This window comes from Staurois parvus, unplaced genomic scaffold, assembly GCF_062004578.1.
Source record: "Staurois parvus isolate SC_StPar_1 unplaced genomic scaffold, SC_StPar_1.0 ptg000512l, whole genome shotgun sequence".
Taxonomy (NCBI): domain Eukaryota; kingdom Metazoa; phylum Chordata; class Amphibia; order Anura; family Ranidae; genus Staurois; species Staurois parvus.
Genome location: NW_028318308.1, coordinates 1,343,872 through 1,488,050, shown reverse-complemented (window position 1 = coordinate 1,488,050; position 144,179 = coordinate 1,343,872). Strand labels below are relative to the sequence as shown.

The 144,179-nt window shown below is 45.5% G+C and overlaps 1 protein-coding gene across 1 annotated transcript; it reads left to right on the top strand.

Moving 5' to 3' along the window:
- Window positions 1–34,793: 34,793 nt before the first annotated feature.
- On the top strand, window positions 34,794–138,161 carry LOC149451888 (NACHT, LRR and PYD domains-containing protein 3-like). The gene is made up of 10 exons (XM_089690040.1): window positions 34,794–35,173; window positions 54,369–54,436; window positions 55,462–55,761; window positions 72,274–72,309; window positions 72,835–74,566; window positions 83,699–83,878; window positions 126,131–126,301; window positions 132,075–132,260; window positions 137,042–137,129; window positions 138,018–138,161. The coding sequence occupies exons 2-10, from the start codon at window positions 54,400–54,402 to the stop codon at window positions 138,159–138,161; spliced, it is 2,874 nt and encodes a 957-aa protein (XP_089546166.1). The 5' UTR covers window positions 34,794–35,173; window positions 54,369–54,399.
- Window positions 138,162–144,179: the final 6,018 nt, after the last annotated feature.

Sequence of the window (144,179 nt, the reverse complement as noted above, 5' to 3'; positions counted from 1 at the left end):
TCCTCCAGTTGTGTCAATAGTGTTGCGTTTTCGTCACGCAGGAGATAAAGGTCATCCGTATGTGTCTGAATTGAGGCGTCAAGACCATCTACCCTCTGTTCTAGGTCCGCAGTGCGTTGTCCTAGTTCACGGATTTCCCTAGATAGCGTGGCAGTGATGTGGTCTGAGGTTTGCTTCAAAGCTTTGTGTAGCATTTTTTCAAAGCGTGACAGTAGGTCAGGGGGTGTAAGGTCAGGCGTCAGGGCTTGTGCAGGGACATCAATTTCAGTGTCAGACTCACCCTCAGACATGTAGGGATGGCTGGGATGCGGATCCTGCAGGGCTGCATATGCCCCTGTCGCCTGCTTGCTTCCAGGAGCTGGGGTGGTGGCCATCTTTGTGGAGGCCTTTGCCAGGGCCTCTTTAATAGTTTTGGTTGAAGGGGGGACCTGGTGCTGGGGTGCCACCTTAACCATTTTGCTGCTTGCCAGGGGGGGGGCTGTTATTGTTATGCAGATCTCAGCCCCCCTGCTATCTCTCCTCAGCCTCGGTGCAGTGTAGGCAGCGGTGGGCGGGCCTGAGCACGGCGCACAACGGGGACAGAGTCCCCTGTCGGATTTCTCCGACCTGCTGCAGATGATCCGCTGCAGACCAGGGCAGATCAGACCCTGGGAGGGTTGCCTCAGGGATCGGGTAGATAGAGCAGGACAAGCCATAGAGTTCCAGCAGTTCCAGTCCACATGAGATCTTATGCCACATGAATGGTGACACACGTTAGATTGCAATGAACAATTGGCAGTGTCATGGCGGAACAATTGTGAGAGCGAGCAGAGCAAGCCGCAAGATGTGACAGTCAACGTTCATGTATGAGCCGCAGCGGTCTGGGTGTCGGGTCGAATACTGGCCCATAGTTGCCAACATTTCCAAAATGGTTTTAGGGAAACCTTTTTTTCTGAGTGCCCAGAAAGCCAATGTAGGTGGGGCTTGTACTTTAGGGGTGGAGCATTCATTGATTATGGGCGTGGTTCTACATGAACATGACTTCTTTGTGGCAGGCATATATATTCAGCGCCTCCAATGTACGCAGTGCTGTACATCCTGTACATGACATTTCATTGTTAGGAATGTTTCTACAGGAAGATTTCTCATCAGGACAGAAACAGCTAAGAAGATATTGGGAATTGGGAACATTATTCCCCCATTTGTTTGGCTACAACAGCACTGACTGTAAAGTGCAGCAACCCGACAGCTCTTGCAGAGAATCCAGTGATAGACACCAATGACACATTTTATTTCATTATTACAGGTGCTTATATAGCGCCATCAATGTACACAGCACTTTCCATACAGTATATATTGTACATTCACATCAGTCCTCAACCAGCGGACAATCTAAGGTCCCTAATCACATCCATACACATACTAGGGCCAATCTACCTACCAGCATGTCTTTGGAATGTGGGAGGAAACCCGCACAGGCACAGGGAGAACATGCAAACTCCAGGCAGGGGGTGCTGTGGTTGGGGTTTGAACCAACGACCCTAGTGCTGCCGGGTGGAAGTGCTAAACAATTAGCCACTGTGCTGCCTGATAATATGGTATAAAATATTCTGTAAACATAGTAAGCAGGCATCCCACTGTGGAAAGCTGGAATCCTAAAACCAAGCTGGAAATCTTTAGTAAACTAAAAGACACAAGCAGATGCTAGTAGATCCTGAGAAACGTGCAAAGAAGCAATTATCCATCACCATTTATTGGGGGGGGGGGCACTGAAATCAAGGCAAGAACAGTGGCCTGTACTGCTGCATACCTCCAGCCAATGGGGGGGATTTACTAACACTGGAGCACTCCCAATCTGCTGCAGCTGCTCTCTGTCACTGCTGCCCTGCTGTGCTGATCTGCTGAATATCTCCAGTATATCTGTGTGACTCCGTCTATAGAAATCTTCCTGCTCAGCAGCTCCCTCCTCTCACAGAGACCGCTGTTAGGCAGTTGGGCAACGCAGGGCAGCGACTACAGAGAGTAGCTTCAGCCGCTGTTCTTCTCTCTCTCCATTCTGGCTACATGTACAACAAATGCCGGACATCAATGACAATATCAAACATATGTAAAAAGCCGAGTACAGTGCAGGAAATGGACTGAAAATACAGACTTGTAGACGGCCTTAAGCAACCAATTCCTTCTTGTGTTTTCAGTCCAGGTATTCAGAGATCAGTACATGTGGGGGGTTATTGCCTTCATCCCATATCTTGGCAGATGATCACTATTTTACTTGGAGTATTAGAAGTTGTAAGTGTTCTGGACATTAATACTGAAACTTTATAGACAGGCAACTCCTATCCTCATATTGATGTGAAATGAAAGTGCTCTGTTCTCAAAAGTTCTGCAGTAAAAGTGTTCCGGTGCAAACAGTGCTTCTCAAGCCAAAGGGCCTCTTACCAACCAGGAATGATTTGGGATTACAGAGATCAGATGCGTCTTCTCTATCCAAGGATGGCCGACACTCTCACCATCAGACCCCCAGGTGGCTCCGTGATCCCAGCAATGGGATATGGTGATATGGTCCCCACACAAGGAAATCACGCCTTGGCCACGCCAAACAGCGCCGACCACCAATCAGATGTATAAAGTGCAAACAGGGAGGAGCCTCATAGTGTAGTGACATCAAATCTTTTTGTATTAAATATTACACTTATATTTGGGTGAATAGGAAGAGCTCGGTGAGTACATGTGACCCCAGGAAGGATATCAATGATCACACAAAGCAGTATATCTAGTGACTCTCTCCTTAAAATATATCAAATTAAATGTACATATAAAAAAAATGAAAAAAAAGTATACAAAAAAAAATAAATATACATACAAAAAAGATTGTATCCTCCATTATTTGTAAGATGAATTGGCCAGTTACTGAAGGAACAAACCTCAAGGAGAGACAGCGTCCTCTAGTAGTTATATGTATGAGCAACTGGTTATCCACATAAAAAAATCATAGGAGCTCATAGACCCAAAAATGTATTTACATAAATATAAAAAAAATATTAACAGGTTAAAAAAAAAATTATGAAGTACAAGAAAAAAATTCTGTTTGTGTATCTAAAAAAATGAAGAGAGATGAGAGAGGAAGGCGCCCTCCCCATTAAAGGGTGTAGTAACGAGCAAACATGTACAGGATATATGTGGCTAAATTCTATCTTTGACCACCGGTTATGAGGACTCTGAATAAACCATGACAACGTTTGTCTGAAATGAGTGGCCAAATAGTATTTAATAATATACAGGACTCCCAAACCCCCTCTATTTTTCAGGGAAACGCACTCTGTAAGGTCCATAGTTGAGACTGTGGTACCGCTACTGGGAGCATCTCAAAGAGAAAGAGCAGCTTTGGTAGAACCAACATCATCAATACGTTTATCCTACCCAGACAAGAAATATTCTAAGTGTCTCACTGATTCAAGAGGGCGAACATTTCTTTGAACAAGGAGGAAAGTTGGCTTCATACAGATGGGAATGGGTGGAGGTTGTATCAGTACCTAGATATTTAATAGAAGTGGTACACCAGTGATATGGGTCATTTTGTTGTAGAAGTTGGAGGTCCTGGGATGGAATATTGAGAGTAGAGATGAGCGAATCGAACATGACGAAGTGGAATTCGTTCCGAAGATTTGGAAAAATTCTATTCGCGACAAATCCGAAGATTAGCAAACTTCGGATGCACGAATCAAATTTTCCCAAAAATGGCGGCGACATGTGTGGCGACGGAGACAATGGACAGAGAAGATGGGGCGGGGATCTCTGGGAAGGCGCGCAGACAAGGCGCGCTGACCCATAATGCATTCATGACATGTGATCGCATTAGCCAATCAGCAGCCAGCCAGCACTGTGTAATGGTGGAGCTATAAATCGCGGCCATCTTAGAATTCTCCATTAGCCTCCGGTCATTCAAGAGAGACAGACCTGTGTGTATTAAGGGACAGAGTTAGGGCCACAGAATCGTTACTCGGGGCCACAGAATCGTTACTCAGGGACACAGAATCGTTACTCAGGGACACAGAATCGTTACTCAGGGACACAGAATAGTTACTCAGGGACACAGAATCGTTACTCAGGGACACAGAATCGTTACTTAGGGCCACAGCTATCAAAGAATTGAAAATTTAAAGTGACATACACCCTTTTTTTTTTTGGTGGCTGTCGTGCACAGTTGGTGCTGCAGTTTGCCGATTGTGCTAAATAAACTGACTTTCTGCTTCACAACCACTATTGTACGTTCAAAGAGTTAAATCCATTTACACGCCGGCTGGCGGTATTATTTTTTGGGTGATTAGTGCATTCCAGTGACATAAACGTACAGTTTACAGCCAACGGCAAGCTGCAATTGACCGATTGTGCTAAATAAACTGACTTTCTGCTTCACAACCACTATTGTACGTTCAAAGAGTTAAATCCGGTTTTATTTTTGGGGTGCTTATTGAATTAAAGTGTATGTCAGACAACACGCAGAGGAGTGGCAGAGGAGGCAATGTTTCAGGAGCGAGCAGACGTGGCAGCAGAGGAAGGGGTCGAGGCAGCACTAGTCGCAGCCAGAGGCCAGTGCTCCCGGTGTCATCCAGCGGTCGTGTCTCCACCGACAACCCTGCCGTCATCGATTGGTTGACTCGGTCGTCTTCCTCTTCCCAGGTCACCTCTGACACCTACAGCCAACGGTCGGTGGGTACGTCAGACACAACCGTTAGTTGGCATGGCCCGGGAGCAAGCCCACTGAAATCACGTGTCCTCGACCTGCCCCTGTCCTTTGGTGTTCCCTCACCAAGCGAAGTATCGCATGCTGTGGGCTCAGCCCCACTGTACAGTGAGGAAGAGCTAACAGAGGGCGGTCAGGAATGGGGGGAGACATCCGCCTCTTCAGCAGCCAGGCGAAGAAGTACTGGCGAGGAGAGTGGCCCGGTAGCCGGTCTAGAGACAGGTCTGTCTCCTGACCCAGACGCAGCCGAGGGGGCTAGTAGTGAGGCAGAGACCCTAATTGATGATGATGAGGCTGATCGCACTTGGCAGCCTCGTCGTCATCAGGCTATTGCTTCCGCATCATCAGGAGAAGAGGGTGCCAGCTTGCCAGCGAGCAAAACAGTCGGTGGGTTGCCCAGGAGGCAGCAGGGTCGCAGCAGTGTCAGTGGAGCCAAACGGCCACGGAGTAGAGCACCAGTTCCACTGCAGCCTACCACCACGGCCAGTAGTGGTGCCGGTGTGCACGGAGGAAGTAGCAGTCAGCCAGTGAGGAGTAGCGGGGCCAAAGTTTCCTACTCGGCGGTGTGGCAATTTTTCGTCAAGCCGCCCGAGGAAGTAAACGTAGCCGTATGTCGACTATGTGGCCAGAAAGTCAAGCGTGGCCAGGGGGCCAATGTTGGGACTACAGCGTTGCGTCAGCATATGCAGCATCGCCATTCGGTGGCCTGGGAAAACCGTGATAAAGATACGGCGTTTCTGCCTGCCCCAGCCCCCGCTCCATCACCCGCTCCGTTACTTGCTCCGTCACCCGACGTCAATCGCCCTCTATCAGCCAGTCAAGGCTCCAACACCTCTGCTGAGGGGAGTTGTCGCTCGTTGGCATCTTCCGCTCGCTCAGATGCTCCTTCTCCTGCTACTCCTCTTCACGGATTCCGTCAGCAGTCTTTCTTGGAATCCGTTTCCAAGAGACAACAGTTTGCGAGCACGCACCCGACGGTGCAAAAGCTGAACGTCCTCCTGTCCAAGTTGCTGGTGCTGCAGTCCCTCCCTTTCCAAGTGGTGGACTCAGCACCTTTCCGAGAAATGATGGCTTGTGCCGAGCCGCGGTGGAGAGTGCCAAGCCGGCATTTCTTCGCCAAAAAGGCAGTGCCAGCCCTGCATTCACATGTAGAAGAGATGGTGGGCCAGTCTTTGAGCATGTCGGTCTCTGCCAAAGTGCACGGCAGCGCCGACGTGTGGAGCTGTAACTACGGTCAGGGACAGTACATGTCATTTACGGCCCACTGGGTGAACGTGGTGCCGGCACAGCCGCACCAGCAACTTGGACAGGTCACGCCGCTTTTGCCTTCACGTTTGCACGTCCTTGGTCCAGCAAACATGTCCGCCTCTACCACCTCTTCTTCTGCCGTGTCCTCAGCCGCCACCCCCGTGCCAAGTCCCATTACCCGACTGGCATATCACATGTGCAGGGCGCAACGGTGTCACGCTGTGCTGCACCTGGTATGCCTTGGCGAATGTAGTCACACAGGGGAGGAACTTCTGAGTGTAATGAACAGAGAAATCGACAGATGGCTGTCTCCGCGCAAACTGAAAATCGGAACCATGTTGACCGACAACGGAAAGAACATGGTGTCTGCTCTGCGTCAAGGAAGGTTGTGCCATGCGCCATGCATGGCTCACGTGTTCAATCTGGTTGTCAAGCGGTTCCTAAAATCCACCATCCCACTGCAAGACATCCTTAAAATGACACGTAAACTTTGCATGCATTTCAGCCATTCCTACACCGCAAAGCACACCCTCCTTGAGCTGCAGCGGCAGAACGGAATTCCACAGCATCGCCTGATCTGCGACGTTGCAACAAGGTGGAATTCAACCCTACACATGTTAGACCGCCTTTACGAGCAGCGAAAGGCCATCACCGATTTCCTGATGTTACAAGCGGATAAAGGTACTCCCCTGTGTAACTTCGATGTCAGCCATTGGCAGCTCATGCGTGACACCTGCCGCTTGCTCAGGCCCTTTGAGGTGGCCACGCTATTCGTGAGTCGGCAGGACTATGGGATGAACGACGTCATTCCTCTGTTGCACGTCCTGGAACAAATGCTGTTAACAATGGCTGGTCAGGGTGCGGTAGACGTGGCGCACAGATCTCAACGCCACATGACCCCTGTGGGGGCAGGACAGGAAGAAGAGGAGGAGGTAGAGGAGGACATTGGTGCTCAGGAATTATTGAGTGAAATGGGTGGTTTTTCCACTCAGCGGACAGGAGTGGAGGAGCAGGAGCATCTGGTAGAGGAGGAGGAGGAGACAGAGGACCCAGACGCACCGTGGCAGTATGCTGTGGAGATGGAGGCAGGGAGTCCCTCGCATTCCTTGGCACAAATGGCCCATAGCATGCTCGGTTGCTTGCGTAGCGACAGCCGAATAATAACCATCAGACAGAGGGATGACTTTTGGCTGTCCACCTTGTTGGACCCTCGCTACCGTTCAAAAATGGTGGCCTTTTTCATACCTGCTGAGAGGGAGGCCAAAATAAAGTACTATAAAAACCACCTATGTAGTCAGTTGGTCTCTGCCTTTCTGCGCCAACGTCCATCCTCAGACACTGTGGGCCCTGTGCGCCCTAGTCGTCTCCCCACACTGCTGCTGGGGGGACTTTTTAACCTAGGCCTGTGTATGGCCTTCAATTGAAGCTGCTTCCGCTCCGCCACTCTGCCATTGGACTCTTGATAGTCGTCTCCCCACGCTGCTGCTGGGGGGACTTTTTAACATAGGCCTTTGTATGGCCTTTAATTGAAGCTGCTTACGCTCCGCCACTCTGCCATGGGCCTCTTGGGTATCCCAGAAGCTGCTCAGCGGGTCAGGGCAATAAAGCTCCCGGTTCGCAGGTTGTTCCGTCTTATGGATGTAAGTACGACGGTATATGATCTTCTTCGCACCCACGGCATCACCTCATAGAATCTCTGCATTGCATCTGCAATCACAACGCTGACTTCCCGGATCGCCACTCTGCCATTGGACTCTTGATAGTCGTCTCCCCACGCTGCTGCTGGGGGGACTTTTTAACATAGGCCTCTGTATGGCCTTCAATTGAAGCTGCTTCTGCTCCGCCACTCTGCCATGGGCCCCTGTACCGCCTCCTCTTGCTGCTGCCAGGTCCAGAGTGTGTCATGGGTCCCTGTACGGCCTCCCATTGCTGCTGACTTCATCGCCAGACTCTGCCATGTGCCACTTTCAGGTCTCCTCACACTGTTGGTGGGTTCCATTTTGTGATAGGGTGCTGTATGGCCTTCCATTGCTGCTGCCTCCACCGCCACCCTGCGCCATGTGCCTCTGTCGTCTGCTCACGCTGCTGCCAGGTCCATACTGATTCATGGCCCCCTGTACCGGCTCCTCATGAACGTGGTTCAGCGGGTTTGCATCACTTAACGGCAAATCGTTGACAAACGCTGGGACGTTCAGTGTTGTGCGCATTAAGCCAGACACCAAAGGGCAGCACAGACCAGTTATTACTCGCTCAAGCATGGCTGAACAAGACCAGTCTCTACCACAAATTGGACCCAGACCTGCCCAGGGTCTCGTAAGTAGATTGCACAGAGGAGTAGAGTTCGTTATTGGAATTAACTGTGAGAGACTTTTAAACCTAGGCCTGTGTATGGCCTTCAATTGAAGCTGCTTCTGCTCCGCCACTCTGCCATTGGACTCTTGATAGTCGTCTCCCCACGCTGCTGCTGGGGGGACTTTTTAACATAGGCCTCTGTATGGCCTTCAATTTTAGCTGCTTATGCTCCGCCACTCTGCCATGGGCCCCTGTACCGCCTCCTCATGCTGCTGCCAGGCCCGTAATCTGCCATGGGCCCCCGTACCGACTCCTCATGCTGCTGCCAGGCCCGTAATCTGTCATGGGCCCCTGTACCGCCTCCTCATGCTGCTGCCAGGTCCAGAGTGTGTCATGGGTCCCTGTACGGCCTCCCATTGCTGCTGTCTCCATCGCCACACTCTGCCATGTGCCACTTTCAGGTCTCTTCACACTGCTGGTGGGTTCCATTTTGTCATAGGGTGCTGTATGGCCTCCCATTGCTGCTGCCTCCACCGCCACACTGTGGCTCCACACTCTGGTTTTGGCCCCGTGACTGCCCAAATGAGTGAAGTGTGCGGTGATTCTAAGATCGACGGCACTCATCTGCATGTCATACTGACTGACAGTATTATTTCTCTTCCCCAGCAGACTCCAAGGGCATTTAAATTAAAGGTACAGTGTTCTGCACTAATATAAAGGCTCTCTGAAGCCTAGAAACACCCTTTTTATAAGTTAAATTTGCAGCGAATATATTCGGATCGAATCAAATTTTTTCCGCGAATTCGGCGAATCAGCCGAACCGAATTTTTGAATAATTCGCTCATCTCTAGTCAGGACAGTACAGATATCCCCCAAATGTCAGGACAGTACAGATATCCCCCAAATGTCAGAACAGTACAGATATCCCCCAAATGTCAGATCAGTACAGATATCCCCCAAATGTCAGATCAGTACAGATATCCCCCCAAATGTCAGAACAGGACAGATATCCCCCAAATGTCAGGACAGTACAGATATCCCCCAAATGTCAGAACAGTACAGATATCCCCCAAATGTCAGGACAGTACAGATATCCCCCAAATGTCAGGACAGTACAGATATCCCCCAAATGTCAGGACAGTACAGATATCCCACAAATGACCCCTTTTTGCAAAATTATTTCATAAGAGGCATGGCAAGTTTTGTGAAGTTGTATTTTTGTCATAATTGTTTTGAAAATGAAAAAAATTTAAAAAATATATTTTTACTATTTTTTTTACATACTGTCACCAGTACAGTGTCATCATATAACTGGCATGGCCGTTATCAGGGACACTGACTGGTGACAGTACAAAAAAATATATAATTTTTTAAAATTTGTAATTTTTTTTAATTAGTTTTAATTTTTTATTACATTTTTCTCTCTTTTTTAATATTTTTTTTCATATTTCACTATGACCAAAGTAGTATAATGTTACCATAGTAACATTGTACTACTTTGGGGAAGTGATCAGTATTTTTTTTTTTACACAATTTGCTTATTATTTTGCTATAAGCAAGCATTTACCTGAATGACATCAATTCATTCAGGGTTTTTTTTGTGCTTATCTGTGATTTGGCGACAGCTAATCACATGATCGCTGTGACCATTCACAGCTAGACACACTTGTATACAATGGATGGCATGAAAGGAAGCCATCCATTGTATACAACTGTCATGTGACCTGCTGTGATTGGTCACAGCAGGTCACATGATACTAGAATTGAGGACATTTCTAGTACCATGTGACTGGGAACGGGTACATGGTCGGTGACAGATCGCACTGCTGCGTGGCTCTGCGGGCAGGCAAACTGCGCATGACTGAAAGGATGCCCTGCTGCCTTTGTGCTATTGGCGGGGCAGGAAGCAGTTAAAATATATCTAAATTAAATATACATATAAAAAAATGTTAAAATGTATACGAAAACAATGTAAGTATGAAAAACATAAATAAATATACAAAAAAGATTGTATCCTCTATTATTTGTAAGATGAATTGGCCAGTTACTGAAGGAACAAACCTCAAGGAGAGACAGCGTCCTCTAGTGGTTCTATGTATGAGCAACAGGTTATTCCACATAAAATATCATAGGAGTGCGTAGACCCAAAAATGTATTTACAGAAATATAAAAAAAATATTAACCCCTTGCCCTCCAGAGGATTTACCCCCCCCGTAATGACCACGCCTCTTTTTGCTACTCGGCGCTGCACTAATTCAACTGATAATTGCGCGGTCATGCAATGCTGCACCCAAACAAAATTTACATCCTGTTTTTCACACAAATATAGCTTTCTTTTGGTGGTATTTGATCACCTGTGCGCTTTTTATTTTTTGTGCTATAAACAAAAAAAGACTGAAAATTTTGAAGAAAAACAATATTTTTTACTTTTGGCTATAAAAAATATATAGTAAACCTTAAAGTTAATCATAAATTTAGGCCAAAATGTATTCTGCTCCATGTTTTTGTTAAAAAACCCAATAAGTGTATATTGATTGCTTTGTGTGAAAGTTATTGCGTCTACAAACTATGGGAGAGATACTGCAATTTACACCATTTTTTTGCTATACAGCGCTGCACTAGTTTAACTGACAATTGCGCGGTCATGCTATACGGTATATAAATTAAATTTATTTCCTTTTTTCAGTCAAATAGAGCTTTCTTTTGTTGGTATTCGATCACCTGTGCACTTTTTATTTTTGGCGCTATAAACAAAAAAAGTTTTGGAAAAAAAATGTTATTGAAAAAAACTAATTTCTCATTTCTGTCATAAAAAATATCCAAAAAACTAAAATGTCATCATAAATTTAGGCCAAAAGGTATTCTGCTCCATGTTTTTGGTTAAACAAATCCCAGTAAGTGTATAGTGATTGCTTTGTGTGAAAGTTATAACGCCTACAAACTATGGGATAGATAATGGAATTTACACAGCTTTTACTTTCTGACTGCCCCTCACATTTCTTGAGGTGCTAAAATATCAGAATAGTACAAACACCCCCAAATGACCCCTTTTCAGAAAGTAGACACCCTAAGCTATCTGCTGAGAGGCGTATTGAGTCCATGGAAGATTATTTTTTTTCCACAAGTTTCTAGAAAATGACAAAAACATTTTTTTTTTTTTTGCACAAAGTTGTCATTTAAATGATATATTTCCCGCACAAGCCATGGGTATATGTGGAATTACACCCCAAAATACATTCTGCTACTTCTCCTGAGTATGGGGGTACCACATGTGTGAGACTTTTTGGGAGCCTAGCTACATACAGGAGCCTGAAATCCAATGACCACTTTGAAAGCCTGAAGGTACGTAACTTCCTCATTTCCCTTCCTCGCTTCCTATCACAGTTTCGGAGGCCCTGAAATGCCAGGATAGCACCAAAGCCCCCAAATGACCCCTTTTTTGGAAAGTAGACACCCCAAAAAGAGGCATGATAAGTATTTTGCAGATCTCATTTTTTCTCACAAGGTTTTGAAATAAAAGAAAAGAAAAAATATTTTATTTTCTTTCTTCATTTTCCAAAAACTTGTGGCAACAAACGAGATCTGCAAAATACTCAGCATGCTTCTTATCAAATTCCTTGGGGTGTCTACTTTCCAAAAAGGGGTCATTTGGGGGGGGGGTGGCGCTATCCTGGCATTTCAGGACCTCCACAACTTTAGTAGGTAGTCAGGAAGTGTAATGAGGAAATTAAGCCCTTTAAAAGCCTGAAGGTGCTTATTGGATTTTGGGGTCCTGTACTTGGCTAGACTGCCATAAAGTCTCTCACATGTGGTACCCCCATACTTGGTAGAAGTAGCAGAATGTATTTTGGGGAGTAATTCCACATATACCCATGGCATGTGTGAGCAAAACATTATTTAAGTGAAAATTTTGTGTAAAAAAAAAAAGGGGGGTAATTTTGGGGGGTGGGGGAATTTTATGCCCAGCATTAGAAGTTTATGCCATACATCACTCACTCTTCTAAGCACATGAAGACCAAGCTTTTTCTGACACTTTTTGTTCACATGAAAAAAATCAATATTTTTTTGCTAGGAAATTAATTTAAACCCTCAAACATTATACATTTTTTTTTTAAAACAAACACCCTAGTAAATAAAATGGTGGGTGCTGAAATTTTTTATGTCACATAGTACTCACACAGCAATTTTTCAAATGCAATTAAAAAAAAAACACTTTTTTTACTTTTAATGCACAAAAACACAATATATTGGCCAATTATTTGGTAAAATATAAAAGATGATGGTATGCCGAGTAAATAGATACCAAACATGACATGTTGTAAACCTGCACATGCTCCGTGCAATGGCGACAAACTGCGTACGTTTTTACTATCCATAGGCAACATTTTAAAAGCCTTTACAAGCCACCATTTTAGATTTACAGAGGAGGTCTGGTGTTAGAATTACTGCCCTTCATCTGACGTTCATGGCGATACCTCACATGCATGGTGCAACCGCTGTTTCCATACTGACACAGGGTTAATGCTCACGAACGCAGCTGCACGTGTGCACAGAGGTGCGAGGGTAAATTTTTTTTTTTTCAGTTATTTTGATTTTTTTTATTATTTTTACACTGTCCCCTTCATTTTTCTTTTGATCACTTTTAATGCTATCACAAGGAATGTGAATATCTCCTATAACTTCAATGGACATTGTCATATATTCTTTTTCTGGGGTCTATCAGACTCTGGATCTCTCCTCTGCCCTTACATTAGCTAATCAAACCAAGATCGGTGATCAGATGCTTTCCCAATTTACAAATGGTGCTGTTTATATCCTGAAAAACTGAAGAGATGAAATGCTCATAGCTTCTGATTTCTTAGACTATAGAGATGATCGGCACCATTCTGGTCTTCAATCAGCTCTATGGTCAGCTGGCAGAAACACCGGCTGCATTCTCAGGTTGCCCCGATGGCACGGGACTGCCTGAGAAGGCTGTGGAAGGCAGTGGGGGAGGGGGGTATTGTCTTTTGCTACTTGTAAAAGCAATCTGGCAGCTAATTATCCACTAGGATTGCTTTTACATGAAAGCTGATCTCTGGCTGAAAGAAATGATACCAGGATGATGCCTGCAGCTGTAGGCATCATCCTGGTATAACCATTCAAAGTCCAGGGATGTACCAGTACCTCGGTTTATGAGTTTAATTTGTTCTGCAGGACATTTCTTATAGCGAAAAATTTGTAAACCAAAATACTGTTTCCCATTGAAAACCAATTAATCTGTTCAGTAGGTCAGAAAAACCGTAAATGCTACTGAAATACCGCATGAGTTATTAACTCATGCAGTATTTTAGTAGTGGCAACCATGTGTTAATATTTCAGCTGTCAGAGGGGTTCCCCACTGACAGATAAATGTAAAAGAATTGCTGGTAATTTAAAAAAAAATAATTTTAATTGCAGGCAATTCACCCAGCTGTCAAGTGTCAGTTTTTAAATGTAATTACTGTTTTGTTTCCTTCACTATATAGTAGTTCAGAAATTCAGCAGTCACTTTCCCCTCCAGCTGAAAGAGAGAAAGTTTATTTTAGTTTATTTCCCCAAGTTAAAAGATACAATGTTTACTCTCAGTTTCTTAAAAGATGCAATGTTTACTCTCAGTTTCTTAAAAGATGCAATGTTTACTTTTAGTCTCTTAAAAGATGCAATGTTTACTTTTAGTTTCTTAAAAGATGCAATGTTTACTTTTAGTTTCTTAAAAGATGCAATGTTTACTTTTAGTCTCTTAAAAGATGCAATGTTTACTTTTAGTTTCTTAAAAGATGCAATGTTTACTCTCAGTTTCTTAAACAATACAATGTTTACTCTCAGTTTCTTAAAAGATACAATGTTTACTCTCAGTTTCTTAAAAGATGCAATGTTTACTCTCAGTTTCTTAAAAGATGCAATGTTTACTCTCAGTTTCTTAAAAGATACAATGTTTACTTTTAGTCTCTTAAAAGATGCAATGTTTACTTTTAGTTTCTTAAAAGATGCAATGTTTACTTTTAGTTTCTTAAAAGATGCAATGTTTACTTTTAGTCTCTTAAAAGATGCAATGTTTACTTTTAGTTTCTTAAAAGATGCAATGTTTACTTTTAGTTTCTTAAACAATACAATGTTTACTCTCAGTTTCTTAAAAGATACAATGTTTACTCTCAGTTTCTTAAAAGATGCAATGTTTACTCTCAGTTTCTTAAAAGATGCAATGTTTACTCTCAGTTTCTTAAAAGATACAATGTTTACTTTTAGTCTCTTAAAAGATGCAATGTTTACTTTTAGTTTCTTAAAAGATGCAATGTTTACTTTTAGTTTCTTAAACAATACAATGTTTACTCTCAGTTTCTTAAAAGATACAATGTTTACTTTTAGTTTCTTAAAATATACAATGTTTACTTTTAGTTTCTTAAAAGATACAATGTTTACTTTTAGTCTCTTAAAATATACAATGCTTACTCTCAGTTTCTTAAAAGATACAATGTTTACTTTTAGTTTCTTAAAAGATACAATGTTTACTCTCAGTTTCTTAAAAGATACAATGTTTCCTTTAGCTCTGGGAAACTGACAGTTAATGTTGTGAGCTATACTGAAGAAAAAACAAGATGGCAATTGCATGTAAATATCAGCGCTGACATACACTTAGTATTGTGAAAAAAAAAATACTACAAAATGTATAACCCGAGGCATTATTTTCAATGGATTTTCATTTGTAAACTGAAAATTACGTTAACAGAGGCATTCATAAACCGAGGTATTACTGTATATACTATGTTCTTTTTTTTGTATGCTGCCTGTGGACTGAATGAAAAAAAGAGAAGAAATCTCTGCCAGAAAAAGTATGTGGTATGCCCACCATTAGAATATACCACCCTGCATCCACCCACTTCTAATGGTGGGCACACATTAGGTCACATAATGCCACATGCACCAGTTCCAAGATTGTACAAATGTCTAAATAGTGGTACGCTTGAATAAAAATTGTCCACGTATAAGTGGTACCCCATATGGAGAAGGATGACACCAAGTCCCAAACTATCTTGCCACTACTCCCCATGTAGTCAGGGCATCTGGGGGGCTCCACGTGACTATCTTTTCCCTAGTAAATCCAAACAATACTTGTGTTCACCACCGCATCAGCTTGTACTACACTTATGGGACTCACCACGTCACCAAGTCATACTGCAGTGCTGGTAATATTATTATTATTATTATTATTATAATACAGGATTTATGGCGCAAACTGTTTGCTCAGCACTTTACAATATAATGGGAGACAATACAGCAACAATACAGTTCAATACAAGAGGGTTAGGAGGGCCTGATCCTGGGAGCTTACAATCTAAGAGATATGTGAAAGACCAGGATGGACTAGACTGCTGGTGTCGCCAGTTCAACAAAAGGTAGCGTGGCACTAGTACTGGCACTCTGCTGCATATGAGAGTCATCAACATTTACTGGAAAGTGCTAACAGAGATCAGGCCTGATTCTGCCAACACTACATTTTTATGTGCAATGTATCAAGTGACAGTGACCTACTGACACTGCACTTGCTGGGGGAGGGGGGGGGGTAAGCGTAGGGGCTAAATGCAGGTGCTGGCAGGTGCTGGGGCTAATCCCGCTAACGCTGCATCTTTGGGGACACTATACTAATGTGAACGCTGGTATAGTGCTGATCTGATCAAAGATATTGAACCATTCAGACACTATACTAGCAATGGAGGTTTATTGTGTATGAGCGTGTTCCTGGCAATCAAGGGGTTAAATGTGATGACTGGGGTACTGAAGGGCAATCTGACGCTATCTGGGAGGGGTGTGAAAACCACGGGAGCGCCAATCACGTATATATATATGTGATTTTGTGCACCCATGCTGACCTGTAGCAGTATTTCTGCCATAGGGTGGTCAGGAAGCGGTTACAGAAGCGGTTTGTGTTACAGCACTGCATTACTTTAACTGACAGTTGCGCGGTCATGCAACGCTGCGCCAAAATAAAATTTACATCTTTTTTCCCCACAAATTGAGCTTTCTTTCGGTGGTATTTGATCGCCTGTGCGCTTTTTATTTTTTGCACTATAAAAAACGACAATTTTGAGAAAAAAAAATATTTTGGACTTGTTATAAAACATGTCCAGTGAAAAAATGTAAAAATCTAATTTTGTCATAAATTTCAGCCAAAATGTATTCTGCAACATGTCTTTGCTAACAAAAAATACCAATACATGTAAATTAATTGGTTTACGTGAAAGTTATAGCGTTTACAAATGGCGGTATACATACAGGATTTTTTTTTTAATACTAATAATGGCAGTGATCAACGACTTATGGCGCCAATCAGTGACTTATGGCGGAGATCAGCGACTTATGGCAGGACATTCTAACACTGGGGGGAGGAACTGACTTGCGGTTACTGACATCCCCAGTGACACCAATACAGTGATCAGTGCAAAAAAAACACTGACACTGTACTAATGACACTGGTGAGGAAGGGGTTAACTTTTTTAGGCAATCAAAGGGTTAACTGTGTGAGGGGAGTGTTTTACTAGTGGGCGGGGTGTGTGTACTTCACTGTTGCACGATGTCCCGGAAATATAATCTCCGCTCTCTGGGACAGTGCATTAAAAACAAAGCAGCTGTGCACTGTGTCACCGTTTGCCAGCAATCACTGGGACCCGGCAGGTAATGACCAGCCAGGACCCGGTGATTGACACTCACGGCCGCAATTGGCGGCGCAGGTAGGGTGGTTGAACGCATTGTGTGCGCCCCTACCTGATATGCAAAATTATGTTTATATATGTGATTTTGTGCAGCGGTGCCACCCTGCCGTACTGTGGCTGGTCGGCAACCGGTTAAGTTGACTTTGGACCTTTCCCGCCAAACATCTTTGTCAGTGCCAGATACTCAATCGATCTGCATGGAAAAATCGCTATGGCGAATAAAGAAATGCCAAAATGGCTGTCAGAGGAGGCGTTAGAGCGGCTGTCATACCGGATATATGTCATCACGTTTGCAGAAGGACTTTTGCACGCACCCGGAAGGGGTAGTGGGGAGTGTTAGTGGATGGGAATGTGGTGAGGAGAGTTTGAGATATTGCTAGGAGTCTAAATATTTTTGGAGGAATTTCGGACCACATCTGGACATGGGGAGATCGCTATTCTCCACTGAGGAGCTGATCCTCATTTGCAAAGTAAGTGTGGCCATTGCACCTATGTTCATAGCATGTGAGGGGAGGGGATGTGATAGTTTGATGCTTTCTTAGGTTTAACAGCTAATGTGCAGCTTTTGGGGGGCTAGCAGCGTGTCACTTAGCGCACATGTGCATACACACTCTACTTCCTGTTTATCTGCACATTAGCTCGCGGGTATTGATGGGTCACAGATATTATCCATCCCAGCAGCTAGGCCTTCATATATAAATCTTGCATATATGTACATGTATACTGAGTACAGTGCGTTAGTGTACAGTGCGTTAGTGTACAGTGCGTTAGTGTGCAGTGCGTTAGTGTGCAGTGCGTTAGTGTGCAGTGCGTTAGTGTGCAGTGCGTTAGTGTGCAGTGCGTTAGTGTAATGAGTTAGAGTACAATCTGTTTAAACCATAAGAAATGCAGTCACATTCCGGAGGAGCATACCGCACCATGTATGATGAACATCCAGTAATGACCTTCTTTAGGCACTAGATGGCAGTAATGATACGGGCCCTTGCCTTGCATTACACAGTGTGGGGACGTTTTGGAGCCTGGACTGGTCTATGCTGCTGGGGATGATACTGCCATCTAGTGCCTGAAGAAGGACATTACTGGATGTTCATCATACATGGTGCGGTATGCACCTCCGGAATGTGACTTCATTTCTTATGGTTTATTGTACAATAAAAGTAATTACAGGATAAAGCACTATGCTGAGCTTTTGTTTATGAGGAATTACGGCTGACCCTGAGGTGGTTATCTGGAGGGGCATCCTGGGAGATATTATTCAGCAAGTTGGTGTTCAGATCAGTCCATACGTTTGGGACCAAAAGTGCAGTTAGACCAAAACTCTAGGGTGTGCGTGAGTACAGTGCGTTAGTGTACAGTGCGTTAGTGTACAGTGCGTTAGTGTACAGTGCGTTAGTGTACAGTACGTTAGTGTACAGTGTGTTAGTGTACAGTGTGTTAGAGTACAATGTGTTTAAACCAGGGGTGGGCAAACTTTTTGACTTGAGGGCCGCAATGGGTTCATATATTGGACCCGGGGGCCGGACCAAGAGTAGATGAATGATGTGTATGTGTCATCCATAGTAAGTATAGTAATATTCCCCCATAGTAAGCATAGTAATTCATCCCCCATATAGTAATTCATCCCCCATAGTAATTCATCCCCCATATAGTAATTCATCCCCCATATAGTAATTCATCCCCCATAGTAATTCATCCCCCATAGTAATTCATCCCCCATAGTAATTCATCCCCCATATAGTAATTCATCCCCCATAGTAATTCATCCCCCATAGTAATTCACCCCCCATATAGTAATTCACCCCCCATATAGTAATTCATCCCCCATATAGTAATTCACCCCCCATATAGTAATTCACCCCCCATATAGTAATTCATCCCCCATATAGTAATTCATCCCCCATATAGTAATTCATCCCCCATAGTAATTCATCCCCCATATAGTAATTCATCCCCCATATAGTAATTCATCCCCCATAGTAATTCATCCCCCATAGTAATTCACCCCCCATATAGTAATTCATCCCCCCTATAGTAATTCATCCCCCATATAGTAATTCATCCCCCATATAGTAATTCATCCCCCATATAGTAATTCATCCCCCATATAGTAATTCATCCCCCATAGTAATTCATCCCCCATATAGTAATTCATCCCCCATAGTAATTCATCCCCCATAGTAATTCATCCCCCATAGTAATTCATCCCCCATATTAAGTCCCCAAGTCCCCCCTGTGTCAATTCACTTACCTTTGCTCCGCGCGTTCCTCTCGCCGTTCCGGTGTAGCATGAAAATCTGTCTCCTATGAGGATCTGTCCCCCTCGACGTATCTGCGCATGTGCCAGTTTCAGGCATTAGCAGCCGATCGGCGATCTCCGGCACATGCGCAGATACGTCGAGGGGGACAGATCATCCTGACAGTATCACGCTCCGCGGGCCGGATTAAAAGGTCCGCCGGGCCGTAGTTTGCCCATTGCTGGTTTAAACCATAAGAAATGCAGTCACATTCCGGAGGAGCATACCGCACCATGTATGATGAACATCTAGTAATGTACTTCTTTAGGCACTAGATGGCAGTATCATCCCCAGCAGCATAGACCAGTCCAGGCTCCAAAACGTCCCCACACTGTGTAATGCAAGGCAAGGGCCCGTATCATTACTGCCATCTAGTGCCTAAAGAAGGTCATTACTGGATGTTCATCATACATGGTGCGGTATGCTCCTCCGGAATGTGACTGCATTTCTTATGGTTTATTGTGCAATAAAAGTAATTACAGGATAAAGCACTATGCTGAGCTTTTGTTTATGAGGAATTACGGCTGACCCTGAGGTGGTTATTTGGAGGGGGCATCCTGGGTGATATTATTCAGCAAGTTGGTGTTCAGAGTCCATACGTTTGGGACCAAAAGTGCAGTTAGACCCAAACTGAAGGGCGGGCACAAAGCAGTGCTTGCCATGTTATCCAGTGTGTAGTCACATGACATGTTGTCCTGGCCAATCAAACATTCCATGAATACATGCTGTGACTTGGGGAAGAGAGTGGAGAGGAGGAGAACAGCCGGCCAGTGTTGGCCATTGTCTGTGCCACCTGTAGATTTATGAAGAATAAAGATCCTCTGCTATGGATCTAAATGTTTGTATTGTTCTTTCAGCAGACTAACATCTGGAGTACAAGGCAGAGGGGGGCCCTGGGAAGCCTGCTGGGATTGGTTGTCTGGTGTCACAGGGGGGTGGGGAAAAGTCATCTTAACAATTGTTCCAAAATCCAATAATAAACAAGTAAGACTTACCTGCCCTGCACAGTAGTTTGCCACAGAGCAGCCCAGATCCTTCATGTCATTGCTCCCCCGCCAGCATTCCTTGGCCCCTCTCTCCTGTCCAGTGGCCCCCAGTACAAGCATTCAGGGCCACTTCCCTACGCCTGCTCACCTGTCACATGACAACCTGTGTTTATACAGCTGCTGTGTCCCCATAGTGTAACAGGTGGCTCCACCCACATGAACACCCCCCTCATTCATGCTGTACAGGACAGAGGACCTGTGTGAATGGGGCATTTCTGACTTTTGTTTCCTCAGCTCATTAATGTCAATGGGCTGCCTGACGTGTGGGAACATGCAGAGATACTGCAGGCATGTTATCGTAAACGTGTGTTGCACCTAATTGTACAGTAGTAGTGTGATGCCATGCGTTTTGGTGGTTGTGAATGCGTCTGTTTACTAGACGTGTGGAGGTGCAATGAAGTTTTCATCATGGTTCCTGCGCACATCTGCCGAGGGCATTGCGTGTCTTTGCTGTGCAGGACAATGTGTGCTCTTGCATGCGTTTCTGCACCACAAATGGTGTGAACAAGTCCTAAGGGCCGGTTCACACTATGTAAACAGTCTAGAGGTGTTCCAGATGCATTTTTGCATGCCGTTTTTGACACTTTTTTAGCACATTCTGGTGCGTTTTTGATGCGTTCCAGTACAGTTCTGTGCAGAAAGAACGCAGCCTCTTATATCACCTTCTTTCTGTGCATTTTGGATGCAGAAAATAGTAAAAAGTGGGATGAATGATGGCAACCCCCCTACTGTAAATGTATGGTTATACGAAACGCGTCTAGGAGGAGCCTTTGCATGCCGTGACGTCACGCCGTCGGATCACGGAGGTCCTGCAGCCACCATTATCATCCAGCTGGTCAGTGTATTCAGCAGCTTCCATGCTGCCTATTATACAAGCTCACAGCTACAATGTGCCTGCGTGTTTTATGTATGTTCATCACTTCCTGTACTTTAATGCTCATTTAATAAATACTTTAACATACTACACTATGGGCATCTATTTTTCTTGCTCTGCACCGAGCATTTATACCCCATCCCAGGACCCCAGGAGATCTACTCGGACCAGAGGAGGGAAGCCTATGACCAGACCCTAATACAGATAACCCCTTAAAGGGACCCTCTGATTGACATCTCTATTACTCGTACCAGGCTGTACCCTTTAGGAGACGTCCGGCCGATACGCTTGATTTCTGCACATTAGGATTGCGCTTCTGGTGAGTGTGCAATCTTACCATTCTTCACCGGATATTACTATTCTCTTCTGCCACACTGGGATAGCAGAGCGGTCACATCTACTGTTACATTGTTGGACTTTTACTGTCACCCTGCATATATATATTCTTAGGGGGACTTTGATGTCCCCGATTATCAGATATGTTTTATATGTTTATATATAGATTTATTGGTTCATTACCAGACGTTTTATGAGCTTATAGGAGTGCTGAACCCTATTGATATACTGATATTCTCACTGTCTTTAGCGCTGCACTGTCCTTTTTATTGCTTGTTGGAATGGTTTGTGGTTCCTTTTCGGTGCATATAGCTGCATTTGTATGAGCTCGCTAGGTTCTTACGTTTCTTCATAGACTTGCATGATATTTATGGCCCCGGACCGACTCTAACCTAGAAGAGGCATCAATAAATGATCATTCTCAGGCGCTGTGCCCCATAGGAAGAGAGCATTGGTATTCACTCACCGGCCATTTTATTAGGTCCATCTGTTCAATTGGTTGGTAAAGCCAGCTATACTTGGGTAGATTTTTTAATGATTTTTCGTTCGAAAATCGGACCTAAGAAAATTGAAAATTTGCTCAATTTTCACTCTGTTAATGAGGCAATGGCACCAGCCGCTTTTCGTGGTTCCTCCCCTTTTCTTTTATCAGGGATTTTGGAAAATTCATATAAAACAACTTATTTTCTAAATCATTGACGGCACCATCAGACTACAGAGCTAACAATGTTTTTGATTTTAGAATGAAAAATCGTTTGGAATTTGAACCATGTATGGCCTGCATACGTAGATATATATATTAAGCACAGTAGCTAAGTGGTTAGCACTTCTGCCTGGTAGTACTCAGGTCATTGGTTTGAATCCCAACCGCAGAACCACCTGCCTGGAGTTTGCATGTTCTCCCTGTGCCTGCGTGGGTTTCCTCCATTTACTCTGGTTTCCTCCCACACTCCAAAGACATGCTGGTATGTTAATTGTCTCCTGTCTACATTGTCCCTAGTATGTGTATGTATGAATGTGAGTTAGGGACCTTAGATTGTACGCCCCTCGGGGGCGGGGACTGATGTGAATGTACAATATATATGTAAAGTGCTGTGTAAATTGACGGCGATATATAAGTACCTGAAATAAATAAAATATTTATATATATAAATTGCAGTATATTTTGAAATATATTGAATATGGGCAAAATTGTAGTATTTCAAATATATGTTAATATATTTGGGAAGAATATTTTAAAAATATATTTCAAATATATTTTTCTTCCATGTGGGGGGTCACATTGAACCCCTATTTACCACAGGTCTGAGAATAGAGGCAGCTTCAGGGCTTCAAAGGGCCCTACAAATGTTATAAAATAACCAAATGAAGTTAACGAGGGGGGAAAAAGAAGAGAAAAAGGAAAGGAGGAAGAACAGAATGTGAGGAACCAGAAGAGGGGTCACACTGGGATCTATTGGGGAACTGAAATATACCGGATCCCACGATTTTGTGGAATTTCTGGGTAGTATGGAGAAGAATGCAGGTAAGTCCATCGTACACCACAATCCAGTTAAGTTTGGTTTGAACATACTGAAGAGGAACCATCGGCTGCTCCCAATATGTGGCTGTAGTCATTCGTGCCGCTAGGAGCAGATATGTAAGTTGGCACACAGACCCTCTGGGAACATTGTCAGGGAATGTATGGAATAAAGTGGTTTTGGGGCGTCTGCGAATATTCACTCCCGTCACTGAGTAGCAGGGGTGCTGTTAGAAACCACGGGGCCCCACACAGCAAACCTGACAGTACCCCTCCACCAAAAACTATGCTTTAATTATGAATGAACACTGTGAGTGATTGTTACCTATCACTCATTGTGTTCATCCAGGAAAGGAAGGGGCTGGTAAATATGTCATATTTGCTGGACCCTTCCCCCACTCTCCATCCTGAAGGATCCTATTGTGTGCATGCACCTGCTGATGAAAAGGAGAGGAAGGGATCTGGCAGCACTGTGGGGGCACACAGGGGGGGCCTGGGCAGCAGAGGGAAACATATGGTGCACAGAGTGGGTGGTGGGTGCACCCGGGGGGGCAATTGCTGGAGTCAATCCCCTGTATGGCTCTCTCGACAGTAGCTGACAGCCAATGGGAGGGAGAGGAGAAGAAGCCACCCTTTCTGCCCACATCTGATTCAACCAGCTACCTGGGCCCCATACAGGAGGACTGGTGGGGCCCCCTTATCAATGGCCCTGCTGAGTATATCAAGGTAAATGTCCGAATTCAGAACCTGGCCACAATAGGGCACTGCCACCATATATGGCACATCGTTTCCACGTGGCCATGAGCCGTAAACAGGTGAGGGAAGGGACCCAATACCACCATAACATTTTATTACAGTGGTATCTGAAGTAACAGCAGGAGGTTCACCAGTCCTGAACACAAGTCTTGTGGGGATAACAGAACGTTGGAGAGATATCTCCGGACAGAACAATATTCCCTCCCTCTCTCCACACACATGATGAGGCTTCCATCAAGGGGTCCATACAGAAATTAAAGTCCCCTGCCACTATCAGGCACTGGAGAGGACCGAGGTCTGCGGCCATTTCTGGAGCATGCCTGTGAGTGTTTGTCAGCCCCATTGGAGAGGACCTTTCACTCAAGTTCTTGGAATCATCACTTGAGGTTCTCTATGCTCTGTGACTCCTTGTGGGTCGCATTTTGAAGGTGAGCGCACACGCTAGCCAGTGGAGGATTTTTTCGTATATGTTTGCTGCACTGGATGTTTCACAGCGTGCTCTGAAAATTAATGCCAGCCATAGACGGGTCGTTTATCAGCCAAATTGTCTGCCGATAAATGAAAAATTGGCCGTTGGCACCATGGATGCTGCCACCAATGTGACAGCAATACGTACAGGGATCATATATATAATTTCTATTTTCTCCCTGAACCCTTCCTACGAACTGGAAGTCCAGTCCTAGCTATTATATTCTTGCAGTTGCAACAGATGTATCCATTTGTATCCAAATAAAAACATTATTTTTTTATTTGGATACAAATGGATACATTTGTTGCAACCGCAAGACTTTTTCATTTAAAATATAATAGCTAGGACTGGACTTCCAGTTCGTAGGAAATATTCAGGGGGAAAATAAAAATTTCATATAGATATATATATATATATATACACACACACACACATGTTCCAAATCGGCCGCAAATTTTTCAACATGACCGATAAAAAACTGCAAAAAGGTGCACATGCGCAGCCGGTGGTGACGGACATGTCTCCCTGAGGCTCTCCCCACACCACAGGGAAGACAGCTGTCCCAGCCCACGATCCTGGCTCGTACCACGGCGCAATCAGCCGCGGCCGCTCTGTGAACCCCCCTGCCACACATTACCATGGTCAGGGGGACAATAAAACATCAAGCCCCGCCGTTGGGGAAGCCAATTAAAGAGGCGCTGGCTCATGCCTCCACCAAAATGGCCGCCGCTTCACAACGCAGCAGCAAACCTGCACCAGCTGCAGTGTCCCAATATGCAGCCCTAAGTGAGGAGCAGCCGAGCCATCCCTGCAGGTCTGAGGGTGAGTCAGACCTGGACACGAGACCTCCATGCACGCCTCCACTCCTGACCTCGCGACCCCTGACCTGCTGGCCCATTTTGAAAAGATGCTACATAGGGCCCTGAAGCAGACGTCAGACCGCATTACTGAAAGGCTATCCAGCAAGATCCGTGAGATAGGACAACGCACTGCTGACTTGGAGCAAAGGGTAGATGACCTTGACACCTCACATCAAACGCTCGGAGAAGAACTTGACCTACTGCGTGACGAAAATTTGATGCTGCACTCGCGTCTTGAGGATTTTGAGAACCGGGCCAGGCGCTCCAATATACAAATTTGTGGCCTCCCCGAGTCGGTCATAGATGTCCAATCCACGGTTACCGCATTGTTCCAGGAACTCGCTCCCGCTATACCCATCGAGCGATTGGAAATGGATAGGGTCCACAGAGCCCTAACCCCAAAGCGCACTGACGGGCCACCACGTGACATCATTGCTAAGATGCACTATTTTCGCACAAAATAGCAACTCATGCAAGCAGCCCGCAACGCTGACTCCCTCACGTTCCAGGGCCACTCCTACCAGCTCTTTCAAGATCTCTGCCCCAACACCATCGCCAAACGGAGAGCCATGAAACCACATCTTCAGGCACTTCAACAGCTGAATATACCCTACAAATGGTGCTTTCCCTTCGCAGTGCGTTTTCGGTACCAGGCTCGTGACCACACCTGCAAGTCCACTGAGGAACTACAGGAAACATTACAGAGACTTCAACTACATCCCCCCACGATGCCATTGGATACCTCAAGACGACGATCTGCTTCATGTTCTCCCCAAAAGGTCCAGCCGTCGCGTATCCCTACTGGTCAACTCAAAGCCCACAAGCGTGGACGCTTCTCCTCGCCCGCCCCATCTCCGCAAGACTCCATGGATTGAATCTAGATCTCCATTGCTCGCTTTCAAATCTACATCCACCGTAGTGAACTCTTGCTACCTCCGGATCTGATACTTGATGTTGCTACTCATCTCCCTCAACACCTGATGATAGATGCTACGAACTTGTATCCTTCCTTAAGCCCCCAGGGCTCAAATTTCTAACCTATTGCCTCTTTTGATTCCTCTTTTCTCCTACCGATTTAAAAGTTCACAGTGCCTTATACCCTACTTATTGGTACTATTTTGTCTGACACAATCTTGTTCTGATTATGTTGCTACCATGTTTGTTTGGGGTTGCTGGGTCCGACGGCACAGAAGTCTTTGGTCCAGTATTTCTGTTGACCTCCTTTTTTTTTTTTCTTTTTTTCTCTCGTAGGACAACCGTGGCCGCTTGACCCTGGAAACCCCCGAACCCCTCCTTTATGTTTTAATTTTTATGCCTAACTCTTGACGTCCCTTTTCCTACAGGTTCGCACCATTGCAATATGTATATGTGCTGTCTTCCCTGCGGCCCGCGTACCTACGCACTCGCCCTTAGCCCCCCTGGTGTCGCGTTTTTGACGCCATTCGGGCTATACCTGATCCCCGGTCCACCTGCCTTAGAGTGCACCTGGGGACCACATCTAGGCCCAATTCAGGCCCCCTACCTTCATCCTATGTTTTCTTTCCCTAATCTATTCCCCCTCCCCCCTCCCCTCAGCGACTCCGTGTTTTCACCTCCTTTCTACTCACGTTCAGTATCCTCCTATCTTGCGCTCCTAATATTCTCTTCTTTGGTACCATTCTATAACCCCCCTCGAGGCTTGTTTCTACCATGGGTTCCCTAAACATTCTCACCCTGAATGCTCAGGGTCTTAATATCCCGCAGAAGCGTACTAAAGCTTTTCGCTCGTTTGCCTCGAATAAATCCCATGTAGTTTGTCTCCAAGAGACGCACTTTACTCCCGCTTCCACTCCCAAATTCTTTGGTCCTCGCTACCCACAGGTCTACACAACCTCTGCAGATGTCAAGCGTAGGGGGGTCCTCATAGCTTTTCACCGAACAACGCCCTTTAAATTGTCCACTGAAATTAAAGACCCTGAAGGTCATTATCTCATCCTTATTGGACTACTATTAGACTTTGAGGTCACAATCGCCACATATTATGCCCCGAACCAGGGTCCCTTGCCATTTCTCTCCCATCTACTATCGGTCATTGACTTCCATAAGCGAGGCACCTTAATAGTTTGTGGGGATTCAAATTGTACGTTATATCCCTTCCTTGACAAATATCCTCAACCCCCCCCTCCGCTCTCATCTAAACATTCATTTCAATCCGCCCTACAACAATATTCCTTGATAGACACGTGGAGGGAACTTAACCCAGCAAAACGTCAATACACCTTTTATTCCCACCCCCATAAGACCTTCTCTAGAATTGATCATATCTTCATGACTGCTAGTTCCTCCCCTCGAGTGCTGAACTCTGACATCCTCCCAATCCCTTGGTCGGACCACTGCGCGGTAACTACATCCATTGCTTCTCTAGCTCCTTCCTCTCCGGACCCCTCCTGGACCATTAACAAGAGCCTTCTATCGAACCCGTCACTCTGTTCTGAAATAGAAACAGCGCTTAAAGAATACCTGTCCTTTAACCAAAACTCAGTGACCTCCCCTCTCCTTCTTTGGGAAGCCCACAAACATGTACTTCGCGGACTATGCATCAGTAAAACGTCCTTCCTAAACAGGGAGAGGAGACAAAAACGCCTGCTTCTTGAACAAACTTACGACCAATCACACCGAGCCTTTCAAGCCAACCCCTCCGAGTTTAGAGCAAGCCAGACTGGCCCTCGATCTCCTCCTCACCAACCAAGCTGATCTCTCCCTCCGTAGGTCCCGACACAAATTTTACACAAAAGCCAACAAACCTGGCACCTTCCTAGCTCTTTCCCTCCGTAGGCTGGACCGGATTATTAAACCTATCCGTTTGCGTACCTCGTCTGATCATCTTACGTGTAACCCAGAACGGATCCTGCATATCTTCCATAAGCATCTTTCACGGCTGTACTCTACTTCAACACCCTTTGACTCCTCTCAGGCTGACGCCCTTTTTACCTCCCTCCGGTTCCCAAAACTCTCCGATAATCACTTAAATGCGCTGGAGCGACCTATTACCACAGCTGTAACTTTAAATGCTATCAAACTACTAAAGCCTCGTAAGCGTCCAGGCCCTGACGGTTTCTCCGCCACCTACTACCAAAAGTTCGCCCACCTTCTCACACCTCTCCTCACTGACGCGTTTAATGCAATCCTGACCGGTCATACCTTTAACTCTGATACGTTGCAGGCTACCATCTCGATGATCCCCAAACCAAATACAGATGACACGCAGTGGTCCAACTTCAGGCCAATATCTCTTCTTAACATAGACATCAAACTGTTAGCAAAAATCTTATCGACTCGACTTAACACATGTATTGGGTCCCTAATCCACAATGACCAGGTAGGCTTTATACCGACTCGACAGGCTGGTGACAATGTCCGTCGAGCAATCCTTCTCGCTCACATAGCTAAGACTCGCAAGATTCCTGCTTGTTTTCTGTCTCTAGACATTCGCAAGGCCTTCGACACAGTCTCCTGGCCATATTTACGGTATATTCTGCACCACTGGGGATTTGGTCCCCATTTCCTAACATGGATATTCTCTCTTTATCAAGAACCTTCAGCCAGAATCAAATACTTAGGGCATCGGTCAGCCAGGTTTCCCATATCACGAGGCACTAGACAGGGTTGCCCACTGTCCCCCTGCTATTCGCGTTAGCTATAGAGCCACTGGCGCTTCTGATAAGGACCAGTCCGGATGTCAGCGGTATTGAGATCGGGGGTACCTGCCACAAACTATGTTTATTCGCGGATGACGTGCTACTTTTTCTAACCTCCCCCTTGACCTCTACTCCTACTCTTCTCCGCCTGCTCGAAAGGTTTGGTTCTCTTTCGGGCCTCCTTATAAATCCCCAGAAGTCACTGGCCCTTAATATTTCATTATCCCCTGATGATCTGACCCAACTAAAACAGATCCTCCCGCTCTCATGGTCACAAGGATCCATCCCCTTCTTAGGAATAAAACTTACCCCGAACGTTTCCGATCTTTATGCCGCCAACTACATCCCAATCTTAGCTCAACTTACTACACTCATGTCCAAATGGTCCTCCCTCCCACTGGCATGGTTAGGCAGAATAGCAGTCGTGAAAATGTCCATCCTCCCCAAAATCTTATACCTGTTTAGAGTTCTTCCAATTCCAATGCCTGCCCATTATCTGCGCACCTTACAGTGCCGCATTTTCTCCTTTGTCTGGGGTGGGACCCATCCACGTGTCCCTCGCTCTACCCTCTTTCTTCCCAAGTCTAATGGCGGTCTTGGTCTCCCAGTCGTCAGCAAATATAACCAGGCGGCCCATATAGCACAACTGCCGAAATATCATGCAACTTACAAAACTCCACAATGGGTTTTCCTGGAATCGATTGATTGTGATCCCTTATCCATAGCTAATCTTCTCTGGCTAAGACCTATAGATCGCCGTCTGATTACTAACCCTATCACCTTACATTTTTTGCATCTTTGGGATAAGCTGAAATCCCGGTATCATCTACAGTCACCACACAATCCTCTCCTATATCCGAAATCCTGCCTTTCCTCCGGCTTGGCCCTCCCCGCACTCCTTTAACCGCTGGCTTATGGCGGATCTCACCCAAGCTCATCACTTCATGCTCAGGAATAAACTCCGGTCCTTTGACTCATTACGTGAAACTCATGCACTTCCGCCTTCAGAAATATTCCGCTACTTGCAATTGAAACACTTCTACGCCCCTTACGCAATGGTTGCTAACCCGACACAAGCCATGTCCTCCTTTGAACAAACTTGTAGTAAAGACCCACACAGACGTGGCCTCATTTCATACCTGTACTCTCTCCTTACAACCCCATCCGAAGCTTCCCTACCTTCTTACGCGCGGAAATGGGATTTGGACCTGGGCCACGAAATTGATCCCTTGGATTGGGACCGTATTTGGTCTACCACCAAGGGGTCGTCGCAGAATATTGTGGCTTTGGAGACCAACTACAAAGTCTTAACCCTTTGGTACTTAGTACCAGCGAGAATAGCTAAATATACCCCTAACTATTCTTCCGCATGCTTCAGAGGTTGCGTAGACCCGGGCACTTTCTTCCATACACGGTGGGAGTGCCCATTCGCCAGGCTCTTCTGGACGGAAATTTTCAAAATTGCTCTCCTTATTAAGTACGAAAAACCTCCATCCTAACCCGCTAACAGCGTTGCTTAACCTAGGACCACCCGAAGTCACAAAACTACAATTTAAGCTTCTATTACAGGTTATTACAGCTGCCAAACAGGTCATTGCCAAATCGTGGAAGTCTACTTCGCTTAACATTACCGCGGTCCGAAACAAAGTAACCCAGGCGATGATCCATGCTAAAGTGGAAGCCACAATCTTGAATACTATGCCCAAATTTAGGATGATTTGGGACCCATGGGTAGAACACTTTCTACCTTCTAACTTTGATGAAACTCTTCTCGCCCCATAACCAGCACTCCTAACTATTCTGGTACCCTCCCCTTTACTCTTACAGCTCCCCTCTCTTTCCTTTTTCTCTTCATTTGCGGAGTCGCATACCTTCCCCCCGTCTTCTCCCACCTTCACATTCCCTGCCTAATATTATTAACCAGTTCTTACCTGTTACCGTTCTGAAGTTTACGGTTAATACTGCATTCCCAAGAAAATTCACTGTATAAGTATTGTATATTGTATACTTTATTTGTTTTATCTATGTTACCCCTCCCTACGAACAAAATAAAAATTTTGAACAAGAAAAAACTGCAAAAAACCTGAAAAACAGCCGACCAATTAACCCACTAACAGTGCGAAAATCAGCCGATAAACGACCCTTCTATGGCCGGCATTACTGTGGTTTTTCCTGAGTTTTTGGGACTGCTATATATTTTTTTTTTTGGGACTGTGTCACTTATTGATGTTATTGATTTTTGGGAAGAGCTGTGTCACTTATTGATTTTATTGATTTTTTTGGGATACTGAGTCACTTACTGATTTTTGTGGGGGGGACTGAGTCTCTTTTATTACACCATACACATTATTATTGTTCTATTCACTTTTGTCACCAGCACTTTATAGTTTTTTGTGCTGCGGTTATTGTCATTTGTCATTCTTTTGCACCCATTGGCATGTTTTTTGGATATGTTATGTGTACACTTGGATGAGGGCCATATCTGTATTCAGTATAATGTGTTTATATTTCTACTGTTCATTCACTAAGTAGCTCAGCACCCTTTCACCCCTTTTTTGTTTTTCACTATTTTTGGAATATGGTTAGGTGTTTGCGGCCACTTTTCTTTTTTGGGGGTCATTGCAGGTAGGGAGGTAGCACAAGAGGACCATCTTTATACAATAGGGTGCTGCCACCATATATGGCACACAGTTCCCACCTGGCCGCAATGCCGGAAATAGGTGGGGGATGTGCATTTTTGCAACCTAGGAAGGGATCAAGTGCCACCGTAAAAACGTTTTATAATTGGCCTCTATCAAAGCCGTATTAATCAACACTTTAGATCAGGGGGGTCAAACTGGCAGCCCTTCAGCTGTTGTGAAACTACAAGTCCCATCATGCCTCTGCCCTTTTCGGAGTCACTCTTGTAACTGTCCATCTTGCAATGCTTCATGAGACTTGTAGTTTAGCAACAGCTGGAGGGCCGCCAATTTGACACCCGTGCTTCAGATTGAGTGGCAAGATATTGCTTCTCCTCTGACAATTCGAAAGCAAGGTTCAGGTCCCTTTCCCATTGAGATGTGTAAGGAGGCTTTGAAGTCGGATCAGTGAGGGAAGCATATAGTGCAGACACCCGTCCCCTCGCAAAGTTCCGGGATTGATAAGAAAGTTTAAAAAGTGTGAGAGTGAGGGGACTAGTTAGCAAATTAAGTTTGGACCGTATGAAAGACAGAATTTTTTATATAGCTATATAGTTAGTCTGGCTGAAAAAAAGACAAAAGACCATCCAGTGCAACCATAAAAAACACCGTACAATCCTACACCCACAGTTGATCCAGAGGGAGGCAAAGTAACCCAGCATGATCCAATTTGCTCCTGCAGGGGATACAAATCCTTCTTGGTCAAGCTAGATGAACTAGATCCATGAGGCAGAAGGCAAATTGCCATCTTCTTCCAATGGTAGGTGGTTTGGCAATGCTGTCCAACACTGCTGGTGTAAACAAGCCCTGCATGGTTATATCTAAAGAGTTCATTCGAGGGCATCCGTAGTTTATCCATAAAAAGTTGTAGGGAGTAAATCTGATGACCATTTGGATCATCTCCTATTCTAAGCAGCCCTTTATTAATCCACCATTGGAAGGAAACCGGTACCAAACCAAATGTTGCACTTTGTCCCAGACAGCTAGAGAATGTGATAGAGATGGGCAGGGCTGCTGTTAGAAGCCACGGGGCCCCATACAGCCAACCTGACAGGGCCCCCCAAGCCATGGGGCCCCATTCAGCCAACCTGACAGGGCCCCCAAGCCACGGGGCCCCATGCAGCCAACCTGACAGGGCCCCCCAAGCCACGGGGCCACTCTTCCCCCACTCTCCATCCTGAAGGATCCTATTGTATGCTTGCAGCTGCCAGTGGGAATGAGGAGGGAAGCCGGCAACATTACAGGGGAGGGGGCAGTAGGGTGAAATGTATGGTGTACAGAGAGGGTGATGGGTGCCCCGGGGTGGGGGGGGCAATTACTGTAACCATTTCACTGTCTGATTCTCTGCAGCAGCTGAAAGCCAGCCAGAGGGGGAGGAGAAGAAGCCAACTTTCAGCTCTGCAGAGAGAGCTATACAGGGGATAGGTTCCAGTAATTGCTGCCCCCGCCGTGCCAATAACTCTCCCTGCCCACATCTGATTCCCCATCTGCCTGGGCTCTTCTGCTGGCCTGGACCCCGTACAGGAGGACTGGTGGTACCCCCTTATCCCCGGCCCTGAAGATGGGCATAGTATAGGAGGACATAATCAGGTAGGAAGCCATAGTAGTGACCCAATAGTGAAATGATTGCAGGAGAGGGCTTCAATGGAGACCCAAAGGGGTGAAGGCCCCTTAGCGGTAATGAAGGTGACTTGAGCAATCTGCGCAGCTTGAAAATAGGCGCATAAATTAGGAAGGCCAAGCCCACCTCGTGGTTTCGAGGTATAAAATGTTAGTTTTGTGCATACGGGGTCTGCCATTTCTCCAAACAAAGTGGAGGTCATCAGTTGGTGAGCGTTGTAGTTCCATTCTCAGGGACAACAATTGTCCTAATATAATAAAGAAGCCTGGGTAAAAATGGCATTTTAATTGAATGAATTCTGCCAAATCAGGATCATGAATAATCCACCCAGAGGTGGAGATCGTCTCCAAGGGTCTTAACCCCTTCCCTACCGGGCACTTTTACCGCCCTCCTGCTCAGGACAATTTTCAGCTTTCAGCAGTGTCCCACTTTGAATGACAATTGCGCAGTGCAGGGGCGGACTGACAACTCATGGGGCCCCCGGGCAATAGGAAATCAGGGGGCCCCTGTGTTCTCACCCACACTCAAACCACACCCAAAAAGCCTATTAAAGGTACCAGGGTCATCTCATGGGGCCCCTTACTGACCCCGGGACCTCAGGCAGTGCCCGGGTGTCTAAATGGTCAGTCCGCCCTGGCGCGGTCATGCAACACTGTACCCATATGACATTTTCATCAATTTTTTAGACATATAGAGTTTTCTTTTGGTGGTATTAAATCACCTCCAGGGTTTTTTTTGTATTTTTTGCTAAACAAACTAAAAAGGAATAAAAATTTGTTTTTTTTAAAGTTTTTTCTTAGTTTCTGTTATAAATTTTGTATATAAGTAATTTTTCTGCTTCACTGATGTGCGCTAATGAGGCTGCAGTGATGGGCACTGATAGGCTGCACTGATGGGTGCTAATGAGGCTACAGTGATGGGTACTGATAGGCTGCACTGATGTGCGCTAATGAGGCTGCAGTGATGGGCACTGATAGGCTGCACTGATGGGCGCTAATGAGGCTGCAGTGATAGGCACTGATAGGCAGCACTGATGAGGTACTGGTAGGCAGCACTGATGGGCATTCACAGGCATCATTGGGCACTGAAAGACAGCACTCATATATGGCACTGATAGGTGGCACTGATAGGAGTTACTGACTGGCATTGATAGGTGGCACCAATTGGCACTATTACTTGGAACTATTAGATGGCAGTGATGGGCACTGATAGGTAGCACTGATGGGCACTGTTAGACAGCACTGACTGGCACAGACAGTCACCACTGACTGGCACTGACTGGCACAGCTAGGAGGCACTGACTGGCACAGACAGGCATCACTGACTGGCACTGATAGGTGGAACTGATTGTCACTGATGGTTGGCACTGAAAGGCAGCTCTGATGGGCACTGATATTGAGGCAGTAATGGCAGAGTTCCCCTTTAATATGAACCAATGTGGTAGCACCCAGCTAGTGCAGAGTTCCCCTTAAATATGTAAGGTTTTAGTTTGCAGAGTTGAGCTAAGCTCTGACTCCTCCCCCCACATTTCCTGTCACAAGGGTCTGTCGTAATTTAGCAGGTGACAGTCTGAGCAGAAACCACAAATATCCTGTATGTTGCTTTTCACAGTTACAAGAAATTTCAAGAGGAAAATATATTCCTTGTGACGTAATCGCTAGTACAGGGCTTGAAATTTCTGTTCACCCGCTCGCCAAATGCGAGGGGAAATCCCTTTTTGGGGAGCACAGACGGAGCGGGTGGCTTGCAATGAAGCGGGTGGCTTGCAATGCGATCTCCAGACCCCGGGGATCGATTTCCGTTACACTTGTGCTCCAAGCCTTGTTGTGAAGCCAACTTCTGGTTTCTGACTTCCAGTTTCTGGCTTACGGTTTCTTCTTCGCCGCCTTGGGTCACACAAGGAGTGGCCTGCACTCGACCGCCTTGGGGGACACAAGGAGTGGCCTGCACTCGACCGCCTTGGGGGACACAAGGAGTGGCCCGCTCTCCACCACCTTGGGGGACACAAGTTCCACTCTCCACCACCTTGGGGGACACAAGGCCAGCTTAAGGTGAGTTGCTTGCATGCACACTACAGGTCATTCCTCAGGTGGCATTGATGTGCACTGATGGACACTGACCGGTGGCATTGATGTGCACTTAAAGGTGGTATTGATGGACACTATCAGGTGGCATTGATGTGCACTGATGGACACTGACAGGTGGCATTGATGGGAAATGACAGGTGGCATTGATTGACACTGACAGGTGGCATTGATGTGCACTGAATGGCACTGACAAGTGGCATTGATGGACACTAACAGGTGGCATTGATGTGCACTGATGGACATTGACAGGTGGCATTGATGGACACTGACAGGTGGCATTGATGTGCACTGACAGGTGGTATTGATGGACACTAACAGGTGGCATTGATGTGCACTGATGGACACTGACAGGTGGCATTGATGGGAAATGACAGGTGGCATTGATGGACACTGGCAGGTGGCATTGATGGGCACTGATGGGCACCGACAGGTGGCATTGATGGGCACTGATGGGCACCAACAGGTGGCATTGATGTGCACTGATGGACACTGACAGGTGGCATTGATGGACACTGACAGGTGGCACTGATGAGCACCGACAGGTGGCATTGATGTGCACTGATGGAAGCTGACAGGTGGCATTGATGGACACTGACAGGTGGCATTGATGTGCACTGATGGGCAATGGCAGGTGGCATTGATGAACACTGACAGGTGGTATTGATGTGCACTGAAGGGCACTGACAAGTGGCATTGATGGACACTAACAGGTGGCGCGTGTTATAACGGTAGCTTGGCGCGGTGTTATAGAGTACCCGGTGCGGTGTTATAGAGTACCCAGCGTAGTGTTATAGTGGTAGCTCGGCACGGTGTTATAGAGTACCCGACGTGGTGTTATAGCGATAGCCCGGCGTGGTGTTATAGCAATAGCCCGGCGCTGTATTATAGAGTACCAGGCGCGGTGTTATAGCGGTAGCTCGGCACGGTGTTATAGAGTACCCGACATGGTGTTATAGCGGTAGCCCGGCGCGGTGTTATAGTGGCAGCCCGGTGCGGTGTTATAGGGGTAGACCGGCGTGGTGTTATAGCGGCAGCCCAGCGCAGTGTTATACCGGTAGCCCAGTGCAGTGTTATAGCGGTAGCCCGGCATGGTGTTATAGCTGCATCCCAGTTCGGTGTTATAGTGGTAGCCCGGCGTGGTGTTATAGCGGTAGCCAAGTGCAGTGTTATAGCGGCAGCCCGGCGTGGTGTTATAGCGGTAGCTCGATGTGGTGTTATAGCGGTAGCCAGGTGCAGTGTTATAGCGGCAGCCCGGCGTGGTGTTATAGCGGTAGCTCGATGTGGTGTTATAGCGGTAGCCAGGTGTAGTGTTATAGCGGTAGCTCGATGTGGTGTTATAGCGGTAGCCCGGCGCGGTGTTATAGTGGTTGCCAGGTACAGTGTTATAGCAGTAGCTCAGAGCGGTGGTATAGCGGTAGCATGAAGCGGTGGTATAGCGGTAGCTCGATGTGGTGTTATAGCGGTAGCCCGGCACGGTGTTATAGTGGTAGCCTTGTGCGAGGTTGAAGGAGCAAAAAAGAATAAAACAGTTTATAGGGCACCAAGCACAATCATATTGCACCCAAGCACCAAAATCCCATCCCACATAGAAAATAAAGTTGAAAAATCCCCATCATGTCCAAAAGGTCAACAAGGAGAGGCAGATGTTCACAGGCAGCTAATAGAGGACAAGCACCCTCTGTGTCCTCAGTGAACAGTGGTGGTCATGGACATGGTGCAGGCAGGGCACGCTTGTCTTTTTTCAGGTTCTGGCTGTATTATTGAGCCACAACATGCAGAAGAGGTGGGGGAGGGGATAATGCAGCCATCCTCATCCTCCTCATCCTCTGTCACACAGGCTCATACTAGTTTGCCTTCCACAGCAGCTGCCAAAGTAACCTGTTCCACAGGCTCCTTGTCCACCACAGCTGCTCCTTCCATAGCCCCACCATCATGCATGGAGGAGTCACCAGAATTATGTGATCACAGTGTCAGTCCCATGCTGCTGGAGGATGCGCAGCAATATGAATGCTCCGATGTCGGTTCCCAGAATGAGGAAAGGAGTGACGTGAGCCTAGAGAGAGGGGGTGCCACTGAGGGAAGAGAAATTGGCAGTCGTGTTCCCTCAGCAACAGCACACTGCCAGGGTCTGCATCATATGGTGCAGGATTATCTGGGGACAAGAGCAGACTTGGAGACCTTTCCAACTGAGCATCCACTGGGTTACTGGGTCTTGAGGATGGATCACTGGCCAGAACTGGCGTAATATGTCATTGAGCTACTGACCTGTCCTGCACCCAGCGTGCTTTCCAAACGTATATTCAGTGCTGCTGGAGGTTTTGTGATCTATCAAAGAGTGCGTCTGTCCACAGACTCCACTGACCAGCTGACATATATCTCCATGAATCAGTCCTGGATCGACAGCAACTATCTTCTCCCTGAGGCTGATGTAATGGATTACATTTGTTAGGGATCTGGGATCCCTTGAAGACTGCCTAGGCTGCCTATCCTATTCCTCAATCCTGATTATGGTCGCTTCCAACAATATTTTTGGTTGTATGTATAGGGAGAGGAGTGCGGAGTGTATGGCGGTGGGTAGTATGTACAGGGAGAGGAGTGCGGAGTGTATGGCGGTGGGTAGTATGTACAGGGGGAGGAGTGCGGAGTGTATAGCGATGGGTAGTATGTACAGGAGAGGAGTGAGGAGTGTATGGCGGTGGGTAGTATGTACAGGGGGAGGAGTGCGGAGTGTATGGCGGTGGGTAGTATGTACAGGAGAGGAGTGCGGAGTGTATGGCGGTGGGTAGTATGTACAGGAGAGGAGTGCGGAGTGTATGGCGGTGGGTAGTATGTACAGGGAGAGGAGTGCGGAGTGTATGGCGGTGGGTAGTATGTACAGGAGAGGAGTGAGGAGTGTATGGCGGTGGGTAGTATGTACAGGGGGAGGAGTGCGGAGTGTATGGCGGTGGGTAGTATGTACAGGAGAGGAGTGCGGAGTGTATGGCGGTGGGTAGTATGTACAGGAGAGGAGTGCGGAGTGTATGGCGGTGGGTAGTATGTACAGGGAGAGGAGTGCGGAGTGTATGGCGGTGGGTAGTATGTACAGGAGAGGAGTGCGGAGTGTATGGCGGTGGGTAGTATGTACAGGAGAGGAGTGCGGAGTGTATGGCGGTGGGTAGTATGTACAGGGAGAGGAGTGTGGAGTGTATGGCTGTGGGTAGTATGTGCAGGGAGAGGAGTGCAGAGTGTATGGCGGTGGGTAGTATGTACAGGGAGAGGAGTGCGGAGTGTATGGCGGTGGGTAGTATGTACAGGAGGAGGAGTGCGGAGTGTATGGCTGTGGGTAGTATGTACAGGGGGAGGAGTGCGGAGTGTATGATGGTGGGTAGTATGTACAGGAGAGGAGTGCGGAGTGTATGGCGGTGGGTAGTATGTACAGGGAGAGGAGTACGGAGTGTATGGCGGTGGGTAGTATGTACAGGGAGAGGAGTGCGGAGTGTATGGCTGTGGGTAGTATGTACAGGAGAGGAGTATAAAGTTTATGGCGGTGGGTAGTATGTACAGGGAGAGGAGTATAAAGTTTATGGCGGTGGGTAGTATGTACAGGGGGGGGAGGGCAAAGTGTATGGCGGTGGGTAGTATGTACAGGGGGGGGGGAGTGCAAAGTGTATGGCGGTGGGTAGTATGTATATATTTAAAGAATAACATAGCTTAAGAACATATCAATGTATAATCACTAAACTATATATGTATCAATGTTAGAAACGTATACTAAATACACACAGATGCTATTAAAATACATAATGTAATAGTAAGTCACTTCTAATAACCTTGACATATACTACCAGAGACATTTAACCAGCTATGCCTAAATATAGTCTTCAGCTAGTTAGCTGTCTCAGCTAACTTACCCATATTTTACTGTCTCAGCTTAACTTGTATATCTTTTGGTCTCAGTTATAATTGAAGAATTGTAATACTACCATTTGTCAAAAGACCATTCACACATATTAATATTAATTATGACTAATCATAAAAACCAAATATTTTGCAAGCTTACCATCAATATAAGTGCCAAATCATAATTTTGATTTCTTAACACTCTACCTTAACAAGAAGCTACATGTCAGTATGTTAGCATATGACACCCCTGAACAAAAGTGATTTGTGATCAGGTGGGCACCACGGCCCTTGCCGCAAGATCCGGGTAGTCACAGCAGACTGGTGCTCACCCCGCACAACTCACTTTGTTGGCACAACAGTGTTGCTAGGGAGAACAGCACCCTTCTCAGAAGGAACCTGGTTCTCCAGCAGTGCAGTTGTACCAGATCACACCAAGGTGAACGTCTGGGAATAATGGATCTGTGTCCTGATCAGCCAAACCAGCAGCAGGTGTTGGTTGCTTCAGGATAAAAATTGCAGTTCCCTCCCATGCAACCACCTGAGAGGGGAGGTGTGATAATTGTGTGCTTAGATACATGGACGCTGACAACCATTTTGTATCATAATCTGCAAATATCATTCCACTCCGTCCTACCCCCTCCCTGGTGAATGCAATGTGATCTGTATGTGAACTGGGGTCACACGTGCATAGGCACAAGCTGAAAAAACGTAATGGTTGTAATCCTTAATTAGCCTGGTGCCAGAGTGACTGACAAACACTTTCCTCTGCCCGGTCGTAAAACCATAACTCAGTCGGTCCCGACCTAAAGCATGACAGCAGAAGGTGCCATAAAACGTACATCCCACATGAGTCATTTTTCATACATATTCATAAACTTCAGCAGGAACTAGGGCACATTGATATAAAGTATATATTCAGGTAGGTCATTTTAATACGAGTCACATGACACCTTACATCCCTATGTAGTGTCTACAAGAGGGTAGAAAACAATATATTTTATCCGGAGTGGCAGGATATGCTATAATTTGGTATCTGGACGTTCAGTATATGATTCTACATATTAATCTGCCAGTTGCTAGGATGCTACCTGTACCTATTGAAGGTTATTGACCATAGTATGAACTTGTAAGGGATTTGGTCATAACCTGAGTCCCCGCCTAACACCCATCCCCAAATTAGGCGATTGGCTCTTTGCTTTCGGGAGACACCCCTTTGGGATAATAGAAAAAAGGCTGACATGCCTGGAGAGAAGTAAGACATCTCTCCCTTTTAACAGCAGGAACATCTTTGGGAGAAAGGCAACCTTTTTGTTCGGACGATTGGACTCTGCTCAAACCATCTTTTTCTGTAAATATTTTAATTGCACCATTTTGACCTTTTTAGTACTAAATCCTATTTTCTTAAAACCAGATGGAACAGTTGATTGATTAATATTCCTGGCACTGACAGAACCCTGGAAATTGATCTCCATATTTTGGGCATTCACAAATGTCAAGGAGCTTACAATCTAAGGCCAGAAACTCAGACATATACTAGGCCCAATTAACCTAACAGCATGTCTTTGGCAGAAACACACCCGTACAGAGAAAGCATGCAAACTCCAGACAGGTGCAGCCATGACTGGGATTAGAACCCATGACCCACATGCTGTAAGTTCTGAGTTCTAACCACTCAGCCACTGTAAGAGATAGAGTGTGAGCTCCAATGTAGAATAGTTACATTGTTTAAAAAAAATGAGAAAGCGAGAGCTAGTAAAATTATATAGACTACTAAAATGGTATTACACAAGATAAATATAAATCTAGGTATAGATATGAAGGTAGCAGCTAGCACTCAGGGTATTGGCAACAGTCCCAGAATAGAAATATGTTAAAGTAATAGTGCAGCGCTATAAATGCATGTGATCAATCATAAACGCATGTAAAATCAACAAAGTGCAAATAAGTGCAATAATGATGTAAACTGGTAAATGGTGCTAAAAAAAGTTCAAATCATCATTCCTGAATAATGGAATGTCCTTCATGTGAGAGTACCAACTCAGAGAGTGCCTATGAATGGCACGTGTGGTTTCTCCGTGATGGATAGTAGTGCATGAACTCATGAAAGGTAATCCACCCTTGGGATGGGTGTACACTCACCAGAACAAAAGTATTAATGAGCATGGGTTATACACATCACACATCTGGGGGTGCAGTGGTATGCTGGCAGCTATGGGGTAATCATCCAGCTCCATCCATCCATCCATCCATCCATCAGGGTGGGTGCCAAACAGGGGTGGACTGACTATTCGAGCTCTCGTGCACTGCCCGAGGGCCCAGGGTCAAAAGGGGTCCCCATGAAATGCCCCTGGTACCTTTTTATAGGCTTTTTTTGGGTGTGTTTTGAATGTGGACAAGGACACAGGGGTCCCATGATCCCCTATTGCCCCGGGGGCCCCATGAGTTGTCAGTCTGCCCCTGGTGCCAAAATGGTCCTGGGGAGGAATTAGCTCAGCCACAGGAGCCAGAAAGGTGCTTAATAGTGTAGTACTTTATTATAATGGTCACGAGTAACAATTTTAAAATATCCACGTGGAGTAATAAAAATAGCAAAGTGAGTACCAAGATGGCCGCCACTCCTCAATGGCGGCTGCATGGCATCAGCAATTAGGCTTCACTCAATGCGTTTTGTGTACCAACATGTCCTCAGGGGCACACCAATAGGTTATTCTGTATCTCCTTCAGCATTCATATGAATAATTATAATTTAATATCAGAAAAACCCAAACATATCCGTATACTGTACCGTATACTCTGGGCTGCAGGTATACACACAGATCCCACCCACTAAAGTATACTGTGACGGAGGTGTGGGTGGGACAGAACACACGTGGAGAGCAGGGGGCACACAAGGCTTTTATTGAATGATTTGGAGGGCACTTGATAGGTATAGCAAGGGTTAAGGGGCACACAGCAGAGGGCAGTTCAGGCAGGCAATGGGTAAGTCTGGGAACACAGCAGAGGGCAGGCTGGCAGGCAATGGGTAAGTCTGGGCACACAGCAGATGGCAGTTCAGGCAGGCAATGGGTAAAGTCCAGGCACACAGCAGAAGGCAGTTCAGGCAGGCAATGGGTAAGTCCGGGCACACAGCAGAAGGCAGTTCAGGCAGGCAATGGGTAAGTCCGGGCACACAGCAGAGGGCAGACTGGTAGGCAATTGGTAAGTCCTGGCACACAGCAGAGGGCAGTTCAGGCAGGCAATGGGTAAGTCTGGGCATACAGCAGAGGGCAGGCTGGCAGGCAATAGTTAGTCCGGGCACACAGCAGAAGACAGACTGGCAGGCAATGGTTAGTCCGGGCACACAGCAGAGGGGCACACAGCAGAGGGCAGACTCCTTGGCTGTAGGGTCTGGCCACACCTCAGACTTCTCACAGCACCCTGGATTACAACCAGGGAAAGATCTCTCTGCTCGGGTCCTTCTCCGTTTTTTTATCGCTGGAGCAGGACGCTCCCAGCTTGCCACGGCAACAACTGGCCTGGCTTCGGGTTTCCATGGCAACAAGCCTCGCTCCCTCACTCCAGCCACGCACAGGGAGCACTCCCTTTGTCTCCGGCGGGTGCAGAGCACGGGAACTTCAGGTTTATGCTGTGCCCGCCGAGATACGGAGAGGGGGGGTGTGTGGAGACACCTAGGTAGCCTGCATGTGGAGAATAAACATGCAGGCACAGTTGGGCAGCAGACTCCTTGGCACCCAGCCGAGAAGAGGTGTGAGACTCGCTGCAGGAGGCAGCGCCCTGGCACCCAGCACACCACTTTATGTGGGCTACGTGCAAGCGCAGGGACATGCAATGGGGAAGGGGGGGAGAAAGAGAGGGAGCGAAGGAGGTGGGACCGTGACAGCCCCTCCCCTTTTATTTTACAAGTGCCAACAAGGGGACCTCAGCGGATCTCCTTGGAGGCACCTGTGGGGGGTAAGCTCACCTACTGAGGGCCCTTCTGCCGGGATAGCCTGTCTGCATTTTGGTGTTGGCTCCCCAATCGATACTGGTTGGTGAAGTTGTAGGGTTGGAGGGCAAGGCTCCATCTCAGGACACTCCCGTTATCACCCTATTCAGCCATGTGAGTGGGTTGTGATCCATGAAGATGGTGAATTCTCAGTCATACAGATAGGGTTGAAGTTGTTTTAAGGCCCAGACTATGGCCAGACATTCTTTTTCAATGGTGGCATAGGCGACCTCCATGTCCAGAAATTTCCGGCTGATGAAGGCAATAGGGTGTTCCTCTCCAGCCTCGTTCACTTGGCTAAGGACCTCCCCCAGGCCGTAGGTGGAAGCATCAGTTTGCACCAAAAAGCATCTGTAGTCAGGGGCAGCCAAAACAGGGTTGCTTGCAAGGGCAGATTTGAGTTCATGGAAAGCAGAGTCACAGGCCGGGGTCCAGTTCACCATTCTAGGGCAGTTTTTCTGGGTAAGGTTGGTCAGGGGCTTTGCCACAGTGCTGAAATTAGGAACAAATTTGCAATGCGGGTTCTGGTTTCAGTTTCCCTCCCCCTACTCTGTGGCCTAGGTACTGCACCTCAGCCATTCCCATCTGACATTTGTCTGGTCTTATTGTCAACCCTGCCCCACATATGCGGTCCAAGATGGTCCCCACATGCAGTAGGTGTTCCTCCCAGGTGTCACTAAAGATGGATATATCATCTAAGTAGGCACAAGCGAATCCCTGGCATCCCTCCAAAAGCTGGTCTACGACTTGCTAAAAGGTGGCAAGTGCATTTTTTATCCCGAAGGGCATCACCAGGAATTTGAATGGTCCGAAAGGGGTAATGCAGGTGGAGCATTCTATGCCCTCCCCAGTAAGGGCAATTTGCCAGTAGTCCTTACTAAGGTGCAGGGTGCTGACGTATTGTCAGTACAGTAGTTAGTCTATACATGGTATGGGGTAGGTGTCGCTAACAGTGTAGTCATTTAGTTGCCTGTAGTCTATGCAAAAGCGGGTGCTCCTGTCCTTTTTAGGCACTAGCACCACTGAGGAAGCCCAAGGACTGCGAGAGGGCCTGATGATGCCCAGCTGGAGCATTTCTGTGAGCTCTGCTTGGATGGCCATTTTCACAGACTCGGTAGGGGGCCTGCTGGATAGGTTTTTGTCCGTGAGTCACTACATGGTGAATGGTTAAATCAGTACGTCCCAGGGCTGCCGAGAATGCAACAGCCCAGTCCTCTAGTACAGGCCGCATCTGACTTGTTTGCTGGGAGCTTAGTGGGCCCCAGTGGGAATCTGGTCAAGGGAGTGTGTAGTTTTGGTGGTGTCAGGAGGTCGGGTAGGGTTCCCTCATCAGCCTCCCTTGTGGGTGTGGGGCAGATTGCCAGTATAAGCAGGGTCCTGTCATGGTATTCTTTTTTTTTTTTAACAAGAAACTTTATTGTGTTTTCAATAATACATAATCTTAGCAGGAGAAATACTCCAAGGATGTATCTCAGTAACAAAACATTGTTGTTAATTGTATTAACATAGTAATCAAAACAGGCAATAGTAAGAATTACGTATAGAAAATCTGAACATAGAAATTTGCCATATACTTGATATCTCTGAGGGGAATTCAGAAGATGAAAAGAAAACATCTAATTGTAGTACCATCAGTAAGGAAATCTGAGGAGAGACTCTGAAAACTGATGAGAAAGAAGAAGAGGTGTGTTGTGAGTCAGAGATGTAGAAGGGTGTGGAACAGTATGCTATATCATATCCAGAGATATGAAGGTGACAATAGGTTATAATGTAGTGGTTATGTGCCAGATTACTGAGACTGTGTTGAGAGCCAAGTAAATGGGTTGAATACTAAAGTGGGAAGAAAAAAAACGTATTTGAAAAAGAATTAAGCAGAGAGGAAGGAGAAAAATGAGGAAGTTAGAGGGAGCTATAAAAGGAAAGGAGAGACATGAGAGAGAGACTAAGCTGGAGAGCAAAAGCGAAAGAAAAGAGAAGATGAAATTAATCAGGAGCGGGCTGGAGGGGCCCTTCCCAAGAAGTCACTGAATATGTTTAGCAGTGAGCCGAACGGTGTATTAAAGATCAAGGGGGGGGGGGGGGTGCAAGAGAAGGCATTATGTAGCTGAAGGTTCTGTAGGTGTTGTAAGGCCACACTGGTTAGGGGTGGGAAAGGATAATGTATAGGGAATTAGAGAAGGGATTAGAGTATACAGGAGACGGTGAGGAAAAATAAAGTACAAATAGTTAGATGGAAATTTAGTTTGGCTGGCTAGGAGTGGTAAGAGAGCAGCAACAAAAGAGCCTTGTATGCCTATGATACAGTCATGTGGACTTGAGACAAAATGGATCAATATGATATAGTCAGATTACTGGATCCTGTTTCCAGGTGGAATCATAACAGAAGAGTCATGAAGTAATAACTGTTGCTCTGAGGTCGGAAAGGACTGTTGTATATAGAGTTTCCATTTTTGATTATAATGTTCCTCTCTATAGTGATGGGAGGAGGTTAGAAAGTTGAGCTGATCCAGATGAAGAAGGGCATTGAGATCTGTCTTGACATCTGAGATATAGGGGCTGTTAGAGACCCATTTTTTCAGTAGAGCTCTTCTCGCAACCATCAGGCAAGAGGACAGCCATGGTTTTGTGGCACGGAGTGTGGCAAGCTGAAGCGGCTAGCTCTTGGCAGAGGCAGTTCCAGATTGCCAAAGAGAAGAGGTAGGGGGTCCCTTGTTAATTGGAGAGAAGTAATGGAATCAATGTAGCTGAGTAGTTGGGTCCAGAAAATAGATATGGGTTGGAAAGTCAAAAATCTGTGTTTTAACGAGGGTTTATAGTGACCACATAGAGGGCAGGTAGAAACTGAAGGATTCCCACGGACATATAAGCATGGCATATAGGCATGATACATCAGCTTGAGTTGTTGCTCCCGCCAGAACTCATTGGTGTTGAAAGCGCAGGAATTGTTGAAACCAGTGAGGAGTTGATCCATTGAAAATGTGTTATCAAAGTCTCTAATCCAGGGATAGTTGGTAGAGGATGACTCTAGAGATTGTATTTAATGTAGATTTAATGGTCCATAGATGTTAGATATCTTGTATTTTCGATTCCTGACTAAGGTATCTATGAGCGATGAACGGAAGCGGCCAGCTTTAACTGGTGTTATCATATTCACATAGTTACATACTTGTAAGACGTATAGAAAATGGTGAGGAGGTAGATTGAAGGAAGTTGAGATCTGAGAAAAAGACAGGGGAGAGCCAGAAGCAATGTCATATAATTGGTTTACCAATTTGAGGTCCTGTGTAAACCATAGATCATATGCCGCGTGTTGTTGCAGGACGGGGAAAGCAGGATTGTGGTGAATGGGGAGGAAGCGAGATACCCAGGGGGGATACCCCTAGTTTGCGTCTGATTTCCCTCCATGTGATAAGGGTATCTTGTATGAGTGGATTATACTTTAAGTGTGGTGGGAGTGAGTTAGGGTTTGAATGTAGAAGGGCTGTGAGATCAAAAGGGTGAACCATGGCAGATTCTAATTGTAGATTAGAGTAGTTAGAGGACTTGGTCAGCCAATCTATACATACTTGTAGAATGCAGGAAAGATTATATACTCTGATATTTGGAAGACCAATTCCTCCCTCACATCTAGGCAGATATAGCTACTGCAGGGCAATGCGTAAGCAATGACCTTTCCATAAAAAGTTGGAGATCGCCTTGTTTAATCTAATTATGTCCATATGTTTAAGCAGTAGAGGGATAGTTTGAAGAGGGTATAACAATTTTGGGAAGCTCGGCATCTTGAAGAGATGTGCCTGCCCCGAAAGTGACAAGGGCAGCTCTTTCCATAGCTCCAATTTGCCTATAATTTTTTGAATTGTCGGTGAATAATTAAGCGAGTAAAGAGAAGCAAGTTTTCCAATCTATATTCCTAAATATGTAATGTGACGTGAGGTCATTTTGAAAAGAGAATTGAGAGCCCATGAGGGGGTGCATGCATGGAATAGCGGGCGGACTTTGCTTTACGTGAAATTAATGCGGAGACCCGAACAGTGCCGGAAGGCCATGAAAATATTGTGAATATAAGGCAAGTCGTGGGTTGGGTCAGCCGTGAAAATCAAAATATCGTCAGCAAACAATGCTAGACGTAGATCCTGCTGTGCAATTTGAACTCTGTGCAGTTGTGAATGGAACAGTAGGAAGCGGGCTAAGAGTTCTAGTGCCATGTTGAAGAGCAAGGGGGATAGGGGGCAGCCTTGTCTTGTTCCTTTATGAAGTTTTATAGGGGGAGATATGTGTCCTGCAGCAATCACCTGTGCCGTGGGAGCCGAGTACATAACTTGGACTAAATGAGTGAAAGGGCCCAAGAACCTAATCTATGTAACACCATCTGTAGCCACTGAAAATTAACATTATCAAAGGCCTTCTCGGCGTCAAGGGAAATTATCGCTATATCCTGGAGAGGATTGATTTTTGCATGGTTTAATACAGCTAGTACTTTGGGGATGTTTGAAGTGGCAGAGCGACCCTGTATGAAGCCTGCTTGAGAAGGGTGGATGATGGAAGGCAAGATGATGGCTAAACGATTCTGTGACGGAGGGTAAGCGGGACAGAAAACACAAGGCAGACGGAAAACAGTTAAAGCTTTATTAAAACAGACAACAGTCACTCAATGGGGAGTAGTGCAGGGAGAAAGAGTCCAAAATACTTGTAATCCAGCCCCGATGGGCAATGTTAAAGGCTCTACAGCAATTTGTAATCCAAGAGGCAGTTCATAAGCAGTCAGATAGCACAAGGGGAGCATACACTCATGCAAAGCTCATGCGATAGTCTCAGGCAGAGCTGACAGCGTTCCAGGCAGGGCTGATGTAGCTTCTGGGATCCCCCTTCCTCCAATGGAGCTCAGACAGAGCCGGGGGGCCACTAGAGTCCAGCTGAACCCCTCAGTGGTTGCCCAGCAGAATGGCACAACAAGAGAGACCAGCACTGACCTCTTAAACCCCCTGAGCAGGAAGAGAGGTGGAGGGGTAATTAGCAGGTGACAATGAAGAGAATGAAACTACAGTAATTTAATTTGTGGCTGTACACAGAAAGGACTGGTTGGGCAGGATAATTAGTGGGGGGAAATACATTAATACAAAAGTAAGGCACTAATTAGGGATGTATACACCAATTGAATTTGGGACCTTTTGTGGAGGGGCCAGTTAATTACAGCTAGGGGCCTTTGGCACACAGGAGTGAATACTAATTGGAGGAAGCTCTTCCTAAATTTGGGACCTTTTGTGGAGTGGCGAGTTAATTACAGCTAGGGGTCTTTGGCACACAGGAGTAAATACTAATTGGAGGAAGCTTTTCCTATGACCAGGAAGGATTAGGAACAAGGAATTAATACCTGGGACTGGCAGAGACCCATATTGTGACAGATTCACTATAATTTTTGAGAATTTTGCGGTCTAAATTTAGACGGAAAATTGGTCTATAGGAACCCGGTTCAGATGGGTCCTTGTCTTTTTTTGCTATTAGTTTTATATGTGCTTGGAAGGCTGATGGAAGGTACGCTCCCCCTGCTTGTATTGAAGAGTACACTGATTGTAAGGTTGGAGAAAGAGTTGTATCCATGAGTTTATAAAATTCGGAAATGTATCTGTCTAGGCCGAGACCTTTACCATTTGCTAGGGTTTTTATGGCAGAGTGAATGCCGGATTGTGAGATAGGAGCATTGAGGGATTGGAGTGCTACGGGGTCAATTTGGGGAAGAGCAATACTGTCTAGGAAGGAGATGGCCTGTGATTGATCAATGGGTTCGGATCCATAAAGTTTAGCATAGAAATTTTCCAATATGGAAATAATTTCCTCAGGGGAGTGTTTTAGCGTGCCCTGAGAGTCTTTGAGGGAGGTGAAGTGTGTAGGTGTAAACGGTTTACGGCACAAGCGGGCTAGCAATTTACCATATTTGTTGCCAAATTTATGTTACTGTAGATCTAAATAGGATTGGTACATAGATTCTTGGGCTGTTGCCCATGTTCCAAAGTGATGTTTTGCATCTAGCCAGGCTTTCCTGTGCTCATGTGTGTTGGATTCCGCCAAATTTTTTTGAGTCAGTTGGAGTCGATTACTAGCTTCTGTGTATTTGAGAGTGAGCTTTTTCTTGTAAGTGGAAGTAAAAGCGATGATTTTACCACATAAGACCGCCTTACCTGCTTCCCAGAATAGATTTGGGTTAGATAGATGAGCTGCATTAGTGAACTGGAAGTCCGTCCATGTGTCTTGGAGTTGTCGTAACAGCTCCTGATTATTTGCTAAGAAGGAAGGAAAGCGCCACATTTTGTGTTGTGTGTTATTAAGATAGTTCAGAGAAATGGAGATGGGAGAATGGTCCGAGATAGCAATATCATGTATGTCTGAAGATGAAGTGAATTGCGTTGCAATGGAATTGCAGAATAAATAATCTATTCTAGAAAGCGAGTGATGTACCGGAGAAAAGAAGGTGAATTCCTTCCTCACTGGATGGGCCAAGCGCCAAATATCTGTTAATTGCATTGCTTCCGCAAAGGAAGATAAGAGAGTGTGTGTAGGGTGGGACTCCGAGGGTGAACGATGGTTAAGATCCAGGGAATGTGACTTGTCTTCAAGGGCGTTCATGAATGAGTTGAAATCCCCTCCAACTATTAAAGGGAGATGAATGTAGCAGTCTTAAAGACAAGTCCTGGAAAAACTGTTTAGATGGTGAATTCAGGGCATATGTGTTGGTGAGGACCAGGGATTGAGACCCTACTTTAACCTCCTTAGCGGTATTCCCGAGTGTAGCTCGGGGTAAAATGTCAGTACCAAAAGCGGTATCCCCAAGCTACACTCAGGCTTACCATGCGGCGTTGCTCAGGGAGTCCCTGCAGCACTTACCTTGTCCTTTGCTCCCACGATGTGTCCCCTGCAGCGTTCCCAGCCATCTCCTCCGGCCGATGCCGGCATCCGGCTTCCGTGTTCCGGTCCCTGTGACGTCGGGAAATTTGAAATTTTTAAAAAATTTCATTTTTTTAAAAAATTACTATTACAGTACATAGTAAAACATTGCTGTTTCAATGCATTTCACATACATGTTGTCCCGAGTGCTTTGTCCGGCGCCCTGCCTGCATTTTGACTGTTCTTTCTGCCTGGAAACTTAGGAAAGTCCATGGCGTCCAAAAAGCGTCCCTTTAGGTCAAAAGTGGTTTTAGACCGGCTAGAGAACAGCGATAGTAAATCAGAACCACTTGCCGAATTGAGTGGTAATGATTTGTGGGGGAAATTCCTCATCAGACACTGAAAACGATGTTGCGACTTTGCTCAGCGATGTGCAAATTTGCCTCTGTATTTCAAATTTCAGTGTTTTTGGTTTGATTATATTATTGAATTAAATGTATTATTATTATATTATTATTTTTTATGATTATTTATTAAATTATAATTTATGATTTCGTGTTTAAAATTTTATCCTACCCGGGATGTTTACTAGACTCTTGTTCGGACAGATTTCAGTGAGTTATTCCTAAAAATTACAACCTACAATAAAAAACTACATATTTCCATGCAAAATAATGGTACCGCTTTCAGCACAAAAAATCGGAAATAATCAGACCGCCGAGGAGGTTAAGATGTGTTGCTAGGAATCTGCCTGCTTCATCAGTGTTTACTGAGAATATTTTGGGAGTGAGTCTTTTGTGTATCAGAATAAGGACTCCAGCTTTATTGTTGAGTGAAGGGGAGCCTATAATGTGCCCTACCCAGAGTTTCTTCATGCGAGCAAAGTCGGTTTGACCTATAATGTGCCCTACCCAGAGTTTCTTCATACGAGCAAAGTCGGTTTGACCTATAATGTGCCCTACCCAGAGTTTCTTCATACGAGCAAAGTCGGTTTGACCTAGATGTGTATCTTGGAGTTGTGCTACATCTGCTCTGAGTCTGTGGAGATGACGACGTATCGCCATGCATTTATGTGGTGATCTCAAGCCCTTGACATTCCAGGAAATACGTATCATTGTGTCACATGAAAGGTGATGTGTACCGAGGTGATAGACTTGCAGGTTTGCTGAGTGCAACAATCTAGCAGCCCATCACTACCCCATCTCTGATGGAATATGATTGACTCCCAGGGAGGGGAAAAGTCTCCAGAGAAATGTGATGAAGGAAAGTAAAAAGGGAAAGAGAGAGTAGAGCAGGATGGCCCAACTGGGGCCTAACTGATTGGCAAAATAAACAGTAAACCATAGCTATATACTGGACTTCACGTATTTCTGCATGCTGTCCCTATGCTACGACCAGCGTATCCGGATAGTAGCAGAATAAATGATCTGCAACAGGCGCTCATTGGAATTGTTGAGAGGACAGAGGAGCATAGCCCCCTGACCTATTTGGTAGCACCGAGGGGGAGTGGACTCAAGAAATCGAGTGGCCAAAGCAGAACTTTTGGTCGAGGCAAGGCACAGAAAAGGGGTGTCACAATAAATGCATGTATAAATGATCAAACAGAGTGACAATTAAGTAACCACAAAACCAAGAGTGTTGTCACTATATAGCGGCAGTTAGAGCTAACCGTGGACTCAAATCGAGGTAATATCTAAAGGCCTAGAATACTTATATGTAAATGACTGGAGCAGGTAGATTAATGTGAGGAGCTATCCATATAGCACCTGTATGGCTGCGTCAACTCAGGATTGGCGAGATTTGGAGGAGGCAAAGTTGGCGTTTTGGTGGATCTTTGCGGGGGCTTTGTTGATCTCTAGGGCTCGAGTGTCAGGTGGGATGATGGGGAGACGTTAAAGCTTCCATGTCCCCCAAAGAATCTTGTAGATATTGAGTGGCTTCTTCTGGGTGGATGAAAGTCTTTGTATCACCAGAGGGTGTAGTGAAGCGGAGAGTAGCTGGATAAGCCAGGGTGAACTTGTAACCCCTTCGGTATAGCGTGGCACATATTTGCTGAAAGGCCTTACGTTTGTGGGAAACCTCTTGTGAATTATCAGCAAATAGGAGTAATTTGTGACCATCTATTTGCAGGGACCGTGAGTTACAGAAAGAATTGAGAATAGACACTCGATCAGCATAATTGAGATATTTGACGATCACCGAGCGCGGTGTGCTATGGTCATTCGAGGGCAGCCCTAGGCGATCTGCTCTCTCGATTTGGCATGGTGTGGTTATGCCCAAAGCTGAGGGTATACGTGTGGAACATAATTCTGGAAGTACCCCTGATGGAAATGATTCCGGAAGGCCCACAATTTGCAATTTTATTTTTTTGTGAGCAGTTTTCTAAATCCAACTTGTCTAGGTTGGTTTGGTGTGTACGATTGGTCTGATATGTACCTGTACGTAGTGATTGAATGTCATCTTCTAAATGTGACAAATGCTGCTCCACCTCAGTTAAGTGTTTGGAGTGATCACCCATATCCCTCCTAATCTGGTCAATGCCAGTGGCTACAACATTATCCACAGCTTGAGTGATTGTGGGCAGTAAGATGGAGGCGGCTGCTTGTGCAACCTTTTCATAAAGATCTGTGGGACTACAAGTGCCAGGAGTAGTGCCAGGGGTAGTGAGCAGAGCTGGGAGCATTGTGACAGTGTGAGCAGGGAGGATGTTTGTACCTGCTTCAGCATTTCTGTCAGCCTCTGTGCCTGTGTTTATTGAGTAGCTGTTATCGGCGGCCATCTTGGCTGCAGGAGGGGGAGAGCTGCATCCCTCTCCCCTCATGGCGGGACCGGAGCCGGCCGGCATCGGCAGAAGGAATTGCTCCATGCCGGAGTGATCGGGATCATATGGGTGGGTCAGAGGGCTGATGATAGCTACTGACATTCTCTGAAAGGGCTCCTTGTTGATGGGTAGGGTACGGAGTGGAGCTCTGGGGTGATCACAGGTCCGGCAGAAGTTAGCAACAAACTAGGAGATGCCCGGCCAGTAAAATGCTTGGGTCAGTCTTTTTTCTGTTCTCCTCTTCCCCAGATAGCTAGTTAAGGGAATGTTGGCAATTTGGAGCAGTGGGAACCTAAACAATTGGGGAATTATAAGCTGTTTAGTTGCAGTTTGAGGCTGGCCTGGGCATCTTGAGTTCATCAGGCAGTACAGTAGTCCTTGCTCCCAAAGGAGTTGCTCCCCACATTCCCTTACTGATCCGGCATCTGCCTGCGCCCTAAATCTGCTCAGAGTGGGGTCAAAGTCCAGTTCCCCTTTAAATTTTCCTGGTCCCAGGTCAGAGTGGTATTTAGGCCAGGGTAGGGAGCACTCACTGGATCCAGGGTGGGAGGGGGTTTCGGGTGGGCCTCTTCACCTGGAAGACCTTGACTGGCTTGGCTCCTGGTCACAACCCTCACGTTCTGGCACTGCAGCTCCCCTAGATCATTTCCAAGCAGGACATCTGCGGGGAGCCTGCTCATAACTCCAATCTGGTAGCGCTTTTCCCAAAATCCATAGTCGAGATGTACTGAAGCCCTGGGAATGTGCTTCCTGGCACCACCTGCTAGTTTTATGGAGAACCCAAGGGCCTGGTTTGATGGCTTCCAGTTTTACCACGCGGGGATCAGCGATGGTGAGGAAGGCCCCAGTGTTTCAGAAACCTGTGGTACTTTGCCCATCAATCAGGACTGCTTGCAGGTGGCGCTGCCTCTGCTCAGGATAGGAAGGGACAAGTGGGTGAACACTGTATACTCCCAGGTGTACTGGCCTTTGTTTAGGTCACCCATTCTCTGGGCGGTGGGGGAAGTTCGATGTAGTTGCCAAGCCCGGCCGAGGAGAGGTGTGAGACACGCCACAGGAGGCAGCTCCCTGGCACCCAGCACACCACTTTATGTGGGCTATGTGTGGGTGCAGGGAGGACATGTAAAGGGGAAGGGGGGGAAGAGAGTGAGCGAGGGAGGGGGGGCCATAACATGTACTGTACACCTTTTGCTGACAAAGTGGCCACTGAAGTGCCAAGAAACATGATGATGATGTCTTAACCTGTTTTTACGGTCAATAAATACCAACCTTCTTGAAGAATCTACTTGGATTCACTTGGCTATAAATGGCACCGATTTGTGGAGGTCACACCTAAAAGTACGAGTCTGTATAAATTGTGGCCCTAAACAGGGTAAAATTCCCAATATACCAATCAGATGAATGCCAGGATGAAGGTTCTGATTGACCTTCAGAGTTATGGGTTGTAAATGACAGAAATCCATCCAATTAGGATCTTCTCTGATTGGACAACCAGGTGGCCAATCGTTATTCGCATAAGAAAACAAAATCCTTCTTATTGGTTCTGTTCATCGCACCACAAATGAGTTTATGATTGTTTTTGCTCCTTCCAGGTGATGTTATCTCGGGTCATCTCCTGATGTCATGGCGACCTCTTCCTCCTCATCCTCCTCCTCACAAGGTATGACTGCTGATCCTGACAATCCTTTCCAATGGTTTCCTCCATCTCACATCTCCAGAGATTGGAATTAGATGATAGGGCATCTTCTGTCTCTGTAGTCTGGACATTTCCTGTAGACATCTGGTCTGTCCTCCCATTAGAAGAGTTCAGAAGATTCCATCAATTTCACAATCACATTCCCTTGTTTTCAAATTTTATTTATCATTGATGGAAATGATCTTCTGAGATGGCCCAGTGATCCATAATGACTGGATGACCCCAAATTGTATGGTTAGCTGTGCAGTGGTCGGGGGAATCCTTTGTCTATAATCCTAAGGAGGACACAGACCTGTGGTAGATGACACATATTGCTGGGAGATTTGGGGGTAATCGTTCTTAGTTCACACTGATCAGACACATCATTTTATGGGGGTAACATTTTTTACAGGATTTATAGGTTTTTTTAGTTTACTATCAAACAACAAATAAACGTGATGTTTAAAATGGTCACCCCACATATACATTAGGAGGTCTATATATAAAATACGTATTATGAGTTTGTGTCATTTGTACAGCCATCACTAATAATCCCCATAATGTGTCTAATAGGTTACTTCCTATAATCATCAGCTCCATCTAGTGGCCATAAACAGTATTTTTCTTGAAATACCTCAACTAGTAAGATATGACATTATGGCCACTAGATGGAGCTGATGATGAAAGGAAATAAACATATTTGACATATTATGGGGATTATTCATGAAGGTGATTTCTTTTTTATAAATAGACCCCTAGGTTTTTGCATTCAATATTAATTCATCTGAGAGGCAACACACCATCCTGGAAGAGGTCATGTGACATTATCACAGGGAAGCCAATCCCTCCATAGGATAATGTACATATAGACATATTGGGGGGGATTTCCTTCCTCTTCTATATGCTCTTTATAGCATTACCAGCTGCCAGTACAGACTTATCAGCTGTCATGTGTCAGAAATCATCCAATCAGGATAAATGTTTATGGTTGCTAATTGTCATCTCTGCAGGGTCGGCTCCTGGTATTGGAGGAAAGTGGAAACAAACCCCCGGGGATCTTCTCATATATTCTCTGGAGGATCTGAAAGGATGTGACTTCAAGAGATTTAGGGACAAATTGTCTGATTTCTCCTATGGAGATAAACTTCCCATCCCCCGAGGAAGACTAGAAAATACTGACTGCATCTCCACCAAGAACATCCTGATAGACACATATGGAGAAGGGGCTCTGGATGTCACCATTAAAGTCTTTTCACTGATCGGTCTGATGGGACCCGCAAATGACCTCCAGGAGAGGAGAGCCCAGAATGGTGAGTTCCCATCTATAATAACCATTTTCTACCAATTCCTGGTCAATATCTGTGTGAGGAAGAACTAGGAATGTCATCCAGGGAAAGCCAGCGACCAGTCAGGAGCTTCCAATTGGATGAACCCCATGCCACTGAGAGTGCGCACATATGGGACCTCACAGAAGTGGGTCTTTATCCTGGGGGCCCCATATCTGTGTACCTCTTTGTACTGGGAGTGCTGCACAGAGACCAGGATCTCACCAAGAGCCCCGGGTATCGTACTAATGAACACTTCCCGGTCACCTGATCGCTGTGATAGCCTCTGATTGGCAAACAAATTGATCAGGCAATGTGCAGCCCACCTCTATGTTTTATTTATTTATGAATGGAGAGAAAGAAACATTGTATACATACAGGATCCATTATATCACACATTGTATACATACAGGATCCATTATATCATACATTGTATACATACAGGATCCATTATATCATACATTGTATACATACAGGATCCATTATTTAATACATTTTATACATACAGGATCCATTATATAATACATTATATACATACAGGATCCATTATATAATACATTGTATACATACAGGACACATTATATAATACATTGTATACATACAGGACACATTATATCATACATTGTATACATACAGGATCCATTATATAATACATTGCATACATACAGGACACATTATATCATACATTGTATACATACAGGATCTATTATATCATACATTGTATACATACAGGATATATTATATCATACATTGTATACATACAGGATATATTATATAATACATTGTATACATACAGGATCCATTATATAATACATTGTATACATACAGGATCCATTATATAATACATTGTATACATACAGGATATATTATATCATACATTGTATACATACAGGATCCATTATATAATACATTGTATACATACAGGATCCATTATATAATACATTGTATACATACAGGATCCATTATATAATACATTATATACATACAGGATCCATTATATAATACATTGTATACATACAGGACACATTATATCATACATTGTATACATACAGGATCCATTATATAATACATTATATACATACAGGATCCATTATATAATACATTGTATACATACAGGATACATTATATCATACATTGTATACATACAGGACACATTATATCATACATTGTATACATACAGGATACATTATATAATACATTGTATACATACAGGATATATTATATCATACATTGTATACATACAGGATCCATTATATAATACATTATACACATACAGGATACATTATATAATACATTGTATACATACAGGACACATTATATCATACATTGTATACATACAGGATCCATTATATAATACATTATATACATACAGGATCCATTATATAATACATTGTATACATACAGGACACATTATATCATACATTGTATATATACTGGACACATTATATCATACATTGTATACATACAGGATCCATTATATCATACATTGTATACATACAGGATATATTATATCATACATTGTATACATACAGGATCCATTATATAATACATTGTATACATACAGGATCCATTATATCATACATTGTATACATACAGGACACATTATATCATATATTGTATACATACAGGATACATTATATCATACATTGTATACATACAGGACACATTATATCATACATTGTACACATACAGGATACATTATATAATACATTGTATACATACAGGAAACATTATATCACACATTGTATACATACAGGACACATTATATAATACATTATATACATACAGGATCCATTATATCATACATTGTATACATACAGGATCCATTATATAATACATTGTGTACATACAGGATCCATTATATCATACATTGTATGCATACAGGATCCATTATATAATACATTGTATGCATACAGGATCCATTATATCATACATTGTATACATACAGGATCCATTATATAATACATTGTATACATACAGGACACATTATATAATACATTGTATACATACAGGACACATTATATCATACATTGTATACATACAGGATCCATTATATAATACATTTTATACATACAGGATACATTATATCATATAATGTATACATACAGGATCCATTATATAATACATTGTATGCATACAGGACACATATCATACATTGTATACATACAGGACACATTATATCATACATTGTACACATACAGGACACATTATATAATACATTGTATACATACAGGACACATTATATAATACATTGTATACATACAGGACACATTATATCATACATTGTATACATACAGGACACATTATATCATACAATGTATACATACAGGATCCATTATATCATACATTGTATACATACAGGATCCATTATATAATACATTGTATACATACAGGACACATTATATCATACATTGTATACATACAGGATCCATTATATAATACATTGTATACATACAGGATCCATCATATAATACATTGTATACACACAGGACACTTTATATCATGCATTGTATATATACAGGATCCATTATAGCATACATGGTATACATACAGGATCCAATATATAATACATTGTATACATACAGGACACATTATATAATACATTGTATACATACAGGACACATTATATCATACATTGTATACATACAGGATCCAGTATATAATACATTGTATACATACAGGACACATTATATCATACATTGTACACATACAGGATACAGTATATAATACATTGTATACATACAGGACACATTATATCATACATTGTATACATACAGGATCCATTATATCATACATTGTATACATACAGGATCCAGTATATAATACATTGTATACATACAGGATCCATTATATCATACATTGTATACATACAGGATACATTATATAATACACTGTATACATACAGGACCCATTATATAATACATTGTATACATACAGGACACATTATATAATACATTGTATACATACAGGAAACATTATATAATACATTGTATACATACAGGATCCATTATATCATACATTGTACACATACAGGACACATTATATCATGCATTGTATATATACAGGACCCATTATATAATACATTGTATACATACAGGATCCATTATATAATACATTGTATACATACAGGATCCATTATATCATACATTGTATACATGCAGGGCACATTATATCATACATTGTATACATACAGGATCCATTATATTATACATTGTATACATACAGGACACATTATATTATACATTGTATACATGCAGGACACATTATATAATACATTGTATACATACAGGACACATTATATCATACATTGTATACATACAGGACACATTATATCATACATTGTATACATACAGGATCCATTATATCATACATTGTATACATACAGGATCCATTGTATAATACATTGTATACATACAGGACACATTATATAATACATTGTATACATACAGGACACATTATATCACACATTGTATACATACAGGATACATTATATAATACATTGTATACATACAGGATACATTATATAATACATTGTATACATACAGGACACATTATATCACACATTGTATACATACAGGACACATTATATAATACATTGTATACATACAGGATACATTATATCATACATTGTATACATACAGGATCTATTATATAATACATTGTATACATACAGGACATATTATATCATACATTGTATACATACAGGACACATTATATAATACATTGTATACATACAGGATCCATTATATAATACATTGTATGCATACAGGATCCATTATATCATACATTGTATACATACAGGACACATTATATAATACATTGTATACTTACAGGATCCATTATATTATATATTGTATACATACAGGACACATTATATCATACATTGTATACATACAGGACACATTATATAATACATTGTATACATACAGGACACATTATATAATACATTGTATACATACAGGACACATTATATCATACATTGTACACATACAGGACACATTGGGGTTTATTTACTAAAGCGGGAGAGTCCAAAATCAGACTCCCTTCTGCATAGAAACCAATCAGCTTCCAGGTTTCATTGCCAAAGCTTCATTGAACAAGCTGAGGTTAGAAGCTGATTGGTTTCTATGCAGAAGGGAGTCTGATTTTAGACTCTCCAGCTTTAGTAAATAAACCCCATTATATCATACATTGTACACATACAGGACACATTATATCATACATTGTACACATACAGGACACATTATATCATACATTGTATACATACAGGATCCATTATATCATACATTGTATACATACAGGATCCATTATATCATACATTGTATACATACAGGATCCATTATATAATACATTGTATACATACAGGACACATTATATCATACATTGTATACATACAGGATACATTATATAATACATTGTATACATACAGGACACATTATATCATACATTGTATACATACAGGACACATTATATCATACATTGTATACATACAGGACACATTATATCATACATTGTATACATACAGGATCCATTATATAATACATTGTATACATACAGGATCCATCATATAATACATTGTATACATACAGGACACTTTATATCATGCATTGTATATATACAGGATCCATTATAGCATACATGGTATACATACAGGATCCAATATATAATACATTGTATACATACAGGACACATTATATAATACATTGTATACATACAGGACACATTATATCATACATTGTATACATACAGGATCCAGTATATAATACATTGTATACATACAGGACACATTATATCATACATTGTACACATACAGGATACAGTATATAATACATTGTATACATACAGGACACATTATATCATACATTGTATACATACAGGATCCATTATATCATACATTGTATACATACAGGATCCAGTATATAATACATTGTATACATACAGGATCCATTATATCATACATTGTATACATACAGGATACATTATATAATACACTGTATACATACAGGACCCATTATATAATACATTGTATACATACAGGACACATTATATACAGTAATACATTGTATACATACAGGAAACATTATATAATACATTGTATACATACAGGATCCATTATATCATACATTGTATACATACAGGATACATTATATAATACACTGTATACATACAGGACCCATTATATAATACATTGTATACATACAGGACACATTATATAATACATTGTATACATACAGGAAACATTATATAATACATTGTATACATACAGGATCCATTATATCATACATTGTACACATACAGGACACATTATATCATGCATTGTATATATACAGGACCCATTATATAATACATTGTATACATACAGGATCCATTATATAATACATTGTATACATACAGGATCCATTATATCATACATTGTATACATGCAGGGCACATTATATCATACATTGTATACATACAGGATCCATTATATTATACATTGTATACATACAGGATCCATTATATTATACATTGTATACATGCAGGACACATTATATCATACATTGTATACATACAGGACACATTATATCATACATTGTATACATACAGGATCCATTATATCATACATTGTATACATACAGGATCCATTATATAATACATTGTATACATACAGGACACATTATATAATATATTGTATACATTCAGGATCCATTATATAATACATTGTATACATACAGGATATATTATATCATACATTGTATACATACAGGATCCATTATATCATACATTGTATACATACAGGACACATTATATCATACATTGTATACATACAGGATCTATTATATAATACATTGTATACATACAGGACACATTATATAATATATTGTATACATTCAGGATCCATTATATAATACATTGTATACATACAGGATATATTATATCATACATTGTATACATACAGGACACAATATATCATACATTGTATACATACAGGATCTATTATATAATACATTGTATACATACAGGACATATTATATCATACATTGTATACATACAAGACACATTATATCATACATTGTATACATACAGGATACATTATATAATACATTGTATACATACAGGACACATTATATCACACATTGTATACATACAGGACACATTATATAATACATTGTATACATACAGGATACATTATATCATACATTGTATACATACAGGATCTATTATATAATACATTGTATACATACAGGACATATTATATCATACATTGTATACATACAGGACACATTATATAATACATTGTATACATACAGGATCCATTATATCATACATTGTATACATACAGGACACATTATATCATACATTGTATACATACAGGACACATTATATAATACATTGTATACATACAGGACACATTATATAATACATTGTATACATACAGGATCCATTATATCATACATTGTATACATACAGGACACATTATATAATACATTGTATACATACAGGACACATTATATAATACATTGTATACATACAGGACACATTATATAATACATTGTATACATACAGGACACATTATATCATACATTGTATACATACAGGATCCATTATATAATACATTGTATACATACAGGATCCATTATATCATACATTGTATACATACAGGACACATTATATCATACATTGTATACATACAGGACACATTATATCATACATTGTATACATACAGGATCCATTATATCATACATTGTATACATACAGGATCCATTATATCATACATTATATACATACAGGACACATTATATAATACATTGTATACATACAGGACACATTATATCATACATTGTATACATACAGGATCCATTACATCATACATTGTATACATACAGGATCCATTATATAATACATTGTATACATACAGGACACATTATATCATACATTGTATACATACAGGACACATTATATCATACATTGTATACATACAGGACACATTATATCATACATTGTATACATACGGGGTACATTATAATACATTGTATACATTCAGGACACATTATATAATACATTGTATACATACAGGATCCATTATATAATACATTGTATACATACAGGACACATTATATAATACATTGTATACATACAGGATCCATTATATCATACATTGTATACATACAGGATCCATTATATCATACATTGTATACATACAGGACACATTATATCATACATTGTATACATACAGGATCCATTATATAATACATTGTATACATACAGGATCCATTATATCATACATTGTATACATACAGGATACATTATATCATACATTGTATACATACAGGATACATTATATAATACATTGTATACATACAGGATACATTATATCATACATTGTATACATACAGGATCCATTATATAATACATTGTATACATACAGGATACATTATATCATACATTGTATACATACAGGACACATTATATAATACATTGTATACATACAGGATCCATTATATCATACATTGTATACATACAGGACACATTATATCATACATTGTATACATACAGGATATATTATATAATACATTGTATACATACAGGACACAATATATAATACATTGTATACATACAGGATACATTATCCCAAGAAATGAAGCCCAGTTTGTCCTGACAAGACGTGGTATGATCCACCTGGATACACAATGTATTTGCATTGATATGTACAGATTTACTAACACAGATTAAGATGGCATATTTGTGTTCAGGCATTAACATTTGTTTTACCTTCAGTCATTAAGGGGTTAAACAATCTTTCCTGAGGAAGTTTACAGAATAAAATAAATTTGGGTATCAAAATTGTGGATGAAGGAAAAGACTACGGAGTTCAGGAACATTCTGAAAGGGACACAGAGTAACAATTCTCCAGGATGCTGGCAGTCAGTCCCCATAACACAATGACATCACTCAGCATGCCAAGCAGAGCAATACAATTGCAGCCACTTACCTATTATACAGACCCTCCATATTTATATATTTTTTAGAGTGATTCCTTACCATTTCCATACCGGGCACTTTTACCCCCTTCCTGTCCAGACCAATTTTCAGGTTTCAGCGTTCTCACATTTTGAATGACAATTGCGCAGTCATGCAACACTGTACCCAAACTAAAATGTTATCATTTTCTTCACACAACTAGAGCTTTCCTTTGGTGGTATTTAATCACCACTGGGGTTTTTGTTTTTTGCTAAATTAACAAAAAAATACCAAAAATGTTGAAAAAAACACGTTTTTCTTTGTTTCTGTTAAAAAAATTTGCAAATAAATAATTATTCTTCATACATTTAGGCTGAGATGTATTCTACTACATTTCTTTGGTGAAAATAACCCAAATTAGGATGTATTATTTAGTCTGTAGGAAAGTTACAGATTTCACAAACTATGGGATATATCTGAAAATTGATCAATACTGAAGTACTGACAGCCAATCTAATTTCTTGAGGCCCAAAAATGCCAGAACAGTACAGATATCCCCCAAATGTCAGAACAGTACAGATATCCCCCAAATGTAAGAACAGTACAGATATCCCCCAAATGTCAGAACAGTACAGATATCCCCCAAATGTCAGGACAGTACAGATATCTCCCAAATGTCAGGACAGGACAGATATCCCCCAAATGTCAGGACGGTACAGATATCCCCCAAATGTCAGGACGGTACAGATATCCCCCAAATGTCAGGACAGTACAGATATCCTCCAAATGTCAAGACAGTACAGATATCCTCCAAATGTCAGGACGGTACAGATATCCCCCAAATGTCAGGACAGTACAGATATCCCCCAAATGTCAGGACAGTACAGATATCCCCCAAATGTCAGGACGGTACAGATATCCCCCAAATGTCAGGACAGTACAGATATCCCCCAAATGTCAGGATGGTACAGATATCCCCCAAATGTCAGAACGGTACAGATATCCCCCAAATGTCAGAACAGTGCAGATATCCCCAGATATCCCCCAAATGTTAGAACAGTACAGATATCCCCCAAATGTCAGGACAGGACAGATATCCCCCAAATGTCAGGACAGGACAGATATCCCGCAAATGACAAGACAGATATCCCCCAAATGTCAGGACAGTACAGATATCCCCCAAATGTCAGAACGGTACAGATATCCCCCAAATGTCAGAACAGTACAGATATCCCCCAAATGTCAGAACGGTACAGCTATCCCCCAAATGTCAGGACAGTCCAGATATCCCCCAAATATCAGGACAGTACAGATATCCCCTAAATATCAGGACAGTACAGATATCCCCCAAATATCAGGACAGTACAGATATCCCCCAAATATCAGGACAGTACAGATATCCCCCAAATGGCAGAACAGGACAGATATCCCCCAAATATCAGGACAGGACAGATATCCCCCAAATATCAGGACAGGAATCCTCTAAATGGCAGGACAGGACAGATATCCCCCAAATGTCACGATGGTACAGATATCCCCCAAATGACAGGACAGATATCCCCCAAATGTCAGGACGGTACAGATATCCCCCCAAATGTCAGGATGGTACAGATATCCCCCTGTGATGGAAGCGTAGGCAGGACAGAACACACAAAGTAGATGGTAAGCACACAAAGCTTTATTGAACTATGAAATACATCAAATTATAATGTACAGTGCTGAGCAAACTGTTGGCGCTATATAAATCCTGTATAATAATAAAAAAAAATCAGGACAGTTCATGGCACTCCGCAACATACGACTTGTAGGGACACTTACGATAAGCGGGCTCACGGGGACTCAGCGGGACTTTGGCTGGGGGTCTGCCCTCAGCACAGCTCCCACACAGCTTTCTAGGGATAACATCAGGCTCACGGGGACTCAGCGGAACCTTGTCTGTGGGGTCTGACCTCAGCACAGCTCCCACACAGCTTTCTAGGGACAACATCAGGCTCACGGGGACTCAGCGGGACCTTGGCTATGGGGTCTGGCATCAGCACAGCTCCCACACAGCTTTCTAGGGACAACATCAGGCTCACTGGGACTCAGCAGGACCTTGGCTATAGGGTCTGGTATCAGCACAGCTCCCACACAGCTTTCTAGGGACAACATCAGGATCACTGGGACTCAGCAGGACCTTAGCTATGGGGTCTGGCCTCAGCACAGCTCCCACACAGCTTTCTAGGGACAACATAAGGAGCACAGGGACTTAGCAGGACCTTGGCGATTGGGTCTGATTCAGGTAGCGATGGCTCAAGCCCTCAGGGGGGCAGTCCAGGTAGCTGTAATCTAGGCATGCCATGGGGCACTTCAAACAAGGGTAGTCTGATCGCACAATAGGGGCAGTTCATGACAAGGGCAGTCTGAGCACACAATAGGGGAAGTTCATGACAAGGGTGGTCTGAGCACACAATAGGGGCAGTTTATGACAAGGGTAGTCTAAGCACACAATAGGGGCAGTTCAGGACAAGGGTGGTCTGAGCGCACAATAGGGACGGTTCATGACAAGGGTGGTCTATGCACGCAATAGGGGTGGTTCATGACAAGGGTAGTCTGAGCACACAATAGGGGCGGTTCATGACAAGGGTAGTCTGAGCACACAATAGGGGCGGTTCATGACAAGGTTAGTCTGAGCACACAATAGGGGGGGTTCATGACAAGGGTAGTCTGAGCACACAATAGGGTCAGTTCAGGACAAGGGTGGTCTGAGCGCACAATAGGGACGGTTCATGACAAGGGTGGTCTATGCACGCAATAGGGGTGGTTCATGACAAGGGTAGTCTGAGCACACAATAGGGGCAGTTCATGACAAAGGTGGTCTGAGCGCACAATAGGGGCAGTTCATGACAAGGGTGGTCTGAGCACACAATAGGGGCGGTTCATGACAAGGGTGGTCTAGGCACACAATAGGGGCAGTTCATGACAAGGATAGTCTGAGCACACAATAGGGGCAGATCATGCCAAGGGTAGTCTGAGCACACAATAGGGGCGGTTCATGACAAGGGTAGTCTGAGCACACAATAGGGGTGTTTCATGACAAGGGTAGTCTGAGCACACAATAGGGGCGGCTCATGACACGAGTAGTCTGAGCACACAATAGGGGCGGTTCATGACAAGGGTAGTCTAAGCACACAATAGGGACAGTTCATGACAAAGGTGGTCTGGGCACACAATAGGGGCGGTTCATGACAAGGGCAGTCTGAGCACACAATAGGGGCAGTTCATGATAAGGGCGGTCTGAGCGCACAATAGGGGCGGTTCATGACAAGGGTAGTCTGAGCACACAATAGGGGCGGTTCATGACAAGGGTAGTCTAAGCACACAATAGGGGCAGTTCATGACAAGGGTAGTCTGAGCACACAATAGGGGCAGTTCATGACAAGGGCAGTCTGAGCACACAATAGGGGTGGTTCATGACAAGGGTAGTCTAAGCACACAATAGGGACAGTTCATGACAAGGGCAGTCTGAGCACACAATAGGGGCAGTTCATGACAAAGGTGGTCTGGGCACACAATAGGAGCGGTTCATGACAAGGGTGGTCTGAGCACACAATAGGGGCAGTTCATGGCAAGGGTGGTCTGAGCACACAATAGGGGCGGTTCATGATAAGGGTAGTCTGAGAGCACAATAGGGGTGGCTCATAGCAAGGGTGGTCTGAGCACACAATAGGGGCATTTCATGGCTTCTAGGGACACTCACAATAGGCGGCTTGCAGACACTCTGCAGCAGGCGGCTTCCAGGAAAGTAGGCGGCTTGCAGACACTCACGGTTCTGGAAGGGGTGTCCTGGCTCACAGCAGGTGACAGAAAGGGGGGGTGAACCTCCTCATCACACAGCAGAGCGGATAACCTGGGCCCCAGAGTAGAAGGCAGGGTATCAGGGGGCCCACATCAAAGCAGTTCTAGCACATAGCACAGCGGGTAATCCGGGCCCCAGAGTATTAGGCAGGGTATTGTGGGGTCCGCAGCAAAGCAGTTCTAGCACACAGCACAGCGGGTAATCTGGGCCCCAGAGTATTAGGCAGGGTATTGTGGGGCCCACAGCAAAGCAGTTCTAGCACACAGCACAGCAGGTAATCCGGGCCCCAGAGTATTAGGCAGGGTATTGTGGGGCCCACAGCAAAGCAGTTCTAGCACACAGCACAGTGGGTACTCCCAACCTTGGAGTATTTAGCAGGGTGGCAGCGGATAACAGTCCTGACCTTTGGGGGGGTTGGTCTCCTGCAGAGTGCCCAGAGGTTACATCGGTGGAGGTCCAGTCCCCACCCGGACCTCCCACGACAGCAGTGGCTGCAGGCAGAGAGCGCGAGGCTGGATCCTGCGCCAGCCTTTTAAAGCTGGGCAGGACGCTTCCGGGTTGCCCCCAGCAACTGCCGGCCCAGCGCTGCATTTCCTGGGCAACGAGGCACGCCCCTTGACTCGGGCCACACTCTCGTGAGCACGGCCTTTATCACTGGTGGGCACAGCGTCCGGGAAGCCCTGTGCCCCATCTGTGTCCGCGAGGGTGCACGGAGACCTCCCGGCGGCCCCCCGCCAGGGTCTCCTGGCAGGGGAGTCAAAGCTCCTATGGCTAGATTGCCGGGGGGCAAAATGATTTTCACTTTTTTTTTTTTTACATACCGTCACCAGTGCAGTACAGCGTCATCATATAACTGGCATGGCGGTGATCAGGAACACTGATTGGTGACAGTACGAAAAAAAAAAAAGATAATTTTTTTACATTTTTTTTTTAATTTTTAATTTTTTTATTTTTATTACATTTTTTTTCTCTTTTTTTTTTCTATTTCACTATGACCAAAGTAGTATAATGTTACCATAGTAACATTGTACTACTTTGGGGAAGTGATCAGTATTTTTTTTTACATAATTTGCTTATAGCAAAGAATTACTTTGCTATAAGCAAGCATTTACCTGAATGAAATCAATTCATTCAGGGTGTTTTTTTGTTGTGATTAGCTGTGATTGGCCATGGCTAATCACATGACACAGATGGGCTGTGATTGGCCCAGCCTGTGATCGCTGTGACCATTCACATCTAGACACAGTTGTATACAATGGTTGGCATGAATGGAAACCATCCATTGTATACAACTGTCATGTGACTTGCTGTGATTGGTCACAGCAGGTCACATGGTACTGGCAACAGGGGCCGGTACACAGATCTGTCATCGGCCGTGTCCGAGGTACACGGCCGGTGACAGATCGTGCTGCTGCGCGGCTCTGCGGGCAGGCAAACTGAAAGGACGCCAGTGCCGCCTATCCGTGCCAGTCAGTGCTGCCTATCAGTATGCATTAGTGCTGCCTATCAGCGCCAGTCAGTGCCGCCTATCAGTATGCATCGGTGCCGCCTATCAGTGCCCGTCACTACTACCTATCAGTGCCACCTATCAGTGACATATATGAGTGCTGCCTTTCAGTGTCCATCAGTGATGCCTGTCAATGCCCATCAGTGCCACCTACCAGTGCCTCCTCATCAGTGTCTATCAGTGCGACCTATCAGTGCCCATCACTGCAGCCTCATTAGCGCACATCAGTGAAGGAGAAAAATCACTTATTTAGAAAATTTTGTAACAAAAACTAAGAAAAAACTTTTTTTTTTTTTTAAGTTTTAGTGGTTTTTAGTTTGTTTAAGAGAAAAATAAAAAAATCCAAGGTGATTAAATACTACCAAAATAATGCTCTGTCGCACAAAAAAATTATAAAAATTTCATATGGATACAGTGTTGCATGACCGCGCAATTGTCATTCAAAGTGTGATAGCGCTGAAAATTGGCCTTGGCAGGAAGGGGGTAGAAGTGCCCTGTAGGCAGGAAGAAGGTAGAAGTGCCCAGTAGGCAGGAAGGGGGTAGAAGTGCCCTGTAGGCAGGAAGGGGGTAGAAGTGCCCTGTAGGTAGGAAGGGGGTAGAAGTGCCCGGTAGGCAGGAAGGGGGTAGAAGTGCCCTGTAGGCAGGAAGGGGGTAGAAGTGTCCGGTAGGCAGGAAGGGGGTAGAAGTTCCCGGTAGGCAGGAAGGGGGTAGAAGTGCCCTGTAGGCAGGAAGGGGGTAGAAGTGCCCTGTAGGCAGGAAGGAGGTAGAAGTGCCCGGTAGGCAGGAAGGGGGTAGAAGTGCCCGGTGGGCAGGAAGGGGGTAGAAGTGCCCTGTAGGCAGGAAGGGGGTAGAAGTGCCCAGTAGGCAGGAAGGGGGTAGAAGTGCCCTGTAGGTAGGAAGGGGGTAGAAGTGTCCTGTAGGCAGGAAGGGGGTAGAAGTGCCCAGTAGGCAGGAAGGGGGTATAAGTGCCCTGTAGGTAGGAAGGGGGTAGAAGTGCCCTGTAGACAGGAAGGGGGTAGAAGTTCCCGGTATGCAGGAAGGGGGTAGAAGTGTCCGGTGGCCAGGAAGGGGGTAGAAGTGCCCTGTAGGCAGGAAAGGGGTAGAAGTGCCCTGTAGGCAGGAAGGGGGTAGAAGTGCCCTGTAGGCAGAAAGGGGGTAGAAGTGCCCTGTAGGCAGGAAGGGGGTAGAAGTGCCCTGTAGGCAGGAAGGGGGTAGAAGTGCCCTGTAGGCAGGAAGGGGGTAGAAGTGTCCGGTAGGCAGGAAGGGGGTAGAAGTTCCCGGTAGGCAGGAAGGGGGTAGAAGTGCCCTGTAGGCAGGAAGGGGGTAGAAGTGCCCTGTAGGCAGGAAGGAGGTAGAAGTGCCCGGTAGGCAGGAAGGGGGTAGAAGTGCCCGGTGGGCAGGAAGGGGGTAGAAGTGCCCTGTAGGCAGGAAGGGGGTAGAAGTGCCCAGTAGGCAGGAAGGGGGTAGAAGTGCCCGGTAGGCAGGAAGGGGGTAGAAGTGCCCTGTAGGCAGGAAGGGTGTAGAAGTGCCCGGTAGGCAGGAAGGGGGTAGAAGTGCCCGGTAGGCAGGAAGGGGGTAGAAGTGTCCTGTAGGCAGGAAGGGGGTAGAAGTGCCCTGTAGGCAGGAAGGGTGTAGAAGTGCCCGGTAGGCAGGAAGGGGGTAGAAGTGCCCTGTAGGCAGGAAGGGTGTAGAAGTGCCCGGTAGGCAGGAAGGGGGTAGAAGTGCCCGGTAGGCAGGAAGGGGGTAGAAGTGTCCTGTAGGCAGGAAGGGGGTAGAAGTGTCCTGTAGGCAGGAAGGGGGTAGAAGTGCCCTGTAGACAGGAAGGGGGTAGAAGTGCCCTGTAGGCAGGAAGGGGGTAGAAGTGTCCTGTAGGCAGGAAGGGGGTAGAAGTGCCCTGTAGACAGGAAGGGGGTAGAAGTGCCCTGTAGGCAGGAAGGGGGTAGAAGTGCCCTGTAGGCAGGAAGGGGGTAGAAGTGCCCGGTAGGCAGGAAGGGGGTAGAAGTGCCCTGTAGGCAGGAAGGGGGTAGAAGTGCCCTGTAGGCGAGGGGTTAATGAGCCTTATTGCATAAATTACAGAAATCAGGGTCATCATAACACGGCCTTTTTTCCACTTTATACAGACTCCAAATTGTTAAAACTGGGAGGTTCTCCAATAATCATCCATGATAAGAATATGTAGCCAAGATCATAATATATTCCTCTCCATAGTTATATATTTTTTCTCTTTCTATGTAACTATGGAGAGGAATATATATTATGATCTTGGCTACCATTCTTATCATGGATGATTATTGGAGGAACCTTCAGGTCTTAACAATTTGGAGTCTGTATAAAGTAGAAAAAAGGCCGTGTTCTGATGACCCTGATTTCTGGAATTTATGCAATAAGGCTCATTACAGGCTATGTTCTGGTGAGTGCGCACCTAAGAGGGGTGTATGAGAAGCACAGCACGTGGTTTATTTATTTCTGCACCAGGAGTCACAAAGGATTCACATAGTGGAAGTTTTTTTTGGACAATTTTTTTTGTGGACAATTTTTTTTTTTTGTCATTCATTATTGATTACACTAGAGATATATATTTATGGTGTTTTGTGGGAACTATTATAACATATATAATTTGTTTATTTTTTGTCACATATAATTTATGTCACTTAATATTTGTGTAAATAAGTTTGCACATAGAGATCATCAAAAGGAATTAGTGTGACACACACATATACTGTATATATATATATATATATATATATATATATATATAGTGTGTGCCGCTAATTATCACTAATATTAGGAGTGGTATTTTTTGGAATAAGTCCTCCATATTTATAGTTGTAGTATGGGGAGACCCTCATGACTGTTGCTCGATGTTCTGAGGCTTGTACCCAATGCATCCACCTGAACCTCCATCAGAAAGAGGAGTCATGGCTCCAGATTCCAGATGTGTGCCTATAAAACCTGCATAGAGAATTGGGGGGGTTCTGGTCCCCCCACCATGGTCACATGTCACTGCAATGTGCTGAGATCTTACCAGGCAGACATGGACACTCCCCATCAGCTGCATGGAGAAATAGGAGAAGGGGAGACTTCAATCTACAGAGGGTTGGTGGGATGATGGTGTCGGGGAGGATCTGCTACACTAATAACTCTCTTAGTTATTATTTTATACATTTCAGAGGTTTGTCAGGACTAATCACTTCCCTCATCTTATTTCCAGACAAACTGAAGAAGATGACACACAACAGATTATCAGGTTAGTAGGACATCAACTTTTCATATGGAATCTCTTCTGGATAAACATTTTGTTCTGTTGTAGTCTGGATCAGTGGTGGAACTACCAGGGTCACAAAGATTGTACTAGCAGCTTGAGTCACATTGATTAGGATGGCACCCACTGGAATAAATGTGTTATGATTTGTTATGTGACTTTGTGTCATAAGTCAGTGATAAGTGGCAGCAGTGTGAACCGGGGCTTATAAAAGGCCCAATGATAGGAGTTAGTGGAAAATGCCCCAAGACCAATAGAAAGGACCCCAAGGCCAATAGAAAGGGCCCCAGTGGTCAGGGGGACCCTTCATGGTTTCTCTTTGCTCCTCTGGTCTGGATGGTGTGTCCATAGATTGGATGCTTCCACAATCCTCCAGTATTTCATGAGATATATTTTGTTACGGTTCCACTCTTTGGGTTTCTAGTTAGAATATAATATTCCCAACTCTGTTGTATAAATACTACTTCATGTGTGTATGAGGAATAAAATATTTTCCTTTCTCTCATAAAGACTTCAGAAAGGAACACAAAGTGTCTATGAAAGAGGCATTCCAGAAGATTGAAGAATATAATTCCTGTAGGGGGGAGACTGTTCACCTACAGAAAAGATACATCAAGTTACCAATGAGAAAAGGACCCCAGAAAAAAAAGGGGAAAGAACAAGAACTAAAGAGTTCAGGCAGAAGACATCTACAGACCATGGAGAAAAGACCTTCTGATGGATCCTCCCCAACCACAATCCAGGCCCTCTTTGACCCTGATGAAGTTGGTTGTATCCCTAAGATTGTGGTGTTAGAAGGACCTGCTGGGATTGGGAAAACAATGACCTCCAAGAAGATCATGCTGGACTGGGCCTCTGGGAATCTCTACCAAGACAAGTTTGACTTTCTGTTTTATCTGAGCTGTAGAGAAATCAACACCATCCCTGGAAACATAAGCCTTGTGGGACTTTTATCCAGAGCCTGCGGACTAGAGAGTTCATATGACCTGGTGTCTCTTCTAGAGGATCCTGAAAGTCAAAGAAAACTTCTCTTTCTAGTTGATGGGTTTGATGAGCTGAGATGGACTCTGGAGGAGAAATCTGAGGTTTGTCATGACGTTTTAAAAGAAAACCACAAGGAAATAATTCTCCAAAGATTGCTCAGGAGACAGGTTCTCCCACATTCTTCTCTGATCATCACCACGAGGTCCCTGGCCATGGAGAAACTTAACACATTCATTGATGATCCTCACAATGTGGAAATCCAGGGATTTACAAGAGACGATCGAGAGGAATATGTCCATCAATTCTTTGGAAATAAGGAAGATGCAGACAAGGTTCTCGGTATAATAAAAGACAATGAAGTTCTGTACACCATGTGTGCCGTCCCCATCACATGCTGGATTGTCTGCACTGTAATGAAACTAGAAATAGAAAAAGATTTGGGTGTAATTCAGTGTAAAACGACAACTTCAATTTACCTTCTCTACCTGGAGGTTCTAATAACCCATCACAGCAAGGAGCAGTCTGTACGCAGGAAACAAACCTGTCTGAAGAAGCTGTGTGCTCTGGCCAATCAGGGAGTTCTGCAGCAACAAATCTTATTTGAGAAGAAAGATCTAGAAAGACATGGACTTTCTCTGTCTGAGGTGGAGTCTGTATTTCTGAATGAGAACATCTTTCATTGGGACGTCCGCACCCAGACCTGCTACAGCTTCATCCACCTGAGTGTACAGGAGTTCCTTGCTGCTCTGTATTATGGGCTGGATGATTGGTTGGGATTTATGAAAGGTACTTTCCTCCCGGAGATCTGTGAAGGGGAATCACTCCGTGACTTCAGTTCAGATTACTCACATTTATCATTAGCTGTACAATTCCTGTTTGGTCTCCTAAATAAAAATCAGGTGAAGACATTCTCAGAGATCACAGGAATCAACATCTCACTCCGAGCCAGACCTGCCATGATGAAATGGGCCATGAAGGACATTGATCGGCATCTCTATCCTCTGGCATTTTTCTGTCTGTATGAGACTCAGGATGAGGACTTCATTAGGAGCGTCATGTCTGGTTGTTCAAGTCTGAAGTTGTGGGGTTCATCTACTGATCGCTTCTTGATGAGAAGTAATTATTCCAAGCAGCTGAGCTATTGCTTGAAGGCTTTGAAGAGAGGAACTTTACAGTCTTTATCTTTTGTGTGGCTCACTGTGGATCTGGAGTGGCAGAAAATGCTGTCTCCATTCCTACACAGGTGTCAGAAGGTCGGGTAAGTGAGTGTGAGGATATCCTAACTGAATGTAGAGAATGGGCAGGAACCTGCATACAGTATAACGGGGATTATCAGACATGTTCTCCATCTACCACACGTGTTAGAAGTCCTGGGAACTCATTCTCTCCTCAGTCCTCTGCCCTGGTTCACACTGGTGGGATCTTTCCAGCGACATTCTGGTGACATGTAAAGTCGCAGGTGAAATTAAAACACACAGATTTTAAGGGGTTCTCTCTTAATTGCTGCGACTTCTGAGGCAGTGCTTTATTTACCCCTCACCTCTCCTCCCTGGTCATCCTTGTCTAACAATGTCCTCTCAAGCACATCCCATCCACACCTGATTGTAGCAGAAACGCATGTGCCCGCTCACATTTTTCTGCGGATTGCAGCAAAACGCATCAAAAACGCACTGACGCACAAATGTCCCAATCTGAATTGAAGAAAAAGAGAGAAGGGAAAATTAACTGGAATGTATAAAAATAAAATGCATCGGAATGCGTCAAAAACTGCATTTGTTATGCTTTTTGCGGCATTCCTGTGCAGTTCTGTGCGGAGGAAATGCGGCGTGTTCTGCTTTTTTCTGCGACTGGAATGCACTGGAACTGCAAGCGCTGATGTGAACTATGACATTGACCACCATGTAACCTACTTTCTGTGCATTTTGGATGCAGATGAAAAGTAACTGAAACGCATGGAGTGTGAACCGTCCCTCAATCTGCTTCCTTTCTGTTCTTCTTTCTTCAGCTCATCTCTGCAACCCTGCCTGCCCATTGGCTTGTGTGGCATCAGTGTCATGTGTTTCCATGACAACAGCAACCTGCCTCCACTTTGTCCTGCCTGGCACTGACATCATGCGTTTCCATGACACCAGTGACCTGCCTCCAGCTCATCCTGCCCGTTGCTGATGTCATGCATTTCCATTACACCAGCAACCTGCCTGCCACTGACATTATGCATTTCCATGACACCGGAGACCTGACTCCGCCTCGTCCTGCCCAGCACTGACATCATGCGTTTCCATGATATTGGCGTCCGGTGCAGGAATTACTTTGAGCGCATGCGTGAGCAGTAAACTTGCATGGTGCATGTGCAGGTGACATGCGTCACCATGACACTGTGGGCGGCTGCACCAATAGGACCACTGTAGGTGTGTCCTCCTCGCAAGTCATGTGACAATAGGAGACCCCGCCCCCCACATCTCTCAGCAACAGCTTTCAGCTTCTGTTGGGGACATTTCTGCTGCTGGTCATTGTTTCCATAATCCAGCGCTGCTTTCAGCTGACACTTTGCTCCAATCCGAGGAGGACTATGATATCATGTGACCACAATGTCTATATCCCGGGAATGAGGGTGATGTCATCTGATTATTGCTTTATGCTTGATTCATTTTCATAGATTAACCCCTCCCCCTCCAGACGATTCCCCCCTCCCCCTCCAAAGGATTCCACCCCCCCCTCTTCCTGACCGCACCCAAATGAAATTTCCATCCTTTTTTCCCCCACAAATAGAGTTTTCTTTCAGTGGTATTTGATCCCCTGTGCTGTTTTTATTTTTTGTGCTATAAGCAAAAGAAAAATGAAAGTTTTGAGAAACAAAACAGTATTTTTTACTTCTTGCTATAAAACACGTCCAGTAAAAAAATTGCTGCTCCGTGTCCCCCGCTCCGTGTCCCCCGCTCCGTGTCTCCCGCTCCGTGTCTCCCGCTCCGTGTCCCCCGCTCTGTGTCTTTGCTGAGAAATCCCAATACGTGTAAATTAATTGGTTTACGTGAAAGTTATAGCATTTACAAATGGCGGGATAGATAATGGGATATTATATTTTTTACTAGTAATGGCGGCGATCAGCAACTTATAGCGGGACTGCGGCGGACATTCTGACACTGGGGGGGAACTGACTTGGGGTCACTGACATCTCCAGTGACACCAATACAGTGATCAGTGCTAATAAAAAGCCCCAACACTGTACTAATGGCACTGGGCAGGAAGGGGTTAACATGAGGGATGATCAAAGATTTAACTGTGCTGGGAGTATTACTAGGGGGCAGAATGTGTGTTGCTTGGGGGTGGGGTGTGTTACTAGGGGGCAGAATGTGTGTTACTTGGGGGTGGGGTGTGCTACTAGGGGGCAGAATGTGTTACTTGGGGGTGGGGTGTGTGTTACTAGGGGCAGGATGTGTGTTACTTGGGCGTGGGGTGTGTGTTACTAGGGGGTGGGGTGTGTGTTACTGGGGGGTGGGGTGTATGTTACTAGGGGGCAGGATGTGTGTTACTAGGAGGTGGGGTGTGTGTTACTAGGGGGCGGGGTGTGTGTTACTAGGGGGAGGGGTGTGTGTTACTATTGGGTGGGGGGGTGTTACTAGGGGGCAAGGTGTGTGTTTCTAGGAGGTGGGGAGTTGTTCTAAGGGATGGGGTGTGTGTTACTAGAGGGTGTGGTGTGTGTTTCTAGGGGGTGGGGGTGTTACTAGGGGGTGGGAGGTGTTACTAGGGGCTGGTTGTGAGTTGCTAGGGGGTGGGGGGTGTTACTAGGGGGTGGGGGGTGTTACAAGGGACGGGTTGTGAGTTACTAGGGGGTGGGGGGGTGTTACTAAGGGGTGGGGGTATGTTACTAGGGGGTGGGGTGTGTGTTACTAGGGGTGTGTTGTGAGTTGCTAGGTGGTGTGGGATGTTACTAGGCATGGGATGTTAGTAGGGGGTGGGGGTGTGTTACTAGTGGTGGGGGTGTGTTACTAGGGGGTGGGATGTGTGTTACTAGGGGGTGGGTTGTGTTACTTGGGGGCGGGTGTATGTTATTAAGGTGCGGGGTGTGTTACTAGGGGTAGGGGGTGTGTTACTAGAGGGTGGGTGTTATTAGGGGGGCGGGTGAGTGTCATTAGGGGGTGGGATGTGTGTTACTAGGGGGTGGGGGATGTTACTAGGGGGTGGGGACAGAACACACAAAACAGATGGCAAACACACAAAGCTTTGTTAAAGAAAATGACAGTCACTGAATTGGGATCTGCAGGGGGTGTGGCAGTACCCGGTATGGGGAAGTAGCAAGGAGAGGACTCAAACTAATTGTAGCCCAGCCCCAGGGGCAAGGTTAGAGTCTCTACAACAGGGAAACTGGGATAGAGTACAGGAACAGTTCAGGGGGTAACACAGGGGAGCATACACTCATGGCTCCGGCAGGGATGCCCAGTTCACAGCAGATGGCAGTCAGGGGGGTGAGCCTTCTCAGCCCACAGCAGAGGGTCCTAGCAGCAGGGACCAGGCTTGATTCTCCAGCAAGCAGTATGCCAGCACTCCTGGGTGCAAAGCAGGGGCAGTATAACAGCAAGTACTTGCCCTGAGTCCTGAGTATGCATAGCATAGTCAGTGGGTAATAATCCTCCCAGGCCTGGGCTAATGCAGGGTGTCAGCGGGTAGCAATTCTCCCCCAAATCCAGGGTAATTGCAAAGTGGCAACTGGCGTATCTCTCCCCCAAATCCTAGGTACTTGCAGAGTTGCAGCTGGCATTATTTCTCCTCCCAAATCCCTGGGGTAATTGCAGGGTGGCCATGAGAGTCTCGCCACAGCAGAGACCTCTCTGTGCCTTGGCAGCGGAACAAATGATCGGGGAGCCCGGTATCAGCCTTCTTAAGCTGATGCAAGACGCTCCCTTGTCGTCCTGGTAACCGTGGGCGACGTGCCTCATCGCCCGGCAACGAGGCACGCCCCCCTGGACACGGGCCGCGCTCTCGAGAGCACGGCCTTTGTCCGGTGGTATCCACAAGCACTGGAACTTTTGTGCCCGTGCTGCAGATGCTGGGCTCACTGCCTCGGCCCGGAACATCCCCGCGGGAGGTTCGCACCTCTCCACGGAGAGGTATGAACCTCACTGTGGGGAAACCATCTTCTTCCCCCTGGCCGAGCCGGATGGGGAGAAGATAGTGACAGGGGTGACAGAAGTCACACCTCTTGTCCTTGGCGGAGGGGGGTGATTAAGGAGCGGGCCGGGGGGGGAAGCATAAGCAATGGAATGTGGATGAATTGCTTATGGGCTGACAGAAATGTGATTTAGGGAATATTGGTACTAAACATAAACCGTGACAATAGGGGTTGGGGTGTGTGTTACTAGGGGGTGGGGAGGTATTACTAGGGGTGGGGTGTGTTGCTAGGGGGAGGGGTGTGTGTTACTAGGGGGTGGGTGGATGTTTCTAAGGGGTGGGGTGTGTTACTAGGGGGCGGGGTGTGTGTTACTATGGAGCAGGGTGTGTGTTGCTAGGGGGTGGGGCATGTGTAACTAGGGGGCTAGTGTGTGTTATTAGGGTGCGGGATGTGTTACTAGGGGGTGGGGGATGTTATTAGGGGGTGGGGGTGTGTTACTAGGGGCTGGGGAATGTTATTAGGGGGTGGGGGGTGTATTACTAGGGGGTGGGGTATGTGTTACTAGGGGGTGGGGTATGTGTTACTAGGGGGGGGTGTTACCATGAATGGCTGCATGGGTAGGGCGTGTGTGTGGCTCACGTATACACCCCATACTCGGAACTTCAAAGTCCCGTGTATACATACATGATTTTGCGCCCCGTGCCGCCCTGTAGCAGTATATCGGACATACGGAGGCGGGGAAGCGGTTATAATGTTTCTGGTTACATTGATTGGAATGTATTATTGGAGGGAACATGATATCATGGGGCGGGGCCATTTTCCTTCTCTCTGATTGGTGGATGGTTTTCTCCAGTCTCTGTCCCTGATGAAGGGGTCCTGCGTGACTCGGAAACGTCTCCTTGCTGGAACTATGTGATGGATCAGTAAAACGTTTGGAACCGTATTGGTGATCCTCGGTGTGCTGGTGACATTCTCCCTCGCTGATTCTGTTGGCTTCCAGCCGACGGTCGCTGCCCCGCCCACTTATACACACCGCCATTTGTAACGCAGGAACGTGTGCGTTTGGATTGGACACTCGCATTCTGAAACAACATGCCACACCCCATGACTGAAATGTTCTAGAGTGACTTTGGGGCGCTTGTTGCACGCAGGGCAGCCCATTCAGGTGAAGGTCATGCGTGTTTATTCTTGAAAACATGCCAAACATGCAAGTGAGAACATGCATGTCTGCTATGCTCAGCTGTGAATAGAATGTGCTTGGGAGGAAGTTATTCGACATGACCAGGGAGGAGAGGTGAGGGTTAAACAACAACAACCCTGACCCATCAAAGTCACTTTGGAAGGCTTCTTCTCAGTAAAGTGGCCCTGAAGTGGCCCCTGGTCACCGGGAAGTTGGAGAGCAAAGTGGAGCTGGAAGTCGCTGCGACTTTCATGTCAGGAGAGTGAGAACCAGAGCTAAATGGAGGATCCACAGATATCACCTGATACAGGACTTCTGGGAGAATCCCACCATTTACATCGGATTACCCTTTCCCTGCCCCTCCCCCAGTTATACCATTCATCACACACGATCACATGTCACCCAATGTAACGTACATGTAAGATTTGAGTGGATAGGATATGATCAGTAGCAAGATGTAATCGTAAACATAGTGCATTCACATGTGACATAAATGTAAAGATTTGATTGGATTAGATGTAGATTCAGCCCTTGTCATTACAGATGTGTGTTCAGTCACAGATACTCAGACAATTAGCATCAATTAGTCTGAAAAGCCCAGCTTCCTGGAGGTGACACCTTTTGTGATAAACAGGTTGTCACCTTCTGGGAAAACCAGTTTGAGAGGAGATGCCAGCAGACAGGGTGTGTGCCTGACATTGAAAGCTAAAGATATATTCATTCATCAAAAGAAGTATGTTTAATCTCTCATAAAAGCTGAAAAATTAGTTGCAGAGAGATGAACGTACTCCCTTCTTGAAGGGCATTCTGTAGGCTACATCTGCATATAAAAATCATATTTGTGGAGTGGGGAGAATGCCAGGAAAATGCAGGGAATGGTTAGGTGGCGCTGGGTTGTGACAGTCGAATGGTGTTTGGTATTGTCGCGATTGGACTGATGTGCTGGTGCCGGAAATCCAATCCCTGACTTGGTGTTTAGGCCAGCCTTGGCCCGATTGAACTTGGGCAGGTCAGCACACAGTACATCCTGTGAGCAGGTCAGGACCACCCCTCCGGGTCAATTGGCCGAGGACTAATGTCCCACCTATTTCCATATCCCCATAAAAGGAGTACCCGGACATTGGGACATTTGTAATTCGTGCGGAGCTGGTCGATCGACTAACCGATTGCTGAATCTCTGACTTGCTCCAGTCGTAGGGTAAAGTTGTATTCTGTCTTTTATTCCCTTTTATTTTATAGTGAATAGTCATTTGTGTGTCTTCTTCTATTTTTTGTATTTCTGTAACTTTTTATATTTTGTACATATGTTATGCCCCGCCCACTTTGGGAAATTACATCTTAACATTAATTAGTGACTTCTGTGTATTTAAGCTCGGGCTCATATCTCTGGAGAGATTAGATTGGAGAGATTAGATTGGATTAGATTGTATTGTATTTTAGTGCCTTTAAACACTCGGTCAGCTCATGGCCAATCTGTATGCAACTGCACTGTGTGTGGGCAGATTGTAAAGGTAACATATTGGCCAGATGGAGATCTGTGTTTGTGTGTGTGGGGGCTGTGTCCCAGCAGACCAATCTGCGGATAAACTGCTGGGTGGTGGCAGGCTACCTTTTGTGGTGTGTCTGGTGTGGGGGTGAGGACAGTGGAAGAGTGATTAACACCGGGGTTAAAGCTGTAGGATAACTGGAGGGACTCTAGAAGGGTGCAATTACTAAGCTGCTCCTCAACTCTAATCAGGGCACCAGATTGTATGTAAGATTTGTATCTGCCAGTGTGTGGTCGAGCAGCTGGCTTGGAGTGGAGTCTCCCTCTGGTGGTGGCCAGAGGTAGTACGGGCTGTGAAAAGTTATCAGGGCTGATCTTATATAGGGTTTTATATATTCAAAGTTAGGTCCCCTTTATTCCCTCTTACCCCAAGTCACGGCCACACGTGCGCGCCTCGGTTAGCTAGTCGCTGTGGGAGTGGTGTGTGGGGGATCCGTGACACCCACATGTACCCCATCCCCCAAAACTCTACATGTACTTGTAGCAGAGGATCTGGAGGAGAAAAAGATGGTCTTTGTGTGAAGGATTTACAACTTGTGCCGAAGTCACCAAAATTCCCGGCAATGTTTGTAATATGTGTGAGATGTCAGCTTCCATCTGTGGCTTTTCACAGGGTGAATGTAACATTCCCTGACATTCCATCCTAAGAGAACATCGTCCTAAGAACATTCGACCAGAATGGCGAATACTGTGTGGAAGAGCTGAGCTCCGTGTATGGAGATTCCTGAGCTCCCCACTGGCAGTGTCATGGATCCCAAACTGCAGAGGGAACCGCCATACCGAATCCAGGAGATCGATCTCTGTACATTGTATGTCCTGTATAGGAGATCGATCTCTGTACATTGTATGTTCTGTATAGGAGATCAATCTCTGTACATTGTATGTCCTCTATAGGAGATCAATCTCTGTACATTGTATGTCCTCTATAGGAGATCGATCTCTGTACATTGTATGTTCTGTATAGGAGATCGATCTCTGTACATTGTATGTTCTGTATAGGAGATCGATCTCTGTACATTGTATGTTCTGTATAGGAGATCGATCTCCGTACATTGTACGTCCTGTATAGGAGATCGATCTCTGTACATTGTATGTCCTGTATAGGAGATCAATGTCTGTACATTGTATGTTCTGTATAGGAGATCGATCTCTGTACATTGTACGTCCTGTATAGGAGATCGATCTCTGTACATTGTATGTTCTGTATAGGAGATCGATCTCTGTACATTGTATGTTCTGTATAGGAGATCGATCTCCGTACATTGTACGTCCTGTATAGGAGATCGATCTCTGTACATTGTATGTTCTGTATAGGAGATCGATCTCTGTAGTAGACGATTCAGTACACTTAATATTTATGTCTTCTGACCATCAGCTCCATCTAGTGGCCATAATGCAGTATTTTCCGGATTCACTCTCTTCTTATGACTGGAGATAAAATCTTCTCTAACTCTTCAGGTTGAATGTAATTGGGACGATTTCCTCTTCTGATCGAATGTTAGGGAATGTCACATTCACCCTATAAAAGGCAACATTTCACACAGATTCCACACATCACAGAGATGATTTGTGACTTTTGTGTGAATATTGAGCCATTCACAGGGCCCTTCTATAAATCGCCCCGACAATGATTTCTAGGGCACACACACCATCCAATCTCCAATCTCTCCATTAAATCCAGTATAAAGGACGAGGCTGTGTGGAGATAATAAATCACAAATCTGTCCAAAGGTCGATCTCTTGTGAAATGGTGAGAAACTCGGCCGGAAGGTTCCCTCTTCATTCCCCCTTTTCCTATCTTCCAATATACAGCACAGACCCCCAACATGAAAGGATGATAGCGGGGGTCTTGTTATTATCAGGACACATATAGAGGGTTCCCCTAAACCTGTATGGGGGGAGATGAGTGGGGGAGGGGAATGATGACTGCAATCCCTCCCATCTCACTTCATAGCCCCCAGTATTGGGATATTATGTCCCATCAATAGATTCTATGACCTCCCCAGTGTGTCTGCACCTCGTAGAGGTTGTCCAGTGTTCAGCAGTGGTGCCGACTGACCTATCACCCTCCTCCTGCCGGGTCAGGTGTGAACTGCCAGTCATTCATTGGTGGACAGGAATGGGTGTGTCCAGCCAATGGAGATCTGGGGGAGGGAAATGATTCCAGGGGTGTGACATCATCACCCCAACTTTGGAGGGACCAATTGTCTGCAGAAGTGGGCGGAGATGGGAATGTCTGGACTGCATTGTATATGGTAACCAAAGTGGTGTTCCAGGATTTCCCAGAATGTGTTGATGAATGGAACCTCTTGTGTAGGTAGTCCGGAGATCCTGTATATACAGTACATATATATATATATCAGGGACATCGAACGTTATGTCTAGAGTGTGACTTCAAAGATCGGTCATAGCCACCAATGACATCAGGACCAGCATGAGAGTGTAGAGCCGGAGGGAAGGCAGCCATGTGGGAGGGAAATGTTGGGTGTTACATTGTTGTCGTGTTGTCAGAGGTCATACATTCCTGGTGGTAATTATTGTCTCATCGTTGGTTTAGGTTTCATATATGTATTATTTCCAGTAAAGATTGTCCGGGAGAGGACAGAGCAGAAGAAGATGAAGTGTCCTCCTCCTCAGAAGAAGAAAAATATGAATTGTCCATCTATAGGGAACATAAAATGTATCCTGCTGATCTTTCCTTTCTGATGAACCCGGAGAGTAACATTCAGACATTACGGTAAGTGAGATCTGTGATCCTGCAGTGATCGGGAAATGTGACGTCTTGTGATTGTTCCCGTCTTTCGGTGTTTCCTGATATCTCTGGGTGTCCTCCATCCTCACCGATGTAGAATCTTCCATCACCTTCCTCTTCTCATGTCTTCTCCTCTCTGAGGGAATCTTTCTCTCTGTGATCTCATCCATGGGATTTGGGGTTCTCCTTGAAGTAGACCTGTGAGCAGGCTTTGTACATATGGAATGAACATCCCTATCCATACCAAGCAGGAAATAGGATCCAATACAAACCCTTAGGGCTCGTTCTCACGTGTGATTCTGAAGGAGGAAGCAATGCTCACTAACACTCCTCTGGCATGATGACGTCTTTTCATTGTGTTTATGAATGCTGGATAAATAAATAACACTCACTATTGCCGTGTCGTCGCTCTCACTATGGCCGCATCATCGCTCTCACTATTGCTCTCCTGCCCCCTGGAGGACAGACCTCCCAGTCTGAGGATAGTCCCGGCTTGGTGACTTGTTCCCAGATCAGTGTTCTTTGTCGGGGTCACAATATCTGGGGATACTCGGGTCATTAATGGTTTCTGATAAATAGCATGTAATATATACTCACATAGAACCACAATATATGGCTTCTAGAATGCACAGAGCGCCCGGCCATCCTCCTCTCCTTCATAATGACAGTATAGCAGCAGCTCTCCTCGTGTATCCGACAGGCGTGATGACGTCTCCACCTTAGAGGTTACGTCCTATGCTGGGCTTCATCGTGTCTGTTTGTGCTGAAACACATGTTGTTTGTTTGAAAAGTGTAAATATTACCACTTTAGGTTTAGAGAGTCTCACTTCTAGTGCTGCACAGCTATCTTTACATCTATCCTGTAAGGAAGGTGTCACTGCACATCACCAATCATAACTAGCCAACCACAAGGTAGGTTTTTTGCAAGTGCATAGGTTGCTAAAGTTTGGGTGGTCTCACTCATCATGCTGCAAAATTACTCACTTTGAAGATATCTTGTTTATATTGTTTTTATAACATTGTAATATTCCTGTATATTTGTGTTGTGCACACATTGATTGTTTAACCGCTCCACCTCCAGAAGCTTTTACCCCCTTCCTGATCAGGACATAGTTTGCTATTCATCACTGTGCTACTTCACCTGGTAATTCCACGGTCATGTAACGCTGTACCCAAATGAAATTTATATCATTTTTTCAGACAAATAGAGCTTTCTTTTGGTGGTATTTCATCTCCACTGGGTTTTTTTTTGTGATCTAGATTATAAAATCTTAAAATAAAAAAAAAACAATATTTTCTACTTTCTGTTATATAAAAAAAAAATCAAATAAACTAAAATTTGTCATAAATTTTGTCCAAAATATATTCTGTTACATGACTTTGATACAATAAATCCCAGTAATTGTATATTAATTGGTTTGTGTGAAAGTTATAGCGTCTACAGACTGTGGTATACATACTGGAATTTACGCAGCTTTTACTTACTGACTGCCCATCACATTTCTTGAGGCACTAAAATGCCGGGCAGTACAACCCCCCAAATGACCCCTTTTCAGAAAGTAGACACCCCAAGATATTTGCTGAGAGGCATGTTGAGTCCATGGAAGATATCATTTTTTCCACAAGTTTTTGGAAAATTACAATTGTTCTCCTTTTTACACAAAGTTGTCACTTAAATGATATATTAAGAATATTATATTACTAGATGAGAATAGTGCTGCGCTGCCCCTAGTGACCAAAAAAGAAACTAATAATAAATAAACACCCCCCTGAGCATCAAACTCAATGTGTAAATGAATAAATCTGTGAAATAAATCAGTCAATAGTAAATAAGAAAAGTGTCTGAGCCACTAAATCTAAATATATGAAATGTGTTGCCTTCACAGGCTAATTGAATTAAAGTTACTTATATGGGACATGTAGTGTACCACGGCCATCTAGTGGCAAACATGTATGGCAGTTCTCCTCTGGATATGTAAGCTCTCAGACAGGAAGTGACTCTTGGTTTAGGAAGCTCGTCAGCCATTTTAGACTTCTATTCACTGGGGATGCAGTGTGCTTGCTTCTCTCCCAAGGGGCTTGAGACATCATCAAAAGGTGAAAAGGTGTAGCGCAACAAGCCTGGAGATAGGAGTCACTGCACAGGCAGTGAAAAGGTGAAGCGCAACAAGCCTGGAGATAGGAGTCACTTCACAGACAGAATGAGTCTAAGATCAGGAAGACAGTATAAGGCTGAAGATCAGCCACCCGGGACACATCAAGGCAGGGAGAGCATGCCAAGTGTCCAGCAAGATGATGCACGCTCACACTCGTCTAGATCAGCAAGGTCCAGTCAGATTTCATCAGCAAGTGCCCTTTTAGCCAGAGCTCGCGCCAAAGCAGAGGCAGCTCGTGTTCAGCTAGAATTCGCTGAGAAAGAGGCCACCGTTATGAAAGAAAGGGCTGAGAAAGAGGCCACCATTATAAAAGAAAAATTAGAACAAGAAGCAAAGTTGCATATTCTTCAGCGGCAGTGTGCAGCCGCTGCAGCAGAGGCCGCAGCTTATGCCGAAATGGAACGGTATGGAAGTGGGTCTATCCACGAAGGCCCATATGTGCCTGAGAAACCCCTCTCCTCAGTAGAACGCACAAGGGAGTATGTCCAAGAACATTCAAGCAGCAATGCAACAAAACAGTTCCCCAATCCAGAGTCAGCTGAATCTAAACCAAGACCAGCAGAATCCCTGAGTGTACAAAAACAAACCAATCCAGAGTCAGCTGAATCTAAACCAAGACCAGCAGAACCCCTGAGCGTACGAAAACAAACCGATGAGGCCAGCAGTACCAGAGCGATTAAAAATGAATCCTTAGTACAGCAATCCAAACACCAGAGTACACAAGATGTCACTAAATATCTTATCCGTAAAGAAATGGTTAATTCGGGCTTTCTCAAGTTTGATGACTGCCCTGAGAATTACTGGGCATGGAAGTCTTCTGTTCTGTATGCAGTCAAAGACTTAGGCTTATCAGCAGCCGAGATGCTGGACCTGATGATAAAATGGCTTGGGACGGAGTCAGCAGAACATGCAAGAAGGATGCGCAGGGTACATATATTTAACCCTCCAGCAGGACTTGATATGGCCTGGCAAAGGCTAGAGGAAAGATATGGATCACCAGAGGCAATTGAAGGTGCTCTAATGAAAAGACTTGAGTCTTTCCCCAAGCTAAACAGCAAAGACAACTTGAAACTGCAAGAGCTGGGTGATATTCTTTGGGAAGTCCAGTGTGCCAAAGAAGAAGGCTATTTAAGAGGACTTGCACATTTAGATACCGCCAGCGGTACTAAGCCAATAGTGGAGAAACTACCTCACAACCTGCAAGAAAAATGGGTGAGTGTTGGAGCCAAATACAAAGAAGAATATGATGTCCCCTTCCCCCCTTTCTTTGTGTTTTCTAGATTTGTACAGCAGCAAGCAAGGATCCGGTGTGATCCCAGCTTTTCCTTCATCACCAGCAGTCAACTGCCAAAGGCAGAAAAGCCACTTCGATCCTACAATAGGACTTCAGTGATCGCCCACAAGACAACGGTTCCCTCTGAGGACCCAGGCTGTCCAAGCAGCTACAAGGTAAACACCTTTGAAGGTCCTGACAGACTTTGCCCACTTCATAAAAAGCCCCATCCTCTAAACAAGTGCAAAGGGTTCAAAAGTAAACCCATCAAGGAAAGGATAGCCTTTCTTAGACAAAACGGCATCTGCTTCAAGTGTTGTGGATCCACTAAGCATCTAGCAAAAGACTGCAAAATACAAGCGGATTGCTCAGAATGTGGCAGTAACAGACACATCACAGCTTTACACCCTGATACATTGCATCAACCACTAGAGGTCGCTGAAGAGCAGAAAGATGAGGGCAGGGAGCAAAAGGATAATTCAGCACCCCCAGTAATGTCCAAATGCACTGAAATCTGTGGCGACAGTACAAGTCCACGCTCATGTGCCAAGATCTGCCTAGCAACAGTGTACCCCACAGGGAAAAAGGAGAAGGCAGTTAAGATGTATGTAGTTCTGGATGAACAGAGTAACAGGTCACTGGCAAGGTCAGACTTTTTCAATGCCTTCAACATTACATCAAGTGCTATCCCATACACCCTAAAGACATGTGCAGGAATGATAGAAACTTCAGGAAGAAGAGCTACTGACTTTACTATTGAGTCTCTTGACAAGAGAGTCCATCTCTCACTTCCCATTTTGATAGAGTGTGATTTGATACCGGATGATAAAACAGAGATCCCTTCACCAGAAGTAGCCCGTCATCATCCTCATCTCAATTCAATATCTCACCTTATTCCAGCTATCCAGACAGATGCCTCTATTCTTCTACTTCTTGGGAGAGACATTCTACAAGTACATAAGGTACGCCAACAAATTAATGGGCCCTTTAATGCCCCCTATGCCCAAAGACTTGACCTAGGGTGGGTCATAGTAGGAGAAGTTTGTCTAGGAGCAGTACATCGGCCTGACAGTGTCAATACGTCAAAGACATCTGTGCTACTGAATGGACGCACATCCCTTCTAAGTCCATGCCAAAACAGCTTTGTTGTGAAAGAAACCCTTAACATCCCAAAACCATACTGTGACTTTCCTTCTATAGAGACATTAGTAGTGGCATGGAGTCTGACACTTTAGGGAACTCAGTATTCCAGAGAACAAAAGATGACGACAAACAAGCAATGTCTATAGATGATCGAGCTTTTCTCCATATCATGGATAAAGAGACTTTCCGAGATGAAAACAACAATTGGGTAGCTCCCTTACCCTTTCGCACACCAAGGTGTTACTTACCCAGTAACAGAGAGCAGGCTTTGAAGCGCCTGAACACACTATGTAAAACCTTACAAAGAAAGCCTGAAGTGAAAAAAAGACTTTACAGAATTCATCAAAAGGATGCTTGATAATAATCATGCTGAAGTAGCACCGTCACTGGATGAAGGTAAAGAACACTGGTATCTGCCAATGTTTGGCGTTTACCATCCCCACAAGCCAGACCAAATAAGAGTTGTGTTCGATTCCAGTGCTCAACATGGAGGTGTTTCATTGAATGATGTACTACTGAGTGGCCCAGATCTAAATAACACACTTCTGGGTGTCCTCTTACCCTTCAGGAAAGAGCCTATCGCTTTCACAGGTGATGTGCAACAGATGTTTTATTGTTTCCTAGTGAGAGAGGACCATCGTGACTACCTGCGTTTCCTGTGGTACAAGGATAACGACGTAGCTAAAGAGGTGACAGAGTACAGAATGAGAGTACATGTTTTTGGTAACAGCCCGTCTCCTGCTGTTGCCATATACTGCATGCGCAAAGCTGCCCACAAAGGTGCAGAATGTTATGGTCAAGATGCCAAACACTTTGTGATGAGACATTTCTATGTAGACGATGGACTTGCTTCAGCTAACACACCTGAAGGAGCAGTCGACATTCTCAACAAAGCAAAACAGATGCTGGCGGAGTCTAATCTGCGACTACATAAGATTGCCTCTAACAGCAAACAAGTCATGGAAGCTTTCACCGCAGAAGATAGAGCTAAAGATCTCAAAGACCTGTGCCTGGGAACAGACACCCTTCCTTCACAGAAGAGTTTAGGCCTAAGCTGGGATCTACATAAAGACTGCTTTGTGTTTCAGGTTTCTTTAGCAGAAAAGCCATTCACAAGAAGAGGGATCCTATCCACTGTGAACAGTCTTTATGATCCTCTCGGGTTTGTAGCACCAGTCACCATAAAAGGTAAGGCCTTAGTTTGTGAACTGTCAAGTGGAGAAAGTGAGTGGGATGCCTTACTTCCACAAGGGAGACTCCATGAGTGGGTCCAATGGACAGAGTCTTTACAAGCTTTACAATGTCTTCAAATATCCAGATGTTATGTTCCTGTTTCATTGTCACAGGCCTGCAAGAGAGAACTATACATCTTTTCAGATGCCTCCGTTATAGCAATAGGTGCAGTCGCTTACTTGAAGGTAATCGATGCAGGAAATTTCTGTCATGTTGGATTCGTAATGGGAAAATCCAAACTGAGCCCTAGGCCGGCACATACAATTCCACGCCTAGAGTTATGTGCAGCTGTACTAGCGGTTGAACTGAATGAGCTAGTGAGAGACGAGATAGACCTGAGCCTAGATGCTGTGAAATTCTTTACAGACAGTAAAACAGTTTTAGGCTATATCTGCAACACTACAAAGAGATTCTTCTTGTATGTCTCCAATCGGGTGAATAGGATCAGACAAACAACCTGTCCAGAGCAGTGGTTCTACGTACCCTCAGAACAAAATCCTGCAGATTATGCTACCAGGCCTACACAGATAGCTTGCCTTCAGAACTCTATATGGTTCTCCGGTCCACCTTTTCTGTATCAGACAGCTGTAGATACTCCTGATGACAACAATATTTATCCTTTAGTGGATCCTGAAGCTGATCCTGAAATTAGGTCAGAAGTAGTAAACTTCAGTGCTAAAGCCTTTGACACCAGACTACGGCCGCATTGTATCGAAAGATTTTCCAACTGGAAGAGACTAAGCAGGGTTATAGCAAAATTAATTCATGTTGCCAAAAGCTTCCAAAAGAAAACTAATGATGATCAACCCGGAAGCTGGGGAGTTTTCCATGAAAGAGTCAGTTTAGAAGAACTTTCACAGGCCAAAACAGTTATAATTTCTTCTGTACAACACGCATGTTTCAGACAAGAATATGACTGTATTGAACAACAAAGGACACTTCCAAAACAAAGCCGTCTTACAAAACTGAGTCCCTTTGTAGATCAAGATGGACTATTGAGAGTAGGTGGCCGTTTATCCCTTGCCACGCTGCCAGATGAGGAGAAGCATCCTGTCATCATTCCTCATGATCATCACATTGCTACATTGATCGTAAGATATTATCACAACCAGATAGTTCACCAAGGGCGCCACATAACAGAAGGTGCAATCAGAGCTGCAGGTTTCTGGATTCTTGGTGGAAAACGTTTAGTGTCTGCAATCATTCACAAATGTGTCATGTGCCGTAAGCTCAGAGGGAGATTGGAAAGCCAAAAGATGGCAGAGTTGCCTAAAGATAGAGTCAATCCTGAACCTCCCTTCACTAGTGTGGGTGTTGATGTGTTTGGCCCCTGGGCAGTTGTAACACGACGAACTAGAGGAGGCAGTGCTGACAGCAAACGCTGGGCTGTTCTTTTCACATGTCTTTCTACAAGAGCAGTGCATATAGAATTGGTTGAGTCCATGTCAGCACCCAGTTTCATCAATGCTCTAAGAAGATTCTTTTCTGTTCATGGTCCAGCTAAGTTGATTCGCTCTGATAGAGGTACTAATTTTGTAGGAGCATGCAAAGAGCTGCATATATGCTCAAATGATGCAGAACTTCTAGACTATCTTCAAGACAAAGGATGCACATGGATCTTTAACACTCCACACTCATCTCACATGGGAGGTGCTTGGGAGAGATTAATAGGTGTAGCTAGGCGCAGTTTAGATGCAATGTTACTCCAAGCTAAACCTACTCGTTTGACTCATGAGACTTTGAGTACTTTCATGGCAGAAGTTATGGCTATCATTAATGCAAGACCTTTGGTACCACTATCTACAGATCCTGATAATCCTACAGTTCTTATGCCTGCCATGCTCTTGACCCAAAAGGTAGACTCTTTATCGGCCCCTTATGGAGACTTTAGTACAACAGAACTTCATGTAAAGCAATGGAAACAAGTCCAATGCCTGGCTGATATGTTTTGGAAGAGATGGAGGAGAGAATACCTGTGTACCTTACAAAGTCGCAAGAAATGGACTGAGACCAGTCCCAACGTCAAAGATGGAAATGTTGTTTTATTGAAAGATTGTCAAGAAAGCAGAAACAACTGGCCTGTGGGAATTGTCACAAATACATTGCCAAGTAAAGATGGTAATTAGAGATGAGCGAATCGAACCAGGCGAACCGGAATTCGATACGAATTTCAGGAAAAATTTGATTCGCGGCGAATCCGAATATTTGCCTACTTCGGGTGCGCGAATCGGATTTTTCCCGATCAGCCGGCAAAAGTGTCCCTGCAGAGAGCTCCGCTATTTCTGACATTTCTCTGACAGTTCCTTCACATGTACAGCGGTTGAAACATTGTATCTATTAGTTTCCATTTAGGATACAGATGTTTTTATTCGGAAACAGATGTTTCAACCGCTGTACATGTGAAGGAGCTGTCAGAGAACTGTCAGAAATAGAGGAACTCTGCAGATACACTTTTTGCCGGTTTGGAATTCTTATTTTCATCCTACTTCTTCTTCATCCTCATCCTCATCCTCAGAAGAAGAAGAGGATGAGGATGAGGATGAAGAAGAAGAAGAAGTAGGATGAAAATAAGAATAATTCCAAACCGGCAAAAAGTGTATCTGCAGAGCTCCTCTAAGTGTATCTGCAGAATAGAGGAGCTCTGCAGATACACTTTTTGCCGGCTTGGAATTATTCTTATTTTCATCCTACTTCTTCTTCCTCTTCATCCTCATCCTCATCTTCTTCTTCTTCTGAGGATGAGGATGAAGAAGAAGAAGAAGTAGGATGAAAATAAGAATAATTCCAAGCCGGCAAAAAGTGTATCTGCAGAGCTCCTCTAAGTGTATCTGCAGAATGTCATTTATGGAAACAAATAGATACAATGTTTCAACCGCTGTATGGAGTGAATGTCCCAGAACTGTCAGAAATAGACAGAAACTGTCACAGAACTGTCCTTCTTCTCATCCTTCTCCTTCTTCTCATCCTTCTCCTTCTTCTCATCCTTCTCCTTCTTCTCATCCTTCTTCTCATCCTTCTCCTTCTTCTCATCCTTCTCCTTCTCCTTCTTCTCATCCTTCTCCTTCTTCTCATCCTTCTTCTCATCCTTCTCCTTCTTCTCATCCTTCTTCTCATCCTTCTCCTTCTTCTCATCCTTCTTCTCATCCTTCTCCTTCTTCTCATCCTTCTCCTTCTTCTCATCCTTCTTCTCATCCTTCTTCTCATCCTTCTCCTTCTTCTCATCCTTCTCCTTCTTCTCATCCTTCTCCTTCTCCTTCTTCTCATCCTTCTCCTTCTTCTCATCCTTCTCCTTCTCCTTCTTCTCATCCTTCTCCTTCTCCTTCTTCTCAACCTTCTCCTTCTCCTTCTTCTCATCCTTCTCCTTCTCCTTCTTCTCATCCTTCTCCTTCTCCTTCTTCTCAACCTTCTCCTTCTCCTTCTTCTCATCCTTCTCCTTCTCCTTCTTCTCATCCTTCTCCTTCTTCTCATCCTTCTCCTTCTTCTCATCCTTCTCCTTCTTCTCATCCTTCTCCTTCTTCTCATCCTTCTTCTCATCCTTCTTCTCATCCTTCTCCTTCTTCTCATCCTTCTCCTTCTTCTCATCCTTCTTCTCATCCTTCTCCTTCTTCTCATCCTTCTCCTTCTCCTTCTTCTCATCCTTCTCCTTCTTCTCATCCTTCTCCTTCTCCTTCTTCTCATCCTTCTCCTTCTTCTCATCCTTCTCCTTCTCCATCTTCTCATCCTTCTCCTTCTCCTTCTTCTCATCCTTCTCCTTCTCCTTCTCATCCTTCTCCTTCTTCTCATCCTTCTCCTTCTTCTCATCCTTCTCCTTCTTCTCATCCTTCTCCTTCTTCTCATCCTTCTCCTTCTCCTTCTTCTCATCCTTCTCCTTCTCCTTCTCATCCTTCTCCTTCTTCTCATCCTTCTCCTTCTCCTTCTCCTTCCTCATCTCCAAGGGCATTTAAATTAAAGGTACAGTGTTCTGCACTAATTTAAAGGCTCTCTGAAGCCTAGAAACCCTTTTTATAAGTTAACTTCGTAGCGAATAAATTCGCATCGAATCAAATTTCTTCCTGAAATTCGCCGAATCAGCCGAATCGAATTTTTGAATAATTCGCTCATCTCTAATGGTAATGTCAGAAAGGTTGAAGTCAAAGTGACAAAACAAGGGACTGCTAAAGTGTATACTAGACCAGTTTCAGATGTCATTGTTCTCCTTTGAATAGCATTTCTGTTGTGTAGCTGGCACAATACATAGCAGAGAGCTCCTCACTGATAGCATTCAGGCGAGACATTCGCCATTGAGTTAAATTCCATCCTGTGGATTACAATTGGGGTTGGAGATAGTTTGGCCTTGGGCGGCTACTCCAATCCGAAGATGGGTTTATGGACTAAACTATTTCTTCATGTGGGCCATAAGCTTGAAGTACCATAGCTAAAAGACCCTGATATGTTGTGGACTCATGTTTTAGTTTATGTTACCAATCTAGGCCGGAATGTATTTTCTTATGTGTTTTCCCTGTACAGTAGATATGCATGGGCAGTGATATAATATATTATATCAGGCAGGGAGTGTGTTGCCTTCACAGGCTAATTGAATTAAAGTTACTTATATGGGACATGTAGTGTACCACGGCCATCTAGTGGCAAACATGTATGGCAGTTCTCCTCTGGATATGTAAGCTCTCAGACAGGAAATGACTCTTGGTTTAGGAAGCTCGTCAGCCATTTTAGACTTCTATTCACTGGGGATGCAGTGTGCTTGCTTCTCTCCCAAGGGGCTTGAGACATCATCACCTGTAAGTGCCTTTCTTCTGTGTCATCTGTCATGTATGTTACACTAGTTATTCTATGTATACTGATATGCTGTTATTGTATTGTGTTTCAGTTTCACCTATAAAATAAAGTTGGATTCTTTGGTAGACAACACAAGCAGTGGGCTTCTGTTTGCTGGAGATTCTGACAAGGGTTTAGCTGTCCGTTTAGAGCCACACATAGTCAGTGTTTTGAGAACGGAACATGAAACATATCAAAAATAAACCATATTCAAGTAGCAATAAATGCCTGGCCAACCTACAATAAACACCCGGCTGAGCTGAAGAACATAGTGTAAGAACCAACAAGAACAGTAATAAATACGTGAAATGTATATCAGGAATAAAACACGATTACGATATCAGTAAACACCCAGTCGAGCTATAATAAATGCACGGCTGAGCTATAATAAACAAGGAAGTGTTGGCCACGAAGTGGAGGAATAAGAGAGATGTCTACATCCTGTTCACCATCCACAATGACACCTCGGTGGAAATTCATGGAAGACGCACTCCCATCCAATAACCTGAATGCATCCACGATTATAGTCGGTTCATGGGGGGGGATTTAAATGATCAGATTCTACAGCCCTATTTTTCAGCAAGAAAGTCCCTCTACTGGTATAAAAAAGCTGCAGTTTATTTTTTCCATTTGGCCATTTGCAATGCGTTTTGTCATCTATGAAAACTCAACGGAAAGACCCACCACCTTCCTCAAATATATAGAAGAAATGATCACTGCCCTGATCTACCAGCAAGGATCCCCCCAGAAAACATTCACTCTGATTGTGTGAGCAGACTTCACCAGCAACATTTACCAGAAAACATTCCACCCGCAGAATCAGGAAGAAGAAAGTTGGGTATGCAACAGAAGAGGAGTTAGGAGACCCCAGTGTTCATTGTCCCCAATGTCCCTCCCAACCGGGCCTATACATCAGAGACTGCTTCCAACATTATCACACGTCACTAAAATATTAGTTCCCCTTATTTTTACCACCCTGCCATTTCTCAGTTTGTAAAATCCATGCTGATCATTTGTCTACAGCCTTGATGGACCATGCCTTTGCCTTCCACGTTGACTGACCCTGGCCTGGTTACCGACTATGCCTCTGCCTGCCGTCTGGATTGTTTCTAAATCACGTTTCTGCCTTCCACCTGCACTGACCTCGGCCTGTTAATCCACCATGTTTTTTGCCTGCCGCTTGAACTGATCTCTTGCCATGCTACTGTAGTAATGGGTGCAAGATAACACCAGGGTCTCACATATGTGAGGGGCTTCAGAGTAGAGAGAACCAGTTTTTGGTTGTCACCGGTGATAGGACTGATGTCTGTCTGTAGCCAACCTATCCTCGCTCCTCTTTAGCACCGGATCCGGGGAGATAAAGCCATTGACACAGAAGTGTTGTAAGCCGTATTTCTGAAGTTTAATCCGATGTGTTAGGGGTAATATACAGAAACAAAATAGACGTCTCTTAGTCAAGATAACCAATAAAGCATTACACTCTTATCAGTATAGTTACGTGAAAACAGAAACTACAGAAGCTGAGGGGCCCCATATAAGATATTTCCCTTTACACAGAAATGAGAGCAAATTCCTGAGAAACAAAACCTAAGCTGTTCCATATCTAACATGGAGGCATTATATAGAATGGATGCCAGTTTAACCACTTGCTGAATGACGGCTTCACTGCGGCTGGCCAGTTATGGGAATGTGTCATATGACATCCTCCCAGAACACGCCCTCCCGCGCGCCCCCGGCAATCTTTTACCAATCACAGCGGCCTTTTACCATGTGATCAGCCGTGTCCAATGACACAGCAGATCACCCGCAAATACAGCTGCCAGTTATCGACTGCACTTTCCTCACACTTTCAAAGCATGAGGAAAGTACTGCCGATAACCAGCAATTGTCAGAGGGGGGATCGGCACCAATCATCAGGGCACTGATGATCAGTGCCCTGATGATTGGTGCCCAGCAGTGCCACCCACCTGTGCCCATCAATGATCACCAGTGCCCTTCAGTGCTGTCCAGCAGTGCCGCCAGTCAGTGCCATCAGTCAGTGTCACCCATTAGTGCCCATCAGTGCCAGCTCAACAGTGCCACTTATCAGTGCTGCCTATCAGTGCAGCCTCATCAACGCACATCAGTGAGGGAGAAAAATTAACTGTTTGCAAAATTTTATAATAGAAACAAAGGAAAACCTTTTTTTTTCAAATGTTTTGCTTTTTTTTCTTTATAGCGCAAACCCCCCCCCCCCCCCCAGTGGCGAGTAAATACCACCAAAAGAAAGCTCTATTTGTGTGAAAAAAGATAGAAATTTCATATGGGTACAATGTTGCATGACCGCACAATTGTCATTCAAAGTGCGACAGTGCTGAAAGCTGAAAATTGGGCTGGGCAGAAAGGGGGTATAAGTGCCCGGTAAGGAAGGGGTTAAAGATACATCTCCTTACAACCGGGATTTGTACTTCCAGGATCAGGGTCTGTTAGTCCTGAAGCTTCGAAGTGATTGGGTAGGATAAAGCCTCTACCCCTGTGGCCGGGTCTTACCTGACAGAGGCCTTAAGCCTGATGTTCCCTCCTGCTGCCTGGACCAATACTGTGCTGACCATATCTCTGCCTGCTGCCTGTATGGACCCAGGACTTTTTATGGACCATGTTTCTGCCTGCTACCTGAACCAGTACTTTGGCTGTGCTGACCATATCTCTGCCTGCTGCCTGTAATGACCCAGGACTTTTTTGGACTATGCTCCTACCTGCTGCCTGGACACCAAGTCCCAAACTATGTTGCCACTTCTTCCCATGTAGTCTGGGCATCTGGGGGACTCCACGTGACTATCTTTTCCCTCATAAATCTGGAAATGACATGTATAGCCTGTTGCCATATCGCAGGTCTTCATTTTTTTTCCAAAAAAGTTTATTGAAAAAAATACAGATTGACACAAGAAAATGTGCAAGTGAAGTGTACATAAGACATGTGGCAATGCATATATCAAACAAAAGAAAATGAAGTCCAATGCAAGAATGATCAATGTGGATGAACTAGACCATGACAGGGTTGTGCCTGTAATATTCAGGTATTCTTATCAAACAGCTGAAATAAAGAGGTGCCGGGCCTCCTATAGTGATGTCTCGAAGTGTGGATCTGTAGAGGAAAGGAGGATATATATGACGTCTAAGCAGAAGTCAATGCTACAGGTCTGAGATGTTGGAGGTATCTGAGTGTGAATGTGGGAGTAAATTGTTGTGGGAACCGCTAATGGAGAGAGGGAGATGATGCTGTCAGTATACCTAATGTTCTTCTGAATGATTATCTAAAACTTGTACAAGTATATGAGAGGAGAAGAAGAGGAGAAAAGAGAAAAGCGAGAAAGAAGGAAAGAGAGCGAGAAAGAGAAAAAAAAAAAGAAAGGGGAAGGGGGAGGGGAGGGAAGCGCATGGGAAGGTTAAAGTAAGGGAAGGAGTGACTACCAAAATTGTTTTATCATGAATGCGGACAATAGCGGATGCGTTTGGAGTTTAAACTGTCATCAGTGTCAAGTGATTGTGGGTTGAACACGGGGGGAGTATGATGACCGCCAACGGGTCAGATGTAACTGAGTAACACCATCAGGAAGTCTAAGTCAATTCAGACAGATTGGTCCATGAGGGATCGATATGCAGGGGTAGTCAGAAAGTGGGTCCAACAGGCCCATATGTGGGAGAATTTTGTAGGGGTGTCGAGTGCAGTCGCAATCAGTTCTTCCATGTCCGCCATTTTACCCACTTGGATAAGCCAATCACGTATGGAGGGGAGGGCGTGTGGAGCCCCATAGAACAGGAATACAGAGTCTGGCTGCGTTGACCATATGCATGGCTAAGGATTTGAAGTACTGTCCCCTGGGAAGGGAAGAGTGGTGGAGGAGGAATTGAGCCTGAGAGAGAGCTAATGGTAAGGTAGTTACGGACACCACTAGCCTATGGACCTCTTGCCAAAATGGTTGAAGAACCAGGCAAGACCACCAGCTGTGGAGAAATGACCCATCTGAAGTCCCGCATTTTCAACAACTGTTGGGAAAGGAGGGTTTGAAACAATGAATTCTCCAGGGGGTTCGGTACCATCTAGAGGCTATTTTGTAGCCGTTTTCCTGTATCGAGACATTGAGGGAACATTTATGAGAGTACTTAAATACCAGGTCCCAGTCTGAGTCCGATAGGTTAGCTTCATGATCTCTATTCCAGGCCCGACATGAGGGAAGGGAGTTATACTAGGAGGGGGGAGATCAGATGTTTTCGTGGTTCAGCCTTCGCGCATATAGATTCAAAAGGAGTAAGAGAACGGATCCAGTTATGAGGGGGTTTATGTTTAAGCAGATAGTGTCTTATCTGGAAATATGCCTAGAAAGGGAATTCGCGAATACCCAGGCTTTCAAGCAGTTCTCGGAGTGTTTTCACTTTGCCTTTGTGGAGAAAATGTTTCACTAAGATCTGTTTATGTGGCCATTGTTTAAATAAAAAGTCTTTGTGCATTCCGGGGGGGACGTCAGGGTTGAGGCGGATGGAGGTTAGGGGGTTGGGTGTTTCAGAGATGGATGCAGATTTACAAGCCGAGCGGAAAATTTTTAAAGTAGGCCCCACCAAAGGGTGAGTGAGAAGAACATGAGGCGTGTGCTCCGGTAGAAGCCAAGGGATCGAAGCCAGGGGTAAGGGTGAGCATGCATTTTCTATGAGAGTATAAAAAATACAGTGAGCGCTCCAATGGTCAGCAGCTGAACATTCAAGGAAAACAAATAAAAGTCCCAAATATATATATAAAGAAAATGCAGCGCTGTGTGATGTTACTATATTGTGGGCAGATATAAATAATAAATGAAACCAAAGCAAATGAATAAATGAATAAATAAATCAATAAATAAATCACAGTCCAGTAATGGTGCTCGCTGATTCCCAGTGCAAAAGTTAGAAATGCGCACTAACCAGAAACGTATTAATAATACGCATGTGTATATGATATCATGGAGATTCCCCTCTCTTTTCTGGTCTGGTAATGGGCAGGATCTGAAGATAGTAGAGATGAAATGCCCTCGTGTGGCGAAATGGAGGTCCAGCAGGTCACAGAAATCCTTACAGAAGTGTGTGAAGTAGAAAATTCCTCCTCTCAAAGGCTGGTGCAGGGATCAATCTGGGTCTGCTGAAGCTGAAAAGGCTCATCGCAGAAGACACAGGAAAGAACCCATAGTGTAGTAGGTTGATGAAAATGATTTTATTCAAGAAAAACAGGAGTGCTCAGAAAAAAACTCACAATGGTGCCAGGTTTAATCAAATGACTGACCCTTTAAAATTAAAGATGACTGCCGGGCCTCCACGTGGCACCGGCGGCATAGTGTCAATGGCGTCCTGGGCTCCACCTGACGCGTTTTGTGCGCACGCACTTCTTCAGAGGTAGAGCTGAGGGGATGGAGTGGGATGTAACGTTCAGAGGGTGAAGACCAGGATGATGGGAATGGGTGCAACATGAGTGGGAGGCTACCAGTCAGGGAGCATTGCTACACTTTGTATATAAGAAGTGCTAGGGCGCATATAGGACGAATGCGTTAGAAAGGACAGCCTATGCTAAGGTGAAATCAAGACTGGTAAGGGACTCATCACTAAGAGTAGAGTGGTGAAGGGCCCTTTCAAATATTACAGGCAAACCGTATCACGAGGCAGAAGTATAACGAGTCAACAATAGCAATACAGGTGAAATCATGACAGAAACAGGCAAAATACTAATAAGCCCCCGGTCAACAAACAGCAACCGTCTAAGCTCCTTAGGATCAAAACCAGTCATTTTACCTAAGAATATAAAAAGGGCTAAATAATATACATAAAGAAAAAAAAAAAAAAACACAAATGTAGTATCTGAAGCCCTCAGTGTAGCAGAGGGGATGAGCATTACCTCTCTCAGATTGGCATAATAGAGGGGACGAGGAGGCGGAGGGAGAATGCATATGGGGGTGGTCGAAGGCACAAGAACCCTCAGGTTAACCTCGTCAGCCAGGTTAGGAAGTAGAGACGGGCCAGAGAGAGACATGACTCCAGTCAGGATGGTCTAGCAAGTGGCGGGGAGAGGTGATGCTCATCCACAAAGCTAAACTCTGTATACAGTAATAGCTGCTACAATCCCCTAAAAGGCTGCTACCTGTCCCAGCATTCAGTATCCTTGTCCCCTCAAACTACCCCCCAGGAGAGATATGGGGCCTCTGTCACATTCCCACATAGAGTATACTTTACGAATTAGGCAGAGGTCTCTTCCGAAGGATCAAGATGGGCCGAGCATTCCGAAGCATGCAGGGGGTGAGCAGTATACTTCTGAACAGTCTCATGCGAGCAGCAGGACGTCTTCAGAGATGTGAGGGCGAAGTTCAGGTATTGCAAGGAAGACAAGGCTCAAGGATGGTGATCGTCCAGGATGCGTTCGGATGGTAAGAGGATATAGGAGGCTGGGAAAAGGTACGGATCGAGAACCAACTGGAGTCAGAGGACCTGCTTTGGGATGCGGAGTACTTGGTGATGGTAACCGAGGTGGAGCCATGAAACTGTTCCCCATCATGGGAGGTTGAGCCGATTGGAGTGTGGTCAATGCTCGTCAGGCAGGGAAGAAGTGTAGAGGCCCGATAATTGCATACAGGTCAAAGACTGTAGGTGAATCCCATGGAGCATTGGCTACAATCTTGGCGGGTAAGTAGTATGTGCAGCAAAGAATAAGTCCAACGAGCATTGATCAGTGAGTGCGTGAATATCTGGAACTCTCGGGGCAAAATGGTGAGAAAATGTGCAAAACAGTGGCAGAACGTAGTCACTCGGCAAAGTGTGCACCGGAAAGTCAGTATTGAGTGAGGATCATAGACTATTAGATTTTGTGCCGTGGCTTCCTGTGCGCCGGAGAGGCCGTCGGGCTGAAGGTGGCTGTTGAGCCCCCTGTGGGGATCTCGGAGGAGTCGATGGAGACATCCGACCCCTACGATGAGATTGACCGTGCCAATCCATAGCGCTGTCCTCAGATCCCAAATCCTGAGCTGGTGGCAATCTCATGGAGCTGTACCAATCAGGCAGGTCGATCAGTGGGATGTCCATGGAGGTACAGAAAGATGGCAATTCTTCAGGGGTTTGCAAGTTGTAGGAACATCCGTTAGCTTGTACAGGGAGGCAGAAGGGAAACCTCCATCTGTAAGGAATGTTACGTGATCGGAGTGTATCCAAAAGGGGGCATAACCGTTGTCGTAGGGTAATGCTGGAGAAGTCCTGAAATAGTTGTATTTCTGCTCCCCCATATAAAAGATGCCTTCTGTCTCTAGCACATCTGAGGATATCCTCTTTGAGTGGAAAACTTACAAGGCAGCAAACAATATCCCTGGGTGGGTCTGCGTCTCCCCTCCTTGGGCGGATCGCTCTGTGCACACATTCTATGTCAATTGGGGTTGCTGGCGGTCGACCAAGGAGATCATTAAATATGGTCATTACCGCTTTGGGAATATCGGTAGTTTCCACTGATTCTGGGAGACCATGGATTCTAATGTCATGTCTGCAGCCACAGTTGTCTAAATCCTCAATATGCCTGTAAAATTCCCTGATAGTAGAAGCGTGTATCGCTGATTTTTGCTATATATATCAAGTATGGCGGACCCGTTTTGCCTGGAGGCGGATTCCACCTGATCCAATCGTGAACCCATTGCCCGTATATCCTCACGCAAATCACCAAAAATCGTGAAGCCATTGCCCGTATATCCTCACGCAAATCACCAAGAGCGGCAGTGAGTGTAGCAGTCAGGGTGGCCTTGATGTCCGTGGCCACAGCCTGAAGATCCCTTAAGGACAGGGACTGGAAGGCAGAAGGGATGTCATTCTGGGGCATTGTATCCGGAGCAGCGTGCATGGCAGAGCAGGAGGAATTAGCCATGTCAGCGGCTCTAGAGGGAGGAGGGAGGGAGATGCAGAGGGAGGAGGAGATAGCTGAGGCCCCTCTCTTTGCTGCTGGGAGAGGAAGAGCTCCTGTATATGTCTCCCCTGCACACCCTGGCCCCGTGGGGATCGTGATCTGGCACCGGATGATGTCTGGTCCGTCTTCCCCATTGTGAGACAGCCCTCTCTCATCCAGCTCCTCTGCGTGGCGGAGAAGAGGGTTCCGGCCGGGGGGAGCTCTCAAGCTAAGCGGCCATCTTCCAGCCGCGGCAGACCACGCCCCCCCTCATAGGTCTTCTACATATTGACCCCAGATCTGGCACTCTTGTTGGGGAGATTCTGTTTGAATGCAAGGAGGCCAGAAAAATTAATGAGGGACTCATCTAGGCAGAAGTTTTGTTGGGGAGTATAGACATCATAAGGTGATTTACGAGGGAATACAATCAATTTCTGTCTGTTTGTAGCCCAACCTGTCCTCGTTTATCTCTTACCACCAGATCCGGGGAAATAAAGCTCTCCACACAGAAGTGTAAAAGAAGTATTTCTAAAGGTTTAATACAAAGCAAGAGAAGATATACAGAAACACAACAGGTGTTTCTAAATCAGGATAACCAATGAAACATTCTACTCTTCTCAGTTGTCACGTACCTGATGAGAGACTGAATTTACGAGGTCGGCCTCACTTGTGTCGCTAATCCTGAGCCCGCTGAGGTTGGAACAGAGGGCGTCTAAGGACCAGGGGAACAAGAGCGCCAGAGTTTCGCTTGCGGCTCTTGCAGATGCTGACCTTGACAAGCAGGATATCCTCTGATTTGGGTACTGTGGAGATAGACCAGGCAGGTACAGTGGATTGCCAGATGCACAGCAGAGCCAGGTATGTAGCCAGGACACAGAACTGGAACTGAGTCGTAGGATAGCCAGGGTTATAACAATCGGGCAGCACGGTACGGGATCAGGAGGAAATGCCAGAGTCAGGAACAGAGCCAAAGTCAGGAACAGGGGGGGCAGGAGAGTACTCAGAGTTGGGTCAGGAACAATCGCACAGGAAACAAGCAGGACACAGGGGGAGCTGAAGACCAGTCAGCACTGCATCATCCTCAAGGTGCTCTTTAAATAGCCCGCCCAGTGCCAACAGGTGCGCCTGGGTCCTAGTGCCTGCCCGGCATCGTCATTGGTGACAGGCGCGCCTGGGTCCTAGTGCCCTCCTGCCTGTATGCCTTGTCGGGATCCTGCGCATGTGCAGATTCATGTGCTGCGGTGATCTTCTTGTTCCCTTACATTGCCCCCCCCCCCCTTATGGGCAGCCTACGGATGCCCACTAGGGCTCGTTTCTCAGGATGACGATGGAGGTAGACTTGAATTATTCGTGGGGCATGGACATTAGTGGACGGTTCCCAGGAGTTATCTTCAGGTCCATAACCCTTCCACTTGATGAGGAACTGGGTCTGTCCACCCCTCTTCCTATAGCTCAAGCTAGCCTCCACTTCGTATTCTTTATTTCCATCCACCAACAGTGGAGCAGGTGCCTCAGAATTCTGGTTGGGGAACCCACTTGAGACATGTGGTTTCAGTAAAGAGCAATGAAATACCGGGTGGATCTTTAGGTTAGCTGGTAGTTCCAATTCAAATGCTACAGGATTGACCTTTCTCTTGACGGAAAATGGAAAATGGTCCCAGGTATCTCGGACCCAGCTTTTTGGATGGATAATTTAATTTCAATTTAATTTCCACAGCCAGACTTTATCCCCTTGTTTAAGTTTCAAGTTGCCCCATCTCTTTCTATGAAAAAACTTTTTGTTACTCTCTTGGGCCTCAGAAATTGTTTCTTGTAAAATTTTGCTGTTCCTCCTGAGAAACTCCATCCTTTCTTCTACCGCCGAGACAGCGGCCTCCACTGGTATTTCTGGAAGAAAGGAGGGGTGGTATCCGTAGTTAGAGTAAAAGGGGGATTGAGTGGATGGAATTATTATATGCGAACTCTGCTAGAGGAAGGAGTGATGCCCAGTCATCCTGTGAATATGAGGAGAAGCATTGGAGATATTGCTCCAGCATTTGATTTGTCCTCTTCATTTGTCCATTTGTTTGAGGATGATAAGCAGAGGAGAAGCGTAACTCGATCTCTAATGCCTCACACAGAGCCTTCCAAACTTTAGATGTAAATTGTACCCCTCGATCCCATAAAATATTTAAGGGAACACCATGAAGCCTTACAATTTCCCTGATGAAAGCAGAAGCTGTTTCTGTAGCGGAAAGAGTCCCTTTCAAGGGAATGAAGTGGGCCATCTTGGACAAACGATCAACTACCACTAAAATAGTGGTGAACTCCTCAGATGGGGGAGTTCCACAATAAAATCCATGGAGATCATGCTCCAAAGTTTTTCTGGTACAGGCACGGATTCCAGCAGGCCCCAAGTTTTGGCTTTATCAGACTTATTCCTCAGACAAACTGTGCACGATTTCACATAGTCCTGGCAATCTCTTGCTGCATTAGGCCACCAAAGGAGTGAGATACTAACTCTGATGTTTTGCAATTCCAAAGTGACCTGCTAAGGGGTGGTCATGACATCTCTGGAGAATAAGTGCTCAAAGTCCTTTGGGCACAAAGATCTGTCCTTTGTGGAAGTACAGGCCATCCTTAAATTGTAGATTTATATTTGGAGGAGGTGGGAGATTGTCCATGGCTTCTTGTATTTGAGTTACAAGATCCATTTGCAGAAGTAGAAAGTTCTTGGCTGGCAAGATTGTATCAGGTTCAGACTGTACAACTGGGTCAGGAAATATGCGGGAGAGTGCATCGGGTTTACCATTTTTTGAACCCAGACGGTAGGTCAGATGGAACACGAAGCGTGAGAAAAATAGTGCCCACCTAGCTTGTCGTGGCCTGAGTAGTTTTGCAGTTCTCAGGTACTCTAGATTTTTGTGATCGGTAAAGATGAGAATAGGATGGGCTGCTCCCTCTAGTAAATAGCGCCATTCTTCCAATGTTGCTTTGATGGCTAGTAATTCCCTGTCTCCCACATTGTAATTTCTTTCAGAAATGTTCAATTTCCAGGGGGAAGAAGGCAACTAGAGATGAGCGAATTATTCAAAAATTCGATTCGACTGATTCGGCGAATTCGTGGAAAAAATTTGATTCGAGTCGAATATATTCGCTGCGAATTTAACTTATAAAAGGGTGTTTCTAGGCTTCAGAGAGCCTTTATATTAGTGCAGAACACTGTACCTTTAATTTAAATGCCCTTGGAGTCTGCTGGGGAAGAGAAATAATGCTGTCAGTCAGTATGACATGCAGATGAGTGCCGTCGATCTTAGAATCACCGCACACTTCACTCATTTGGGCAGTCACGGGGCCAAAACCAGAGTGTGGAGCCACAGTGTGGCGGTGGAGGCAGCAGCAATGGGAGGCCATACAGCACCCTATGACAAAATGGAACCCAGCAGCAGTGTGAGGAGACCTGAAAGTGGCACATGGCAGAGTGTGGCGATGGAGACAGCAGCAATGGGAGGCCGTACAGGGACCCATGACACACTCTGGACCTGGCAGCAGCATGAGGAGGCGGTACAGGGGCCCATGACAGATTACGGGCCTGGCAGCAGCATGAGGAGTCGGTACGGGGGCCCATGGCAGATTACGGGCCTGGCAGCAGCAATGGGAGGCCGTACAGGGACCCATGACACACTCTGGACCTGGCAGCAGCATGAGGAGGCGTTACGGGGGCCCATGGCAGATTACGGGCCTGGCAGCAGCAATGGGAGGCCCGTAATCTGTCAGCACCCTATGACAAAATGGAACCCACCAGCAGTGTGAGGAGACCTGAAAGTGGCACATGTTTGGGGCATGATTCATGGCGGATTTAGTCAGTTGTGTCAGGAACTGGTGGTTTGAAATCCAGACTAATCCACGCCTGATTCATTTTCACAAACGTGAGTCTCTCCACACTTTGGGTGGACAGTCGTGTCCTCCGCAGAGTTACAATACCTCCTGCCGCACTAAACACGCGCTCCGATGCCACGCTACTGGCCGGGCATGACAGCCTTTCAAGGGCAAATTCAGCTAGTTGGGGCCAAAGGTCAAGTTTCGTTGCCCAGTAGTCAAGGGGATTGTCTACCTCGGTTGGCAGGGTGCTGTCCAAGTAGGCCCAAGCCTGTTGTTTGAGGTCCTGCTCCAGGTCCACCTGATGCTGCTGCTGCTGCTGCGGCTGGTTAGTAGTTTCCTCACTGCGCTGGTGAAGAAAGCTACTCATCATCGACTGCAGACTGAGGCAGCCGCTGCTGGTGGAGCTGCCACTGCTCCTACCACCCCACCCCTCCCCTGCTGCCATGGCAGCGGAACGCGAGCGCACAGGGCCCACAGTGTCTGAGGATGGACGTTGGCGCAGAAAGGCAGAGACCAACTGACTACATAGGTGGTTTTTATAGTACGTTATTTTGGCCTCCCTCTCAGCAGGTGTGAAAAAGGCCACCATTTTTGAATGGTAGCGAGGGTCCAACAAGGTGGACAGCCAAAAGTCATCCCTCTGTCTGATGGTTATTATTCGGCTGTCGCTACGCAAGCAAGCGAGCATGCTATGGGCCATTTGTGCCAAGGAATGCGAGGGACTCCCTGCCTCCATCTCCACAGCATACTGCCACGGTGCGTCTGGGTCCTCTGTCTCCTCCTCCTCCTCTACCAGATGCTCCTGCTCCTCCACTCCTGTCCGCTGAGTGGAAAAACCACCCATTTCACTCAATAATTCCTGAGCACCACTGTCCTCCTCTACCTCCTCCTCTTCTTCCTGTCCTGCCCCCACAGGGGTCATGTGGCGTTGAGATCTGTGCGCCACGTCTACCGCACCCTGACCAGCCATTGTTAACAGCATTTGTCCCAGGACGTGCAACAGAGGAATGACGTCGTTCATCCCATAGTCCTGCCGACTCACGAATAGCGTGGCCTCCTCAAAGGGCCTGAGCAAGCGGCAGGTGTCACGCATGAGCTGCCAATGGCTGACATCTAAGTTACACAGGGGAGTACCTTTATCCGCTTGTAACATCAGGAAATCGGTGATGGCTTTTCGCTGTTCGTAAAGGCGGTCTAACATATGTAGGGTTGAATTCCACCTTGTTGCAACGTCGCAGATCAGGCGATGCTGTGGAATTCCGTTCTGCCGCTGCAGCTCAAGGAGGGTGTGCTTTGCGGTGTAGGAATGGCTGAAATGCATGCAAAGTTTACGTGACATTTTAAGGATGTCTTGCAGTGGGATGGTGGATTTTAGGAACCGCTTGACAACCAGATTGAACACGTGAGCCATGCATGGCGCATGGCACAACCTTCCTTGACGCAGAGCAGACACCATGTTCTTTCCGTTGTCGGTCAACATGGTTCCGATTTTCAGTTTGCGCGGAGACAGCCATCTGTCGATTTCTCTGTTCATTACACTCAGAAGTTCCTCCCCTGTGTGACTACGTTCGCCAAGGCATACCAGGTGCAGCACAGCGTGACACCGTTGCGCCCTGTACATGTGATATACCGGTCGGGTAATGGGACTTGGCACGGGGGTGGTGGCTGAGGACACGGCGGAAGAAGAGGTGGTAGAGGCGGACATCTTTGCTGGACCAAGGACGTGCAAACGTGGAGGCAAAAGCGGCGTGACCTGTCCAAGTTGCTGGTGCGGCTGTGACGGCACCACGTTCACCCAGTGGGCCGTAAATGACATGTACTGTCCCTGACCGTAGTTACAGCTCCACACGTCGGCGCTGCCGTGCACTTTGGCAGAGACCGACATGCTCAAAGACTGGCCCACCATCTCTTCTACATGTGAATGCAGGGCTGGCACTGCCTTTTTGGCGAAGAAATGCCGGCTTGGCACTCTCCACCGCGGCGCGTCACAAGCCATCATTTCTCGGAAAGGTGCTGAGTCCACCACTTGGAAAGGGAGGGACTGCAGCACCAGCAACTTGGACAGGAGGACGTTCAGCTTCTGCACCGTCGGGTGCGTGCTCGCAAACTGTTGTCTCTTGGAAACGGATTCCAAGAAAGACTGCTGACGGAATCCGTGAAGAGGAGTAGCAGGAGAAGGAGCATCTGAACGAGCGGAAGATGCCAACGAGCGACAACTCCCCTCAGCAGAGGTGTTGGAGCCTTGACTGGCTGATAGAGGGCGATTGACGTCGAGTGAAGGAGCAAGTAACGGAGCGGGTGATGGAGCGGGGGCTGGGGCAGGCAGAACCGCCGTATCTTTATCACGGTTTTCCCAGGCCACCGAATGGCGACGCTGCATATGCTGACGCAACGCTGTAGTCCCAACATGGGCCCCCTGGCCACGCTTGACTTTCTGGCCACATAGTCGACATACGGCTACGTTTACTTCCTCGGGCGGCTTGACGAAAAATTGCCACACCGCCGAGTAGGAAACTTTGCCCCCGCTACTCCTCACTGGCTGACTGCTACTTCCTCCGTGCACACCGGCACCACTACTGGCCATGGTGGTAGGCTGCAGTGGAGCTGGTGCTCTACTCCGTGGCCGTTTGCCTCCACTGACACTGCTGCGACCCTGCTGCCTCCTGGGCAACCCACCGACTGTTTTGCTCGCTGCCAAGCTGGCACCCTCTTCTCCTGATGATGCGGAAGCAATAGCCTGATAACGACGAGGCTGCCAAGTGCGATCAGCCTCATCATCATCAATTAGGGTCTCCGCGTCACTACTAGCCCCCTCGGCTGCGTGTGGGTCAGGAGACAGACCTGTCTCTAGACCGGCTACCGAGCCACTCTCCTCGCCAGTACTTCTTCGCCTGGCTGCTGAAGAGGCGGATGTCTCCCCCCGTTCCTGACCGCCCTCTGTTAGCTCTTCCTCACTGTACAGTGGGGCTGAGCCCACAGCATGCGATACTTCGCTTGGTGAGGGAACACCAAAGGACAGGGGCAGGTCGAGGACACGTGATTTCAGTGGGCTTGCTCCCGGGCCATGCCAACTAACGGTTGTGTCTGACGTACCCACCGACCGTTGGCTGTAGGTGTCAGAGGTGACCTGGGAAGAGGAAGACGACCGAGCCAACCAATCGATGATGGCAGGGTTGTCGGTGGAGACACGACCGCTGGATGACACCGGGAGCACTGGCCTCTGGCTGCGACTAGCGCTGCCTCGACCCCTTCCTCTGCTGCCACGTCTGCTCGCTCCTAAAACATTGCCTCCTCTGCCACTCCTCTACGTGTTGTCTGACATACTCTTTAATTCTATTAGCACCCAAAAAATAACGTAACGATTCTGTGTCCCTCAAAAACAATTCTGTGTCCCTGAGTAACAATTCTGTGTCCCTGAGTAACAATTCTGTGTCCCTCCAGTAACAATTCTGTGTCCCTCAGTAACAATTCTGTGTCCCTCAGTAACAATTCTGTGTCTGTCCCTGAGTAACAATTCTGTGTCCCTCAGTAACAATTCTGTGTCCCTCAGTAACAATTCTGTGTCTGTCCCTGAGTAACAATTCTGTGTCCCTGAGTAACAGTTCTGTGTCCCTGAGTAACAGTTCTGTGTCCCTGAGTAACAGTTCTGTTTCCCTCAGTAAAAATTCTGTGTCTGTCCCTGAGTAATAATTCTGTGTCCCTCAGTAACAATTATGTGTCCCTCAGTAACAATTCTGTGTCTGTCCCTGAGTAACAATTCTGTGTCCCTCAGTAACAATTATGTGTCCCTCAGTAACAATTCTGTGTCCCTCAGTAACAATTCTGTGTCTGTCCCTGAGTAACAATTCTGTGTCCCTGAGTAACAGTTCTGTGTCCCTGAGTAACAGTTTTGTGTCCCTGAGTAACAGTTCTGTGTCCCTGAGTAACAATTCTGTGTCCCTCAGTAACAATTCTGTGTCCCTCAGTAACAATTCTGTGTCTGTCCCTCAGTAACAATTCTGTGTCCCTGAGTAACAGTTCTGTGTCCCTGAGTAACAGTTCTGTGTCCCTCAGTAACAATTCTGTGTCCCTCAGTAACAATTCTGTGTCTGTCCCTGAGTAACAGTTCTGTGTCCCTGAGTAACAGTTCTGTGTCCCTGAGTAACAGTTCTGTGTCCCTCAGTAACAATTCTGTGTCTGTCCCTGAGTAACAGTTCTGTGTCCCTGAGTAACAGTTCTGTGTCCCTGAGTAACAATTCTGTGTCCCTCAGTAACAATTCTGTGTCCCTGAGTAACAGTTCTGTGTCTGTCCCTGAGTAACAGTTCTGTGTCCCTGAGTAACAATTCTGTGTCCCTGAGTAACAATTCTGTGTCCCTCCAGTAACAATTCTGTGTCCCTCAGTAACAATTCTGTGTCCCTCAGTAACAATTCTGTGTCTGTCTATGAGTAACAATTCTGTGTCCCTCAGTAACAATTCTGTGTCCCTCAGTAACAATTCTGTGTCTGTCCCTGAGTAACAGTTCTGTGTCCCTGAGTAACAGTTCTGTGTCCCTGAGTAACAATTCTGTGTCCCTCAGTAACAATTCTGTGTCCCTCAGTAACAATTCTGTGTCTGTCCCTGAGTAACAATTCTGTGTCCCTGAGTAACAGTTCTGTGTCCCTGAGTAACAGTTCTGTGTCCCTGAGTAACAGTTCTGTGTCCCTCAGTAACAATTCTGTGTCCCTCAGTAACAATTCTGTGTCTGTCCCTGAGTAACAGTTCTGTGTCCCTGAGTAACAGTTCTGTGTCCCTGAGTAACAGTTCTGTGTCCCTCAGTAACAATTCTGTGTCTGTCCCTGAGTAACAATTCTGTGTCCCTCAGTAACAATTATGTGTCCCTCAGTAACAATTCTGTGTCTGTCCCTGAGTAACAGTTCTGTGTCCCTGAGTAACAGTTCTGTGTCCCTGAGTAACATTGCTGTGTCCCTGAGTAACATTTCTGTGTCCCTAAGTAACAATTTTGTGTCCCTCAGTAACAATTCTGTGTCCCTCAGTAACAATTCTGTGTCTGTCCTTGAGTAACAATTCTGTGTCCCTGAGTAACAGTTCTGTGTCCCTGAGTAACAATTATGTGTCCCTGAGTAACAGTTCTGTGTCCCTGAGTAACAGTTCTGTGTCCCTGAGTAACAATTTTGTGTCCCCGAGTAACAATTCTGGGTCCCTGAGTAACAATTCTGTGTCCCTCAGTAACAATTCTGTGTCCCTCAGTAACAATTCTGTGTCTGTCCCTGAGTAACAATTCTGTGTCCCTGAGTAACAGTTCTGTGTCCCTGAGTAACAGTTCTGTGTCCCTGAGTAACAATTCTGTGTCCCTCAGTAACAATTCTGTGTCCCTGAGTAACAATTCTGTGTCCCTCAGTAACAATTCTGTGTCTGTCCCTGAGTAACAGTTCTGTGTCCCTGAGTAACAATTCTGTGTCCCTGAGTAACAGTTCTATGTCCCTGAGTAACAATTATGTGTCCCTCAGTAACAATTCTGTGTCCCTCAGTAACAATTCTGTGTCTGTCCCTGAGTAACAGTTCTGTGTCCCTGAGTAACAGTTCTGTGTCCCTGAGTAACAGTTCTGTGTCCCTGAGTAACAATTATGTGTCCCTCAGTAACAATTCTGTGTCCCTCAGTAACAATTCTGTGTCTGTCCCTGAGTAACAGTTCTGTGTCCCTGAGTAACAGTTCTATGTCCCTGAGTAACAATTATGTGTCCCTCAGTAACAATTCTGTGTCCCTCAGTAACAATTCTGTGTCTGTCCCTGAGTAACAGTTCTGTGTCCCTGAGTAACAGTTCTGTGTCCCTGAGTAACAGTTCTGTGTCCCTGAGTAACAATTCTGTGTCCCTCAGTAACAATTCTGTGTCCCTCAGTAACAGTTCTGTGTCCCTGAGTAACAGTTCTGTGTCCCTGAGTAACAATTCTGTGTCCCTGAGTAACAATTCTGTGTCCCTGAGTAACAATTCTGTGTCCCTCAGTAACAATTCTGTGTCCCTCAGTAACAATTCTGTGTCCCTCAGTAACAATTCTGTGTCTGTCCCTGAGTAACAGTTCTGTGTCCCTGAGTAACAGTTCTGTGTCCCTGAGTAACAGTTCTGTGTCCCTAAGTAACGATTCTGTGTCCCTAAAGTCTCTGTGGCCCTAACTCTGTCCCTAATACAGAGAGGTCTGTCTCTCTTGAATGACTGGAGGCAAATGGAGAATTCTAAGATGGCCGCAATTTATAGCTCCACCATTACACAGTGCTGGCTGGCTGGCTGCTGATTGGCTAATGCGATCACATGTCATGAATGAATGCATTATGGGTCAGCACGCCTTGTCTGCGCGCCTTCCCAGAGATCCCCGCTCCGTCGCCGCACATGTCGCCGCCATTTTTGGGAAAATTTTGATTCGCGCATCCGAAGTTGGCTAATCTTCGGATTCGTCGTGAATCGAATATTTCCCAATATTCAAAATGAATTCCACTTCGCCAAGTTCGATTCGCTCATCTCTAAAGGCAACAGAATGCAGAAGGGATTTGGGCCCCTGCCTTTGTGACAGGATGGCTCCTACCGCATTTTCTGAAGCATCAACTTTGAGGATGAAGACTAGGGCAGGATCAGGATGTTTCAGGATGGGTGCAGTTGTGAACATGGTTTTTAGCTGTTCAAAGGCTGCTTGGGCCTCAGGAGTCCACTTGAAGGGCACATGTTGCCTAGTGAGCTGTGTCACTGGCGCTAGGATTCCCGAGAAGTCCTTGATAAACTTCCTATAGAAGTTTGTGAAGCCTATAAAGCGCTGCACAGCTTTCCTGTCTTCAGGTATGGGCCATTCCAAGATGGCGGACACCTTCTGAGGGTCCATGGAGATGCCTTCAGGAGTGATCACCAGCCCGAGGAATTGGATACACTGTTTCTCGAACTCACATTTTTCAGCTTTTGCATAGAGATGGTGTTGGTGTAGTCTATCCAGTGTCTTTTTTTATATGGTCACGATGACTTTCGATGGAACATGAGAAAAACAAGATATTGTCCAGATACACGATTAGAAATATATCCAGGTAGTCCCGAAAAACATCATTTACCAGGTGTTGGAAGGTTGCTGATGCGTTGCTGAGACCAAAGGGCATTACCAGATACTCAAAGTGCCCAAATCTGGTCCGGAAACCTGTCTTCCATTCGTCTCCCTCTCGAATTCTCACTAAATTGTAAGCACCCCTCAGATCCAACTTTGAGAAAAAGCATGCTCCTCACAATCTTTGGAACAACCCAGGGATTAGAGGAAGAGGATAACTGTTCTTGACCGTGATTTTGTTCAGGTCCCGATAGTCTATACAGGGTCTCAAGATGCCATCCTTCTTCTCCATGAAGAATATGCCGGCTCCTGCTGGTGAAGTAGATGGCAGAATAAACACTTTTTCCAGGCTTTCATCTATATATCCCCGGAGGACCTTTAATTCAACTTCGGACAGAGGGTAAATCCAAAAGGAATCTTGATACTGGGCAAGAGCTCAATTGGATAATCATAGGGCCTATGTGGAGGAAGGGTGTTGGCACTCTTCTTATTAAACACATCCAGGTATTCGTGGTAAGCCGTAGGGACAAGCTTCATGGTTTCAGGGTCAGAATGAATGCTGAGGAGAGGGATTGTCCCACCTGTCTCTTTGAGGGTGCAGTGAATCTGACAATATTCAGAAGGAAAAGAGATCTCTCCAGTCAACCAATTGATGGTTGGATTATGCGCTTTTAGCCAAGGCATACCGAGGATGATTGGAAAAATTGGGGAAGTGATAATGTCCATACATAAGAATTCTTGGTGTCCCAACAGAGAATAACAAAAGATTGGCAAGGTTTCTTGTGTTATCGGACCAGAACTAATACCAGACCCATCTGCCAGATGAACTGCAAGCCTCTGTGTTTTCGTGCGAAGGGGAATATGATTCTGTGTAGTAAAACGAGAATCCATGAAGCAGCTACAGGCACCTGAGTCAATGATAGCCGGGACCGTGATAGTCCTTTCGGCCAGTTGTAATTGCAGCTGGAAGGAGAAGTGCGTTTGGTCAGTACCCTGAGGGTGCATCATGTAGCAGCAGTTGGGAGAAGTTTTGTGAGGTTTGATCAGGCAGGTAGCCACGAAATGTCCCGCTTCACTACAGTAGAGGCAGAGATTGGACTTCTGCTGACGGAGACGTTCTACTGTGGATAACTGTGGTCTCCAGAAGCTCCTTCTAGCTGGCTTGGTGGGCAACTCAGACGGGACCATATTCATAGCTGGCCCGACCTCAGGGCATAACAGAAGTTTCCCACTGGTCCTTTCATTTAACCTTTCCCGAATCCAATGATAGATATAGATCGTTAGGTCTATCAGACTCTCCAGTCTTGTTGGTACCCCCACTTGGGCCAGTTCATTCTTCAGGGTGTCAGAAAGACCAAGGCGGAACTGATGACAGAGAGCAGACTCGTTTCACTGAGTATCAGAACTCCAGATACGGAAGTCAGTGACATAATCCTCCACAGGCCTTTGGCCTTGTTGTAGTTTGCTGATCATAGACTCTGCAGTTTGGTGCTGGAAGTGGTCTGCATAAACTTGTGCCATTGCTGAAAAGAATGAATCCACAGAGGTTAGGGCCGGATCATGCTGTTCACAGAGATGGTATGCCCAGGACTGGGGTTCCTTTCTCAGAAGGGTGATGACAAACCTCACTTTAGTAATTGGTGAGGAGAAGGTCCTGGGGAGCAGAGAAAAATATAACTCACAGGAGTTACGAAAAGTCCTGAACTGCCGTCGATCTCCAGAAAAGAACTCAGGCATAGGAACCCGGGGTTCCGGTAGGACAGAGGTCTCAAGGAACATGCTGATCTCGGTTTGAGTGGCTGTACCACAGGTTACTGTGTCTGAGAGGACATTAGGATCGGTTCGCAGTTTGCTCTCCAGGTATTGGAAGTTCCTCTGCAGGTCCTGTATGATGTTGGACAAGGAAGTCACAGTTTGGCGAATGTCCCCCAGTTGTGAGGCCTCCCTTTCAGACTCCATCATTGGCTGACTGGTACTGTCACATACCTGATGGGAGACTGAATTGACGAGGTCGGCCTCACTTGTGTCACTAATCCTGAGCCCGCTGAGGTTGGAACAGAGGGCGTTTAAGGACCAGGGGAACAAGAGCGCCAGTTTTGCTTGCGGCTCTTGCAGATGATGACCTTGACAAGCAGGATATCCTCTGATTTGGGTACTGTGGAGATAGACCTGACAGGTACAGTGGATTGCCAGATGCACAGCAGAGCCAGGTATGTAGCCGGGACACAGAGCTGGAATGGAGTTGTAGAATAGCCAGGGTTATAACAATCGGGCAGCACGGTACAGGATCAGGAGGAAATGCCAGAGTCAGGAACAGAGCCGAAATCAGGAACCGGGGGGGGGGGGGGGCAGGAGAGTACTCAGAGTTGGGTCAGGAACAAGCCGGGTCAGAACCAAAGGAAATCTCACAGGAAACAAGCAGGACACGGGGGGAGCTGAAGACCAGTCAGCACTGAATCATCATCAAGGTGCTCTTTAAATAGCCCGCCCAGTGCCAACAGGTGCGCCTGGGTCCTAGTGCCTGCCCGGCATCGTCATTGGTGACAGGCGCGCCTGGGTCCTAGTGCCCTCCTGCCTGTATGCCTTGTCGGGATCCTGCGCATGTGCAGATTCATGTGCTGCGGTGATCTTCTTGTTCCCTTACATTGCCCCCCCCCCCTTATGGGCAGCCTACGGATGCCCACTAGGGCTCGTTTCTCAGGATGACGATGGAGGTAGACTTGAATTATTCGTGGGGCATGGACATTAGTGGACGGTTCCCAGGAGTTATCTTCAGGTCCATAACCCTTCCACTTGATGAGGAACTGGGTCTGTCCACCCCTCTTCCTATAGCTCAAGCTAGCCTCCACTTCGTATTCTTTATTTCCATCCACCAACAGTGGAGCAGGTGCCTCAGAATTCTGGTTGGGGAACCCACTTGAGACATGTGGTTTCAGTAAAGAGCAATGAAATACCGGGTGGATCTTTAGGTTAGCTGGTAGTTCCAATTCAAATGCTACAGGATTGACCTTTCTCTTGACGGAAAATGGTCCCAGGTATCTCGGACCCAGCTTTTTGGATGGACAATTTAATTTCAGATTAGCTGTGGACAGCCAGACTTTATCCCCTTGTTTAAGTTTCAAGTTGCCCCTTCTCTTTCTATGAAAAAACTTTTTGTTACTCTCTTGGGCCTCAGAAATTGTTTCTTGTAAAATTTTGCTGTTCCTCCTGAGAAACTCCATCCTTTCTTCTATCGCCGGGACAGCGGCCTCCACTGGTATTTCTGGAAGAAAGGAGGGGTGGTATCCGTAGTTAGAGTAAAAGGGGGATTGAGTGGATGGAATTATTATATGCAAACTCTGCTAGAGGAAGGAGTGATGCCCAGTCATCCTGTGAATATGAAGAAAAGCATTGGAGATATTGCTCCAGCATTTGATTTGTCCTCTTCATTTGTCCATTTGTTTGAGGATGATAAGCAGAGGAGAAGCGTAACTCGATCTCTAATGCCTCACACAGAGCCTTCCAAACTTTAGATTTAAATTGTACCCCTCGATCCCATAAAATATTTAAGGGAACACCATGAAGCCTTACAATTTCCCTGATGAAAGCAGGAATGAGGAAATGTACTGTATATACATTCATGGATGTGAGGTTGGCATTCATAGTGGGCCAGATGAAGTGCATACTTTACACACCAAAAGGATAGCCAAGGACTCCTTACTATGTTAATATATGTACGCGGTAATGACCTTCCCTTTGTTGTGTTGGGGTAACCTGTGTTTGGGTACATATGTGGAGAGTTGGGGGAAGTTTCAGAGCAGATTATCTGCAAATAGATTGGGAAAGGTCTTACATATTCATGGTGTGTTTGTTTATGGTGAGGAGAGCAGATTTGCCATAAACAAGACAAGTAGTATCTATTTAACCTTTTAATTAAAATCTATGCATACAGCTGTTCTAGGTCTAGACACATGAGATCAAACATGCTACTAAAAGTGGCCAATCAGAGTGCTTGCCATTGTACTGAATGGGAAAAATGTGTATATCAAGGAAGCTTCTTTTTGGTTAAGAGACACAGATGACAGGACACAGGAAGGTTCTCTGAAGGGTTCTAATGATTGCCTGTCATCTGCCTCGTCTGTACCTCCGCTGGGAGAGGAGCTTCTTCCTGTCATTAATATGGGAGGACAGGTATAGATCATAAATTCGAGGCCTACTGCGTCCGACTATTCTCCCCAACCCCCCTGAAGATTGCTGTGATATACCGGCCTCCTGGATCTATACCCCGCTTCCTGGATGACTTCTTCTCCTGGCTACCCTTCTTCCTCTCCTCTGAGCTACCCACCATCATCCTTGGGGATTTCAACATCCCTGTCAACCTCGACAACCCAGACACAGCCCGTCTCCTCCACCTAACCTCCTCCTTTGCACTTGCACAGTGCATACAATCCACCACCCACTCCGACGGAAATATCCTGGACCTTGTCTTCTCCAACCTCTGCGCTCCCCACAACCTCACAAACACCCCCTTCCCTCTCTCTGACCACAACCTGATCACCTTCTCTATCTCCTCGTCCTCCAACACCTACCCCTCCAAATGTCACACTACTACCAGCCGTAACCTCCGCAACCTTAACCCTGCCTCCCTCCACTCTGCAGCTGATCAACTCCACGACCGCATCCTCCCCCCATCCTGCCCCGACTTGGCTTTGACTGCCTACAACAATGCGCTCTCAACAGCCCTTGACTCACTAGCGCCTTTAACCACACGCAACATCAGACCCCGACCGCTCCAGCCCTGGCAGACTGATCACACCAAAACCCTCAAACGACAAAGTCGTGCCCTGGAGTGACTATGGCGCAAAACCAAATCCCAACAAGCCTTCACCCGCTATAAATCTGCCTTCCGCACCTACACCTCCTCCCTCCATGCAGCCAAACAGGCCTACTTCTTGACCCTCATCAAGGCCCTTTCCTCCAATCCTCGCTGACTCTTCTCCACCTTCAACTCTCTACTCTCTCTGCCCCCACCTCCACCCAGCACCTCACTCACTGCCCTTGAGATTGCCAATCACTTCAAAAACAAGATTGACACAATTCGCAAGGACATTGCCGCAACTCACACGCCCTCTCAACCCGTCCCCTCTCACACAGCTACCCCCTTATCCCCCCTCCCCCTCGACATAACCCGCAGGGACTTCGTCGCTGCTCAAACTCTCTCCAGCCCCCTTCACCCTCACTCAGCTACCCCCTCATCACCCCTCTCCCACGGCCCCACCACTGCTCTGACCTCCTCTTCCACCCCACCCTACATTCCTCATACTGAAGCTCCCCCCACACTCCGCACCTTTGACCTTACTACTATCGAGGAAGTCTCCAAGATCCTCTCTGATGCCCACCTCACCACCTGCCCCCTCGACCCTATCCCCTCACAACTCCTACGACCTTCCTCCTCCTCCATCCTACGCTCCCTCACCCACATCTTCAATCTCTCCCTCTCCTCAGGCACTTTCCCCTCCCCTCTGAAACATGCACACATCACCCCCATACTTAAAAAGCCCTCCCTGGACCCCAATGACCCGAACAACCTCAGACCCATCTCCCTGCTCCCATTTACATCTAAACTCCTCGAGCGCCTCGTCTACACCCGCCTATGCCCTCACCTCAACGACAACAACCTCCTCGATCCCCTACAGTCCGGCTTCCGTCCCCTACACTCCACCGAAACTGCCTTACTCAAACTCTCCAACGACCTGCTAACCGCCAAAGCTAATGGCCACTATTCAGTGCTCCTACTCCTTGACCTCTCTGCGGCCTTCAACACAGTCGACCACCCCCTCCTCCTCAAAAAACTACACTCCCTCGGCCTCAGAGATTCTGCTCTCTCCTGGCTCTCATCCTACCTGTCACAACGCTCCTTCAGCGTTACCTATAATGCTACCACCTCCCCCTCACTCCCCCTCTCTGTTGGGGTCCCTCAAGGCTCTGTCCTCGGGCCCCTTCTCTTTTCCATCTATACCTCTTCCCTTGGCCAACTCATACACTGTCAGGGCTCCCAGGTGTGACCAGAGGTGTGTGACTGACGCAGGGAAACGCAGACTTCAGATATGTGATAAACAATATAATTTATTAACACTAACAATACAAACATAAACGCAGTGCAATACTAAAACATAACACAGTGCAAACAAACCAAACCAACCACCCACAGATAACAGTACATACAAGCAAGCGTCGTCAGGCAGGCCGGGTCAATATCAATAGGGCAGGTAGGTACAGGGGGAGCAAGCGGAGATTGGTCGGGGTCACAGGCCAGGTTCAGCAGGTAGCAAGCAGCGTAGTACAGAGGGTCAGGCAGAGGGATGGTCAGGAGCGAGCCGGGATCAGAGCAGGAGAAGTCAGCAGCGGTTCAGATCAGGCAGGGTCAGCAAAGGAACAGAAACAGGATGCAGGACAGAAACAGGATACAGGGCCCAGGAAAAACACAACACCAAGGCAGAGTCTGTGGGTCTGGCCATCCCTTAAATACCCCAGCATAATCAGTTCCAGGTGTTAGCTGGCTGCAAAGTTGAGTCTCTGATTGCTGGGAGCATCCGCTGGCCAGCCCTGGTACTGCAGATCAAAAGGCAGGTGAGTCCCACCATTGCTGGCCAGTCCATTCCTGACAGTACCCCCCCCCTCAAGGAGCGGCCTCAGGACGCTCCAAACAGTCCTAGCTGGGAAAAATGTTCCACCGCCCGGGTCTGGTAACTGGCGGGATATCAAAGACTGGCACACCGGGCAGGACTCTGGGCAGCGGTACACCGGGCAGAGGCACATCGGGCTGGACTCCAGGCAGAGGCACATCGGGCTGGACTCCGGGCAGAGGCACACCGGGCAGAGGCACACCGGGCAGAGGCACATCGGGCTGGACTCCGGGCAGAGGCACATCGGGCTGGACTCCGGGCAGAGGCACACCAGGCAGAGGCACATCGGGCTGGACTCCGGGCAGAGGCACATCGGGCTGGACTCCGGGCAGAGGCACATCGGGCAGGACTCCGGGCAGAGGCACATCGGGCAGGACTCCGGGCAGAGGCACATCGGGCTAGACTCCGGGCAGAGGCACATCGGGCTAGACTCCGGGCAGAGGCACATCGGGCTAGACTCCGGGCAGAGGCACATCGGGCTAGACTCCGGGCAGAGGCACATCGGGCTACCAGGCGAAGCAGCAGGCAGCGGGCCACCAGGCGGGGCGACAGGCCTCGGGCCCCCAGGCGGGGCGACAGGCCTCGGGCCCCCAGGCGGGGCGACAGGCCACGGGTTCCCAGGCGGGGCGACAGGCATCGGGCCCCCAGGCGGGGCGACAGGCATCGGGCCCCCAGGCGGAGCGGCGGGCGCCGGACCCCCAGGCGGAACTACAGGTCTCGGGCCCTCAGGCGGAGCGGCGGGCGCCGGACCCCCAGATGGAGCGACAGATCTCGGGCCCTCAGGCAGAGCGGCGGGCGCCGGACCCCCAGATGGAGCGACAGGCCTCGGGCCCCCAGGCGGGGTGAAAGGCATCGGACCCCCAGGCGGGGCGACAGGCATCGGACCCCCGGGCGGGGCGACAGGCATCGGGCCCCCGGGCGGAGCAGCAGGCACCGGGCCCCCGGGCGGAGCAGCAGGCACCGGGCCCCCGGGCGGGGCGACAGGCGTCGGGCCCCCAGGCGGAGCGGCAGGCGCCGGACCCCCAGGTGGAGCAACAGGTCTCGGGCCCTCAGGCGGAGCGGCGGGCGCCGGACCCCCAGGTGGAGCGACAGGTCTCGGGCCCTCAGGCGGAGCGGCGGGCGCCGGACCCCCAGGTGGAGCGACAGGTCTCGGGCCCCCAGGCGGAGCGGCGGGCACCGAGTCACCAGGCACGACAGTGGGCTCCGAGTCAACTGGCATGACCGCTGGCACTGGGTCAGACATTGGATCGTCTGGCTGGACAGCGGGCATCGGGTCACCAGGCATCAGGTCATTTGGCTCGACAGCGGGCACCGCGTCATCTGGCAAGGCAGTGGGCTCCGAGTCAACAGGCACGACAGTGGGCACAGGGTCATCAGGTCCTGGATTGTCTGGCTCGACAGCGGGCATCGGGTCACCAGGTATGACAGCGGGCACTGGGTCACCAGGCATCAGGTAATTTGGCTCGCCAGCGGGCACCGCATCATCTGGCAAGGCAGTGGGCACCGAGTCACCAGGTACGACAGCGGGCTCTGAGTCAATTGGCACGACAGCGGGCACCGGATCAGGTACCGGATCATCTGGATCAACAGCGGGCATCGAGTCAACTGGCCTAATAGGATCGTCAGGCTGGATCAGTTCATCATGCTGGGTAGAGGCATCAGGCTGAATGCCGGCGTCCGGCTGAGTAGAGGCTTCAGGCCGAGTAGAGGCTTCAGGCCGAGTAGAGGCATCATGCCGAGTAGAGGCATCAGGCCGAGTAGAGGCTTCAGGCCGAGTAGAGGCATCAGGCCGAGTAGAGGCTTCAGGCCGAGTAGAGGCATCAGGCCGAGTAGAGGATTCAGGCTGAGTAGAGGCTTCAGGCTGGACCACGGAAGGCAGGTTCACCGGTTTGGATACTGGCAGGATGGTACTGGTTGGAAAGAATTTTCGCTTTTTTCTGGTTTTAACTACTGGAGCACTGCAAGTAAACGCAGGTCTGCAAACGAATGGAGCAGCTGGAGACAGAGAAGAACTGGAGGATGGAACAGGAGAGGGAGCAGTTGCTACAGAGGGCTTTTTTACAGGGTTAAAGGCAGGATAGGTGCAGCGAGTGGGAACAGGGTACTGACATGCGGTAGATAGCCAAGTATACTGGGCTGTAACTGGAGGAGCTGGTGGGAATACAGGAGTAGAGTTAGAAGCAGGACTAGGTCTTTGTAAGCTGACTGAGGCTGGGTGCAACAAGTCTGTCCATGTCTGCAGTATGGGTTGAACAAAGCTGAGCTTACACAAAGCCTGTCTGGTCAATGACTGCACTGCGTTTATACAATCTCTTAGTGTCTGTGGTGAACATGTGGAATAACACTCCAGAAAGTAACCCACATCATCCTCTAATAACCACACCAGGGACTCTACCTGGTCTGCACTAAATGGTGGCAAAAATTCATCTCTGCATTCGGGGGAACCAGATGAAACCAACTCAGCACAAACCTCAATCAAAGGCTGCACCTCAGAGAACTCTGTGCCCTGATCTACTAGAACATGAGCGAGCCGTATACATTCTAGCAGTTCATCCCGGGGATACTCCTTCAGAGTTTGATAAGCATACTCCCTGTCATCAAACACTAGCAGATATAAATACACAACCTCATCCAGATCCATCCTTCCCAGCAACAAGCCAAGATGGCTTCCCTGTGCAGCCACTTCTGGTCAGGATTGGCCTTGGTGTAATGTCAGGGCTCCCAGGTGTGACCAGAGGTGTGTGACTGACGCAGGGAAACGCAGACTTCAGATATGTGATAAACAATATAATTTATTAACACTAACCATACAAACATAAACGCAGTGCAATACTAAAACATAATACAGTGCAACCAAACCAAACCAACCACCCACAGATAACAGTACATACAAGCAAGCGTCGTCAGGCAGGCCGGGTCAATATCAATAGGGCAGGTAGGTACAGGGGGAGCAAGCGGAGATTGGTCGGGGTCACAGGCCAGGTTCAGCAGGTAGCAAGCAGCGTAGTACAGAGGGTCAGGCAGAGGGATGGTCAGGAGCGAGCCGGGATCAGAGCAGGAGAAGTCCGCAGCGGTTCAGATCAGGCAGGGTCAGCAAAAGAACAGAAACAGGATGCAGGACAGAAACAGGATACAGGGCCCAGGAAAAACACAACACCAAGGCAGAGTCTGTGGGTCTGGCCATCCCTTAAATACCCCAGCATAATCAGTTCCAGGTGTTAGCTGGCTGCAAAGTTGAGTCTCTGATTGCTGGGAGCATCCGCTGGCCAGCCCTGGTACTGCAGATCAAAAGGCAGGTGAGTCCCACCATTGCTGGCCAGTCCATTCCTGACATACACTCTCACGGCTTCAACTACCACCTCTATGCCGACGACACACAAATCTATCTCTCAACCCCCCACCTCACCCCCTCGGTCTCAGCCCGAATCACACACTTACTGAGCGACATATCAGACTGGATGTCGCTCCACTTCCTTAAATTGAACCTCTCCAAAACTGAGTTTCTTGTCTTCCCCCCAGCCCGGACACCACCCCCCATTGATTTCTCCGTCACATCCAACAACGCTACCATCAAACCCGCCCTGCAGGCCAGAGTACTGGGTGTCATTCTGGACTCCAACCTATCCTTCCAGCCCCAAGTCCAATCTTTAACAAACTCATGCAGACTCCACCTCCGCAACATGCAGACTCCACCTCCGCAACATCGCCAAAATCCGCACGTTCCTAACCCCAGAAACCACTAAACAGCTCATCCACTCCCTCATCATATCACGACTCGACTACTGCAACTCCCTCCTCACTGGCCTGCCTCGCCGCTGGCTATCCCCGCTTCAGTCGATCCTGAATACGGCTGCCAGACTCATTCACCTTTCCAACCGCTCTGTCTCCGCCACCCCCCTCTGCCAATCCCTCCACTGGCCTCCACTCAGTGTCCTCCACCCCCCTCTGCCAATCCCTCCACTGGCTTCCGATTGCGCAACGGATCAAATTCAAAATCCTTACGCTGACGTACAAAGCTGTCCACCATACTGCCCCGAACTACATCACTGACCTAATATCCAAGTACCGCCCAGCACGCACACTCCGCTCCTCACAAGACCTCCTTCTCTCTAGTTCCCTGGTCTCCTCCTCCCATGCCCGCCTCCAGGACTTCTCCAGGGTGTCACCCATCCTCTGGAACTCCTTGCCCCAACCCATCAGATTATCCCCTACTCTCCTCCCCTTTAGGTGCACCCTGAAAACCCATCTCTTCAGGGAAGCCTACCCCACCCCCTGCTTACTTGCCGACCTCCTCCACTCTTCCTACCACTCCATCCCCCACAGCTATCTCCTCCTGTGCCACCACCCCCTCCCTCCTAGATTGTAAGCTTGAAAGAGCAGGGCCCTCGATCCCCTCATGTTTTGCATTGTATTGGTATTGTTCTGTCACATGTTCTGTCCCCCTTTGTAATGTACAGCGCTGAGCGAACTATTGGCGCTTTATAAATACTGTATAATAATAATAATAATAACTCCCATTATTGCATGCATGGAAGCGACCTCGGTGCATATTACAGATCGGACATATGATGGACGGTGTCGGATCTCTATGCTTGATATGAAGTATCTTACATGGGACTCTGATGGTTGTTGTTCATTGTAATATTTACAGGGTCGACTGAAGTGGGGATGGCCTGTGGTGAGGCAGGCCAGTGAGGAGGGAGCTGCAGTAGTCGAGTCGTGATATGATGAGGGAGTGGATGAGCTGTTTAGTGGTTTCTGGGGTTAGGAACGTGCGGATTTTGGCGATGTTGTGGAGGTGGAGTCTGCATGAGTTTGTTAAAGATTGGACTTGGGGCTGGAAGGATAGGTTGGAGTCCAGAATGACAACAAGTACTCTGGCCTGCGGGGCGGGCCTGATGGTGGCATTGTTGGACGTGATGGAGAAGTCACTGGGGGTGGGGTCTGGGCTGGGGGGAAGACTAGGAGCTCGGTTTTGGAGAGGTTCAGTTTAAGGAAATGGAGAGACATCCAGTCTGATATGTCGCTCAGTAGGTTTGTGATTCAGGAGGAGACTGAGGGGGTGAGGTGGGGGGTAGAGAGATAGATTTGTGTGTCATCGGCATAGAGGTGGTAGTTGAAGCCATGAGAGTGTATGAGTTGGCCAAGAGAGGAGGTGTAGATGGAGAAGACAAGGGGCCCGAGGACGGAGCCTTGAGGAACCCCAACAGAGAGGGGGAGAGAGGGGGAGGTGGCAGCGTTATAGGTAATGCTGAAGGAGCGTTGTGATAGGTAGGACGAGAGCCAGGAGAGAGCAGAATCTCTGAGGCCGAGGGAGTGTAGTTTTTTGAGGAGGAGGGGGTAGTTGACTGTGTTGAAGGCCGCGGAGAGGTCAAGGAGTAGGAGGACTGACTGTTGAAGAGTTTGAGTAAGGCAGTTTCGGTGGAGTGGAGGGGACAGAAGCCGGACTGTAGGGGATCGAGGAGGTTGTTGTCGTTGAGGTGAGAGGTGTTCATTGTAATATTTACAAGTATTCAGCCGGATTTCTGTCATCTGTAACAAATATCTTTATCCGAATAAATGCATCTCTCTGGAATACAACTATTAGTTGCTGCAGGAAAAGTACATATATAAATGCACCCTGGTCATCTGGAGAAGGGCTGGATCTCCATGTTTGATATGAACTGTCTGTTGCAAATATCTTCATCCGCTCTATTTTATGGATTGCTATAGTTGTCTTCATAATTTAGGACAACATTGGTGCCGTGACCCGGATTAGTTGTTACATTAATGTTAAGACAACACTGACCAAGTTCCCCTGAGTCCCCCTATGTCAGGCCTTGTCTGCTCCTGTTCAGTATCTGCTCATCATTTCTCTGTGTGATCTCAGTAATGATATGGGAGACATTCTACTCCAGAGACAAGCTTCCTACAGAGTGAATGGACTGCTGGAGAGATTTACAGCCCTCCCCCTTCCATGGGTCATCAGAAGGGGATTTACTGACTTTTCTCACCTTGATGATGGGACCCCATTATCTTCTTCCTTCTTTCTTTTCTATGAGTTTTATGATGACCATACCCTAAGAGTTGTTGGTTCTTTCCCTAATATACTCTCATGTGTCTGTATTTGTCTCTGCAGGTTGAAAGGATGTGATCTGACTTCCTCCTGCTGTGATGATCTCCGCTCCATTCTTATCACTAACCGATCCCTCACCAGACTGGATTTATCAGATAATGATCTCCAAGACTCTGGAATGAGACGTCTGTGTGAGGGACTCCGACATCCTGGCTGTACTCTGCAGGAGCTGAGGTGAGAATTCTACTATAAATGATCTCATATTCTGCAGGACTCTGATATATATCTTCTATGTGAGGGACTCCGAGATCCAGGAGATGAGGTGAGAATTCTACTATAAATGATCTCATATTCTGCAGGACTCTGATATATATCTTCTATGTGAGGGACTCCGAGATCCAGGAGATGAGGGGAGAATTCTACTATAAATCATCTTTTATTCTGCTGGGTTTTGGTTTAAAACCTTTTGTGAGGGATCCAGACACGTTCCCTAGATGACAGTTATACAAAGACAGACTTTGATTTTGGTCTCCTCTGACCACAACACTTCCCACCAGTCCTCCTCGGCATCATTCAGATGTTCAGTGGCAGACTTCAGACCGGCCTGGACATGTGCTTTCTTGAGCAGAGGGACCTTGCGGGCACTGCAGGATTTCAGTCCTTGTCAGCGTAGTGTATTACCAATTGTTTTCTTGGTGACTGTGGTCCCAGCTGCCTGGAGATCATTGACAAGATCCTCACGTGTAGTTCTGGGATGATTCCTCACTGTTCTCATGATCATTGACACTCCACCAGGTGAGATCTTGCATGGTGCACCAGACCTAGGGAGACTGACACTTGTTTTGTGTTTCTTCCATTTGTGAATGATTGCACCAACTGTTGTCACCTTCTCACCAAGCTGCTTGGCCATAGTTTGGTAGCCCAGTCCAGCCTTGTGTAGGTCTACAATCTTTTCCCTGACATCCTTGGACAGCTCTTTGGTCTTTGCCATGGTGGAGAGTTTGGAATCTGATGGTTTGATTGCTTCTGTGGACAGGTGTCTTTTATACAGGTAACAAAATGAGATTAGCAGCACTCCCTTTAAGAGACTGCTTCTAATCTCAGCTTGTTACCTGTATGAAAGACACCTGGGAGCCAGAAATCCTGCTGAATGATAGGGGATCAAATCCTTCTTTCCCTCATGAACATGCAGATCAGTCATCATTTGTTAGACGCATTTCTGCTGAATTTGTTGTTGTATTCTGTCTCTCAGTGTTACAATACACTGAACATTTGATATTTAGACTGATCATTTCTTTGTGAGGGGCAAACATCCAGCATCAGCCGGGGAGCAAATATGCATTTCCTTCACTGTATATATATGTGATTTTGCCCGGTGAATGCTGAGGATCTCCGATGGGGAGGAGGACTGTTTGTAAACAAAACAGTTCTCCTCCCTGTCAGCTTGTGCACACTGCTTTGGATGGCTCTGCACAGCACAGAGTAACACAGCAGTTAACCCTTTGATTGTCCCAGATGTTAACCCCTTCCTGCCCAGTGCCTCTAGTACAGCGTCAGGCCTTTTTTGTTAGCACAGATCACTGTATTGGTGTCACAGGGGATGTCTGTGACGCCAAGTTAGTTCCCCCCCAGTGTCAGAATGTCCGCCACAGACCCGCTGTAAGTTGCTGAACGCCACCATTGCTAATAAAAAGTATTTTTAAAAAAGTCTGTAAGAAATCAAATTTATGATTCGGCACTTTTTTTTTTTTAATTTAAATATTTATTTGTTTTCAAAATATAGCAATATAAATATTTCCAACACAAGAAACAATAAAGTACCACATAACAACTTTCTTCTAAAAACACTTATTGCATATCATATTCTCCCCTTAACCCCCTTCCCTCAACCCCCCCTCCCTCCCACCCCTCTTCAATAAACCCCTGACATCTGTCCGATTCCCATCTTTATTCTTATTTACGGAGTGACTTCTTTCTTCTTTGTTCTAAATTCCTCCCATTTCTTCCATTTTGTATTATAAACCTCCATCCTGTCTTCCTGTATATAATATAATTTCTCCATTCTAACAATCTGATCCACTCTGTCTATCCAGTCAACTACCTTCGGTGCCTCAACTTTACGCCAAAACCTAGGTATCAATCCTTTAGCTGCATTTAAGTAACACTATACCCATATCTTTAAATTTTTTCATTGATATTTCTGTGATATGAAAAAGGCATATTTCAGGGTCCAAACCAATCTCAATTTCAGTGATATTCCTAATTTGATTTATAACCTTTCTCCAATAAACTTGTATTTTTGGGCACCCCCACCACACGTGATACGTTGTGCCCTCCTCTCCACATTCTCGCCAACACCCAGGTTGTTTCTCCCCACTCATCTTGTGCTCTACCATCGGAGTGATATACCACCTACTTAAACATTTATAGTTCAATTCCACCTCCCGCATGCTAACATTTCCGTGTACCATTCTATATATTTTTCTTTGTGTATGTTCCTCCCACTCCACCCCCAAATCCCTTTCCCATTTTTCTATATATCTTAATTTTACCTTACTATCTAAATCAGTGAGAATTTTGTATATTTTAGCAGTGCTGTGTTTCCCATCACCTCGAATTTCAAAAAATTTCTCAAATAAATTCCAATCCTTTCTATTTCTAAGGGGCTTTGTCAGTTTCCCCACAAATTGTTTTAATTGATTATACCTCCATATGTCTATCTTAGTGAAAATCCCTCCCTCTTCCCTTTTCAAATCCTCTAGTGTTCTTAAGTTTACCCCCTCCATTACGTCTCTCAACTGAGCATCTTCTTTCTTAATCCATTTACCCGTAATTTCCTCTTTACCTGGGGGAAAAAACTCTGAATTTCTTAGTGGCATTAACAGTGAGTTAAACTCCCAATTCCTTAGTTTGTGCAATCTATCCCATTCTTTCAAAACAATCCTAGTGTATGGACTTGTGCTCTCAGCTAATTCTCTAAACTGTGTTGACACCCAAATGATCCCACCCAAATCTTTCCCACTAAGTGTATTTTCTATTGTAGCCCAGTTTTTACTCTTTGTATTGTATTTCCAATCAAAAATTCTTGATAGGATCACTGCTCTATAATATCTTTTGAGATCCGGCATTCCTACCCCACCCTTTTCCTTATTTCTACTCAGCACTTCATATGATACTCTAGGTTTTTTATTTTTCCATATATATCTTGTTACCATTTGCTTAATTGTTCTAAAGTATGTCCCTGGGAGTTTAATGGGAATCATTTGGAGTTTATACAAAACCTTAGGGAGAATTACCATTTTTATTAAGTTAATACGACCTAACCACGAAGGATTTCCTCCTCCGATTCTCTTCAATTCCTCCCTAATCTCATTTAACAATGGTATATAATTTGCTTTATAAAGATTTTTCTGTGAAGAAGTAAGTTTCACTCCCAAATATTTTATTTCTCTATCTTTCCATATAAAGGGGAACTCTCTCTGTATCATTTCTTTTTCACTCTTTGGAAGATTTATATTTAATATCTCTGTTTTACTCGGATTAATTTTTAGGTTTGCCAATTCTCCATATTCTTTCAATGTTTTCATTAGGTTAGGAAGCGTTATCCTGGGGTTACCAATATAGAACAATAGGTCATCCGCAAATGCGGCAACCTTATGCTCTATCTTTCCTACGTTAATTCCCTTTATATCTATATTTTTCCTGATTATTAATGGCAACAGTTCCAATGACAAAACAAACAACAATGGGGATAGTGGGCAACCCTGTCTAGTTCCGTTTGTCATTAAAAAAGATTCTGATCTCTCTCCATTTACCATTATCATCGCGGAAGGCCCTTCATACAATCTTCCAATCCATCTCCTCATCCTGTTACCCAGTCCCAAAGCCTCTAACGTATCCATCATGAAACTCCAATTAACCCTGTCAAGTGCCTTCTCCGCGTCTATTGATAGCAATAGTTATGATTCGGCACTTATATCGATGGCAAGCTTGCAAAATATTTGTTTTTTATGATTAATCATAATTAATATTTAAATGTGTGAATTGTCGCCTTAAACCGATGATATTATTTAATTCTTCAGTAAAATAGCTGAGATATAAGTTAAGCTGAGACAGTAAATATGAATGAGTTAGCTGAGACCAGCTAAACCAGCTGAAGACTAGATTTAGGCATAGCTGGTTAGAAGTCTCTAGTAATATGTCAAGGGTATTGGGAGTACTCATTATAGACTTACTATTACATTATGTATTTTAATAGTATCTGTGTGTATTTAGTATACGCTTCTAACATTGATACATATATAGAATAGTGATTATACATTGATATGTTGTAAAGATATGTTCTTAAGTTATATTATTTAAATATGAATAGCTGAGGTTACATCATCAGCTTATAGTATTATGTACATCAGCATCTGTACCTGTCAATCAAAAACATCATGTGTGTAGCGTCCCCTCCCTTCTATGATATTGCTTTGCTAGCAGTACTGATTTCCATAAAAGGTATTGAGATCACTAGGTATGACGCTTGTTCCTGTATAAAAGGTCCATAAGGGACAGTTGGGGGACACACGCTAACACTGACACTCTTTCATACATAACACACACACACGTATGAGAAGCTGGAACAGGTGCTTGTTGAAAGACAAGACCGTCACTTCCGTCTATTTCCAGCTTCTTCCCGAAAGTCTCGTGAAGGACAAGAAGAAGATGGACGTTGCACATGGTCAGACAGTTATGACAATAGTGACTTTTTCTTTAAACTTCTGCTTGATATTTCTACAATAGTTTTATCTACATGGAACTGTTCGTGATACGCTTTACATTGTCATTTTAAGCCATTGTGTGATAGAATAAAATCACACTTCATTTTTTATTTCAATGGCTCTTCATTCATAATCGCCTCAAGACACTAAAGAAGTATTATGTGTCTGAAATCTAACAAAGTCCCAGTATATATCCCGCCATTTGTAAACATTATAACTTTCACGTAAACCAATTAATTTACACGTATTCAGGTTTCTCAGCAAAAACACAGAGCAGAATACATTTTGGCCTAAATTTATGACGAAATTTGATTTTTACATTTTTTTACTGGACATGTTTAATGTTAAAGTCCAAAATATTGTTTTTTTCTCAAAACTGTTGGTCTTTTTTTATTGCACAAAAAATAAATAAAAACACACAGGCGACCAAATATCACTGAAAGAAAGCTCAATTAGTGGGGAAAAAGGACGTAAATTTAATTTGGGTGCAGCGTTGCATGACTGCACAATTGTCAGTTAAAGTAACGCAGGGCCATAATGCAAAAAATGGCCTGGTCAGGAGGAGGGGAGGGAATCCTCTGGAGGGAAGATCTTCCACCTCCTGATTGGCTGGATAGAGAACTCCAAACAAAACACAAATGTCAGCAATACTGAAGTATGTCCTTCAAAACAATTGTCTCTTTATTTATAATAAATGCTCTGACAATCAATAATATGTCCGCCTATCAAGCACCTGATTGGGCAGGAGATAATATCGCTCACCAGGACCACTTTCTGTGTCAGTTCCAGGCAGGAAATGACATCACTTGGCTCCGCCCGAGGGTGGACTGCCCAATTGATTCCTCGATATGCCGGCATATTATCATTGCTTGTCAGGGCATCTAGCAATCCTCATGGATTTTGCTGCATGGAGACGCAGGTCAAGTAGAAGTCCCATTATTTCCTATATGGCCGGTTCCCATCTATGTGTTGCAGGGAATCTATATGGAGCCATTCCCCCTCCAATGTGTGCATCACCACGTACGCTGCAATGTGTCCATCCACACTAAGACTTCTCAGGTGGGTGACAACTCCCCTCCATCTCACAGGGGAGGTCCAACCAATATTCCATGAGATCATCCATCCAAATGGGCCAACATTTCATCTTCTAAGACCCCGCCCACTGATTATCCATTGGAATGTGTCTACTTCTGCCCGTCACTGGAGAACATCTCACCTCTCTTTCCTGCTTCTCCCCCCAGAATATTTAGGTGTAATGTGACATTATGGTGCTGTGATGATCTCTGCTCCGTGATCTCCACAAACCGAACTCTGACCAGACTGGAGGTGATATTGTATGAGGATGAGGATGGTGAGAAGATGTCGGACTCAGAAGGGGATCGTTGTTATCAGGTCCTCCGGAATGCCGGCTTCACTGTGGATAGAGAGTAAGATCTGTTCTATTGGGGGGAACACACATACTGAGGGGATTTACTAAAGCTGGTTCCCTCAGAATCTGGTGCAGCTGTGCATGGCAGCCAATCGGCTTCTCACCTCAGCTTGTCCAATGAAGCTTTAGCAATAAAAGCAGTAAGCTGATTGGTTCCTTCGCAGAAGTGCACGAGATTCTGAGGGATCCAGCTTTAGTAAATACACCCCACTAAGCCTGATGATGGCGATCACACAAGACAGGTACAGGAGCCCCAGAAACTGTACTGTATGATAATCATGATGGCAGTCACACAGGACAGGTACAGGAGCCCCAGCAACTGTACTGCATGATCATCATGATGGCAGTCAGACCCACGCAAGACAGGTACAGGAGCCCCAGCAACTGTACTGTATGATCACCATGATGGCAGTCACACAGGACAGGTACAGGAGCCCAAGCAACTGTATCATATGATCATCATGATGGCAGTCACACTCACACAGGACAGCTACAGGAGCCCCAGCAACTGTACTGTATGATCATCATGATGGCAGTCACACAGGACAGGTACAGGAGCCCAAGCAACTTACTGTATGATCATCATGATGGCAGTCACACTCACACAGGTCAGGTATGGGGCCCCAGCAACTGTACCATATGATAATCATGATGGCAGTCACACAGGACAGCTACAGGAGCCCCAGCAACTGTACTGTATGATCATCATGATGGCAGTCACACAGGACAGGTACAGGAGCCCCAGCAACTTACTGTATGATCATCATGATGGCAGTCACACTCACACAGGTCAGGTATGGGGCCCCAGCAACTGTACCGTATGATAATCATGATGGTGGTCACACAGGACAGCTACAGGAGCCCCAGCAACTGTACTGTATGATCATGATGGTGATAATGATGATGATGATTGAAGGAAGGACAGTGAAATGTAAGCTGGCCACAGATGGTTCAGATCTCGGCCAGTTCAGCGGGGACCAGATGAGATTTGAACCATGTATGGGCAGGCTGATTGTCCCCAAGTCAATGGTTGAATGGCTTGTGTACTCCAGCCTGTGGGATTTTACATGCGATTATTGCTAGCAGCTAGTATGGCCACCAGCAGCAATCATTGTGTTGTCCAGGCAGGGATGGTTCCCCCCAAGATGTTTACTATTGTAAGTTATACAGTCGCTCGGCAAGCAGGTAGACACAGACAGAGCATGCTCTGCTCTATGGGCGGTTGTGTGTAAATGGACTCCACTGGTCATTACACCCGACTGCCCTCCAATTTGATGGAGGAGGACGGATCCGCTTTCCTTTATTTTAGCTGAACGGACCAGATTGGAGGTAAGCGGATGTAAGCAGACACAAGTCCCTCTACATCTGCCACTCCATAGAGATGAATGGAGTTCACCTAAAAAAAACGGACAAGCAGACCCAATCTGACCGATGGTGTGAAAGGGGCCTTAGGCCTCATTTATATTTGTGTTTAAGGGTATGGTGGAAATGTGCAGCCCAGCTGTGAATTTTTGCCGCCCCCAAATGCTCCCACATATACTGCAAAGCAGTGGAGGGGGGAGGTAGTATACACCATGGCCCTGATGATTTATTATCACCACTGTTCTGTTGCCCCTCAGCCCGCTCCTGTTTTCCCAGGCTGTCCTGCTGTATGTGGATGAGTTGGCAGCATACAGAGTGGGGGGAGGGGAACATCCGTGTCTCCCTCCCCTCTGTGATGAATGAAGCCGGAAGCTGCAAGGATTATGTCACTTCTGGGTTTAATTATGTGTTTATCTGGCTGGTACCGGCCAGGAATGATTAAATAAATGGTGAAGCGCTACTCATGTTACATATAAAATATAAGAAATGACTGGAGTATGACAACAATACTATGACCCACATAAAAGAAGATATATACCGTGTAATAATCGCTGCAATTTGTACACTCAGGGCTCTGATCCACTTGGATCTAATCAGTGAAACTTTGGTGAAATACACAGGATAACCTGTTACAAATATAGTGGATCCCTTTTTCCTAATGGAAAAACTCAAACTTCCCCCGGTCCCTACAGGGACTTGAAGTGGTTAATATGTGACCCCTTACGAGGGGTAAGAAAACAATGCCCAAGTGTATAGTGCCAATAATTGATGAAGAAAAGTCCAGCAAACATTTCTACACATATATGAATCTAAAATGATGTCCAATATCCTATAGCTGTGGTCTTTAGACACACACACTCGTGCACGTGATCAGGTGGTCTTCACTCAGGGGACAAAAATCCTCCGAATGGCAGAAATGCCCCCTCACCTCCAAACCTGGACCACAAGGGCCAACTCACCTTATAGGATCACACCACGGTCCTAAGGAAACTGAACTCCTCCAGGTGGAGATGCCGCTTAAGCACCTTTTCTCCATACCACTCTCAGGTCACATTCCCATCAGGCCGTGCTGTTAGGACACAAGCAGAGACATCCTCCATAGTGCAATGATGGTTATTTGGCAATATATAACAATAACAAGGCAATTAGCCCACTCACATTTGTCTCCTTCAGAAAGCACTTTTACACCTCATAATATGGGTGTACTGCATGGGTCTGTATAGTGTTCCAATATGGCGTCCAACAGGAAGTGCATCACTGGATGTTGCGTACCGACGCGTTGCATCATGTTACCACGTGACTTCATCAGGGTATACGCCCTCTGGTGATCTCAGTTGGATTATATTGTCTGTCAAATGCCAATCAAATTGTTAAGGGAGGGATTACGGCTTCCATTTTCCTAAAGTCCGCGTGAGTGACCTGACGGCGGACTTATGGTGGCCATTTTGCCGAAGTCCACATTAAGCACTCATATATTAACTTTAATGCAAACAGCAAAAAACGCCACTTTATTCTACAGTACGAGGGTGAGTGTATTGAGCTCTTATACTGAAGGTGATGCCATGAACCATAATCTCTTAAAAAACGAGTCATTGGAAAGATTTTTGTTTAACTGCTTCCCGTCCAGCCCCATAGCAGAAATTTTTATTATTATTATACAGTATTTTTACAGAAATTTTATTATTCTGTATTATTATACAGAAATAGTGCTTTAGTGCGACACGGGTGCAAACAATTACGTATATATAAACATGAATTTCAAGTTCTGGGTAGGGGGCGTTCAAGAGCTGTGTGCGCGCCCTACCCACACCAACATTTGTGGCCACGGCTGTAAATCACCGGGTCCCAGCCGGTAATTACTCGCCAGCGCCCGGTGATTCCCAAGAATCTCCAACAGGGAGGACAACTGTTTTGTTTACTAACAATCCTCCTCCCTGTCAGCTCGGGCACACTGCACAGCACAGCCATCCAGAGCAGTGTGAGTACAGTGAAGTACACAGACCCTCTCCCTAGTAACACACCCCACCCCCTAAAAAAGCTGGAAACTGGCCTGGGAAGGAGGAGGGTATAAGTGTCCTGTAGGCAAAGGGTTAATAGCAAAAAGTCAGAAATATTGTTTTTTTTTCTCCAAAAATACTCAGGAGGTTTCATTAAAACAATGGATATATTATTCTTACCTGTTCTGTGTAATGGTTTTGCACAAAACAGCTCTGATGGGTGGGCTTGGGGGCCCCCTTCCGGTAGGTCTCACGGGGCCCCATGATTTCTAACAGTGGCCCTGTTAACACCACACACAATGTAACGTTTAATATGCACTCTTCTTCCCGAGGTTCATGTAAACAAATCATTGTGAACAGTTCTTTTGTCCTTTGTTCAATCCAGACATGGAGTCATCCATTCACCTTACCACTTGGTGTCATGTCCAGTCTTTATCTCGTAGCCGTCTGATCCCACCATACCTCCCCCAGATTTATAACCTGGGAACATAAGCTGTAACCACCTTGGAATGTTCTTAGAATCTGTGTTCAGAAACCATGAAATAGAATATACAGAACAAAATGGCTTCCAGCATGTCCATGTAGAGATGAGTTCAGGCCTTCCTGTTTCATTCTGTGAGCCCAGAACAGTTCCCACATTTCTGTAGAACCCATTGGAGGTCTCTGGAGTTATACAGATAATGAGAGAGATGATTGAGATGTCCTGTGCCAGTCACAGATTTCCCAGATGATGGAGAATGTCTTCCTCATCCCAAGTTGTATCATTACAGATGAGTGGATGAGGAATATCAGATCCACCACTAATAATCTTAGTCGGGTCCTACAATCTTCCACAAGGTTTTACCTTTAAAGAAAAAGAACTTTCATTATCCTTCCCCCCATCCCCCGCTGTCTGTCCAATGTGTCAGTATAACTGAGCCAATCAGATGTGTTCTCAGCCTGTACACATGACAGCCCAGCACACCAGGCGTACAGTCTGATATCCCAATGGTTGGACGGCCATGAGTGTGTAGGCCCCTGCCATGGTGAGGGCCCCTCGGTATTAGGTAGGTAGTTTAGAAGGTGGTGGGGCTCTATAAATGGGGGACACTTATCAAACCCCTAAAGTGTGAGGACAGAGGGGATGGTTTGGTGTATTTGCATACTGGGGTCAGTTATGAAGAGATGAGATCCCACATCCCACCATCTACATCCAATCTACGTCAGATCTCCTCCCAGCATAGGAGACCACTGATGTACATTGTACGGCTGCAGATTTGTACATTACACATCGCACACATTTCCAGGAAGACAGAAGAATACTTCCCATTAGTGTGTATAAAAATGTCCATCATTTCTTCCAGAGCTCAGCACCAGCTCCCCCTTTTCCATCATCACAGCAACATTTCCTCCTCTAACACTCTCATTGTATTCTTCATAGACGGGATGTACCATGGTGGAATGTATCTATACACAGAAGAAGATTAGAAAATGGTCTGTGGGAAGTCCTCCCCTCCCCCCCCCCGCAGGTAATACACAGATCCTGATATGAAGAGACTGTCCAGAATGGAATTATATCAGATCCTCCTGTTCATGGCACTGATTATTCATCATTTTCCTTTTCTTCACATTCAGATGATGAGTCTACTGACTGATATCTACTGACCGTTATTCCGGAATGATCTGAGCGGGGATCTGTCCTTCCTCCCATTCCTCCATTTTATATTGTATTGTTACTCCTCAATGTATTCATTACTACAAAATAAAAATGTGACTTTTGGATCTTCACACCAAAACTGCCGCCACTGGTGAGACCCGAGCGCTGGGAAATTCCTGTTCATGACATGAAGATTCCTCCTACACAAGTAGAAGACACTGAACACATGGTGACAGTGCGGGGAGGACAGTGGGGGGCGCTCTCCATAACATATAAAGAAACAATGGGTTGGCAGGAGAGTCCGCACCACAAGGACAGAGGTTACCTTCAGAGACTAAGCAGCAAAAATACTGCATCTTTTTGCTATAAAAATAATTTGTATTTTTGTTTTGTATAAAAAATATATTTTCAAATATAAAACCACATAAATAAAAAACACATGTATCCCCATTAACCAAAGACAGTGTTGTCTTCCCACATGACTTCAGACATCCAGATGTGGCCACATCCAATGGGTGGGTCAGCTAGACAGTGGGGTGACCCCCTACTGTACCGGCTTCCCCTCCCCCCATATAATAAATGGTCTCTCGGGAAAACAACAACTGCTATATAAGGCCAGCTGAGGCTACACTATAGAGAGTGTTTATGAGCTGCAACAAGTAACAGACAAAAACAAAGCAATCCATGTATAAAGGAACACATCTAGTGTCATCTTCCAGGATTACAATAAGAATTGTCTCTGATATTGTTCCATCTGCAGATAAGGAGACTAAAGCCGGCAGGGAGCAGAGTCCATATGAAGGTCCAGCCGGTGCAGTGTCCCCCTTTTCAGCATTTCCATCGATCGCTCAGCATGGAATCGGCTGTAGAAATGGAAGCTGACAATTGGTGTAGCGACTCTTAGGTCACACAATGCCACTAAAGTTCCAATTGTAGCTCTAGTGGTCGCTCAGCAGGGTGCACTACAATGTCCAGCAAGCACAGTCATAGCAGAACTATCAGAAGATAGAGCAAGACAAGCCATAGAGTTCCAGCAGTTCCAGTCCACATGAGATCTTATGCCACATGAATGGTGACACACGTTAGATTGCAATGACCAATTGGCACTGTCATGGCGGAGCAATTGTGAGAGCGAGCAGAGCAAGCCGCAAGATGTGACAGTCAACGTTCATGTATGAGCCGCAGCGGTCTGGGTGTCGGGTCCAATACTGGCCCATAGTTGCCAACATTTCCAAAATGTTTTTAGGGAAACCTTTTTTTTCTGAGTGTCCAGAAAGCCCATGTACGCGGGGCTTGTACTTTAATTAGGGGTGTGGCATTCATTGATTATGGGCGTGGTTCTACATGAACATGACTTCTTTGTGGCAGGCATATTCAGCGCCTCCAATGTACGCAGTGCTGTACATCCTGTACATGACATTTCATTGTTAGGAATGTTTCTACAGGAAGATTTCTCATCAGGACAGAAACAGCTAAGAAGATATTGGGAATTGGGAACATTATTCCCCCATTTGTTTGGCTACAACAGCACTGACTGTAAAGTGCAGCAACCCGACAGCTCTTGCAGAGAATCCAGTGATAGACACCAATGACACATTTTATTTCATTATTACAGGTGCTTATATAGCGCCATCAATGTACACAGCACTTTCCATACAGTATATATTGTACATTCACATCAGTCCTCAACCAGCGGACAATCTAAGGTCCCTAATCACATCCATACACATACTAGGGCCAATCTACCTACCAGCATGTCTTTGGAGTGTGGGGGGAAACCCGCACAGGCACAGGGAGAGCATGCAAACTCCAGGCATGTAATGCCATGGTTGGGGTTTGAACCGATGCCCCTAGTGCTGCCGGATTGAAGTGCTCACCACTTAGCCACTGTGCTGCCTGATAATATGGTATAAAATATTCTGGAAACATCATGTGACTCTGACCGTTCTGCTGAGTCCTGCAACTCCTGCTGTGGCTGCTGATAGGTAGAAGGTTTTGGGGGGTGGTAAAACAATCCTGTGTGATAAAGCTAGTAAGGAGGCATCCTACTGTGGAAAGTTGGAATCCTAGAACCAAGCTGGAAATCTTTAGTAAACTAAAAGACACAAGCAGATGCTAGTAGATCCTGAGAAACGTGCAAAGAAGCAATTATCCATCACCATTTATTGGGGGGGGGGGGGGGCACTGAAATCAAGGCAAGAACAGTGGCCTGTACTGCTGCATACCTCCAGCCAATGGGGGGGATTTACTAACACTGGAGCACTCCCAATCTGCTGCAGCTGCTCTCTGTCACTGCTGCCCTGCTGTGCTGATCTGCTGAATATCTCCAGTATATCTGTGTGACTCCGTCTATAGAAATCTTCCTGCTCAGCAGCTCCCTCCTCTCACAGAGACCGCTGTTAGGCAGTTGGGCAACGCAGGGCAGCGACTACAGAGAGTAGCTTCAGCCGCTGTTCTTCTCTTTCTCCATTCTGGCTACATGTACAACAAATGCCACACATCAATGGCAATATCAAACATATGTACAAAGCCGAGTACAGTGCAGGAAATGGACTGAAAATACAGACTTGTAGACGGCCTTAAGCAACCAATTCCTTCTTGTGTTTTCAGTCCAGGTCTTCAGAGATCAGTACATGTGGGGGGTTATTGCCTTCATCCCATATCTTGGCAGATGGTCACTATTTTACTTGGAGTATTAGAAGTTGTAAGTGTTCTGGACATTAATACTGAAACTTTATAGACAGGCAACTCCTATCCTCATATTGATGTGAAATGAAAGTGCTTCGTGCTCAAAAGTTCTGCAGTAAAAGTGTTCCGGTGCAAACAGTGCTTCTCAAGCCAAAGGGCCTCTTACCAACCAGGAATGATCTGGAATTACAGAGATCAGATGCGTCTTCTCTATCCAAGGATGGCCGACACTCCCACCATCAGACCCCCAGGGGGCTCCGTGATCCCATCAATGGGATATGGTGATATGGTCCCCACACAAGGAAATCACGCCTTGGCCACGCCAAACAGCGCCGACCACCAATCAGATGTATAAAGTGCAAACAGGGAGGAGCCTCATAGTGTAGTGAGATCAAATCTTTTGTATTAAATATTACATTTATATTTGGGTGAATAGGAACATGTGATGTACAATACCAAAAGTACTGCCGCGGGACCAGCTGACATGCCTGCACGTGATGACATCACACCCAGCTCCGCCCATTGTGGTTCTCCTTAATTGGCCTCCTCTGGGATTGGAGGATAGTGTGAGACGTCATTACTCCTCATGTAAAGCGGAAGTGATGCTGGAAGAGCTCGGTGCATACATGTGACCCCAGGAAGGAGATCAATGATCACACAAAGCAGTATATCTAGTGACTCTCTGCTTAAAATATATCAAAATTAATTGTACATATAAAAAAATGAAAAAATGTATACGAAAAAAGTTTAAGTGTGAAAAACATATATATATATACAAAAATGATTGTATCCTCCATTATTTGTAAGATGAATTGGCCAGTTACTGAAGGGACAAACCTCAAGGAGAGACAGCGTCCTCTAGTGGTTCTGTCAGGGATGCAGGTGTGACCAGAGATGTGTGGACTGACACAGGGAAACACAGGCTTCAGATATGGTATAAATAAGACAATTTATTAAAGACTAACAATACAAATATAAACGCAGTGCACCAAACCCCAAGCTAACACAAATACATACAACAAGGTGAAACAAACCCAAACCTAAACTGATACAGGTACATACACATATAGAGCACAATGTAATCAGGCAGGCCGGGTCGATAACTATCGGGCAGGTAGGTACGGGAGGAGCAGGCGGAGAGAATGGTCAGGGTCACAAGCCAGGGATCAAAACAGGAGAAGTCAGCAGAGGTCAGGATCAGGCAGGGTCAGCAACATGTCAGGCAGAGGCAGGAACAGGAACGCAGGTTACAGGATACAGGGGCCCATGGAAAAACACACACCAAGGCACAGACTGCAGGTCTGGCCATCCCTTAAATACACCTGCAATCAGCCTCAGGTGATGGCTAATTGCCGAAGTGAACCTCTGGTTGTTGAGAGCACCCGCTGGCCAGCCCTGGTACTGCAGCCCACAAGGCAGGTGAGTCCCACCACTATTGGCAAGTCCATTCCTGACAGGTTCTATGTATGAGCAACTGGTTATTCCACATAAAAAATCATAGGAGCGCGTAGACACAAAAAATGTATTTACAGAAATATAAAAAAAATTAACCCCTCGCCCTCCAGAGGATTTACCCCCCTTAATGACCACGCCTCCTTTTGCTACTCGGCACTGCACTAATTCAACTGATAATTGCGCTGTCATGAAAAGCTGTACCCAAACATCCTTTTTTTTCACACAAATAGCGCTTTCTTTTGGTGGTATTTGATCACCTGTGCACGCTATAAACAAAAAAAATGTTGTAAAAAAATGTTTTAAAAAAAACAACATTTTCTCAATTCTATCATAATAAATATCCAAAAAGCTAAAATTTTGTCATAAATTTAGGCCAAAATATATTCTTAAAAAAATCCCAGTAAGTGTATATTGATTGCTTTGTGTGACAGTTATAGCGTCTACAAACTATGGGATAGATACTGGAATTTACACAGCTTTTACTTTCTGACTGCCCATCACATTTCTTGAGATGCTAAAATACCAGGACAGTACAAACACCCCAAAATGACCCCTTTTCAGAAAGTAGACACCCTAAGCTATCTGCTGAGAGGCATATTGAGTCCATGGAAGATTTTTTTTTTTTCCACAAGTTTCTGGAAAATGACAAAAACTTTTTTTTTACACAAATTTATCATTTAAATTATATATTTCTCACACAAGCCATGGATATATGTGGAATTACACCCCAAAATACATTCTGCTACTTCTGCCGAGTATGGGGATACCACATGTGTGAGACTTTTTGGGTGCCTAGCCACATACAGGAGCCTGAAATCTAATGACCACTTTGAAAGCCTGATGGTGCATAACTTCCTCATTTCACTTCCTCACTACCTATCACAGTTTTGGAGGCCCTGAAATGCCAGGATAGCACCAACCCCCCCCCCCCCAAATTACCCCTTTTTAGAAAATTGACACCCCAAGGAATTTAAAAAGAGGCATGTTGAGTATTTTGCAGATCTAATTTTTTCTCTCAAGGTTTTGAAATATAAAAAAATATGTTTTTTTTTTTTTTCTTCAATTTTCAAAAACTTGCGGCAACAAACGAGATCTGAAAAATACTCACCATGCTTCTGATCAAGTTCCTTGCGGTCTCTACTTTCCAAAAAGTGGTCATGGGGGGGGGGGGGTTGTACTATCCTGGCAGTTCAGGGCCTCCGAAACTGTGATAGGTAGTCAGGAAGTGTAATGAGGAAATAAAAGCCTGAATGTGCTTATTGGATTTTGGGGTCCTGTACTTGGCTATACTGCCAAAATGTCTCTCACATGTAGTACCCCCATACTCGGGAGAAGTAGCAGAATGTATTTTGGGGAGTAATTCCACATATACCCATGGCATGTGTGAGCAATAAATCATTTAAGTGACAATTTTGTGTGAAAAAAAAACATTTGTTTGTTATTTTCCAAAAACTTGTGGTAAAAAAAATAAATTCTTCTATTGATTCAACATACCTCTCAGCAAATAGTTTGGGGTGTCTACTTTCCAAAAAGGGTCGTTTTGGGAGGTGGGGGCATTTTATGCCCAGCATTAGAAGTTTATGTCACACATCACTCACTCTTCTAACCACCTGAAGACCAAGCCTTGTCTGCCATTTTTTGTTCACATGAAAAAAATCTGTATTTTTTTGCTAGGAAATTAATTTAAACCCCAAACATTATATATTTTTTTAAATCAAACACCCTAGTGAATAAAATAGTGGGTACTACAATTTTTTATGTCACATAGTACTCGAGTAGAAATTTTTCAAACGCAATTTAAAAAAAAAAAATACACTTTTTTTTACTTTTAATGCATAAAAACACTAAATATTGGCCAATTATTTGGTAAAATATATAAGATGATGTTTGCAGAGTAAATAGATACCAAACATGACATGCTTTAAAACTGCTCATGCCCCGTGCAATGGTGACAAACTGCATATGTTTTTAATATTCATAGGCAATGGTTTAAAAGCCTTTATAAGATACCATTTTAGATTTACAGAAGAGGTCTGATGTTAGAATTACTGCCCTTGATCTGACGTTCATGGCGATACCTCACATGCATGGTGCAACCGCTGTTTACATACTGGCACAGGGTCAATGCTCACGAACGCAGATGTGCCCATGCGCAGGGGGGCCAAGGTACTTTTTTTTTTAAGTTATTTTGATTTTTGTATTATTTTTACACTGTCCCTATTTTTTTAATAACTTTTAATGCTATCACGGGGAATGTGAATATTCTTTATAACTTCAATGGACATTGTCATAGATTCTTTTTTAAGAAATCTGGGGTCTATCAGACTCTGGATCTCTCCTCTGCCCTTACATTATCTAATCAAACCAAGATCGCTGTGATCAGATGCTTTCCCAATTTACAAATGGCGCTGTTTATATCCTGTGAAACTGAAGAGATGAAATGCTCGTAGCTTCTGATTTCTTAGACTATAGAGATGATCGGCACCATTCTGGTCTTCAATCAGCTCTATGGTCAGCTGGCAGAAACACCGGCTGCCCAAGAAGGCCATGGAAGGAAGTGGGGGAGGGGGCATCATCTTCCTCTGCTTTTAAAAGCAATCCTGCAGCTTATTAGCCACTAGGATTGCTTTTACATGAAAGCAGATCGACGGCTGAAAAAAATGATACCAGGATGATACCTGCAGCTGTAGGCATCATCCTGGTATAAGCATTCAAAGTCCAGGGATGTACCAGTACCTCGGTTTATGAATTTAATTTGTTCTGCAGGACATTTCATATA

Bases quoted from the DNA above. Each gene is read 5' to 3' on its own strand.
- LOC149451888 (XM_089690040.1), top strand. From the start codon at position 54,400: ATGGCGACCTCTTCCTCCTCATCCTCCTCCTCACAAG. The intron at 83,879-126,130 runs GTAAGTGAGATC...TTGTCTCTGCAG, and splicing joins AGTAACATTCAGACATTACG to GTTGAAAGGATGTGATCTGA. The intron at 132,261-137,041 runs GTAAGATCTGTT...TATTCTTCATAG, and splicing joins GGCTTCACTGTGGATAGAGA to ACGGGATGTACCATGGTGGA.